The 144,179-nt window shown below is 41.0% G+C and overlaps 2 protein-coding genes and 2 non-coding genes across 16 annotated transcripts in view; 2 read left to right on the top strand and 2 right to left on the bottom strand.

Annotated features, from left to right (window-relative positions):
* The window catches only part of MDM4 (MDM4 regulator of p53), a 33,464-nt gene extending 30,186 nt beyond the window's left edge, over positions 1-3,278 (bottom strand). For 4 of the 13 annotated variants that reach the window (XR_011558552.1, XR_011558551.1, XR_011558554.1 and 1 more), the window contains exon 1: positions 2,967-3,136. The gene's annotated coding sequence lies outside the window, so the exon portion shown is untranslated. Of the gene's footprint in view, positions 1-2,965 lie in introns of all 13 variants that reach the window. The other 9 variants (XM_070745453.1, XM_070745455.1, XM_070745458.1 and 6 more) reach the window with 4 other exon arrangements.
* A 1,443-nt stretch (positions 3,279-4,721) lies between these two features.
* Positions 4,722-4,794, top strand: TRNAK-UUU (transfer RNA lysine (anticodon UUU)). The gene has a single exon. It is a non-coding gene; the product is annotated as a tRNA-Lys (tRNA).
* Positions 4,795-5,073: 279 nt separating this feature from the next.
* Positions 5,074-5,146, bottom strand: TRNAK-UUU (transfer RNA lysine (anticodon UUU)). Its single transcript has one exon. It is a non-coding gene; the product is annotated as a tRNA-Lys (tRNA).
* Positions 5,147-39,147: 34,001 nt separating this feature from the next.
* On the top strand, positions 39,148-139,545 carry PIK3C2B (phosphatidylinositol-4-phosphate 3-kinase catalytic subunit type 2 beta). Its single transcript, XM_070745449.1, has 32 exons — positions 39,148-40,153; positions 43,375-43,475; positions 45,746-45,900; positions 50,112-50,232; positions 66,662-66,773; positions 71,548-71,627; positions 72,046-72,109; positions 79,778-79,924; positions 80,701-80,734; positions 82,310-82,505; positions 85,270-85,392; positions 94,599-94,766; positions 96,734-96,845; positions 105,774-105,916; positions 112,645-112,833; positions 114,532-114,625; positions 115,783-115,877; positions 117,343-117,523; positions 118,457-118,564; positions 118,984-119,076; positions 119,716-119,845; positions 123,299-123,435; positions 124,036-124,205; positions 126,467-126,623; positions 130,514-130,623; positions 130,944-131,145; positions 131,313-131,437; positions 133,924-134,041; positions 134,582-134,663; positions 136,237-136,343; positions 136,453-136,581; positions 137,593-139,545. Exons 1-32 carry the CDS (start codon positions 39,230-39,232, stop codon positions 137,779-137,781), a joined length of 4,896 nt encoding a protein of 1,631 aa, XP_070601550.1. The 5' UTR covers positions 39,148-39,229; the 3' UTR covers positions 137,782-139,545.
* The last annotated feature ends 4,634 nt before the right edge of the window (positions 139,546-144,179 follow it).

Here is a 144,179-nt window from a genome sequence, read left to right as displayed (position 1 = left end):
TGAGACCTCCCTGCTGAATAGGCTAAGATACTAGCCTAGAAAGAAACAGGAGTCTGTAATCTCCTGTCTACAATAAAGTACTAATCAGTCACAACCATGCTTAATTTCTGATCTCAGATAAGGTGAACTAAATACAGTGAACCCTCGAGTTTCGCGTCCTCAAGCATCGTGAAAGGGCTATTTCGCGAGTTTTCAACCCGGAAGTAAACTCCACCATCTGCGCATGTGTGCCTTTTTTTCTATGGCCACGCATGCGTAGATGGTGGAGTTCCCCAGCTGGGAAGCTGGGCGGCTTCCCTGGGTCTTCCCCCTCTTGCCCCGTAAGACCCCAGCGGTGGCGCGAGCAACGGCGTGGGCGGGCGGGCGGCACGCGTGGGGACACCCCAGCTCCGCTGCCCAGCTGGGGAGCGGAGCTGGGGTTTCCCCAAGCGCGCGCGCGTTGCTGGGGCCGCTCCCCAGCTGGGGAGCGGAGCCGGGGTTTCTCCAAGCGCGCGCGCGTTGCTGGGGCCGCTCCCCAGCTGGGGAGCGGATCTGGGGTTTCCCCAAGCGCGCGCGCGTTGCTGGGGCCGCTCCCCAGCTGGGGAGCGGAGCCGGGGTTTCTCCAAGCGCGCGCGCGTTGCTGGGGCCGCTCCCCAGCTGGGGAGCGGAGCCGGGGTTTCTCCAAGCGCGCGCGCGTTGCTGGGGCCGCTCCCCAGCTGGGGAGCGGAGCCGGGGTTTCTCCAAGCGCGCGCGCGTTGCTGGGGCCGCTCCCCAGCTGGGGAGCGGAGCCGGGGTTTCTCCAAGCGCGCGCGCGTTGCTGGGGCCGCTCCCCAGCTGGGAAGCGGCCCCAGCAACGCGCGCACGCTTGGGGACACCCCGGCTCCGCTCCCCAGGAAACCCCAGGAGCGAGCAACGGGGTGGGCGGGCAAAGGGCGGGCGGCGGTGGAAGTAAAAACACCATCTGCGCATGCGCAGATGGTGTTTTTACTTCCGCACCGCTACTTCGCGAAAAATCGATCATCGCTTGGGGTCCTGGAACGGAACCCTCGCGATGATCGAGGGTTCACTGTACTGCCATCTGCTGAGAATAAAGGATGCCAATTACAATAAATTAAAGTTCTCTCCTTCCAGTTTCATGCTGCAATAAGATTTTAAGTCTCTTCTCTTTTATAAAATGTCTTTATGCTAACAATTAATGGAGAAACTAAATTTTAGTGGCCAAAATTGTGGAAACCTTTTGGGGAAAGTATATTTTTGAGGTTTGATGGATAATACCACTTTTTTTGAAGTAGTACCATAAAATTATATAACAATGGGAAAATAATATAATCAAGAATGTTCAATTTTCTGTATTCTATGAGCCGTTATAGGCAAATAACCATAAAAAGGAAGCACAACTTGCTAAGGTTGATATCAGGTAGCTTTCCTTCATTCCATTGTAGTCAATGAGCATGAGTGTTTAGAGAACCAATCAGATGTCATCTTAAATTTAAGTTTAAATTTAATCAGATTTGTATGCCGCCCCTCTCCGCAGACTCTTGTTTTGTCAACGAGACAATCAAATCACAGTAAGATTCAGTTATTGATGTCATGTATGGAATTTGAGAAGAGGACATTTGTAATTGCTATAAAGTTAGTTGGGGAGGGGGGGTGTTCTTTCATTTAGTGAGCTTTTAAAATGTAATAATTAAAGTAATGGTAGCAAAGAGTTCACTGGTTGCCCAGAAAGCAATGTAAAACAGTAATATAAAGTGAATAAACCTACAGCTATAAAGAAATTAGAAGACAAATTGGTGGAAACTTAACTAAAAGTGTCATTTCTAAGTTTTTGAAGAGATATAAGGAGATTCAGTCCCTACAAAACCACATTGGTAAAGGCGGGAAAAGGTGCACAACAGCAAGTGATGGTAGAAGAATTAAGAGACTGTGCCTATGTGACAGGAGAAAATCATCTGGGTGTATACAAGATGAAATGGCACAATGCAATGTGAAGTTGAGTGCAAGGACTGTTTGGCACAGACAGCAAGAATCTGGCCTAAAATCTAGAATTCCATAAAAAAAGCCAAAGGTTAAAAGGCATAAAACCCATGTTACCCGAACAGAAGATATATAATTTTATGTTATTAGCCATCAAACCTCAAAAATATTCTACTTTCCCCAAAAGGTTTCCACAATTATAGCCACTATTGTACATACTAGTAGCACTTGGGATAAAAGATACTCACATGGGACTGCCCCATCGTTTGGGCCTAGCAGGCCTGCCTACTGTTACAAGTGTTATGTCTGCCTTTTATGCAGCTTTATTCCTCTGTAACATTCATCTCCATTATTTTGTGATGCGTTTTTCGTTATTGTTGGCTTTAAATTGCTTTTTTAGATATCTTAGTATTATATAGCATGTTTTAATTTTTCTGGTTGTGAGCTGCTTAGAGTCCCCAGGGAATTGGGCTGCATAGAAATTGAATAAAATAAAATAAATAAAAATATAATACACCCATACACCTTTCTGCAATCTAATCTAAAGCATTAGCTTGCCTTACTTTGCACTACCTGACCTGCAGAAAAAATTGACAAGGCACAGGAGTGGGTAAGAGTTATAGGACCTTCGGTTACTTGGAGGGCAGAAGGATATCGAATGAGGATATAAAAATAGGGAGTATTTTTTAGCCTTCACATGCAATTATAGTATATGCCACGTCTACCTTTGATTCTCTACCTGTGATACTATTCACAACACAGACCACGTTGCCCTGCCAGTCCAGTGGCCGTTAATCAATCCTTAAGTTGGGAAGTGGGCTAAGAACAGTAATGCTCTCCCTTTTTTCTTCCGTATTCTTTCTCTTGCACACCCAATTCTTTACTCCTTCCACTTTTAAGCAACTTCCCTAGAAACCCCCGTACTCTCCTTTCACCACTTTCTGCCTCTGTCCCGCCGTGTTGGCAGTCTAAGCGGCTGCAAAATATATCGTATATCAAGATGCACTCACGGTAGAGATCCTCAAGGCTGCCCTCCCCCCAGAAAGAAATGTTTCGGAGGAGGACCGAAAACGTTACGCCGATCTCGTCGCCTCCATTTTATTTCGGGAGGGGAAAAGAAGGAAAAGCCACCCCTTCGCCTCCGCGGCAATATGGAGCCCCACGTTCTTCCGCCCAGATCATAGAGAGCTGGGGGAACGCCATTAACGGAACAGCCGCCTCAAACTTCCGGAAAATGGCCGCTCTTTATGTGTGTGCGAGGGAGGGAGAGAGAGAGAGCGAGATAGGAAGAGAGCGCGCGCACCACCTTCTCCGTCCGCTCTGCGCAGCAGAGGCGCCAACGAGTTAAGAGAAACTTCCTGGGGAGTCAGGCTTTCAGGAGCGGAAGTGCTTCCTCTTTTCAAAGGACACGCAAACTAAAGAAATGAGGAGTCGAGAACGAATCCTTGCTTAAAATATACATTTTTGAGAAGTACAGCCTTGAACAAAGCCCTCCGAAGTTCTTTTTTCCCCCTTCCTCATAATAAAAGACTGAAACCTACCTCAGCTTATTGTGTTTGTTTGTGTATGTGTGCAGGGCAGGGCAGTATCACCCACCTTGCAAACAAATACTATTGTGGTATACTGCACGAGACAAAAAGAGGGCCGTGAAACATTTATTGACCCCTCGCATCCTGGACACAAATTGTTTCAATCCTAACCTCAAACGACATTACAGAGCACTGTACAACAAGACAACTAGACATAACATTTCCCCCCAAATGCCATAATTCTGCTAAACAATTCCCTCACCACTGTCAAACTATTCACTAAGGCTGCATTACTATTACAGTACTACTAGTTTTTCTCATAGCTGCTATCACCCATCTCCCACTTATGACTGTATGACTGTAACTTGTTGCTTAATTCCTTACAATTTATATTAATGTTGAACGTTTCCTGATGGCTTATTTGACCCCTATGACAATCATTAAGTGTTGTACCTCATGATTCTTGACAAATGTATTTTTTCTTTTATGTACACTGAGAGCATATGCACCCAAGACAAATTCCTTGTGTGTCCAATCACACTTGGCCAATAAAGTATTCTATTCTATTCTATTCTATTCTTCTAGTAGACCAGGGATCTCAAACCTTGGCAACTTTAAGCCTCGTGGACTTCAACCCCCAGAATTCCCCAGCCAGCTTTGCTTTACTAGCTTTGCTGGTTGGGGAATTCTGGGAGTTGAAGTCCACGAAGCTTAAAGTTACTACGGTTGGAGATCCCTGTAATAGACAACTCTGCATATAGCCAAAAACTAAATGGTTATCCTATCCTTACTTAGGCATGCAGGTTGTGGGTAACTTTTTCAATCTTTAGAAATGCTATGAATTTGCAAATACTATATTGATATCTAACCAAATGGGTTTTTCTTATTCTTCTAAACAATTATTTTTTCTGCTGGATTTGCAACGTTGTTCACGCAAATCTCTTCCTTTCTCGCCAGCAAGATGTGCAGGACTAGTGATGCGATATATAAATGCGTGTGTTTATGCCTTTAGATCTAATGCAACATTTATTTTATTAAATGTAAGGGAAATGCTGAATGTAAGGGAAACCTCAGCGATAGAAAAAAAAACCCAGCAATCTCTCTTTCCAAAATTACGGATGGAGTAGTAGCTTTTAAAGCAGCATCGACGTTACAAACCTGGTAAATAAGTGAATGAGCTGCGAGCCAATCAGGGTTTTTTTTATATTATATCTTTGCACAGCTACACAGCATGGAGCCCGGATAGCTCAGTCGGTAGAGCATCAGACTTTTAATCTGAGGGTCCAGGGTTCAAGTCCCTGTTCGGGCGATCCAATTTTTTTTTTCAATTTTTTTTTTAAAAAAAATATTATTCCGAACGTTCTTTTAAAATTTCCATTTGGTTCCTCTATTTAATGTCACCGATATTCGCTCCGCCTACAGACGGATTTAAAACTAAAAGTCCTCATTTCCTACGCATTTTTTTTAAAAAAAGACACCGGAATTGTCTTTCGTTCTTTTCCCAATTTTATCCTATGAAAGAAGCGGTGGAGTTATCGATTAGCGCAATATTTTTGTGGAAGCGATTTTTTCTATTAAAAATCAATCTCGCCCGAACAGGGACTTGAACCCTGGACCCTCAGATTAAAAGTCTGATGCTCTACCGACTGAGCTATCCGGGCACTCTGCTGAAAGTTGTTCCCGCGGGCAAATGGCCTTTATCAATTTGAAAAAGAAAGAAAGGGAAATAAAGTTGAGTACTCGGGTTTTTTTTTAAATTACAGTTCGAACTTTATGCCGACTTCTGTGCTAATCTTTCGTTTCTGTGTCCTTTTCCATTTCTTATTTTTCAGAGATAATGTGGAAAGATAACAAACCAGATAGGCTTTGAAAAAGAATGAAAGAGTCAAACCAGTTACCTCAGTGTGAGTCTTAGGTGTGTATTCTGAAGATCCTGTTGTTTTATTTATTTATTAAATCCTGCTTCAAGCAACACATGCCACCTATTACTTTATTCCTTCAAAGTGAGAGACTAAAATATCTCTGCTCAAAAAAATAAAGGGAACACTTAAGCCACACAATATAACTCCAAGTAAATCAAACTTCTGTGAAATCAAACTGTCCACTTAGAAAGCAACACTGATTGACAATCAATTTCACATGCTGTTGTGCACATTCAACTTGGTACAGAACAAAGTATTCAATGAGAATATTTCATTCATTTGAGTCTAGGATTTGCGTGTTCCCTTTGTTTTTTGAGCATCAGAATTAGAATAGAATAGAATTCTTCATTGGCCAAGTGTGATTGGATTTGGACACACAAGGAATTTGTCTTGGGTGCATATGCTCTCAGTGTACATAAAAGAAAAGATACATTTGTCAAGAGTCATGAGGTACAACACTTAATGATTGTCATAGGGGTCAAATAATCAACCAGGAAACAATCAATATTAATAAAAATCCTATTGATACAATCAACAGATTACATCGGAAAACAATTATTAATATAAATTTTAAGGATGCAAGCTGTGAAGGGCTACAATTTTTTTACTACCACACTGTGGGCGTGGCTTATTTTGTGGGCGTGGCTTGCAGGCCATGTGACCAGGTGGAGTGGCTTGACAAACATGTGACCGGGATGGCTTAAAAGTCATGTGACTGGCTGAAAGGTGGCCAACTTGACATCATTCACATCAAGAGTTTGGGTTAGGGTGCCTGGCCTGGCCTCACCTCAAAGAGATACAATTTCCCTATTTAGTATTACTGAACATCTAAAATATACGATTGAATTCTATGTATGCCATATGTGTAAATACATATTACTCACAGGCACACAAAAATATACATTATCTACTATAGAAACTGTATGTGTATGTACAAACACACACGCATAGCTCTTCTAAAATTATACACATTCAACCTCATTTACTGTGATAGGAAAAACATACCCAGAGTTCAGAAGGGAAAAAAGAAAAAAAAAATCAAAATTTTTCTACTGGTTCTGCGTACCTGACCAAAATTTTTCTACAGGTACTGCATGCCTGACTGTTCCCGTAGGACCCCATCACTGGATACAAGCAACAAGTTACTGTCATACAGTCATTTGTGGGAGGAAATGGGTGATAGGAAAGATGAGAAAAAACCAGTAGTAATAGTAGTGCAGACGTAGTAAATACTGTAGTTTGACAGTGTTGAGGGAATTACTTGTTTAGCAGAGTGATGGCGTTTGGGAAAAAGTTTTCCTTGTGTCTAGTTGTCTTGGTGTGCAGCATTCAGTAGTTAGATTTTAAGGGTAGGAATTGAAACAGTTTATGTCCAGGATGCGAGGGGTCAGTAAATATTTTCACAGCCCTCTTAAATGAAATAAATAAATTTATTAGACTCCTTGCAGACTCTGGGCAGCGTACAGTAATGGAAAGATTACAGTATAATAATAACAATATAAATTATGATAAAAAGACATAATAAAACGATAACAGTGTAAGACAGTTAAAAAGCCCAAAAATAAAACAATCATTCAGCAAACGTTCATTCTTCTGGGCTGGAGCTAGATTGGTCTCGCTCAATGGCCCCAGGCCTACTGGCAGAGCCATGTTTTCATAGCCTTTTGGAAGGCTAGGAGAGTGGGGGCGATAGGAGTCTCTGGGCGTAGTTGATTCCATAGAGCCGGAGCTGCCACAGAGAAGGCCCTCCCATGTGGCTGATGGGACCTAGAGAAAGCCAACAGAAACAATGGATGTACAGTATTTGCCATATTGTATCATTTAATTGCCAACCTGAATTTGGCTCCCAAACCTTTCTGTCTAATGTAGGTTACTGTACTGATAGCAAGTTTCCAACAAACCTGAGTTTTGATGTTGCTCCTTTAGATTGCTTGAAAAAATTGATGACTGATTTCTCAAAATTACCGTAGCTAGCAAGCATTACATCTTATTTATCTATCTATCTATCTATCTATCTATCTATCTATCTATCTATCTATCTATCTATCTATTTAATTTGTATGCCGCCCCTCTCCGTAGACTCGGGGCAGCTCACAGCAGTGATAGAAACAATGTACAATACAAATCTAATAATACGAAGTTAAAAATCCATAATTTAAAAAACATGCACACAACACACCATACATAAATTATATAGGCCTGGGGAAGAGATTTCAATTCCCCCATGCCTGACAGCAGAGGTTGGCTTTGAGAAGTTTACAAAAGGCAAGGAGGGTGGGGGCAATTCTGATCTCTGGGGGGAGTTGGTTTCAGAGGGCCGGGGCCACCACAGATAAGGCTCTTCCCCTGTTCCTCGCCAAATGACATTGTTTAGTTGACGGGACCCGGAGAAGGCCAACTCTGTGGGACCTAACCGGTCGCTGGGATTCGTGCGGCAGAAGGCGGTCCCGGAGATATGAAATTTTGTCAGTACTTTATAATCCAATTGTTGCTCTATCTCTTCCTTACCATAAGTTGCCAATTTTTATAAGCATCTATTCTTGCACATAAACTCTTATTTTTGCAGTATACAAAAATATACTGCAAATATACTATCTTGGTTATAAAACCCTGGTTTTATCATAAGGAAAACTAATGGGGGGGAAACTGGCATAAATAAATTATCCCAATGTATAGCCTTTTGAGAGTTTCAGAATATTTCATCATCACCATGGTAAACAAATAAGAACATTACAAAATACCCAACTAATTTAGCTATGAGTTCAAAATCAATCTCAAGATAGAAACCATTGGTTGCATATCCGCATCAGTAGCTTCCTCTCTTAGTTTCAGGTTAGGATTGTATTTCTGGTACATAAGAGAGATGCAAGTTATGTGCAAATACACACAGAAGCGAACAACTGCAAAGTTTAAAACAAAGTTATGCAGTAATTGCCAGTTTCTTAAGCAAAATCTCTACAATTTCTTTCCAGATTTCACACTGCAAATATTGCATGTTACATGGTGCTACATTAGTATTTTTGTGTGTTTGTTATATTTTTTTCTGAACTGAAAAGAGCATGACTGATTTTGTTTAATTTTTAAACTGAAAGGTTTTTCTTAGAATTGCTGGATTTCTTAAAGCAATTAAAATAGTACTAAGGAAAGCAAGGAGTTGTTGAAACATGAAGTAGAAATTACAATTTCACTACAAGTCTAAGGCAATTTCATTATGATTCAACTTAGATAGGTTTTAGAGTAAACAAATACTCCCACAGTGTAGATGCTTACTCACTACTAAGTGGAATGTATTGAATGAGTCAGACTTCCAGTGACCTACAATACAGTATAAAGTGCTGTATGTATATTCCTGGTTAATGATATTGTATTGTATTTGCTCCCCGGTGTAATTTTATTTTTGTCCACTTGGGAGCAGTGGAAACAATGAAACTTTAAATATGTTGAAATAAAATTCAATATTATTAATGTACATAATTTCAATAAATTCAAATAAATACATGTATTAATGTTATTGCAAACATATAATGCTACCATCAGATCTAGGTTGCATAAGTCCCAATGACCAGGTGATCAAAATCTATATAGTAATAACATAACACCTTTATGAAACCAAGTGACTAAAGACAGTTTATGGTTACTTATCAGTAAAGATAGTTAAATGTATATTTTTAAGATTTTACCTGTTGACAAATTCTTAGAATTTTGAAATAATCTGAAATATACAACATGAAGTCATGTTGGTCCCAAAAACTTGGGATAAAAGTTCCAAGCAGAGAAGCAACTTAGAACAAAGGATAAATTTCCTGACAGTAGAGAAATTAATCCATGGAACAGCTTGCCTCCAGAAGTTGGGAATGCTCCAACATTGGAAGTTTTGAAGAAGATTTTGGATAACCATTTGTCTGAAGTAATGTAGGGTTTCCTGCCTAAGCATGGGGGTGGACTAGAAGACCTCCAAGGTCCCTTCCAACTCTGTTATTCTATTCTGTTCTGTTCTACTCTACTTTAACTAAATTGGCACTAAATTGGCATTTTTAAGGAGACAGAAAGAAAAAAAATACTGATTCAGAAAAATGTTAACTATACTTAATTTGAATTAAATATAAATATAAATAAATAAATAGCATTTAGTTTTTCTCCTGTATATGCATCATAAAGACTGCTAGAAAGAAAATTGCAAAGTCTATTAAATGTCATCCTTGTTGTGTCTAGATATTTCATGGGTGGGCTTCACTTCTAAGTAGCTTCATTTCTATCTGAAATGTTTAGCTGATGACAACGATGCTGATGATATCCATTCAGTCATGTCTGACTTCAAATTTCTAGGGACCAGGTCTCTCCTTAGCTTCTGATCTTTCACTGCTTCTTTGAGTTTTTTAATGCTTTGGTTGGTGTCAGCTTTGATGGTATCCAGCCACTGTGTTATTTGATGCCTTGGTTTCCTTTTTCCATTAACTCTTCCAAACATAATTGCTTTATTAAGTGGAAATTTCTATTTAGTTAAAATAGAATAACAGAATTGGAAGGGACCTTGGAGATCTTCTAGTCCCGGGGTAGGCAAAGTTGGCTCTTCTATGATTTGTGGACTTCAACTCCCAGAATTCCTGAGCCAATCATGGTAGCTCAGGAATTCTGGGGGTTGAAGTCCACATGTCATAGAAGAGCCAACTTCGCCTACTCCTGTTCTAGTTTAACCCCCTGCTTAGGCAAGAAACTTTGCACCACTTCAGACAAATGGTTATCCAATATCTTAAAAACTTCCAGTGCTGGAGCATTCACTACTTCTGGAGGCAAGCTGTTCCACAGATTAATTATTCTTCTTAGTTCTAAATTGCTTCTCTCCTTGATTAGTTCCCACCCATTGCTTCTTGTTCTATTCTCAGGTGTTTTCAGTTATATGAAATTTCTCAATCCAGGAGAGAAAATACAAGCTATATTCAAACACTGCAAGAAAGGATAATACCATTCTAGAATAATATGTCAATTGGAAAAGAAGAATTTGAATTATTCTTGCTTTCAGGAAGACTAAATGAATATACAGTATTACCTAGTTAAATTGGTAATTGGGAGAAATAATTCAAATAAACCTTTCTTTCCAGATTAATGGAATGTACACCTATGAAAAAACAATGCTCTATTCCTTTCAATACAACATCAGAGGGGTCTCAAAAGTTAATTATTACTCAGGCAAAGCCATCAAAGTCAGGTCATCAATCACTTGCAGTAATGATGGCAATCTCAGGTGGCCATAGAAGCCAAATGATTAAATACTGTTCCTACTTGATTTTAAACACATGAGGATCCTTTTTCTCAATGCACCATATCAATTACATTAATGCATTCCTGCAACAAGCTTTCACAATGACATTGTAGGTGTACAGTTAATACACTTAATCCTAATTCTAGTGCTAATTCATGCTTTGAGAATTACTTCTGAGTATGGAGTCAGTCAAGATATCCTTCCTTTGTTCTTGACATTTATTTTTTGTTATACTATATTATTTTATTCTTAAAATGGCCATGATTGAGGGCGCTTTAGGCAACATTCACTTTCAATAGGCAACATTTCACTTCCAATTCCTTGGGGTACAATATCAGATTTTCTTTTTTTTAAAAAAATGTTCCTCTCCCCTTTCTTTTTCCTACCTTGGGGTCTCTTTCCCATCCCCTATTATTTCTCACCCTAAATTCTAAGTAGCATTATTAAATTTGTTGTTTTTCTTTCTTTAAAACTTTTAATTAGGTAGGATGTTCAAAGATCCTCTGTACTTTATTTTTTCCAAAAATCATTTAAGAGAGGAATGAAGATGTTGTAGGAATAAGAATGAACATACATTGATTTTTCAGAAAAAGGATAATGTTGATTTAGTCTTTGATACCCTTTATCCTAATATTATCTGATGAAATTGTTTCCACAATAGATACTTTAAGCCTTAAAGGCATCAGAGCACTTTTTCTCACTTTGTAAGCTAGTACAGCTGCCTTTCCATAATTTCATTTTATTTGATTGGATTCTATTCTTAATGTGACAACATCTGGATCTAATATAATGTCCATTAAAAGTTGTGCTCTGGAAACTAAGAATATCTTACTGTTTTGGAATCCAAAAATTAGATGCCTAACTGGTTTCATATGATACAAAAGAGGCTGCCAACTAACACAAAGATAGTTGGCACTGGCCAGTTAATAGAAAAGGATTGACATGTGCTTGATAAAAGTTACAGCATAAAATTGCATTATTTATTTTATTCCTTTTTTTTTAAATAAAAAGTTTACAATGTCCTTGCACAGTTGAGCATGTATTTTTTTTCCCCTCAAGGTGTTTTACACAAAATAATACAGGTTTTGCTCCAAATCCTGCAGGCCTTTTCTTGTTATAGGACAAGCTTAAAAAGAGATGTCACAAAAGAAAAGAATGGAGGACTGCAAAGAAGAAGAAGAAGAAGAAGAAGAAGAAGAAAAAAGTCACAGGCCAACTTTATCATTTAATTTGCTGCACGTTTGTGAGTGTTTGAAACAATTTTCCTGGTGGTATAAAGCAAAGGATTTTTGTCCGGCAACCTTAGGAGGTGCCCCAGATTGTTAAAAAAATCCATCTCCATTGCCTCAGGGCTAGAATGGGATGGGGGGGGGGGGTTGGGTCTGCAAGGCTTAAGGAACCCTACATGGCTTAGGACCAGTGTATTTATGGGACCACCTGTCACCTCATACTTCCCATTGGCCAATAAGGGCCCACAGAGTTGGCCTTCTCCGGGTCCCATCCGCCAAACAATGCTGGTTGGTAGAACCACAGGGAAGGGCCTTCTCTGTAGTGGCTCTGATGTTTTGGAACCAACTGCTTCCAGAAATCCGCACTATCCCTACCCTACCAGCCTTTCAGAAAGCTATTAAGATCTGGCTTTTCTGGCGCGCCTGGGACCATGAATGATTAAAAGAATGTATGACTTCATTATGTTTTTATACTTTTACTGCATAGGCTGCCGATTGGTTTCTTGACACAATTCGAAGTATTGGTAATGACCTACATGGCATTGGGCCATATTACTTGCGGGACCACCTCCTGCCATATGAATCCCAGTGACTGGTTAGGTCCCATAGAGTCGGCCTTCTCCAGGTACAGTCAACTAGACAATGTCGCTTGGTGGGGCCTAGTGGAAGAGTCTTCTCTGTGGGGGCCCTGGCCCTCAGGAATCAGCTTTCCCCTGAGATTCGCACCGCCCCCCACCCTCTTCCACATTCATAGTAGTCTTAAGACTCATTTATGTCCCCAGGCTTGGGGTGATTAGATCTCAGTCCCTAGCCGAGGAATGTTTGTATGTTTGTTGTTTGAATGGGTATGACTGATTTTTTTTTTAAGCATAACTGGGGATTTTAGATTGTTTAATTTTAATCAATTGGATTTAAGTGCTATATTCTGTTCTGTTTATATGTTGCAAGCTGCCCTGAGTCTTCCGAGAGGGGCAGCATATAAATCCAAATAGATGAATGAATGAATGAATGAATGAATGAATGAATGAATGAAGGAAGGAAGGAAGGAAGGAAGGAAGGAAGGAAGGAAGGAATACAAGAAATAGTATAAGGGCAGACTAGATGCTGGCTGGGGAATTCTGGGAGTTGAAGTCCAGATATCTTCAAGTTGCCAAGGTTGGGAAACACTGGACTAGATGGACCATGAGGTCTTTTTCTGCCATCAATCTTCTATGTTTCTATGTTTCGAAGGAAGGAAGGAAGGAAGGATGGAAGGAAGGAAGGAAGGATTATTGTACCTTTTTGTATTTATTTTTTTATTCTTGTTATAATTGTAAGCCGCCCAGAATCCACTGGAGTTGGGCGGCATATAAATCTTGTTAAATAAATAAATTAAATAAATAAATAAATGAGGAGAAGACAGAAAACCAGGTTGGGTTTTCAGTATTCCATTAACTGCCCCAAGTTGACTTTGTCGGACGACGGCGAGTTCATCCAGCCGACGCGCGAGGTCTCCGGCAGGGGGCGCGTTTCCTTTCTGTCCCTCCCTCCCTTTCTTTCCCCTTCTATTGTCTCTCTGTACGTTTTGCATCGCCTTCCCCCCCCCCCCCCCCCACCTCGTTCGCTCGACTCAAACGACGCATTTTGAAAGCCTGGTAGAGGTTCATTCAGCGGCAGCAGCAGCAGCTGCGGCGGCTAACTTTCCCGGAGCGCCTCGTTTCCTGCTTTGGATTTTAATGCCAGCTGCTGGAGGATTAAAGCGGCTCATCGGGAGGGCTATCCCGGAATTTATCCCCCCCGCCCCCCGAACCGAAGCGAGGAAGGCGAGAGGGGCGTTGTGGCAAACGAAAGGCAAGAGGAATTCTCTCCTTGGGGAAACTGCTGCGGGAGGATCCAGGAAATCAGGTAAGGAATCGACCAGCTGCAGAGGATACTAGATCAAACTAAGAACTGCCTGCTATCCTGACACAATAGATTTGGTAACTGCTGGATCTCACTCTTTCAGAAATAGAGAAATCTGTGCCAATTTCTTTTATATTTACCAGCTATGGGGGGGGGGGGGTACACACACACACACACACACACACACATACACAACTACCTTGCAAAGGAACTAACGCCAATTATGCACAAGCGTTATCAGTAGCTACAATCCACATAAATGATAGAATTATATGCAATTTACTGCACAGCCAATTAACAAGAAACATTTTTTTAAAAAAATACTAAGGTAACAAATATAAATGAATCTCCAAACTTGCGAATAGCACAAATTCCATCATAGTCTGTTACATTCAGAGATTGAAAATTGAATTTAAATTACATTATTATTAAATGACCCAGTGATTGGCAGTTAAACATACTCCCTTTGTGGAAAAGGACTGGGGGAAGGAAGGCAGACCTTGCTGCTGAGAGGGAACTGTTGCAGCCGCCCAACCTTTGGAGAGTCGTTTCAAACCTTGATGAGCAGGTTGTAATGTTGAATGGTTAGAGAGGCGGATCCTGCCCAGTTCCTGTAATAACTTCACCTAAGCTGCAGAGGTAGATGTTTTGTTTTGCCTTTAATGGTTTTAGTAGGGTGTGCTTTAGTAAGATCCTCCGGAGTTGTGTTTCTTTCTACCCCATCCTATCCCATGGCTGGGAATGAAGAAGGGAGTTAAGATTATAAAAGGGGGTGCAAGAGTGAAAAACCGAATACTTTGAACGTGGATGGCCGTATTAACTCTTCTGCCAAAGCTTTTCAGGGCTGCCTGTAAGTCCTGATACAATTCACCCTCCCCCTTTCCTTTAAACAAATATTTGAAGTAGCCTTCTCCAGCTGGCGTTCTGGTATTCTCATAATAGAATAGAATGGAATGGAATTCTTTATTGGCCAAGTGTGGTTGCACACACAAGGAACTTGTCTTTGGTGCATATGCTCTCAGTGTACATAAAAGAAAAAAAGATACATTTGTTAAGAATCATGAAGTACTGTACTGATTGTCATAGGGGTCAAATAAGCAATGAGGAAACAATCAATATAGCCGCCCCGAGTCTCCGGAGAGGGGCGGCATACAAATCCAATAAATAATAATAATATTAATAAATATTATACTTCCCCCATCATCCATAATTGAGCATCAGAGAGATAGAAGCGTAAAGGAATGAATATGAATTCCTTAAATTAGAAGGAGAGTGTACGGTTAGGATTTGGTTCACAGCATTGTAACAGCATATGCGGCCGCGAGAGCTATTGTGGGGTTACCTAGGTTTGCCAATGTTTCTCCTACACTCCGTGGCTTGCATTGGCTGCCGATCAGTTTCCGGTAACAATTCAAAGTGTTGGTAATAAACTATAAAGCCCTACATGCCATCGGACCAGAATACCAGCGGCCGATAAGGTCCCACAGAGTTGGCCTTCTCCGGGTCCCATAGACTAAACTAAACAATGTCATCTGGCGGGCTCCAAGGGAATAGCCTTCTCTGTGGCGGCCCCTGCCCTCTGGAATCAACTCCCCCCAGAGATTAGAACTGCCCCCACCCTCCTTGTCTTTCGTAAATTACTTAAGACCCACCTATATCGCCAGGCAGGGGGAATTGAGACATCACTCCCAGGATTATAGAGTTTTATGCATGGTATGCTTGTGTTGTATGGTTTTTTAAATGATGGGTTTTTAGATGTTTTCTTTTAATTATTAGATTTGTTATGCTGTATATTGTTTTTGTCATTGTTGTAAGCTGCCCCGAGTCTATGGAGAGGGGCGGCATACAAATCTAATATATTATTATTATTATTATTATTATTATTATTATTATTATTATTATTATTGGAATTTCTCACCAAACTCCTGATTAAAAGAGCTTCTTTCATAACTATTCCAGGAGTTCTATACATCTGCATTATGACTATCTATGCTAAAATATCTAGTGCAATTTATTGGGATTTATTTTATCATTAATTAAAATGATGGACAGCAGGATAAAATCCTCAATTGCAGAGGGATGTCTAATTTTCTTTGCAGAAGGAAAACAGGAGCTTTTGACCCTAGTTTAAAAAATATGCCTTTTTGGGCCAGATACAGGTTGCTTGTAACTCATTTTCTTTGTGCTGTCCAGCCCAGCTTTGTAAAAATTAAAATAAATAATAACAGGAACATGAGACTGGATTTGGTGAGGTCTGTAAGTGTAAGGCTATGTGTTTAACAAGTAGATGAGGATAAAAATGGCAACCTTGATTTAAATCCATGGACATTATGTCCTTCACAACTATTTCTGTATCTTCTCTTCTTCACTGTGGTCTTAGTAGCCTTGTATTCCAGTACTGCATTATGTCATTACATTATAACATTGAAGCAGTTCCAAAGATGTCTTACACTTCTTCTTCATTTTAGTGTGGCTACTGAGAAGGTGTGTGATCCACCTTAGCACAAACAGTTGCTTTAGGGTTTTAATATTTCCCCTATTGGCTTAAAAGCCAACAATTATATATAATTCTGGTTATACATTACAATGCTTACCTACTTCCTAAGCTTTACACTATCTTTTCTTTAAGCGTATTTATTATTCCCAAAGTCAAAATAGAAAGCAATGTAAATAAAAACATAAATAGTATTAAAACAAAGACAATTCTAGGATTCCTCTGAACAGGCTAATTGGTGTCAATGACATGGGAAGAAGGAAGAGGTCTGGTAAGTTTTGGCATTGATTTCCAGCAATCTTTAGAAGAGGCCAGTCCCTTTATTATTCAAGGCCAACTAGAAAAGCTTTATCTGCAGTGAAATCTGCCTGGCAATGGAAGAAGACTGCCCCTCCCCAGCTGGCAGAGCTGTGCCGGTAAGGGCTCATTGGCTACATTGCCATGGATTCCTAGCAAACAAAAGGCATAACATGACTGGGTCAGGCTGAACGGTTCCATTTATTGCAAGGGAAAAGTAGCAGGCGTTTGGCTTAGAGCAGCAGGGAATTTAAAATCCACCATAGCTACTAGCAAACTTCACAGCAACCTTTCTCCAATCTGATCCTCTCTGTGTCTTCAACCAATTTCATCTGCACTGGTCAGAATATGTACACGACTGTTGGGTATACAAAGAATGCCCTATTTACCAATTGCTATGCTGTCATCTAGTGCAGTGGCTCCCCAACCTTTTGCCCTCTCCCAAGAACCAGTGCAGTGGAGAAGGGTCTTTCTGTGGACCGGAGGGAGTGTGTTTTTGCATACTGCCTGCATCCTGCAGATAGGGCTTCGTTTGTTTGTGTGGTCCAGTTGCTGACATGCTGTGGACCAGTGTTGGTCTATAGACCGGGGATTGGGGACCGGTGCCGTGGAGAAGGGTCTTTCCGTGCACCAAAGGGGGCGTGGTTCTGCATCCCACAGATGGGGCTTCGCTTATTTGTGTGGTCCAATTGCTGGCATGCTGTGGACCAGTGTCGGTCCATGGACCGGGGATTGGGGACCCCCTAATCTAATGGTCCTCTGGATTTTTGCAATCAAGATAAAGTAGCTCTTTCAAATGGGAAGATGATTTCCCTTCCTCCCCCACCCCCATTAAACACCTGTCATTTAGGTAAATCTACTAACTGGGAAGAAGTGCAGATGGTGAAGATTTGCTGATGATGCCTTTGAAAATTAGCCTTCTCAAACTAGGGCTTGGTGTGTGGCTAAACTAGGACTTGGTGTGTGGCTATATCATTTGCCCTTTTGGTCATTTTTAAACAGGGATTCTCTTTCGCTTTTCTCTCCTCTCTTTTCTTATCAATTTCTCTAGTTTATTTCCACCCAGATCTGTTCTTTCCTTTTCTCTCTCCCATCTGCATCCTGATTTCCTCCTCCCTCCCCCCTCTTTTTTTTTTTTGCTATTTCTGCTGGAGAGAGGAAGGGGTCTATATGTGTGTGTGCTTCTGTTCATTTACACAGTTTACATTTACTGGTTCATTTACACAGGTGGGATATCAATTGAATAAAACGATTGTCTTATTTTAGAGGCAATGGATGTCATTTAACCATTTGTTTAATAGGAATCTATTTTACCCTGGAGTTTCCATCTTGGGAGATAGCTATGCAAGGATGCCCCTTCCCACATAGCTATCCACACACGTACAGCCCCTTTGCCAGAGGGAGGGGAATCTTAAGGATTGATTTCAGCTGCATCTGGCAACACCCAAGTTCTCAACGAGGGAAATCTGGCATTGCACGAAATGTCTGTAGAAATGTATAATTTGATGTTTCTGCTTAATGATTCTTATGAGGAGTAGAGGGGGCTGTTTTAATTTAAGGTTTATCTTCTTTTTGGGTAAAGAACATTTAAGGTTTACAGCAGGCAATCAACATGATAGGCTTGTCGGCTACTCCGTTTCATACATTGTCTGTTCGTTGCATGTAAGATAGCAGTTGCTTTGCGAGCCAAAAATTTCAGTTTGGGGGCTCCTGCAGAAAGGGCTGGAAAAGGCAGAAGTCTGGAAGGTCATTGCTACCAGTGTTGAGTTGATTCCAAAAGCTTGCTAGTCGGTCTGCTTTTTAAACCTTAAAGGCATAACTAGTGGCAGATATATTAATGAATAGTTGCTTGGGGCTGCCTACTCTAGAAATATCCAAAGAAGAATTTTTGTATGCAGAGTATTAGAATAATAGCCTGGGTTCTGCCCTTGGAGAAGGATTTCTGTTGATGCGAGTGTTTAAATGGATAAATAATGCTGTACTAGGCAGTATTGTACTGCAGCACTTTGGTGTATTCAGTAGGAATCCCTGAACAGAGGTGGAGTCAAAAATATTATGAATGAATGATTCTATTGTTGGACAGAAGCTGGAGGCACTGTTTGAACAAGGTTACACCTAAAAAGAGGGATCCCTTTGCTTTCTTTTATACTGAGATAAAGGGAAGAGACACCTTGCAAAAGAGGTGATATATTAGTTTTGTGCTGATATAGTCAAGAGAGACAGAACTTTACTTTAAATACCAGCTGCTTCGACTTAGAACTAACTCAAAGAAGAGCTTTTGTGCTTTGTGTATGGAAAAACAAAAAACAGCTATAGCACAACTTCCTCCAACATGATGCTGTCCAGAATATTTAGATTTTATTTATTTATTTATTTATTACTTAGATTTGTATGCCGCCCCTCTCCGAAGACTCGGGGCGGCTCACAACACGTGGAAACAAATCATAAATAATCTGACAATTTAAAATATTAAAGATTTAAAAAAGACCCCATATACTAACAGGCATACACACAAGCATACCATATATAAATTAAACATGCCCAGGGGAAGATGTTTCAGTTCCCCCATGTGAAATACCCATCAGCTTTAGGCAACGTAGGAAATGATCCCGGATTATGGCAGATGTAGAGTCAAACATTTGAAAGGCCATTAAATTTGTTTTGTCAAAAGCAGCTGTTTATCGGCTCAACAAGGCATAATTTTGTAGTTGTATTTTTTTTTCCTTTTGCTCATCAGCTACAGAGTTAAGCTAAAATGTTAGGCTTTCCTTATCTGGCAAGGGATGATGGAGAATGCAAGTGCCATTTGTTCTAGTGATCTGTTCCATAGGTACAGGGGAGGAGGTTAATCACTTTCTCCCCAGCTTGTCCAAGAACTCTTGACAAAACAGCTGCAAGTCATTATAAGACTGCTTGGTGAGGACAATTGTGTTAGATGGACTGGAGATAATTTGCTTAGGTGAAATGGCCAATGTGCAAAAATCTGGACTGTGAAAAGACAGTTGGGGATGAGAGCAATATCAAGCATAAAAATTAATTACATAACGAATTGTTTATTACAGCCATAAGGCCAGAAGCAATTACTTAATGTTTTAGATATGCAATAAATTTTAGTTAATTAAAAGCATTTGACTTGATAATTAAGTTTGAAGACCCGTTCCTTTGTTTTTAATGCTTAGGATATATTTCTGCAGCCTCAACTACTCGTGTAAATTGTATGAATGTGCTATATTAGATTTATACCGTAAGTATGCAAATACAGTACTGTATACTTGTCTCTTTTGGCTCCTAATAGAGATTTTCAAAGTTCTTAGCAGGTGAAGCATATTGTATCCACCTAGAAAGAAATGCCAATTATTCTGATGCTTATACACTGAGGAATAATCAGGATTTGGCTGTGACTGCCATTACAGTGCAGTTGGATGTCTGATCCTGTGCAAAGCTGGGCCCCTCTGTGTCTTTGCCTGAGAGGTGCAGCTGACTGTTTCTGCAGTGCAAATTGTCATGCGTGGCTGATTTGGACCAAAACTTCTGCATAGAAAATGAGAGCTGTGCAGAAATGAATTCTGAGAAGTAATAAAGTGATCCAGCAGTAAAGCTTACATTCGCTTAGCATTAGGAGTTGCAACTGGCACAAAAGAGTTGACTTTGGCAAACTTTTCAGGTGGCGTTATGATACCAAGAATTTTTAAAATTGTTATTGTAAGAGATGAGAAATGTTGCAGGAGATGCTAAGAATGTATCCTCTAAAAACATTGTATTTATTTATTATTTATTAATTGGACTTGGGATGGCACACAACATATATAAAAAACATAGTGGTACATCTAATCCAATTAATATAATTGAAAACCCTAAAAATCCTAAAATCATTTAAACCAATTCATAATCCCTCTTCATTTGTTCTGTTTTGTATTTAACTTTACAAAACAGAAAATACTAGAATATGGAGTCAAATATTCAAGATATGAATGATGAATGAATTAGAACAAATGAAAATATTTTATGTACAAAAGGTCAATGTTGAATTCACGGCCACAATACATATAGCCATGGTCCCTAGCATGGCTTTGCTTAATGGGAGAAAATACAAATTCATGGCAGATAAGACAATCTTTAAGTTATTTTAGTAGTTGTGTTTTCTATATAGTTTTTCCACTTGGAGGCTTCTTTAAATCAACTGCTGAGGTTATGAGCATGAGGATACTTGTCTGGGTTCCAAGTAACACCCCCAACGCAAGAAAACTCAAAGGTTAGAAGTTCCTCAAAGTTCCATTTTATTAGGGATGTCATATTGGCATATCTGGGAAAAACTGAATCTGAAAGCTCCCAGGTTGTCCCCATCCAAAAGAAACCCAAGTCCCTTCTCCTGCACCCACATGTCTATCACATGGTCCAATCAATGCACCGTTCCCAACCAGAGATGCCTCCCAGTGACGCCACTCCAGGTGCAGGCCGAATGTCCTTGGCTCTCAAAGTAAGGAATGTTATGGCTAGATATCCCCACAACTCCATATAATTCCCCCCTCCCAGTTTCCCACAACACTGTGGCAGCCCTGAAGAACCCTAGTCAGACTACACCTAGTGTACTGCATTCAATTTTGGTCACCCCACTACAAAAAGAACATTGAAACTCTAGAGAAAGTACAGAAAAGAGCAACTAAAATGATAAAGGAACTGGAAACCAAGACATACTAAGAGAGGTTGCTGGAACTGGGCATGGATAGTTTAACAAAAAGGAGGGCCAGCGGGGACATGGTAACAGCATACAGATATTTGAGGGGTTGCCACAGAGAGGAGTGGGTCACACTATTTTCCAGTGTACCAGAGGGCCAGACCAGGAGCAACGGATGGAAACTGACCAAGGAGAGATTCAACCTGGAAATAAGGAAGAACTTTCTAACAGTGAGAACAATCAACCAGTGGAACAGCCTGCCAGCAGAGGTTGTGAACACCCCATCACTTGACACATTCAAAAGAAAATTGGACTGCCATCTGGTTGGGGTGGTGTAGGGTTTCCTGCTTGAGCAGGAGGTTGGACTTGATGACCTGCAAGGTCCCTTCCAACTCTAATAATAAATCAAATCAAATCCAAAGAAAAGGATGGTCTCCAAGGCTGACTCCTGCCTTGCATATGGGTGGTACATTGTCATTTAATCCAATCCAGCTTTTCTAATATTTTTTATAAAATTGAAACAATGCAGTGCAAAAATATTAGATTAATTAATTCTAAGCATTAGCTTATTAAGCTAATGAAGTTGAATATGTTGCCTTTTCAACCCAAGAGTATAGTATGGCATTGTTCGGGTTGCCCATTTGGCTCTTTTTTCTCACTTTGGTGTCTTCTGGAAGCTTCCCTGAAGCCTCTGGAGGGCAAAATGGCCTTCCCAAGGCTGAAAACCTGCTGGCCACTTGGAGATGACATAGAGCAATGCCTCCCGTGCCCTCCGATATGGCTTCCTGTGCCACCTGTGCTATGCGTGCCATAGGGGTTTGTTTGTTTATCTGTGTCGCGTTTGTTCATGATTAAAGTCCGTTAGAACCTTAATTGGAGGCGATAGATAGAAGCTTTTAGTCATTTGTTCAAAACAAGATTTCTTTTATTATAAAAGTAGAAAATAAAACATGTCTCGGTGGACAACATAACAAATACGTCTTACATAATGGAGGATAGAAAAGAGAATGGAGTTTTAGGATGAAGAAGAAGGAAGTGATGTTAGATTTGGCAGGATGTTACATCATAATAGGAGGATCTTAGTAAGGCACACAAAGTTAACTCTTTAATTACTAAATGTCTCTGGGGCTGGCAATATTCAGCGTGACAATCTGTCTGTCTGTTTGTCTATTTCTCTCTCTCTCTCTCTCTCTCTCTATCTATCTATCTATCTATCTATCTACCTCTATCATCTATCTATCAATCTATCTATCTATCTATCTATCTATCTATCTATCTATCTATCTATCCATCCATCCATCCATCCATTCATCTATCTATCTATCTCTATCATCTATCTATCTATCTATCTATCTATCTATCTATCTATCTATCTATCTATCTATCTATATCCATCCATCCATCCATCCATCCATCCATCCATCCATCTATCTATCTATCTCTATCATCTATCTATCTATCTATCTATCTATCTATCTATCTATCTATCTATCTATCTATCTATCTATCTATCTATCTATCTATCTATCTCTATCATCTATCTACCTACCTACCTACCCACCTACCTACCTACCTACCTACCTACCTATTTGACTACTATGCCGCCCCATCCCGAAGGACTCAGGGCGGCTTACAACAATAATAAAAATACAGTATAAATACTGTAGATACAAAGTGACAAAAAGAAGTCGAACATTATCTAAAACTAAAACATTACTGCCATCACTGTCCTATATTATCATTATTTACACAAGATTAATGATGTCTTTATTTTCCACCAAGGCTCATGCTTCCTTCAATTCAGTTACTCATTCATGTAAATCAGAAGTGGGGAACTTTGTGTCTTTTATGATTTATGGCCTTCAACTCCCAGAATTCCTGAATTAGCATTGTGGAGTTGAAGTCCACAAGTCATAAAAGAGACATAGTTCCGCACCCTTAATGTAAATGAATGCTTGGTAAAAGATCAGACAGAAGATAATTTTTTTTCTCCAGAACCTGCCAGGATTATAGTTGCTCTGCCTGGAAGTAGTAGACGTGTTCTGGCCTTATTCTTTTCAAGAAGCACAGGAGAAAGATTAAAATGATACAACCTTTTAAAATAATAAGCTACAGTTGACCACTTGATTCTGTGGTATTTTAATATCCAGGTACTCTTTTTGTATGTCTGTACCTGCAAAAGCCGGCATGCTGAATATACAGACCTTTCACCAAGTAAAGCAATGCAAATAATAAACTATGATTCATTCTTTTACATACCTATCACCAATGTCTTCCAGATGAGTTGGATTTGGCCGTCTTTAAAAAAAATAAAGTTCCTATTAGACATACCCTAAAGCATGTCTCATTGAGAAGTTGTATTTCCTCAGTGAACAGCTTTTCTTTTGGTAGAGATTACCCCATGTACAAATACTACCAGAAGTAATCATAACATTTACACAACTTCTGGTTGCTTCTCTTCTAGTTCAAGTGAAGGCAGTAAACAGTAAGCAATAAACAGGAGCACAGGATATAATTATCCCATATAGTTTTTTAATGTATTAGATTTGTTTTACTGTATACGCTTTGTTTTTACACTGTATCCTGTGAGCCGCCCGGAGTTTTCGGAGAAGGGCAACATACAAATCTAATAAATAAATAAATAAATAAATTTGGAAAACAAACTGACATACTATGGCATGAGTAGTTTTAGGAGTAGCCACCTACATCATATGCTTGAAATGTATCCTTTTATACAGGATTGGATAATCATTCTTAATGAAAGTATATATATATATATATATTGCTCAAAAAAAAAAAGGGAATACATAACACATCCTAGATAACACAAATAACACATCCTAGATCTGAATGAATGTAATATTCTCATTGAATATTTCATTAGCGCAACTATTCCATTTGCACAACAGCATGTGAAATTGATTGTCAATCAGTGTTGCTTTCTAAGTGGACAGTTTGATTTCACAGAAGTTTGATTTACTTGGAGTTATATTCTGTTGTTAAAGTGTTCCTTTATTTTTTTGAGCTGTGTATATAAGATCAAATGACCTGATTTTCATGTTAGACAGTCATTTTACTTAATTGTGCAGGCTGTGGAGTGTTGGTGTAACATGGGCATACCTGCACGATCTGAAGTTTCCAAACACTTTTCAAAGGTAGCCCCATGTAGAGAGCATTACAGTAGTCAAACCTCGAGGTGATGAGGGCATGAGTGACTGTGAACAATGAGTCCTGGTCCAGATAGGGCTGCAACTGGTGCACCAGGCGAACCTGGGCAAACGCCCCCCTCGCCACAGCTGAAAAATGGTCCTTATTTTTTCTGTATCTGTCCTAATAAAAAATGCAATTAAGATTATTTAATATTTTAATTGCATTTAAATATTAAAGTATTTAAATTTAAATATTAAAGTAATTTAATAAATTATTAGTCATAGTCTTGCTTTGATTTCATAGGTTTTAGGAATCAGTTGTTCTTGTACCTGCCTACATCCTCTCTCCCAAAGAAGGTGGGGCTGTGCTGAGTCCTCCTTCTCCAGCGGCTGCAAGTGATCTTCATGCTTGGCGGTTCATGCTGTCAGTAGGGAGAGGGGGCGAGTGGAGGATGGGAAACAGGCCTGGCTGTGAATTCCCACAGACTTCAGTGCAATTTTTCTGCTTGACTTCCCATGTCTGTTTCCTGAGCTTGAGCAGGTGGTGCTCAGCTGCTGGAAATACAAGAGCTCTGGCCTCAGGCTGTTCAAATTTGGGCTGGTATAGCCCACAAGCATTCAGACACATGTCCCTTCTACCAGATGGGTTACCCTCCCCCCTGCAACTTGCTTTTAAAGGGCTTCTTTTCATGTGGTTTCCTGCAGTCGTAAGCCAAAATTGGTGGTGGGCTATAGAGAGACAGCCTCCTCAATTTGCTGCTGTTTCTGTAGAAAATCATTCCTCCCACCCCCTTGCATTTTCTTGCATCCTAAGATAAGAAATTGCATTCCTGCATTGGTCATTAGATGGACAGCTATTTTAAAAAATAAATAAAATAATAATGTTGCTGAACTTTCTGGGCAATAGACCCTAGATTCACAGCAAATCAAAAAGCATATCAAAGGACAGAATTCTATATGTTTTGAAGTCTGAGGTATATTTTAGCTTCTGAAATTGATTGGGTATACAGTACTGTATATTTAAATAAAAAATGTAACAAATGTTACATTTAAAGCTCCCATTGTAGTGAATGGGCCACAGTGTGTCTGCAAGATCCCAAAATAAAATATTTTAAAAATAACACGATCACAACCACTGCATAAACATGGTGCAGCGGTAGAAGAAATATTTTCTCATTCCCATCAGCCATTATGCAGTACCGAATTATTTTGATTTTATTTCTCCACTTTTGTAATTTTTCCCACATTGTGTAGAGAAAAATTCAGTGTTGGTACCTTTAAAATATCTCTACAACTTTAACATTTTTTAAAAAAAAATCTATTTGTTTGTTTGTTTTTTCAAACCCTCCAAATCTTATCTTAACATGATTATTGTTCTCATTTACATTTATTTTAGACAAGGTTTGGCAATTCTCAGGCTATTTGATCACCCAGAACACTATATTTGCAGGGATGTTGGATCCAGAGATGAATGAATTTGCAACCATAGAAACAACCATTATTTTATTCCAGGAGGTAATAACTAGGCAGCATAGTATTTAATGGGCAAAAGCTGATAATTGCCCTGAATAATGTAACCATCTCAATGCTTCATGCTGCATAGGAAGATTCTGCCCACACCCTGATTTAAGTCACTCTTAAATTAAAGGAAAAGAATCAGTTTTATGAGATGTTATCTTATCCACCAATCTACAAAGGTAGTAATTTTATGAGATGTTATCTTATCCACTGGTTACAAAGGAAGACTGCATTACATTGTGATAAGAATTGCTCTTGAGCAAGGTGTATGCTTTGTTGAATCCTTGGATGAGTCTCAATGTCCTTTTCATTTTATAGGATGATCTTACAAAAGGGTACACGGCTCAAAACCATGCTTCCTGCTTAAAATTCCTATTTTACAAAGCATAATTATTCATCTAATAGACATATATTTGGTGATGGCCGTGCATTGTTTGTGTTGGAGATATTAATTGTTTGCTTCTAGTTTTATTTCTTTATTCATTTATTTCTATCCCACCTTTATTATTTTTACAATTAACTCAAGGGGTCAATCCAATCCAACACACCTTCCATTTCCAATTTGCCTTTTCCTTCTATTACCATGGAATTAGACATACTGTACTCTCATATCCTCATTTAAACTAGATTAAAAAGGTGGGGGTTGGGGGGGACGACCAGAAGACCATGCAAATCAGTCCATGAATGATTGAGGCATGAGTTCAACTTGAAGGGAACTTTATCTCTAATTTTTATGAACTTGTACTTCAACCTGAAGAATATACAAAATTACTCCTTGTGGCTTTAGCAATTATTACTGTAACTTAAATACGGCGTTTGTTTCCAAGATTCTTATGAGATTCTTTACATTGGCTTTTAGCAAGAAGTGGAAGATCATTACTAATCTTTAATAGCACATCAGGCAGTAGGGAAAGCAAGTAGGATGCTTGGCTGCATAGCTAGAGGTATAACAAGCAGGAAGAGGGTAGGGAAGTCAGGCGGTAGGGAAAGCAAGTAGGATGCTTGGCTGCATAGCTAGAGGTATAACAAGCAGGAAGAGGGAGATTATGATCCCGCTATATAGAGTGCTGGGGTGAGACCACATTTGGAATACTGTGTTCAGTTCTGGAGACCTCACCTACAAAAGGATATTGACAAAATTGAACGGGTCCAAAGACGGGCTACAAGAATGGTGGAAGGTCTTAAGCATAAAACGTATCAGGAAAGACTTAATGAACTCAATCTGTATAGTCTGGAGGACAGAAGGGGAAGGGGGGACATGATTGAAACATTTAAATATGTTAAAGGGTTAAATAAAGTCCAGGAGGGAAGTGTTTTTAATAGGAAAGTAAACACAAGAACAAGGGGACACAATCTGAAGTTAGTTGGGGGAAAGATCAAAAGCAACATGAGAAAATATTATTTTACTGAAAGAGTAGTAGATCCTTGGAACAAACTTCCAGCAGACGTGGTAGATAAATCCACAGTAACTGAATTTAAACATGCCTGGGATAAACATATATCCATCCTAAGATAAAATACAGAAAATAGTATAAGGGCAGACTAGATGGACCATGAGGTCTTTTTCTGCCGTCAGACTTCTATGTTTCTATGTTTCACATAGCATTATTATTGTTTCTGATATCATACTTGCTAAAATAAAAGGTAATTATCACAGACACGTGTATTTCTGAAAATGACTAGAATATAGTGTGATCTATATATTTTATTAAACACACACACACTTTGATATATTTTCAATAATGGGTTAAAATGCACGACATGACTTATGTAAAGCAGACAAGTAATATAATGTATGGATCTTCAAGGAGCTGAGGCTGTTGTCTTTTATGAAATCAGAGAAATTGTCAATTTACTTCTGTGTAGCCTACACTAACTAGTTCTGACTTTCATAGAACAATCATTTTCAGACCTACCAGACGTACTGTGCCTTTAATATGCTTTTCCAAGTAAAACATGTGCTCGGGCATTGAATTATATTCCCCATCCAATGAAATAACTGTTTTGTTAAAAAGATTAATATTCACACTTATTCAACACTGCACTCACTGTAATGTCTTTTCACATGCTTTTTGAACTTGGAACCAAGACTGAGGTGTTAATGTGTGATGGATTTGTTAAGTGTGGAAGATGCAGATCTCCGCAAGAGAATATACTAATTAAAAAGAGGATGGCAAAACAGTTTTCCCTTGAAGTTTATTTCCTGATTTATTCTAGTCTAGCTAGTGGGGTTGATACCAGTCAGCAATGAAATCTACTTACCTGCCCTATAATTTTGGATGTGCGCACTTTGTGTACTTTTTCACTTGCGCTCCACTCTGTGCATGTGCAGAGGGTTAAAAAAAAAAAAGAAAATGGTGATTTCCGGGCAGGTGGGTGGAGCCTCGCACTGCCACCGTTACCGGTTTTCCGAATCACCAGCCACTGCTGCTACTGGTATGACCACATCATGCTGTAGTCTTAAAATAACTTAACGGGGGAGTTCTTAATCCTCCTATATGGGACCTGTCCACTGAGCTCAACTTATTTATTTAGCATAAGGTAAGCCCAGCTTTAGGCAAATAGACAGATAGATACTTTGGATCTTACTTTGTAATGTCCCCAAATACCAAACCTGTAACCTGTGTTATGCCAATCCCAAAACACAGGGAGTATACAGTGATCCCTCGATTAGCACGGTCTCGATTAGTGCGAAACGCTACAACACGGTTTTTCAAAAAATATTAATTAAAAAATACTCCACGGTTTTTTTGCTATACCACGGTTTTTCCCACCCGATGACGTCATACGTCATCACCAAGAGTCACTTCTCTGTCTCTTTCTCTTTCTTTCCTGTCATTCTCTGCTTCAATCATTTTCTCATTTCTCTTTTTTTCTCCCCTTTTTTCTATCATTTCTCTCTCTCTTTCTTCCTCTCTCACACTCTCTTCCTCCCTCTCTCATCTCTTTCTTTCCTTCTCTCTCTTTCCTTCTCTCTCCCCCCCTCCACTTGCCCACGAGAAGAAAAAAAGCAACCTCTGCCGGGCAGCTCCCCTTGTGCCCCCGCTTTGTGCCTGCCTCTTGTCCCTCTCTTTTGGGGATTTTTTTTTCTTTTCTGTCTGAGTGCGTCTGTGTGAGCGCGAGAGAGGGAGTGCGTGTATGTGTGTGTGTGTCTGTTGCGGCTTGGGCTGGTCGGCCTCGGAGGCGGGAGAAGGCGAAGAGGTAGCAAGCGGGGAACCCGCCCGCCTTGGAGCCCTCGAAAGCCTCGTCGTCTTCTGTGCTCTGCTCGCCGCTGCTCTCCAAGCGGGGCGCAGCGGCTGGGAGCGCGCGCCTTTTCTCCCCTGCGTGGATCCTGGCTAGCCGTCGCGCCTCTCTTGAAGATGGGGAGCCTGGCGACGCGCTGTTTTCCCCCACCGAGGACAATCGGGGTAAACTCTTTTGGTTGGGAACCAACCGGCCCGGTGCTCTTTTGGCTCTCTTGGGGTTTCCCCTTTGCCTGGGCAGCAGGAAGACCCAGGGAAGGTTCCTTTGGCCGCCCAACAGCTGATCTGCTCTGCAGCGCGGCAGCAGCGAGGAGCCGAAGATGGGGTTTCCCCTTTGCCTGGGCAACGCAAACTCCACCATCTGCGCATGTGCGGCCATGGAAAAAAAAAGGGCGCGCATGCGCAGATGGTGTTTTTACTTCCGCACCACTATAACACGGAAAATCGATTAGCGCGGGAGGTCTTGGAACGTAACCCCCGCGCTAATCGAGGGATCACTGTATATGGATTCTTCTGGTGATTTTAATAGAAAATTTCCTTTTAAAACTAAAAAAAACCCCTCAATAAGACCAACTATCTAGATATCAAAAGGAAATGCAGAGAAAATGAGAAATCAATCATACAGAAATAATTGCAATTAAAAGCAATAAAATTGTCCTAACTAAATTAGTCACTTTTTATCTTCTTGAATGAAATACAGTACTAGATTTTATCACATGTCCGTGATGTGATGGTTGGAGAGAGATTTTTGGAGTCTACTGATTAAGTGTTAGTAGGTAGGTCCTTTTCACTCTTCCTTCTCTTTGTTTGTTGTCTCCACTTTGAGGATTTCTCTCCCATTCCTCAATTAATAGAATTGTTAGCAATTGAGTTAAAATAATTACTGAATGGAAGAGAGAAAAGAAAACCAACTTCTTCAGAAAGGCTAATTACAGCTTTGACTAGTTGAAGAAAAGATTCTACTCATGATATCCCAGGGCTGGCAATTAAATAATTCACTAGCTGTCAAACTTGCGGCATCACAACAGCATCATGTGATGTATCAGGACTTCTCCCCCCTTGCTAAACTGGGCATGGCCAGTGTGTGTCTGGGCTGCGGGCTGTGCGTTTGACAGACCTGATCTAGGAGCTAAATCCACTTCTTTAGGATGCTTGGTAGAATTTTTTTTAAAAAGGTTTTTACTAGTTATTTAAAGGGGATCACATGGAACATCTGAAATCTGTGTATTCAGATAGTGTATGTCTCAGTAAGGTCAGTTTTATCAAATTCTTTAGAAGGTCCTCTTATGTCATAACAAGCCAAGATAATTATTATTTTTAAAAATATGTTTATTGGTTATATACATTGAAAACAGGGTACAGAAAAATAAAGGGAATATATATAATGTACATTCTAGCAATTATAGTTTCCTTATATAGCATGCGTGATTGGGGAAGGAGAGGGAAAGAAAGGGAAAGGGATTTAGAAAGAAGGGAAAGAAATACAAGAGGAGGACGAATAGAAAAATAGAGCAATAAAAGAGTAGTAAGAAGAGTGTGGGGGGCCAGCGTTAGAGCTGGGGCTTCTGTGTTTTGCGGCCTGTGGTTTATTAAGCATATAGGTGGTATAGATTTTCCTGAAGTTTTATCCATATGTGACGTAGTTGCTAGTGCCATCATTTATCAGTGATTTATAAATTTATTCATTCAGTTTCTTTGTAGTTCAAAATTTGTGTCGATCGATGTTTATATTTTATCGTTTCAATTTGGTATTATGATTCATGTCGTTGTTTACTGGTTTTACACGTTGTTTTAGTAGGACATTTTTCTTGATGTATAATTTTTAAGTAATTTCTTTTTTTTATGCTACCAATGCTACCAAGCCAAGATAATTAAAATGTCTATCACTCCAATACATTTTGCTGCCTGAAACCAAGCAACAGGTGCTGCCCTCCTTTGCTCTGCTAGTCAAAGTAGTACATATTATTGAATATCTGGAAGAAGAAAAAAAAGCACAAAAAAGGACAAAAAAGAGATGATAATAAGGGCAAGACACCAAAAACGAATAACCCAAAATTACAGTGATAATGCCAAGAGGTGAAATTGATTAAGGATGCTAAAAGCATCAAAAGGGTTTCTTCAGCTTTGCTGAAACAAAAGAAAATAATCACTAGGGCAGCTGCCAAGTGAAGATAGTCAATGCAACAAAGAAAGTTCCGAATTTTGCTTAGTATTCTAAGAGTATGTATTCAGTCTAACAATTGGGAAAAAACTTAAGCAGGATTGAAATTTGTATTTGATGTATTTTTCTATTTTTCTTTGTTTGGCCAGTCTGCTTTTGAATTTCCACGTGGTTTCAGAGTAATTCACCTGACTGATGGCTTTTTCACTATCTCACAACTTATTTAGTTGTGCTGCTAGATATATAGTGCTCTTTGTACAATGTAGATCTACTACAGCTGGTTGTATATTAGTAATATATTTATATTTATAATTGCTAATAATGTATTTTATTGATAGGTTGATGGGAAGGGGATTGTTGCAATTTAAACTGAGGAAAAGGGGAAACTTGAGATGCATACCTGAATACCTGAAAGGATATGTTTGCATTGAAATCTCTTCCTGCTTCTCTCATAAATAAGCCTGTTAGTCTTTTAAAATTAGAATGAGGCTGTCTCTAGAGATGGAAGTAATCTTTCAGGAGTTGTTACCTTAGGGAAGAGTCATGAAAATAAGAGCTGCTACAGCTGTTCTCCTCAGTTTTAATAGTGGTTAATAGTTTTTTTTTAAAACAAAAAACAAAACAAAATAAAACACTGGTTTTCATGATTTCCAATTTCCAACATTTTTGCTAAAAAACTCTGTGAATATTGCAGCCTTTGGAACTGCATCGCGTACAGATCTAGATGGCCCTGACCTTGTTAACCTTTTACAAGGCTCTTGAAGTCCTTAGCTGTTTCCTCAGGCCCTGAGGCTTGAAGGCTAGACGGGTTCTGCTGTTGAGCTTTATGATTGGGAGGTATTGTTTGCCTTGTGTACCAATAAAGGAGAATATTTGTAGCTCAGGGCTGAAATGAGAAGTCCTTGGTGCTTTCTGAGCTTGGTTGTTTTCTTCCAGATGTTTCATTATCCAAACTAGGTAGCATCTTCAGTGCAAACAAGGAATGGGGTTTGCTCTCAAGTTATATTCTAGTGCAGTGTTTCCCAACCTTGGCAACTTGAAGATATTTGGACTTCAAATCCCAGAATTCCTCAGCCAGCAAATGCCAAGGTTGGGAAACACTGTTCTAGTGGCTTGCCGTGTTGGTGGGAGTAGCTTTGAAGGTTCATGGTTGAGATGTTTACTGTTTGTTGGCAGTATCTTGATTGGGGTATTGTTTACTTCTTCATTGTTGGACTAATATTAATCTTGGTCTTAATCTATGCTCATCTGTGTGTTGATTGCCCATGGGGAGGTATTTTTGTTCTCTTTTTGGCTTGTTAATTGTTTCTTTTGCACTGTATGTAGAAGTTATTTATGTGTCTATTCAGGGCTAATTTGTCAAAGTGCCAGACTTCCAGGAATTCTCTAGCATTTTTGGACTTGACCTGGACTGGGATAGTCATAGTTAACCAGTTATGTCTCATTAATATCATATATTGTGAAATTGAAAGAGTGTCTTTAATTTCATGTTTTTTTATTACGAGTAGGTGTTCATTTGTGCATTCTGCTAGGCTTCTGCCTGTTTGTGTAACACAGTGGCTGTTGTAGTCTTTATACAATATGTTATGGATGATTCCTGTTTTTCTTCTGGCAAGCTCCATTCCTTATTAGCACTACTGCACTATTGCCCTCTGAAACATCTGCAAGAATCAGCCAAGCTCAGAGAGCACCAGAGATTCCTAATTTGCCTTGTGTATTATGGGTTATTCTCCAAAATGTTGGTTTTAACTTTTTTTTTATGCCAGCAAGAGTCCTAGGTGTAAAATGGGCAGCCATGTTTGAATAAAAAGTTTTAAAATATTTTTTGTGTGTAGGATGTAAAGCCACAGATGTGAAACGATATTACAAATGCAGTTATGAAACCAATAGTTTAACGAAACCAAACTGCGCCTATTTTCTTATTGTTCTGCTGTACCCTATGAATAGGCTGTATGGGTATAGGGAAAGAGACTCTTTCCACTGCCCTGGGGGGCCACAGATTGCCCACCACAGGCTTAGAATGAGAGGTTTTTTTTAAGAAAAACCATTCAAGGTAAATTTCTCTCTCCAATCAAAAATCATAAACAGGGGCCCTGCTCCATTTATAATAATAATAATTAATTAGGATTTCTCCGTTCTTTTTTTTCAAATAATGTACCATTTGTTTCATTGATTTGTCCCCACATCCCATAATTCTCTGTTTTACAATCATCTTCATTTTATTCCACTTCTCCTCCTCAAGAGATTGTAGTTTCTTTTTCTTAAGTAATAGTACTGTAGTGTATTCCAGGCTCTATTTCTTGTGATTTTCAGGCTCTCTTGGATTAATATTCTTTCTCTTTCTACTTCCCAATATTTTTTAATAAAAGCTTCAGTGCTATTGCAATTACCTCTCATAAAAGCCTTGTGTGTATCCCAAACTATTTATTTTTATACCGTCTTTGTTATTTTTGTAAATATTTATTTATTTATTTATTACTTAGATTTGTATGCCGCCCCTCTCCGAAGACTCGGGGCGGCTCACAACATGTAAAAACAAATCATAAGCAATCAGACAAATTTAAAATATTTAAATATTTAAAAAACCCCATATGCTAACAGTCACACACACAGACATACCATGCATAAATTAAACGTGCCCAGGGGGAGATGTTTCAGTTCCCCCATGCCTGACGGCAAAGGTGGGTTTTAAGGAGTTTACGGAAGGCAGGAAGAGTAGGGGCAGTTCTAATCTCCGGGGGGAGTTGGTTCCAGAGGGCCGGGGCCGCCACAGAGAAGGCTCTTCCCCTGGGGCCCGCCAACCGACATTGTTTAGTTGACGGGACCCGGAGAAGGCCCACCTTTACTGAAGGTAAAGTTTGTTCCAAGGATCTACTACTGAAAGAGTAGTAGATCCTTGGAACAAACTTCCAGCAGACGTGGTAGATAAATCCACAGTAACTGAATTTAAACATGCCTGGGATAAACATATATCCATCCTAAGATAAAATACAGAAAATAGTATAAGGGCAGACTAGATGGACCATAAGGTCTTTTTCTGCCGTCAGACTTCTATGTTTCTATGTTTCTATGTTTCTATGGTAAACATGTTTTTTCTTCATCTTATTTTCCTTACACCAACTGTGAAGTGTGAGCTGGGCTGATAAACCCAAAGTCAACCTATTCCGCTTTTATGCCTCAGGCAGGACTAGAATCTCAGTCTCTAGCTTGATGCCTTGCCCACTAGACCACTGATGACAAACCTTTTTTTCCTCGGGCGCCAAAAGAGCATGCGCGCATGCTATCACATATGTGTGAGTGCCCACACCCATAATTCAATGCCTGGGGAGGGCAAAAACAGCTTCCCCACCCCTTGAAGGCCTTATGGAGGTTGAAAACGGCCTCTTTCCCAACTTCTGGTAGCCCCAGAAGGCTTGCATTTCGCCCTCCCCAGGCTCCAAAGGCTTCCCTGGAGCCGAGGAGGGTAAAAACGCCCTCTCCCATCCCCCCCAGAGGCTCTCTGGAAGCCAAAAACGCTCTCCCAGAGCCTCTGTGCAAGCCAAAAATCAGCTGGCCGGCACACACATGCCTGTTGGAGATGAGCTAAGGCATTAGATCACGTACCAGCAGGTATGGCTCAGCGTGCCCCCTTTGGCTCCCGTGCCATCGGTTCACCATCACTGCACTAGACCAAACTGTTTGTCGATGTCTATTTTATGGCCATTTCACTATCTTTATTCTATTACTCTTCTTGATCTTTAACAGTATGTGGGCTACCATGGACCTTTGTAATCATTCATAGTCTTTTTAGTTTTTATTATTAACACTTGTTTATTTTTGAGTTGCTGTTTTTATGTTGCAGCTATGAAACACTTTGGATAGAATGATAGCTGATTGATTCAATTGAAAATGCCAAGAGTGTCATCTGAAATATTTTATCTGTATTGCACAATGGAGCATTTCTTCTTTCCTCTGCTCTCAACAACCAAGAACATTCTCCACTGTATAGTTTTTTAAAATCTAAGTCTCACATTTGACCCCTGTTCAAAATTTTGAGTCCTGTATTTTTATGATAGTAGTGTTGCTGACATAATCTATTTTACCACAGCTGTAATTTAGTACTGGCTCCTGATTCATCTGCGGAAGCCTATTGCATCAGCCATTTAACTCAGTAAAAAAAATGAGATTGTTTCAGACATTCTGTAGGGAGGTTTTCCAATTCTTATGACCCTATGACTTCTAGATGTTGATTTCACACACCAAGTGTGTGCATGACTTGTTTTCATCATGGTTTATTAAAACACAAAATCTGGATTTATTTATTTATTTATTTATTTATTTATTTGTTTGTTTGTTTGTTTGTTTGTTTATTATATTTGTATGCTATCCCTCTCCGTAGACTCGGGGCAGCTCACAACATACAATAGAACAATTCACAACAAATCTAGTAAATTTAAAAAAAACCCATTAAAAAACCCCATTATTAAACCAGACATACAAACAGACATACCATACATAAATTGTATAGGCCCGGGGGAGTGGGGGAATGCCTCAATTCCCCCATGCCTGATGGTAGAGGTGAGATTTAAGGAGTTTACAGAAAGCAAGGAGGGTGGGGGCAGTTCTAATCTCCGGGGGGAGCTGGTTCCAGAGAGTCGGGGCCATCACAGAGAAGGCTCTTCCCCTGGGACCCGCCAGACGACATTGTTTAGTCGACGGGACCCGGAGAAGGCTAACTCTGTAGGACCTAACTGGTCGCTGGGATTCGTGCGGCAGAAGGCGGTCCCGGAGATATTCTGGTCCAATGCCATGAAGGGCTTTATAGGTCATAACCAGCACTTTGAATTGTGACCGGAAATTGATTGGCAATTGATCACCCTGCTATATAGCACACTAAGGCATAAGCCATGGTTTATAAGCTACAATGTCTGGTTCATATAACTAACCTCTTAGGTCTAAGCCACATAAATCATACTATGGCTTGATTATACATAATTACACACAATTATTCATAAGCAGTGGTGGAATTCACATTTTTTTTACTACCGTTCTGTGGGTGTGGCTTGGTGGGTGTGGCTTGAGTGTGGCAGGGAAGGATATTGTAAAATCTCCATTCTTTTTTAAAGGGCAATTACAATAAAAGTACTGTAATGGTAAGAAACCATACAGTTTTTAGAAGACATCACAGCACTTCTCTCTGGCTTTGTCATGTTTTGTGCATGTTTTAGCATTTGTGGCTGTCATTTCCCCTGCAGGTATATTTTGCCTCTAATTCGTGAGCTGTTAATATGTTGTTGTGTTACTTCCTAAGAATACTGTTAACTGTATTGTTAAATGGGTCTCTCCCTTTCTGTTAATCACAGCAAGTATGATTATTAATTAAGTGCCTAGAGCGTAGATTGATGAAATATCTTGTTGACAAGGCTAAGGAATTTACACTTACAGGAACACCTGCAAAACAAACCAGTTCTTTAAATTCTTGCCAGGCTTCCCATAAAGGGTGTTTAACACATGCTTTAACAACTTCATCTCGCTTTCCATTACTATAAATGGAGCAACACACACATTTCCAGATGTGCTTATTTATTTGCTGTTTATTACAGTTTATCTAAGCCCCAGCAAAAAAAGTTGAAACTGCACACCCGTTCCCCAGTTCCTTATATTCACAACGATAAGTGTGTGTGTGTGTGTGTGTGTGTGTGTGTGTGTGTGTGAGATATATATATATATACACAGAGAGAGAGAGAGAAAGAGAGACAGAGACAGAGAGAGAAAATTTGTGTGCATGACAGAAAGAATACAAAAAGAGAAACTGCTCCACGGTCTGATAATTTTGTACTCTATTCTTCTGGTTGCAACCATTACATTACTGATTTATCAACTACAAATACTTTATGCATGCTTAGAATATGTCTAGAATTGAGGCTTCAGAATACTGATTGAAACTACATGCTTTTGCTAGTCCTTTTACAAGGGAATTTTATTCCATTTTTATGGCGTGTAATTTTCTGTTCCTTGAAATTAGTGGATACAGATAAACATTAATAGAATTGAACAACTTAAGACAATTTGAAATTGAATTATTATGTACAACTGAAGAACTTACAGTTGCTAAAATGAATAAATGAATAAGATTTGAAACGGAAGAATAAGTTAAAAAGTACAAATGGAGCATAATTAATGGACCAACATTAGAAGCCTGAAATTCACACTGTGACTAAAAGATCTGAAATTCACATTGTGTTATAATTTAAGAAAGAACTTAAAATGATGTGTCATTGCTGCCATAGAAATTATTTAAAATATATAAAGGTGCTTGAAAACGTAAAATATGAAGGGACATTACTGTGCATTGGAGACTTGCAAAAAAAAAAAAAGGATACAAACGCACATCATGATTGATGCAAATGATTTTAAAGATCAATATTCAGACAAAAACAGAACTGTTTTTATTGGCTTTATGAATAGTCAATTGATTTTATATATGGCAATTGAAGTGAGATGTACACCAAAACACCCACAATGGAGCACATTGTGAAGATGGTAGAATCTGCAGAAATGGCAGAACCAACCTTTTTGATCAGGAATAAAGCAAAAACTGGAAAACTCATAGGGACATTTGGGGAAAAATTGGAAAAATGAATTGGTGATTTATGGTTATATAATATCTATTCAAACAACATAAAGTTAAATTATGGAATTCAGTCAAGATATGATAGCAACTTGAAAAGCTTTTAAGAGAAGATTAGACCAATTCATAGAGATTGAAGTATATGTTATGATGAATATTATTGGGCACCATATCAGAAAAGGTAAGTCTCTGAACTTTAGAAATATAAAGAGATGGTGCCACTGCAATTATTAAAATACACTGCTCAAAAAAAAAATAAAGGGAACACTCAAAGAACACATCCTAGATTTGAATGAATGAATGAAATATTCTCATTGAATACTTTGTTCTGTACAAAGTTGAATATTCATTCATTCATTTATTTATTTATTTAATTGGTGTTGTGGTTCAGCCTGAGCCAGATCAAAGACCAGCTGCGTCTTTGCTGGCTCCATGCCTGGGGGAGGCTGAGAGCAGAGAGGAGAGTTCTTGGCAGTCAGACAGTGCCGACAGCAGTCACGAAAGTGAAGGTGATGCAAGGAGTTCCAGTGTTTTCCTGATCTGTAAGGACATTTTCTGTTGGCTTCTTTTCTCTTTACCATTATAAAACCGTGTTTGGATTCAACCGGTGTGTCTGGCTTATCTTTTTGGGTTGGTCATAGCTTCCGGAGTGACCCAGACAGAACAATTTGTATGCCGCCCCTCTCTGTAGACTTAGGGCGGACAACATGTGAAATTGATTGTCAGTCAGTGTTGCTTTCTAAGTGACAGTTTGATTTCACAGAAGTTTGATTTACTTGGAGTTATATTGTGTTAAGTGTTCCCTTTATTTTTTTTGAGCAGTATATTTTAATGGGTCTTTTTCTTATCTTCTATGGAATACAGTGTTGATGGCCATTGGATATGAATGTTCAAGCTACTAAACTTTCTTTATTTTGATAGTAAGCACCTAAATGTCTACTTTATCTTGGGATCACATACCTTATCATGTTTGCAAGAAAAACCTGTAAACTTGAATTACTTGATGAATTATTGAACGTGAACATAATATTTTAGGGTTGGGTTTTCTAGCAGGGTAAATATTTGTTGACTGTTTTCAGCTGAGGTGATGGTGTTTGCCTAGCCATAGCAGCTAGTTTTCTCAAGTGCTGATCAAACGCATGAAAACCTTTCAGTAAAGCAGATAGATATTAATGAAACTCACTCTCTTTGCCATGTTCTTTTGGTCTCTTCACTTGTAGGTGGCTGGTGGCACAGCATGCCTTTGTTTCTAAAACCTGAATTGAGCATCCAGTAGTTACTGGTTTCAGCATTTGTTTCCCAAGAGATGTCTGCAACCAGAGGAAATGGAGAGCACTGGCAATCTTTGGAGTCTGTGGGGATTAGCCGCAAGGAGCTGGCTCTTGCAGAAGCCCTGCAGATGGAGTATGATGCCCTGTCCCGCCTGAGACAAGACAAGGAGGAGAACCAGGCAAAGCAAAACACTGATCAACCTCTAATTTCCTGGGACGATCCCATTCTGGATTACAACATACCTGCTGTAAGGAACGACTGCCATAATATTAAGGTCATGCGAGGCCTCTCGGGCTCAGATTCAACCCTCAACTATAATGCACTCTCTGACCAAGAAGTTTCAAGAACTTTGGGGACCAACAACACTACCTCATCCAGATTGGTGCCTGAGGCAGAAAGTCAACCTTGGTTGAAGAATCCTCTATCTAGTGACTATTTGTACATCTTTGATAGCACAGAGAGAGACTTCCTCAATGATCCCCACAATAGTACACCCTGCCAGCACAGCAATGATGGTAGGTCACCCAAGAAGCTTTCTCCTCCCCCACTGCCACCCCGCATTACCATCTGGAACACTTCTGAAGCAAATCAAGCTTCCCTCAAAGGACCCCAACCCAATAATATCAACATGTTCTCCTCATCTCACGAGAGAGCTGATGGGAAATTGCTAGGTCGAAGAATCTCAGAAGAAGACCAATATAGCACAGTAGACTATGATGGCATCAATGATGCTATCACTCGACTCAACCTCAAGTCCACTTATGATACTGATCTTCTGAGAGAAGCCACTTGGACCTGGAAGGAAGGCAGAAGCATTTTTGAGAAAGAAAGCAGTGGAAAGCCAGTTGCTCGCAGCAAAACGATGCCTCCTCAAGTCCCTCCCAGGACATATGTCTCGAGAAGTGGTGGATGGAAGAATGCTGCTCTCAACAAGAACCGGAGGATATCAGCAGATCCAGTAAGACAAAAAGACGAATGTTTAGTCCTTCTGCTAGAACATGGTTTAGAGCAGTGTTTCCCAACCTTGGCAACTTGAAGATATTTGGACTTCAACTCCCAGAATTCTGGGAGTTGAAGTCCAAATATCTTCAAGTTGCCAAGGTTGGGAAACACTGGTTTAGAGAATCGCATAACCTTAATGTTCTATATACCTATGCTTTAAATCAGTGGTCCCCAACCTTTTTTCCACCAGGGACGAGTTTCAGCAAGGCAATTTTTCTATGGCCCGGTGGGGGCGGAAAGGGGTGTGGTTGGGGGCGGGGATTAAGTATGGGGGTGCTGGTCCTTCCCGCCCCTCTTTCCCGCCATCGCCCTGTGGCCGGCAGAACCTGCCTCCCAAACCCTCTTGCCCGGCGGCAGGTGAAGCGCTGGAGGGAGGGGGTCAGGCCGGTCCTCCTGCCTCCCCCCCAGCCAAAAATGCAAAGGCGTGCCACGGCAGAAGCCAAAAGAGGCTTGAGCCCCCCCCCCGGTCCTTCCCGCCCCCTCTGTCCCGTCCATCGCCCTGTGGCCGGCAGAACCTGCCTCCCGAGGCCTCTTTCCCAGCGGGAGATGAAGCACTGGAGGGAGGGGGCGGCAGCAGGAGGACTGGCAGCTGCTGACTCCACGGACCAGTGCAACAGGCCCCGCGGCCCGGTACTGGTCCGCGGCCCGGTGGTTGGGGACCCCTGCTTTAAATTAAGTATAAATATTCTGGGAGTCAGAAGATTCCTAATCTTTGCCAAAAAAAAAAAATTAAGGAGATAAGAGCTCTATAAATTCATTTTAGTTAAATTCTCCTTTTTTTGGAAGGCACACTTGTATAAATACCTTTAACAATGTAAGAGACTGAATATTTGTAAGCAGGAGAATCAGTTAACCACATTTTTTCTTGTACCGTTGTCCTTGTTTTGTTTCTCTAATTCAGTGTCTCCCAACCTTGACAACTTGAATATATTTGGACTTCAACTCCCAGAATTCCCCAGCCAGCGAATGTTGGCTTGGGAATTCTGGGAGTTGAAGTCCAGATATCTTCAAGTTGCCAAGGTTGGGAAACATTGCTCTAATTCATAGCAAATGAAAATTTTCCATGGTGAAAGGTGTAGATTATAATGTAATGCTTGACCCCTTTGCATATCTAGTCTTCTAAATCAGTCCATAGAGTTGTATCATTAAGACTCATAATTTATAGTATTTCTGCACCAATTCTTAGGATATGAACAAAATGCCAATAAATCAGCTAGGACAACTGCAATTATACCATCTAGTTAATGTAAAATTTAAGAGACCCAGTATCAACATTTGGCAATCTATAATATACAACTGAAAACAGAAAACAATTACCACGTAGATTCATATAAGGTAGTTCACCAGGACCTTACTGAAATAACAATTTAACTTTATTCTAGTCTAAACGCTTATTTTTGAATTCACTTCCCACTTGTAATGTTTGGCTGCACCAAAGCTTGATATAATATATGTCAGTGATCTTAACTGTTCACCTTGGAAGGGAAGGACTATATGTCAGTGAAGCTATTTATACTGCATGATCCATAGAGTAACAGTCTGAGGAAAGAGAGAGTCCAGTTAAAACGCCATCAAAAGAGGAATCTGGCTGGCTGTTAGAACTACTGTTTCCAAAATTATGGAACATTCGTGTTTAAAAAGCTTGATATTTTAGAAATAGTATCTTCTTAAACTGCTATCAGCACACAGGTATCAGGAATATTGTGTACAATATATGCCAGCCTTTTCTTTTCATTAACTTTAATAAGTATTTTACAGCAATATTCTGAGGAATAGGGGGGAAATTCTTTAGCCCTGAGTCATGGGGAGTATTTTTATTAGTTCATCTGGGATTATGAGTAGACAGTGTCATGTTTTTGAATGTAAGAGTAAATGAGAAATACCTCTGAAAGATAAAGGATATGAATACAAACAACTTCTCTAAACCTTTGGGGATTACCTTTCTCTGCATCTAGAAATGGCAGAAGCCTTCAAAGATCATGTAAGTAATTCTCTAATTTTGATGTGCCAGAAAGTAATTACAAAAGGACATTAAGACTGCCATGAGTGTCTGTTGTGTTCTGTGCCTAGCTCCCCACATTTCTCTGTCTATTTAATGGGTTAATTGCTCTGACAGTGGGTCTTTTGTTTGCTTTGAAGAAGTGAATGGAAGCATTGGATCCATGTGTGCACTCCATTTGGTTGAGCTTGGCATTCTAAATGTTTCTATCCCTACTTCTGTCTCATCCAACTGTGACATTTGGGAAAGAGGAACAAAATGAAACATTTTGAAAATCCTGCTTTAACCATTTTTCTGCTTAGCTGGGCTTTTAGTTACAGTATTAGGAGGTTTTGGAAGGAGGGATTTTTTTTTTAGTTTAAAGTTATACAGTATGCTCTGTCCCACCATTTACATATCCAGCAGGAGTCTGAAAATGCAAGGGTATAAATACTTATGCTGGATATCATGTGCAGTGTTTATTTAATCTATAAAAATAATTGTGATATGTTTATTCAGAAATAATTGCAGACTAAAGAAAGCAAAAATTTTCAGGCAACGATTCTGAAATAAAACTTTGAGCTGAGAAGCCTTATACCATGTGAAATAATAGTAAAATCTTACTTCTGCAATAGTCATTATTGAAAAATACAAAACAGTGCACTTATAATTCATTACAATTGTAAGCCTTTGACATCTTCAGTTTTGTATAATATTCATTCTTTTTTTGTATAGACCTAATAAACATAGAAACATAGAAGACTGACGGCAGAAAAAGACTTCATGATCCATCTAGTCTGCCCTTGTACTATTTTCTGTATTTTATCTTAGGATGGATATGTATGTTTATCCCAGGCATGTTTAAATTCAGTTACTGTGGATTTATCAACCACGTCTGCTGGAAGTTTGTTCCAAGGATCTACTACTCTTTCAGTAAAATAATATTTTCTCATGTTGCTTTTGATCTTTCCCCCAAATAACTTCAGATTGTGTCCCCTTGTTCTTGTTGACTTAAAGGGAAATAATTGTGTTTATGTTATATATAAAATGAAGTCAAGAGTTGCTCCCGCCACATTCCTTGGTATATCTTTAACTGCTTTTATAAAATAAATGAGGAATATATACTCAAAATGTTAATTCATTGACGGTTAATTTATTTCATTTATTTCTCCCTACTCCCCACCCATGTTTGGTATCAGAGCACTTCTCGGCCTTATCCCGTGTCCAATGGTTATGAACTATTTGAAGTGTCTGAGGAGAAAGATGAAGAAGTTGCTGCATTTTGCCATATGCTTGATGTGTGAGTACCAATCTAGGATAGAAAATAATCCCCCAAAGTGGCTTTTCTTGGATTTCCTCTGTCTACAATTTCTTCTGAATATTGTGTTTGTGTGTGATTTTCTTTGTCCATGTAACCAATGGTCTAACCGTGTGGACCAATTTATTGCTTAATTTTTGACGTGTAGGGGAAAATGCTCTTGGTCTAAAGATTATATTGCCTTGTGTCTAAGTGACCACTTCACTGAGCATTATCTTAACCTTTAGGACTGATAGAGGGGAGAAGACATTTCTTCATATTTTTTAAATCAGGGAACTAAGGAGTGTCACAAGTAAAATTCAGTGAGTTACCATAATGATTAAATCCAGTGCATCTTCATTTTGTGATTTTATTCCATGGGAGACACTGTTTTCAGAAGGAAGTCAAGCCAATATCTTTAATAGGCTCTTGCTCCACCTGCATGAATATCTTTCGGTTTGCATAATATTGTCATTTCTCTCTCCATAGTGTTTGTCATTTTTCCCCAGCATGTTTAAAACTAACACCTAGTCTAGATTAGCACCAACAGAGTCTACCTTAACATTTACCAGTGGTGGTGTTCTCTGCGGATCTTCAACTGAGGATTTGTGGAAATAGGAATATTAGATTAGATTAGATTTATTGGATTTATATGCCGCCCCTCTCCGTAGACTCGGGGCGGCTCACAACAATGGTGAAAAACAATACATAGTAACAAATCTAATATTTAGCAATCTAAATTACAGTTTTAGGTTAAAAAATCCAAAAGAAACCCCAATATATAAAAACAAGCACACAATCGAATCATACACAGAAACTACATGGCAAGGGGGAGATGTTTCAATACCCCCATGCCTGACGGCAGAGGTGGGTTTTAAGGAATTTCCGAAAGGCAAGGAGGGTGGGGGCAATCCTAATCTCTGGGGGGAGCTGGTTCCAGAGGGTCGGAGCCACCACAGAGAAGGCTCTTCCCCTGGGTCCTGCCAGATGACATTGTTTAGTCGACGGGACCCGGAGAAGGCCCACTCTGTGGGACCTAACCGGTCACTGGGATTCGTGCAGCAGAAGGCAGTCCCGGAGATATTCTCAATATTTTGTCTCAATATTTTGTCTCAATATTTTGAGTGAAACCATAATTTTAAGCCGCTAACCCACTGATGGCGTACCTATGGCATGGGTGCCACGGGTGGCACGCAGAGCCATATCTGAGGGCACGTGAGGCATTGCCCTATGTCAGTTCCAATGTGCATGTGTGCACTAGTCAGCTGATTTTCAGCCTTCTTTTCTGTCATTTTTGCTCTCTCCAGGCTGCAGGAAAGCCTCCTGAATCCTGGGGATGGCAAAAAACAGCCCAACGGGCCTACCAGAAGTCCAGAGGCTTCAGTGAGGCCTGTGTGCATGCGTGGGGGGGGGGGGGGCGATGTGAGGCGTTGTGCTCATGCAGGGGGCTGTGAGGGGGTTGTGTGTTTATGTGTGGGGGTGGGCATTACATTATGGGTGTGGGTGCGTACACACACGCTATCGCTCACGCACATGTCCTTTTGGCACCCGAGCCAAAAAAGGTTCGCCATCAGTACACTAACCCAGTGTTTCCCAACCTTGGCAACTTGAAGATATCTGGACTTCAACTCCCAGAATTCCCCAGCCAGCAAATGCTGGCTGGGGAATTCTGGGAGTTGAAGTCCAGATACCTTCAAGTTGTCAAGGTTGGGAAACACTGTACTAACCTATTTCCAGGCCATTCATGTGATTCCATGGTACTTTGGAAATGTATGGTGTATTTAGCATCTCAGACTGGGTATTAATACACTGCTCAAAAAAATAATAATAATAAAGGGAACACTTAAACAACACACTATAACTCCAAGTAAATCAAACGTCTGTGAAATCAAACTGTCCACTTAGGAAGCAACACTGATTGACAATCAATTTCACATGTTGTTGTGCACATTCAATTTTGTACAGAACAAAGTATTCAGTGAGAATATTTCATTCATTCAGATCTCGGATGTGTTATTTGAGTGTTCCCTTTATTTTTTTGAGCAGTAGATAAACATAGTATCTTAGAAAAGATAGAAATGAACAACATAAAAACCCAATTTAGCAAAGTTTTAACATCATGGCTTGAATTAAAAATGTGGAACAAATGAGAAAATTAAATGTGAAGATGAAGAGAAGAAAAAACCCGCCATAAAAGCCTATCAGCATGGCATATAATTATAGCAATTATAGTACTATATACATTAATTGTACCCATTTTGTCTTGTCCACAGATTGAGATCTGGCTATAGTACTAAGGATTACTCCCTCACAGGTTATGTCTGGAGCACTGTCAATCTCGGCCCTGAACATCTTGGCCATGGGGTTAGCTTGAAGGTGACTGTAGTTTATGACAGCCTACAAGAACCTCTCACATTCACTTGTGACTGTAAGTTTTTGGCTTGTACTAGGAATTTTCTTCAATCTGTGTCATGAATGCATGTATCATGAATCATAGCCTTGACCATGCTTCATCAGATTTGTATTCTACTTATATTATTCTTTGATTTAGTGAAGCCAAGACTTTGGATTGATCTGGTTAAATTTTTAAAAAATCAGATTGTTTTTGTTAATTACAAAATCTCTGCATATTATACTTCACTTATTAGCAATAGCAGTAGCATTTAGACATATACTGCTTCATAGTGCTTTTATAACACTCTCTAAGTTTACTGAATCAGCATATTGCCCCCAACAATCTGGGTCCTCATTTTACCCAGATTGTATCCAGCCCAGGGGTCATCGTTTGAGGACCTCTGATTAATGCAATATAAGGATGGAAGGCTGAGTCAACCTTGAGCCCGGGGTAAGATTTGAACTGCTGTACTACGGCTAGCAGCTAGCTGAAGTAGACTGCAGTGCTGCAGTCTAAACCACTGTGCCACCTCGGCCCCCTTATTGATTTTACTACCGTGTTTCCCCGATAGTAAGACACCCCCGATTGTAAGACGTATCGGGGGTTTCAGGGGGGTCGGCTAATATAAGCCGTACCCCGAAAGTAAGACATATGTCTTACTTTCGGGGAAACACGGGGGTATTGCCGGGGGGGGGAGCCCGATGACGTCGGGAAGACCCAGGGAAGGTTTCTTCGGCCGCCCAGCAGCTGATCTGCTCGGCAGCGCGGCAGCAGCCCTGGCGGCGGTTCCCTCGGCAGCGCGGTGGCAGGGAGAGGCTTGCGGCCGCCGAGCAGGTGGGAGAGCTCGGCAGCAAGGCACAAAGGATTTCCCTCGGTGCGGGTCGGTTGCTGGGACGAGCGCCTTCGCTGCAAGCCGCCGCCCGCTCGGCTCGCTTTGGACCAGCGCTGTCCTTCGCCTCGCCGCGGTGCCACCGCCTCTTCCCCGGCTTGGCAAAGCGAAGGACGGTGCTGGTCCGAAGTGAGCCGAGTGAGCGGCAGCTTGCAGCGAAGGCGCTCGTCCCAGCAACCGACCCGCTTCCCCGACACGCGTCTGGAGGGCAGGAGCCGCTCTGCGCAGTTGGGCAGCCCCACCTGCCTGCCGGAAAGGAGGTGGGCGAAGGAGGGCGCAGCTCCGGCCGCCCGCTCGGCTCGCTTCGGACCAGCACCGTCCTTCGCTTTGCCAAGCCGGGGAAGAGGTGGTGGCGCCGCGGCGAGGCGAAGGACGGCGCTGGTCCGAAGCGAGCCGAGCGGCCGGCCGGAGCTGCGCCCTCCTTCGCCCGCCTCCTTTCCGTCAGGCAGGTGGGGCTGCCCAACTGCGCAGAGCGGCTCCTCCCCTCCAGACACACGCTTCCCCGACACGCGTCTGCGGCTCCACACGTGCACCGAGGGAAATCCTTTGTGCCTTGCCGCCGAGCTCTCCCACCTGCTCGGCGGCCGCAAGCCTCTCCCTGCCACCGCGCCGCCGAGCAGATCAGCTGCTGGGCGGCCGAAGAAATCTTCCCTGGGTCTTCCCCGCCGCCCACGCAAAGGGGAAACCCCAATCTTCGCCTCCTCGCTGCTGCGCCGCTGAAAGGACCCTTTCAAATTTTTTCCAATGTAAGACATACCCCGAAAGTAAGACGTAGTGGGGCTTTTGGGGGTAAAAAGAAAGTAAGACACTGTCTTACTTTCGGGGAAACACGGTATTACTGTACTTAATTTGAAATTGCTGAGGATAGGATTTTATATTCATCTTCAATAACCCCAAATCTCTGTAATGTTTTGTAAGTTATTACTTGGCTTTCTTAATTCATTCATGTGGAGTTTTTGGCCTGATAGCATTATAGGGCTATATGGAGAGACACCTACTCTATTCTCACACACTATATATAGTTGACTTGCATTCATTTTTTTTTATTGGGAGCATATGTAGTTGGGTGAATCTCTAATGTGCTTCCCCCTTTTAACACAATACACTAATTAGCCATTCTCTGAATATGAAAAAAGCCATGCTTTCCTTTATTGATTGATTGATTGATTGATTGATTGATTGATTGATTGAAGGATGGAAGGCTGAATCAACCTTGAGCTGGTGGTGAGATTTGAACCGCTGACCTTCAGATCTATAGTCAGCTTCAGTGGCCTGCAGTACATCACTCTACCTGCTGCGCCACCCCGGCTCACTATAAATAAATAAAACTAGTTTTAATGGACTTGTCCTTCTTTCCTACCTGAAAGGAGATTCTTTGTTCTTTTGGGGGTCTGAGTGTGTGATCCATATATTTCAGACTTTTCTAGGGCAATAATTTCCATCTTTTAAAGGCAAGAATATGAACTGCATTCATCTGATGAAATGGGATCCATTTCCATTTTATAACATAAATGTGTTTTATTTTCTTTCTGAATTTCTCAGGATATTTTTACCCTGCAGACATATTACTTTATGATTCATGCCTTATCTTCTGGGAACACTCTTTTTCCCCGCAAAGGGAAAGTATTGTTGGGACTCATGTCAAACTAACATTTCAGATAAGAAGTGTCAAACTGAAACTAATATAGAATACATAAATGCTCATGAATTGGACAGATTTGACTATTCAGTATTTCTCACCTCATCAAACTAACCCTCTTTCTTTTTTCCTTTATTGTTTTTGGGAAAAATAATGTCCTTTAACTGCTGAAATCTGAAATAATGTCATCTAACTGTCTGGGACCTTTTGTAGATCCCAACATATACTTTGAAGATTTATGCCAGGTTCTTCCAGGTTGCTGCTATTTAGATGTAATGAATTATAACCATTCATCACTTATCTGCTGTTGCCCGCACCATGGGTATCTATGATTATAACTTCTGTAAATACTATACAATTACAAATAATGGGAACTCAAGTATGAAATGTCTGAAACATCTAGAATAACTATCTCTATAGAAAACTACATACAAATTATTTGTTGTTCTACTTTTTAGAATTTATGATTTTTTAAATTGTCACTTGGATACTGTGTTCTTTGGACTGCATTCATGACTCCACTTTAAAGAATAAAAGATAAATGTAGGTGGTATCTTTAGTTGGATACTACATCACCTGAAAGGAATAGATGCTTTATTACCTTGGTAAATTGTAGGATCTAGTTGATTTTGGTTGATCTAAACCAGCGGTCACCAACTGGTGCTCCATGAGAAAATTTTGGTGGCCCACAGAAAAAAAATAGCATTTTTAAATTGCATTAATTAGGGGTCCTCAAACGATGACCCCTGGGCTGGATACATGGAATGCCTCTATTGTTGAAGAGAGTCACCCCCTTCAGGGTCTTCTTGTGCGGGTTGGAAGGGGCCAGAAATTCCGACTTGGGGTCTGCTTCAGCCTCGTGGTACAAGAGTGAGTTGCTGATGGTGGCGAACAGCTGGAAGACCTTGGCCAGAAACTGGCTGACCATCATGGCCAGAAACTGGCTGACCATCTGAGCCCTTTGAGCCTCCAGGCGCCAGTACCTGGCTTTGCATTCCCGCAGGTCTTCTCTCTGCTTGGAAAGCCTAAGCTCGTAGTCTTCAGTGAAGTGCTTCTACTGAGCCGCCTTGGACAGATACATTTTGAACTGAGCCAGCTGTTTCACCAACTTTTTTCATGGTGGTTGCTTAGGTCCAACAACTGCTTCCTTTTGGGGCCCTAAGGAGCCTAGGGGAGCAGGTGATGAGTGAGTGGGAGGGGAGGGCCCACTGAGTTGGCGACGCCCACCCAGTCATATGACCACCTAGACAGGTCCACCCAGCCAATAATTAGGCAGATCATATTAGTGGTCCGCAGAATTTAAAATTATGAATTTAGTGGTCCCTAAGATCCAAGGGGTTGTCAATCTCTGATCTAAACAAATAAATCCGGGATAGTCCTGATTAGCATTTGGATTGAGAACCCCCTGGAAAGACCAGGCTGTTGGTTAGAAGAAGAACAATAGTTGATGAACAACTATTTCCAAAACGTTGTCAAGAACCATGGAAAAATAACCATGGATGAATCAAGGACAAATGCATTCTATTTTTTAAGATGTTTTATTGGCATCAGCTTGCATTCCCATGATTAAAATAGCATGAGCCTTCATTGATGTCTGAAGAAATGAATCTACTGGAATAATTATGCCTGATAGATATGAGGAATTGCATGGGATTTTGCCTTGGAAATCAAATGATGACTACTCTTTCCTTTCCTCCCTCTTGCCCATCCTTGCAGGTTCCTCCACAGTGGACTTACTCATTTACCAGACGTTGTGTTACACTCATGATGAATTGTGTGACATTGATGTGGATGATTTCGTTCTCAAAATATGTGGCTTAGAGGAATTCCTCCAAAAGTGAGTGGGTGATATAAAAATTTAGGTTGTAATGTGGAATCTGGTTTTGACTAGATATATAAAATATTCTCATCTGCCTTATTGTTTTAATTTCTGTTTTGCCTTCATTGTCATTTTTATCCTTTATCCTTGCCACTTTTACCATCTTAGTGATTCTCATTTCCCTACTAATGGCTTTTAGTGTCTTTTAAAATAATCGAACGAATATTATTATTATTATTATTATTATTATTATTATTATTATTATTATTATTATTATTAATTTTATTTGTATGCCGCCCCTCTCCGTAGACTCGGAGTAACAGGTGTTATATCACTATGCATGTGGTCTTTGACATACAATCACAAAAGGGACTGGAATCTTAATCATAAAGCAAAGCAGTTATTAAGCAAGATATCATGCAACTGCTTCACTTGAGACTGCAATCCTGGTACAATGTTCCCTTGATTTTCGCGGGTTCGAACTTCGCGAATAGTCTATACCACGGTTTTTCAAAAAATATTAATTAAAAAATACTTTGCGGTTTTTTTCCTATACCACGGTTTTTCCCACCCAATGACGTCATATGTCATCGCCAAACTAATAATTTTTGCAAATAAATAACAAAAAAATAATTATTGTTAATAAATGTTTATAAATATCAGGATCACTAAGTGTCTTATTCAATGGTGAGTACCAGTAATAATGGTGTGTAAATGGTTGTTAAGGGAATGGGAAATGGTAATTTAGGGGTTTAAAGTGTTAAGGGATGGCTTGTGATACTGTCCATAGCAAAAAATGGTGTATTTACTTCCGCATCTCTACTTCGCGGAAATTCGACTTTCGCAGGAGCGGTCTCGGAATGCATCCCCCGCGGAAATCGAGGGAACACTGTACTCCCTATTTCAGTTGTTAGGCAGTCTTCTGGGTTGTTAAATGGACAGTGTCTCTGGTGATGAATATGGGGTGTCTCAGGAGGGGGGGGAGTCTCTAGGAGGCCATGTAGGAATGTCTCTCCACCCAAAAGCGGAAACCCTTCCCTGCTAAAAGCCAAGGAGGATTTTCAGCTCCTGAGTAGAGAGATACTTGATACGTGCCAGGCCTCTGGGCCTCTTCTATTTATTTGACTCGACTTCTATGCCGCCCATTCCTGAGGAAATTTCATATAGACGTTTAGTTGCGGTTTAGAAAAATATTATGGTTGATTGTATCAAAAGGTCTTGAAATATCAAAAGAAAGGAAGCACCAACAATAAGATACAAATAAATATTTCCTTCTTGCTGCAGAGCAGGGTTAGCAAGCATTCTGGTGACAAAAAACCTGCTCATTGAATGGAGAAGTGCATGTTAAGCATTTTCTTTAACCAGAGCAATGCCATGTAGACTCTCTGTCATTGGCACAGAAACTTATAGGAAAGAGTGAACGAAAACAATAAAAAGAAATCAAATATACAATCTAAAACTATAAAACCCTGATTAAAACCCATAATAAACTATCAAGACAACATGTATGCATACCATTCATACAATTTGGCCATGATAGTTGTTAATTCATGGCCACCAGGCCTGCTGGCAAGGCAGGAAGGCCAGTGGGGAGAAGCAGTATGGACATGGGAGGGGGAGTTGATTCTATAAGAGCCAGTGCAGCAACAGAGAAGGCCCTTCCCCACGGCCCCGTCAATCTGCATTGCTTAGTCGACGGGACCTGGAGGAGGCCAACTCTGTGTACTCTTATAGGTCTCTGGGAGGTATGTGGCAAGAGATGGTCCGTAAATAGCCTTGCTTTGAGCCATGTAGGGCTTTATAGGTAGTAACCAACACCTTTAATTGTGCCCGGAGACTAATAGGAAGTCAGTGCAGCTCACAGAACATAGGTGTTATATGGGTGTACCAAGGTACACCCATGACAGCTCGTGTGGCTGCATTCTGGACAATTTGGAGTCTCCAAATACTCTGCAAGAGTAGCCCCATGTAGAGTACATTGCAATAATAAAGACAGGAGGTGATGAGGGGCTGAGTGACTTTGTGTAGAGCCTCCTGGTCTAAATAGGGCTGCAACTGGTAAACCAGGTGAACCTGGGCAAATTCCCCATGGCCCCAGCTGAGAGATGGTGATCAAGGCTCAGCTGTAGATCCAGGAGGACACTGAAGTGGTGGACCCTATCTGAGTGGGTCAATGTTCTCCCCCCAGAACAATGGAGAGACAGATCGAATAGTCCTCAGGAGGAAATGCCCACAGCCACTCGGTCTTGTCTGGGTTGATCTTGAGCCTGTACCCACCCACCTTACCATAACCATCCTACCTCTCTGCTCAGGAGCTGAAAATACTGCTTAGATTTTGGCTCCCCATCACCTCTGGCAACTGCCTTAAAGAACTGCCTGCTGGAAGGTTTCAGCTCTATGCTTTTTTGGATTATGAAATCCAAATAGGCAAGGGGATGAAATCCTTTGGCAGACAGTTTATTCAGCCAGCACCCAATTGCGCTGGACAGGGAATGAAACTCGAACACAAGAGCTGGATGAAAAATGGGTCACTTTATTGATTACAGTAATAGACCTGCAGAGGGTGTTAAATGGGTGAAGATCCTGGACAAAACATACCTGGGCAACCAATGGGTGAACTCCTTGCTTGGTAAGGGTGAAGCGAGCCCCGCCTTCACCCAAATTGAAAGCCACGCCCAGCGTGTGGGAGGGCTCACCTCCATGACCCGGAACCGGAAGTGACGTAGATGAGCCCCAAGTGCTCCTCCTTCTCACCGCTCCGCCCGTGGAGGAGGCATGAGTTGTGAGATGAAGGAGCCCATCACCTTTTAACAGATGCCCAAGGGAGAACACACGGTTGCAACTGACACCCTTTCCACCCCGTTTTTGCCAATAGTGACCAAATAAAGAAAATTCAATCAACCTATTTACAATCGATACACCCCCTAACCCATTAAAAACCTCACACCTGACCAGGATGGAGAAGGCGAAAAAACAATCTGAAATTAAGTTTCCAGACTACCAAAAATTCCTTCTCGGCCCCAAAGGGCGACCTCTGCCAGACACCCTGGATAGAGCGGAGGGCAGGTGGGTGACCGTTCTGGAAGGCGAGCAGGGAGCAAAGGGGCGAGGGCGAGGGGTGCAGACCCTGAAATAGGCTGCAACCCCTCCCCTCGCTCCCAGCGGCCCCTGCAAGCCAACCACCGTTCATGGTGGGCTCCGATGCTTGGTGCCACGCCAATCAGCTGGGAGGCGGTGTCCCGCCCCCTCCCAGCTGAAACTGACATCCGGCCGGGGCGTTCTCGCCCCTCCCAGCCATCGCAAATATCTTTCACTCTTAAAAGTGAAAGGGAGTCCTCTTAGAAGGTGGTGGCAGCTTGCAAGTTTCCCATTGATCTTCTGTAGAAGCCAGCAGAGAAGAACATAAATGTCAATCACAAGGGTGCTTGGTAGCTGGTTGTAAATGTGAACATGTTCCCAGATGACAATCACATGGCTGAAGGGGATGGAGACACACATTTTGTGACAGTGGGGAAGTACTTTACAGGTTATAAAGCACCATTTCCTAGGGCCTAGGCCATCTTTAATTTGAACTGTTGTTAAGTGAATGGTCATAAGTTGAGGACTGTCTAGTCTGCACGTGCTTACGTGTTTCTTAAGTTACTTAGCATGAGCCAACAAAATCATGTGTTAGACTTCTGAAGATTGAAACTTCTCCACATTTAAAGAAAATCTAGAATTTGCATTGGTTAAAAACAATAGATCAGTGTTTCCATGCAATTATTCCAAATTGCACAGCTTCCATGTTAAACATTCCTGGAATTATTTTAGCATCTGTAGGGTTGTATTGAGGATATTTAAGTTTGCATTTTCTAAAACGATTTGTTCTGCAAGAGATATTGGTTGATTTTGGAAAATACAAGGAATGCTTGTTTATGAAATGAAGTAGAGTGCTAGTTCAAGAGATGTTGTGACAGTACTGATGCTTAAACACATTAATGTATAAGTTAAATAAGCTGCTGGGGGGGAAAATCATCTTCATTTTATACTTTAAAATTTGACCAACTTTAATATGTGGGAGATCTATGGAGATTCTTATCCAAGTCACCTTGGTTATTCCCAAGGTGCCTTTTCCAAAAGACAACTGGATGTTCTTGTAATATGTGGGAAATCTATACATTTATGTTTGCAATCAAATAATTATAGCTAAAAACTGGGCTATTCTGGGTTTTGTTTTTGGTTTTTTTTGGTACATGTGTTTTAAGTAATGTACCCATAGACAGGAGAATTCTAAGGCAGGCAAATTCCTCAAAAACAGTTTATTGAAAACATCTTATTGGTACAACTCGTGAAAGCCAACTCTAATATTCCCATGGTTATTGAAACGGTCCAAGTGCCGCCTCTATGTTGGTTGAGGCAGGCAGGATTCCCTTGGGTACCATTTGTTGGTGGTCAAGGGAAAGGGAGGATTTTGCCTTCTCTTTCTGCTCAAGATCCCCATGTACAATTTGTGGGCCACTGTTGACACAGAATGCTGGACTCGATGGGTTTTGGCCTGATTCAGCATGGCTCTTCTTATCTTCTTATGGCTTTCACCTAACTAAAAAGTAAAAGTTTCCCCTTTGTCCAATCCAGTTGCTGGCTGGTTGCTTGGTTACTTCACTCCTCCTCTGGCCAGCCACCTGTGCAAACGTCCTTGGTTCCCACAGGAAAGCTTTATTGTTTTGGCGACAAACCCCATCTATTTCCCCACTCCCTCTCTTGTGTGGCAACCCTGAAGTCTTCAAGGTTGCCTCAGCCAAGTTCAATTCAAGGTTAACAACATGTCAAGGTTGACAAGGATAGTCAAGGGATAGTTAATGATGCTCATGGTGTATAAGCTGAGAACTACTCAAATCTTCTTTTTTTCTGTTTTCTTGGTTTTATATCTATCACAGTTTGATTGATAAATTGGATCAATCAAAAGGAGGCATGAATATCTCCTTTTACATTTTGTTTTTGAATAACAAAAATCACTTCCCTTTTTCATTTCATTGGAATCGTGCCATTTTTAAAGTGGATGGAATAATGGAAATGCTATGTGTTTTCAAGGGAAAATCAATAAACATCCTGATTGGTGAACAGTCAGTCAAATAACTAGGAGGTAGTATTCCAAATGCTCAGTAGACCGTTTGAAATGATCTTCAGTCTTTCTTGTGCTGTATTTCCAACCAGACAAATTACTCATTTATACACTGAGACATTTAGAGTAACCTTGTAGTTTTAAACTTAAGAGCTTGTGGCCCAGTTACAGTGGCTGAGCATGCAACCTGGCAAGAGCAAACCGATTATTACAGAGACCAGCTTATTAAGGAATGGTCTTTAAAACCACAGAGGTCTTAGCAGAGAACCATTCAATACGTCAGAGAGACGGAGAGCATATGCACTCAAAAGAAACAAACTTCCCAAATTCTGCAATTATAACCCTGACCATTTTTTAAATGCATTCTTGTGGAAGCCTGCAACCACCAGCATGACTCAAACTACAGCCTGGTTTTCTCTTCATCTGTGAAAGGCAGTAAGTGGATGCATGCACATATGTGTGCCTAAATGGCTCAGAGACCTCTATCTCTTTCAGAAACACTTCGTGCATTAACATCTTTCAATATGCATTTTAAGTAATGGAAATACTCAAGCTGCTATCAATACTAAAGCTTGTAGAATGAATTGAGAGAGCCACTCTAGAAGAATGGAAGAGTGTCCTGGACTTTAAGCCAAATGAATTTATTTGTTTGTTTGTTAAAATATATACAAGTTAATAGGTATGGCATAAACATAAATAAAAGCAAAATAGATATGGGTAAATTTGGACAGTAGGACAGAGACGGTAGGCATGATGGTGCGCTTATGCACTGCCCTTACAGACATTTTAGGAATGGGCTGAGGTCGACTCTAGACAGTCTAAGGTTTAAAAGTTTTTGGGATTTGGGGAAGAAACCACAGAGTCAGGTAGTGTATTCCATGCATTGACAACTCTGTTGCTGAAATCGTATTTTCTGCAATCAAGTTTTGAGCGGTTTATTTTGAGTTTGAATCTATTTTGTGCATGTGTGTTGTTGCGGTTGAAGCTGAATTATTCATTGACCGGTAGGACATTGTGGTAGATGATTTTATGAACTACATTTAGATCAGATCAAAGGCGACACAGCTCTAGGTTTTCTAAGGCCAAAATTTCAAGTCTGTTGGAATGAGATACAGTAGTACCTCGTGATACGAACCCCTCGTGATACAAATTTTTTGAGATACAAACCCGGGGTTCGGAATTTTTTTGCCTCTTCTTACAAACTTTTTTTTACCTTACGAACCCACTGTGAATGCCGAACCCAGAAGTTCGGCAAAAGTTCGGGAGAACGCTGAGAAGCCCCGCCGCCTGTCTGTCACCTTCCAAAACAGCCAGGGGGATTCCAGGGGAAGTTCGGCAAAAGTTCGGGTTCAGTGTTCGGGTTCGGGAGAATGCCGAGAAGCGCCGCTCTCTGGCTTTCACCTTCGCAGAAGAGCCATGGAGCTGTCAGCTGGTCGGAAAGCTCAAACGGAGGTGGGGAATCCCAATAGGGAATTCCAGGGGCGGAGCTTTGACTTCATGGAGACATCCTTCCTGGTCGGCCGAAATGTGGACTCCAGGAAGGACATCTCCGTGACATCAAAGCTCCGCCCCTGGAATTCCCTATTGGGATTCCCCACCTCCGTTTGAGCCTCCCGACGGGCTGACAGCTCCACGGCTCTTCTGGGAAGGTGGTGGCACTTCTCGGCGTTCTCCCGAACCTGAACACTGAACCCGAACTTTTGCCGAACTTCCGGTTTGGCATTCAGGAGAATTCCGAGAAGCCCCCCGGCTGTTTTGGAAGGTGATAGACAGGCGGCGGCGCTTCTTGGCGTTCTCCTGAACCCAAAGTTTTGCCAAACTTTTCAGGTTCGGCATTCAGGAGAACGCCGAGAAGCGCCTGGCTGTTTCAGAAGGTGACAGCCGGGCGGCGGCGCCCAGTGGAGTGACGTTTTTGCGATTTTTTTTGGGGGGGGGGGGCTTGCACGCATTAATCGGTTTTCCATTGTTTCCTATGGGAAACATTGTTTCGTCTTACAAACATTTCACCTTACGAAGCTCCTCCCGGAACCAATTAAGTTTGTAAGACAAGGTATCACTGTATTCTGTTGCGAGCACTGGAGTAGAGTGTTCTTCTTGTGAAATATTTCTGGACTCTCTCAATTGTTTTAATGTCCGATATGCAGTGCGGGTTCCAGATGGGAGAGCTGTATTCGAGGATTGGTCTGGCAAATGTTTTGGATGCTCTGGTTAACAGTTTAATATTGCCAGAGAAGAAGCTATGCAAGATTAGGTTAACAACTCTTAGTGCCTTTTTGGCAATGATGTTACAATGGGCTCTGGCACTTAGGTCATTAGATATGAGTGCTCCCAAGGTCCTTAACAGAGTGAGGGTTGTCTACAAGGTCATGCCCTCTAAATTTGTATTTTGTGTTCTGATTCTTTTTGCCAACGTGTAAGACAGAGCATTTATTGGTTGAGATTTGAAGTTATTGTGATACATGGTCTAGGTCTTTTTGAAGGGTAGAAGTATTGAGTTATAATAATAACTCTCCCAATGATTTCTTACTGAGATTTTAAAATGCTATTTTTACATGGTAGAGATGTAATAAGCTATAAGCAAAAAAAAAAAAGAGCTTCCCTTTATGTAACATCACTTAATTAAAAACAGAAGCAAGAGATTTGCATCAGAAGAAGAAAAAAATTACACTGCCAACCTAGAACCCACAGGCGCCTCTTGTTTTGTTTTGATTCTCCTTCCAGCAAAATCTGGCACTGTATTTATGGAAAAGGAAAATCCCTTTTATATTATTGGAATCCATATCATAAAGAAGGGGAAGAAACAAAGCTGCTTCCACCAACATGTGGCTTCCAGATGTGATGAAACTACACTTCCCAGAATTCCCAGTCAGCATCTGCTTTATTGGCTTGAGAATGGTAGGATTTGTGGTCCCATCATTTTAGGAAGGCAGTAGTTGGGGGAAACTGCAGTAAAGTATACTTGCTGTTGCAAAAGCCATTAGATGGCAATGAATTCGACTGGAACTAAAGAGATCAGCTTAAGTCCAAATCTCTACTTACAATAGTTCTTTGATTCTATATATAATGCCTGTCTGAGGGTAGCATTGCTCTCTTACTGTTCTTACTTAGATTTTATTTTATTCTTTCCCTTCTTGCAAATTTGGAGCCCTAATTAATTTTTTCTAGACTAGCCTTTATCAGTTTGATATTTTGTGCTATGGGGTTTTGAGATAGGGTTTGGACTACAAACTCCATCTCCCAGTCAGCCTGGCCAATAATCATTCTGTTTAGAATAATAGAAAACGTACTTCCTAAGAATATAAGAACATAGAAGAGCCACGCTGAATTGGGCCAAAGCCCATCGAGTCTAGCATTCTGTGTCAAACAGTGGCCCACTAATTGTCCATGGGGATCTTGAGTAGAAAGAGAAGGCAAAACCCTCCCTTTCCCTTGACCCCCAACAAATGGTACCCAAAAGAATCCTGCCTGCCTCAACCAACATACAGGCAGCACTTGGACATCTGTTTCAATAACCAATAACCATATACTTCAATGAAGCAGAGTACCAGATTAGGGAGAAGTGGCTTAAATGACCTTTTTTTAGTCCCATTTTGTTGAGACTGTTTGTTTTAGTCAATGGATGTTGAGATACATCCATTACCAATGGCAATTTCAACAGTGATTTTTACTTTGTTTTACAAATGGCAATGTACAAACAGTTACTCACTTGGTGCATTGTGATTTTCTTATAAGACAGTTGATATTTTCTCCTCTGCCTTAATGCAAGAGAAACGGCTGTCAATTATGCTTGTGTACAAGGGCAGCTTGGTTAGCCTCCAGGGAAGGGTATCCTCCCATCTTTCTTTTCTGCCTAAACACCAGCTCACAGTATCCTTCCCATGCGTTTTGCCTTATGCCTCTGTCAAAAGAGAGAGGAAGCTGCAGCTTTTGCATTTGAAGGTCAAACCATATCGGCTCTAGACTGCTATTTATTGTCCCTGTTTTGGAGGTCGAGCACATTAAACTGTGCTTTGTGGGTGTTCCTTGAATACTAATAAACATACAAATGCTCAGTGGCTTTTATAGGGAGACTGAACAATCAAAGCTCAAATGTGTGTATAGCCTGTAAAAGCTGCTCCTATACCATTGTATGGGCTTGTGTCCCCGTGCGCATTGAAATGAGCTGTCTTGCCCCTTCTCTGTCCTGCCCCAAATCCGCCTCCTTGGCAGGACACCGAGTGCCAGATGAAGAGAGCAGGGGTGCCTTGTTGCCCTTCCATCCACATGGAAATAGCTGTAATGAGCTGGTGTGCAAATGCCCTGGTCTATTAACCATGCTCCAAATGATCCTTAGAAAACCTGTGTTTTTTCCTAAGCTGTTTCTCCAGAATGTTTTGCTTAGCTTTAATTTTGTTCTCACTGCCTAATGTAACCTGGAGAAGGGTTAGCAAAGCTGACAGTAGACAACAGCAATGGTTCACATGTCTTTCACCCTAATGCTGTTTTGACCTGCTTAGATGAGAGTTGCGACTGCACTCACAATCAGCCCTATGATGTGGGTCAACCCATTATTTATTTATGCCTTACAGCATTTCTATCTTGTCTCAGTCAAATGATTTTTAGGGATTAACACACTATAGAAAAAAACCTGCTTAAAGAGACCACAGTAATAAGATCAGCATAAAATGAAAAGACCGTAATGATAAAATAGCAGCTTAGTACTAAAAGAGGTCAAAAACACCACTGAAATGGTTCAGTGTATTTAAAATGCTCTCCAGAACAGTTCTGTTTTCAGCATCGGTCTCAATGGAGTCAGGAGGGAATCAATTTGATCTCCACAGGGAACTGTTCAATAGCACCAGTTACAAAGCCTGGCCCAACTCCCTTTCTCTCCTAAAAGTAGGACATAAGAGCAGTTTCTCCCTAGAGAACCTGGTAGGCTGGATTGATTCTCCTTGGTTCAAGGTGGTCATGTGGATATCTAGGGCCCAAGCCATAAATATTTTTATATGGCACATTAAATTAAGCCTAGAAGATACAGAGCATATAGCAAAGGGACTTCCACAGCCTGGTTCCAGTTAGTATCAGGGCAATATGTATGGCAATAAAGGCATGAGAACATCATCTAACAAAAACTCATGCCTTTATTGCCATACATATTGCCTATTCCAAGTTAACACTTAAGTTGATGAAAGACCTTAATAGACAAATAGCCTTTTGTGTGGGAACTTAATTTCAGTCAGATCTGCCCCATCCAGATCCAGACTCCAGCATCCAACAATCTTGCCCATAACCAAAGGGCAATATAAAGTTATTTATCATTAGCATACTGATGATAACGCATCCCAAATTACTGGATAATTTCACCCATTCATTTATTAATTAAATTACATTAATTTATTAATTACATTTATTAATTAAATTTGTATGCCACCCATTCCTGAGGGAACTTCATATAGAAGTTTAGTAGCGGTTTAGAAAAATATTATGGTTGATTGTATCAAAAGGTCTTGAAATATCAAAAGAAAGGAAGCACCAACAATAAGATACAAATAAATATTTCCCTTCTTGCTGCAGAGCAGGGTAAGCAAGCATTCTGGTGAATGGAGACGTACATGTTAAGCATTTTCTTTAACCAGAGCAATGCCACGTAGACTCTCTGTCATTGGCACAGAAACTTATAGGAAAGAGTGAACGAAAGGAAATCTTCACTGTCATGTGACCCCTGAACTATAGTTCTCACATCCTGGTAGATCCTGCTGCCGCAAATACATTAGAAATTATCAGAAGCAGAATTTCCTGCTGATTTGGGGCAGGAAATAATATAAAACAATGGAAAAAAAGTTTTGGTCAATGTCAAGTAAATTTAATAAGACAAAAAAAGCATGTGGTTTAGAATATACAAATTCTATCCAATAATGGGAGGGAAAGAAGGCCCCCTAAGTTACACCCACTTTGAATATCCACTCAAATACTGATCATAAAATAATAATGTTAAAAGGCTGGCCCCTAGCTGATAAAAGGCAATCTATCTCTGTTCTAAATGATCCTTGCTCTTCTTGTATTTCAGCCAAAAACAGGAGTGCATGCATGCTAGCTACATACAGTGGTACCTCTACTTAAGAACGTAATTTGTTCCGTGACCAGGTTCTTAAGTAGAAAAGTTTGTAAGTAGAAGCAATTTTTTCCATAGGAATCAATGTAAAAGCAAATAAGGTGTGCAAACCCATTAGGAAAGAAATAAAAGCTCGGAATTTGGGTGTGGGGAGGAGGAGGAAGACGTGGAGGAGGAGGACAATTGCTGCCGAAGGAAGAAGGTGAGGTGAGGGGAATCAAAAAAATCCAAAACTTTAAGTCTTAAAAAAAATAAGAGGGACTCTGAGGCGGCGAGGAGGAACATGCCCTCTCCTACACGGTGCGAGGCTGCTTCCCATATTCTGTGCCAGAGAGAGAAACCCATATGAGAGGGGGGAACCTCCCGCTCCTTTGAGGTAAAGGCTGCTGCTGCTGCTACCTGCTTCCTCTTCCTTCCCATGCTGAAGGGCTCCCCTCTCCTCTCATTCGCTCGCTCGCTTTGTAGCTGTCGCCTTTCCTTCACTGTGGTGACTTCTCAGTTTGGCTGAAGCCAAGTTGACCCAGCTGGGGCAAAGCACCCCCTTTTGTCTTTCTGTGCCCAGTTGCTCCGGGAGGTAACCTCGTGCTGGGTGTATGGGAGGCAGCGTGAGGGAGTCACCACAGCTAAGTGATTTATTCCCTCTCCAACTCCCAGAGAAAGGAAAATGCTTCATTCACTCTGGGCTGCCAAAGCCTCCTTAAGCACCACTGAAAGGCTCCTCTGGCAGCCCAGAAAAGCCCGAGATGGCCAGGATTAAAGGGGGAATGGCAGGAAACTGGTTGGGCCTTTGTGTCGCTGTCAAATTTCCTGGGAAATGTTTCCGGACTTGGGTTCTTAAATAGAAAATGGTTCTTACGAAGAGGCAAAAAAATCTTGAACACCCGGTTCTTATCTATAAAAGTTCTTAAGTAGAGGCATTCTTAGGTAGAGGTACCACTGTACTATCAAATCTTAGTGGAAATAGATGAACTGATTATTTTATTGTTCTGACAAATAATAACCTAGATTCTAGACACTGGTGCATTTGACTGAGAGAAGCTCATCCAGAAGATGGCATATTCATTCACTGATAGCTGGATACCTGTAGTTCACTACAAAACTGAATAATGGAATAGAATTCTAAACTCCCAGCCCGCAGGACGGATGATTGAAGGCAAAAACGCCCCAATTTTTGTGAAAAATGGGCCATTTCTTTGAAAACACAGGGGTGATGATTTTAATTTTAATGATGCCATTAAAATTAAAAAATACCTTTGAAAGCAATCAGTATATGTGAATTAAGTACTGCAAATTGCCACTATATCAAACAAATGTTTCTTAGACGTCTGCTGTAGCACTTCCTTAAAAGGAAACACTATTCTGGTAGCACATCTGACTTTTTAAATATCTTCTTTTCCCAATCTTTGAAGTTTTGTTTTACTCTGCTTTCCTACTCCCATTTAAAAGCAAAACACCCTCTCTTTCTCTTTCTCTGTCCCCTGACAATCACTTCTTTGTAATGACAGCTGTGCTGCATGGGCAAGCCAGGATGCAGGGTGGGGAGAGATAAGTCCTAACTTTTCCTTTTAGACTAGCAGGTAAAAGGGCCAGACGTCCTGTTCCAACTACTATGAGGTGACCGGCCCTTTCCTCCTGAGCCCTTCCAACCCTTCATTTCTCTGGAGGAGAAACTGCACAAGCTACATAACCTGTCCAACGCCTTCCAAATTAACCTTTTGCCTTTGATAACTCTGAGCAGAGGAACGGCTTTATTATTTGCAAATTACGTTGTTTTTGTACAAAGCAGGTACCTCGTTCCTCTTCTTCTCCTTTCTCTCAGTCAGCAGAATGACTTGGTCCGATCCTGAACATAGGTTAGTAGGCCAATAGGGAGTTGCATTTGGTAGTCTTCATTCTGATGCCACAGAAACCCAACATCTGTTTCCCAGACTTTGTAATATCTGGGTTTAGCATACCCTGTTTCCCCGAAAATAAGACGTACCCCGAAAGTAAGGCATGTCAGAGGTTTTGCGGAATTTGCTAATATAAGGCACCCCCTGAAAATAAGGCGTAGTCAAGTTTACATACGGTACGGTGGAAAAAACATACGGTATCATTCAAAGCTGTGCATAGCAGTACCGTAATAATGTGGCGTCCCCTGCTGGCCTCTTCCATCGCTTTGTACCGTCCAGTACAGCAGACACAGTCTGCTGCTGTCTCACCGCCATTACAGTCTCCACTACAGTGTGTAGACTGTAGTTCCTCTGGTGGCCGGAAGCTGCAATAGCGGGAGTATACTGTTGTAGCATATAAGTGCCGTCGTTTGTGTGTGTGGGTGCCATACTGACAGGTACCGTACCGTAATCATTGTACTGTAAGGTACACTTTCTTTGGGGGTATCAGCTTTTCTGCCTGTGAATTTGTCTTATTTGAGAAATATAAGGCACCCCCCGAAAATAAGACGTAGCACAACTTTTGGAGCAAAAATTAATATAAGACAGTGTCTTATTTTCGGGGAAACATGGTAGTACAGTGATCCCTCGATCATCGCGAGGGTTCCGTTCCAGGACCCCTCGCGATGATCGATTTGTCGCGAAGTAGCGGTGCGGAAGTAAAAACACCATCTGCGCATGCGCAGATGGTGTTTTTATTTCCACAGCAGCAGCGAGGAGCCGAAGATTGGGTTTCCCCGCCGCCTCGCTGCTGCTGCTTGTCCGCGCGCGTGCCGCCCGCCCCCCCCCCGCGCTGTTGCTGGGGCCGCTTCTCAGCTGAGAAGCGGCCCTGGGGTTTCCTCCACGCGCGCGCGTGCTGCCCACCCCCCGCGCTGTTGCTGGGGCCGCTTCTCAGCTGAGAAGCGGCCCTGGGGTTTCCCCCCCGCGCGCGCGTGCTGCCCACCCCCCGTGCTGTTGCTGGGGCCGCTTCTCAGCTGAGAAGCAGCCCTGGGGTTTCCCCTCCGCGCGCGCGTGCTGCCCACCCCCCGCGCTATTGCTGGGGCCGCTTCTCAGCTGAGAAGCGGCCCTGGGGTTTCCCCCCGCGCGCGCGTGCTGCCCACCCCCCGCGCTGTTGCTGGGGCCGCTTCTCAGCTGAGAAGCGGCCCTGGGGTTTCCCCCCCGCGCGCGCGTGCTGCCCACCCCCCGCGCTGTTGCTGGGGCCGCTTCTCAGCTGAGAAGCGGCCCTGGGGTTTCCCCCACGCGCGCGCGTGCTGCCCACCCCCCGCGCTGTTGCTGGGGCCGCTTCTCAGCTGAGAAGCGGCCCTGGGGTTTCCCCCCCGCGCGCGCGTGCTGCCCACCCCCCGCGCTGTTGCTGGGGCCGCTTCTCAGCTGAGAAGCGGCCCTGGGGTTTCCTCCACGCGCGCGCGTGCTGCCCACCCCCCGCGCTGTTGCTGGGGCCGCTTCTCAGCTGAGAAGCGGCCCTGGGGTTTCCCCCCCGCGCGCGCGTGCTGCCCACCCCCCGCGCTGTTGCTGGGGCCGCTTCTCAGCTGAGAAGCGGCCCTGGGGTTTCCCCCACGCGCGCGCGTGCTGCCCACCCCCCGCGCTGTTGCTGGGGCCGCTTCTCAGCTGAGAAGCGGCCCTGGGGTTTCCTCCACGCGCGCGCGTGCTGCCCACCCCCCGCGCTGTTGCTGGGGCCGCTTCTCAGCTGAGAAGCGGCCCTGGGGTTTCCCCCCCGCGCGCGCGTGCTGCCCACCCCCCCGCGCTGTTGCTGGGGCCGCTTCTCAGCTGAGAAGCGGCCCTGGGGTTTCCCCCCCGCGCGCGCGTGCTGCCCACCCCCCCGCGCTGTTGCTGGGGCCGCTTCTCAGCTGAGAAGCGGCCCTGGGGTTTCCCCCCACGCGCGCGCGTGCTGCCCACCCCCCGCGCTGTTGCTGGGGCCGCTTCTCAGCTGAGAAGCGGCCCTGGGGTTTCCCCCCCGCGCGCGCGTGCTGCCCACCCCCCCGCGCTGTTGCTGGGGCCGCTTCTCAGCTGAGAAGCGGCCCTGGGGTTTCCTCCACGCGCGCGCGTGCTGCCCACCCCCCCGCGCTGTTGCTGGGGCCGCTTCTCAGCTGAGAAGCAGCCCTGGGGTTTCCCCCCCGCGCGCGCGTGCTGCCCACCCCCCGCGCTGTTGCTGGGGCCGCTTCTCAGCTGAGAAGCGGCCCTGGGGTTTCCCCGCGCGTGTGCCGCCCACCCGCCCACGCCGTTGCTCGCGCCTTACCGGGGCAAGAGGGGGAAGACCCAGGGAAGCCTCTGCCCGGCGGGGAAACTCCACCATCTACGCATGCGTGGAAGGGCACGCATGCGCAGATGGTGGAGTTTACTTCCGGGTTGAAAACTCGCGATATAGCGTTTAGCGAACATCGAGGTCGCGAAACTCGAGGGATCACTGTAGTTTAGCATAAGCATTTCCATCTCAAATTATTTTAGCAGATACAAGCTTCAGGGAAATTGTGTTATGGTTATTTTTGGTATCGTTCCTTTTCCTGTCAGATTATTATTATTTCTTTATTTTAAATCATGTATTACAAAAATTAAATCAATCTATGTTTCCTTTTTAAGATCATAAGTTTTAACTGCTTGGTTTTCCACTAGGTAATGAAAAACAATAAAAGGGGGGGACAGAGGGCGAGAGAGAGAGGGGGGGGGACATACATAAAAATAATGATTGAATCTGCAAATAGTTCTCTTGGGGAAGAGAACTGAGGCATAATGTTGTGTATAACTTAAGTGCATGATTTATTCATTGTTCCTAAGCTTTGCAATTGTAAAAGTAGAATATCCTTGTTCTGCACTATACACAGAATCATGAGTGTCCAGGGGTTATGGAGATGGGGCAAGAGGAGGCAAGCGAGATCAATGCCTCATTACATCATTGCAGAAGCAACATGGATTATGTCATTTATGTCAGCTGTGTTTCATTGCAATCAGAAATTACTGTACACAATTCATGTCAAAATTTGCACAATGATATCATGACCTGTATCGAATACCTGTGTGCAGGCTGGTTAATAGGAAGTTTAGAAATCTTTGCTACATAGAAACATAGAAACATAGAAGATTGATGGCAGAAAAAGACCCCATGATCCATCTAGTCTGCCCTTATACTATTTTTTATATTTTATCTTAGGATGGATATATGTTTATCCCAGGCATGTTTAAATTCAGTTACTGTGGATTTACCAACCACGTCTGCAGGATAATAATAATAATATTGTTATAATAATATGCTACTGGAATAATCTCAGTAATGTACAGGGAGGAAAAGTCCTTTACTTAAATTTTCTGCATTTATTTGTATCATTCCAGCAAACATCCACTAGGAAGTCATGAATATATTCAACACTGCAGGAAGTTTGATATAGATATCCGGCTGCAGCTGATGAAGAGGAAGGCTGTTCGCAGTGACCTGGCTAGGATGGTAAATGCCTGGCGCGTAAACTTGAAAATCAGCTCTAACGAAATTGTTGCTTCTTTACGAGTCCTAATTCAGATGAACCCATACAGTATTTCCATTAACATAATGTTAGAGCATGTTTGGTAGAAAAATAGTTCTTATATGTTGAAGGCTAGGACAAGGTTTTGACTTAAATTTAACTCTTTATATTATTTTTAATATAGTGTTTAATCCATAATTATCGACGGAGCAGCATTTGTTGCTGGTCTAGTTGTAAAGCTTTACTTGAGGAGTATAATTATTCTTAAAGAGGAATAGCAAGATTTAGCATATGTGTAAAACACAGGTGTCAATCTCAATGCAGCACGCTGCCGTCACTTGATATTTCGTGACATTTTTCCCATTCACAGAGCTGGGGTGGGTGTGGCCTACACATATGGATCTGGCCCACAAGCCGCCACTTTTGACACCCTTGGTCTAGGGCAGTGATGGCAAACCTATTTTTTCCTCGGGTGCCGAAAGAGCTTGTGCGCACGCTATCGCACCTATGCGAGTGCCCACATCTATAATTCAATACCTGGGGAGGGCAAACAGCTTCCTCCCGCCCCCCGCCAAAGACCTTCTGGAAGTTAGAAATGTCCTGTTTCCCAAATATGGTGGGCCCAGTAGGCTTGTGTTTTGTCCAGGCTTCCCTGGAGCTGGGGGAGGATAAAAATGCCCTCCGCCATCCCCCTGGAGGCTCTCTGGAAGCCGAAAATGCCCTCCCAGAGCCTCTGTGCCAGCCAAAAATCAGTTGGCCGACACACACATGCATGTTGGAGCTGAGCTAGGACAATATGTGCCAGCAGATAAGGCTCTGTGTGTCACCTGTGGCACCCATGCCATAAGTTCTCCATCACTGGTCTAGGGGCAGATTCCCATTTTTGCCGCTACCGGTGCACTGCATGTGCATTTTCTCTTCTGCATGTGCATCCCAGGGTATTTTTGCTTCTGTCCATGTGCAGGAAGCAAAATCTTGTGAGAAAATGCATGCATGAGAGAGATTTGAATGATTTTTTCTTCCGCGCATGTTCAGAAGCAAATAAGTACCAAAATCTCATGCGTGCATCACCTGCGAGATTTTGCCTCCTGTGCATGTGCAGAAGCAAAAGCACCCTGGGATGCGCGTACATGCAGGAGAACAGAAGCTGTGCACGCAGCGCAACTTTCATTACTGGTGCGCCATCCTCATCCATACCAGAAGCATCCCGCTATTGCCTTGGTCTAATGCTAGAGTGTAACAACCAGTACTGGGTTGCTCCCAGTTCGGACTGATTCTTAGAACTGGTAGTGGCCATGGTGGGAGCCTCTGCCCACCTGCCTGGGATAACTCTGTGCATGCGCAGAAGTGTTACGCCGCGAGTGAGCACATGAACCGGTGGCAAAATTATTTAGAACCCACCACTGGTAACAACATTCTAGAGCAGTGATGGCGAATCTTTTTTTCCATGGGTGCCGAAAGAGCATGGGCACGCTCTATCACACATGCCTGAGCACCCACACTCATAATTCAATGCCTGGGGACGGCAAAAGCAGCTTCTCTTGTAGTCCCTCTGGAGGCCGGAAATGGTCTATTTCCCAACTTCTGGTAGGCTTGTGTTTCACCCTCCCCAGGCTCCAAAGGCTTCCTTGGAGCTAGGAAAGGGTAATAACGCCCTCTCCCATTAGATTAGATTAGATTTATTGGATTTATATGCAGACTCGGGGCGGCTCACAGCAATGGTAAAAAACAGTACATAGTAACAAATCTAATATTTAGCTATCTAAATTACAGTTTTAGGTTAAAAAGTCCCCCCCCCCCAATATATAAAAACAAGCACACAATTGAATCATAAACAAAAACTACATCGGCAAGGGGGAGATGTTTCAATTCCCCCATGCCTGACGGCAGAGGTGGGTTTTAAGGAGTTTACGAAAGGCAAGGAGGGTAGGGGCAATCCTAATCTCAGGGGGGAGCTGGTTCCAGAGGGTCGGAGCCACCACAGAGAAGGCTCTTCCCCTGGTTCCTGCCAGACGACATTGTTTAGTTGACGGGACCCGGAGAAGGCCAACTCTGTGGGACCTAATCGGTCGCTGGGATTCGTGCGGCAGAAGGCGGTCTCGCAGATATCCTCCCAAGGGCTCTCTGGAAGCCAAAAATCCCTTCCAGGGCCTCTATGTGAACTAAAAATCAGCTGGCCGGCACACACATGCACACTGGAGTGAACTAGGGCAACAGCTCACGTGCTAGCAGATATGGCTCTGCATGCCACCTGTGGCACCCATGCCATAGGTTTGCCATCATTGTTCTAGAGTCTTAAGATTTTATTTATGGTCCTTAGAAGCTTCTGAGATTAAACTGCTGATATTCAGTACCAAAACTGTATCCTCTACATTTTAATAAAATATATCCTAAAAGAACTATGTTTATTGTCTGAGAGTCTCCACATATATCTTAGCAAAGATTCCCCCCCCCAAAAAAAATCTGCCCAGATAAAACCCAAAATTCAACCCTGCACAGCATCTGGTGATATTATTAACATGCCCACTGAAGTCATCAGAGGCGATTCACAATCACTGTATTAATCATCATAGTAACTCTGGCATCTTGATTCCTGTTTAAATACCACCTGCAATATGGAATACCTCTCTGATACAAGTATGACTTTGATCAGATGTGCTGATACCTGGATAGTGAGAACAACAATCACACCTGGGTGTCTGTTTATGCAGAACATTTGTTAGAGCTAATAGTTTCATGTTTTACCTATACTGCTGCAATTAAAGTGTCTATTGCATTGCAAGTGCTACAGCGTTATTTTGTGTTCGACAAATTGCATCTCCCTAATATAAGAGAAGTTAGCAGTGGTATAATTTCAGGACAACTGCTTTAATAAATAGAATGTTGACAAGTCAGTAATGACTTGTATTCAGGTGTATTCTGCTTCCTCAAAAATCAAATTTAAAAGCTATTTTCTGTTCTGTCTGGGTCCCCCCAGACGCCAACACCAACCAAAAAGAGTATCCAGACACACTGGTAAAAAGCAAAGGCAGTTTATATAATTCAAAGCAAACACAGGTAACAAAAACTGTTCTTACAGACAGGAACACTATGAAGCTTCACAGAGGTTTCACGAAGGCCAGGTAATAAAACAGGATTCTTGCTGGCAAAAACAACGCTGGAGATAATAAAACCCACGCCTCCCCCAAGTCTTCCAGACTTTTAGGCCACAAGCCAAGATCAGAGACGCCGAGAATCGAAGCAAGGTCACAGGACTCCCAAATGATAACTCTCCACAAGACTGTAAGGGCGGGCCTGCCTTTTCAACCCTGCTGAGGAGAACCACACCCAAACCCAGCTGTTGCCAATTCAGGGATGGAAATACCTTTCTAATTGGCCCCGTCTTTGAGCTGCTCGTCACTGCCTCATGTCTATTATAGCCTGTGCGTCTTCATCCAATGAATCCAGGCTACTAGCTGGGGAGAGTCCCCCCCCCGGGGGTCTCAGGCTGCTCTCCCTCCTCCTCTTCCTGACGTTCCTCTCCCCCGTCTGCCTGGTCCTCCCCCTCCTGTTCACTGTCCTCCTCCTCTGGGCATGGATCCGGCAGAGATCCAGCCGGTCCCTGAGGAGCCTCAGGCTAAATAACAACATTTTCTAGAAACAAAATTGTTTTTGAAAATTAATAAGTAAATAATCCTTTTGTCAGAAAGAAACCCAGTGCTCTATCTCTTGTGAAGCATGTATGCATATATATTTTGTAATGAAAGCATTATTTATTTATTTATTTATGCATTCATTCAATCGATCAATGCAGTTGGCCAACTATTTTACAAAAAACGGCTCAGAGTAGCATTTAAGCGTTGAAAACAGTTGACCAACAACCAGGATGTTCAAGGTCACTAATACAAAATCATAACTAACAGAGCCCATCTCACCATCTGGCCCCAAATTACCTGGGGGAACAGCAGGTCTTTAATATCTTACAAACAGCTAAAAGGGCTGAGGCCATCTGGATCTCCAGAGGGATGTTGTTCCATTGAGCAGGTGCTTCCACAGAGAAAGCTTTACTCTGGGGTCCAATAAGATGACATTATCTAATGAAAGGGACCTGAAATATGCCCTCCATACTAGATGGGTGAGGCAAGCAGACAGTATGGGAATCAAATTGTCCTGCAAATAGCCTGGCCCTGTGCCATGTAGGCTTTAAAGGTAATGACCAGCACTCCCAAAGGTCCACTGGGAGCTAGTGCAATGGTACTATATAGACCTAAAAAGAAATACACAACAGCTGCAGCTTCTGAATGCCTTTCAGGTCCATTGTAGAGTGTATTACAAATGGGAGTTGATTAAGATGTGAGTCACTATGAGCAAAGCCGCCTAGTCCAGGAATTGGTCCAGGAACTGGTGCAATTGGCACACAATGAACTTGTGCAAATATCCTCCTAGAGATGCCTACCATTGATTCTTCAAGCAGGACACGTGAGTGAAGGAGGAGCCCTAAGTTGCGCACTGACCAAGTCCCCCCCCCCCATGCAGATGGAAAACCTCTGGATCGTTGTGGGGGGGAAGGTTAGTAGTTGGAGGCTTTAAAACTCTTGGCCTTGCCAGGGTTAAGCAGAAGCATGGCATTGGATAAGAACCTTGATGGTTGGCCCAAATCAGAGATTTATAGCTTGGTTCATTATCAAACAATAACACAGGCAGCTTTGCAGCAGGCAGCCTTAACAGTGTAACAGAGAGATGTTGAGTTTTGTTGAGCAACTGCTTTTCTTAATATAGGTGAATGATGACCAAAGCCCTTCCACACTCAACCATTATGTTCATCTCCAAGAGAGACCAATCAAGCAGACCATCACCAGGTAAAAAAAATATATGAATGAAACTCTAATGTAGTTGGTAGAGAAACAATACATAAATAGAACTTCTGTGGACTATATAGGCTAATACTAAATGACAAAAAGACACATTAAGAGACATAGCACTACTGGAGTTCTTAATGTGGGCCAGCCATGTTTGCTGGCCATATGGGGAAAATCTGCAACTCACTCGTAGGACATATGGATAGCATGAAAATGTTCCATGTTCAACCCCGGCAGCTCTAAATATGGCTGGGAAAAACTCATGACTGAAAACCTGAAGAATTGCTAATCAGGACAAACAGTTCTGAGCTCGTATAAGTGTGCAAATAGGCTTTGACTTGACAATAAATCGATCCTCCATATGAAATAAAAATAATTCAATTTTCTCTTCTGAGCTGTTCATTGTTACTTCTTACAGGCAGGCCCTGACCCTTCTTTTTGATACCTTCCACAATGAGGTGGATGCATTCTTAGCAACTGAGGTAAGAGGGCAGTCAGATTTATTTATCTATCTATCTGTCTGTCTGTCTGTCTTATTTGATTGATTGATTGATTGATTGATTGATTGATTGATTTGCATGCCGCCCCTCTCCGTAGACTCGGGATGGCTAACAACAATAATGAAACAACATGTAACAAATCTAACATTTAAAATAATTTTTAAAAACCCAAATATACACACAAGCATACCATGCATAAAGTGTATAGGCCTAGGGGGAAGGGAATATCTCAGTTCCACCATGCCTGACGACAAAGGTGGGTTTTAAGGAGCTTATGAAAGGCGAGAAGGGTGGGGGCAGTTCTGATCTCTGGGGGGAGTTGGTTCCAGAGGGTCAGGGATGCCACAGAGAAGGCTCTTCCCCTGGGTCCTGCCAAACGACATTATTTAGTCGACGGGACCTGGAGAAGGCCAACTCTGTGGGACCTAACTGGTCGCTGGGATTCGTGCGGCAGAAGGCGGTCCCGGAGATATTCTGCTCCGATGCCATGAAGGGCTTTATAGGTCATAACCAACACTTTGAATTGTGACCGGAAACTGATCGGCAACCAATGCAGACTGCGGAGTGTTGGTGTAACATGGGCATATTTAGGGAAGCCCATGATTGCTCTTGCATCTGCATTCTGCACGATGTGGTTTCCAAACACTTTTACGAGGTAGCCCCATGTAGAGAGCGTTACAAGCCACAAGGTCGAGCCACAAGGTGATGAGGGCATGAGTGACTGTGAGCAGTGACTCCTGGTCCAAATAGGGCCGCAACTGGTGCACCAGGCGAACCTGGGCAAACGCCCCCCTCGCCACAGCTGAAAGATGTTTCTCTAATGTGAGCTGTGGATCAAGGAGGATGCCCAAGTTGCGGACCCTCTGTGAAGGGGTCAGTGATCCCCCCCCAGGGTAATGGACAGACAGATTGAATTGTCCTTGGGAGGCAAAACCCACATCCACTCCATCTTATCATCTAGTCTAAGGGTAAAATGTTGGGGGTTAGGGGATGATACTACAGAGTCCGGTAATGAGTTCCATGCTTCAACAACCCGATTACTAAAGTCATATTTTTTTACAGTCAAGTTTGGAGCGGTTAATATTAAGCTTGAATCTGTTGTGTGCTCTTATGTTATTGTGGTTGAAGCTGAAGTAGTCTTTGGCAGGCAGGACATTGCAGCATATGATCTTGTGGGCAATACTTAGATCAGGTTTAAGACGTCGTAGTTCTAAGCTTTCAAGACCCAGGATTGTAAGTCTAGTTTCGTAGGGTATTCTGTTACGAGCAGAGGAGTGAAGGGCTCTTCTGCTGAAGTATCTTTGGACATTTTCTAGGGTGTTAATGTCAGGGGGACCAAGTGATTCAAGAAAGTACTCAATGTTATTGTGCAAGTCTTTTCAGCAAAAAAGGACTGTTATTCCTGTAATTTATAGGTTCGCTGCTACATTAGTGGCAAATTTGAAGAGCCCCGAGGCTCCATCCAGGCCTTTTGGGGTGAGGGGGCTGGTTGTGCACCTCTGTTGTAAAGAAGTATAATATCTTGTGTGCTTTGGTTACTCATTTGAAGATACTGAAAACCATATTATATTAATAAAACAAATATTTTGTGATCAAATTAAGAAAATAAATGGTTTTCCCCCATGGTGGTTTCCTCCAGCATGTTCCCCCACATCTTAGGGCTCACAGCTTGTTTTATTTCCTTTTTGAAACTGATTAGAGAAGGGTTTTTTTTAGTGCTTCTTTAATAGGACTAGGTCTGCCTGTAAAGATAGGCAGTAAACACAGTTCTTGCTCACTTTACATTTTCCTCATTCCATCCTGACTACTTTATGGGAGTCAGATTTCCCAACATAAAGTTGGGGCTGTCAGCAGAAGGGTGCTTGGGATGGCCGCCAAGAGGCTGTACTACATAGAAGTATGAACTGTCAGTCAAAGCAGAAAAAAAGAGAAAAAAAAGTGGGTGTAGAGAAGTGATTCTCAGGTTCTATTTTTTACATTGTCAGCAGAGCACCATAAGGTAGAAAGTTCCTCTTTGTTTCAGTTTTTCTTCCTTTTAGAGATGTATGCAAAAATACATGTTGGTTTTGCTGCCAGGATCACATCTTTGTGAAGCTTTGGCCTTTGCCCAGCTTTTTTCCCCCCATTTGAAATAATCTGTGTTACTCAGCTTTTGATGCAGAGATTATAATGTTTGTTCTAGATCATATGAGTCACTAAAGTATGGGACAGGGAAGCAAGAGATCCTTTGGCATTCTTGCAAATGTGATACATGGTCCACACTGTGTGTAAATATTCTCGTTATATTTATCTTTGCATTTTCTTATGGTTATATAGTTACTGAAAGATAAGATTTTTTTAATGTCTGTAAGGACACAACTGAATAGCTGATATACAAAAAAGGTGGAAAGGGAGTTGAGGAAGAACAAACAACACGAGTTTAGAGTGGAGGAAACATAACTGAAATTTTCATATTTTTTTTAAAATAGCATTTCCTTTGACTCTTCCTATTTCAAAATCTATAATTTAAGAACTTAGAGAACCATTAAAAGAAGTGTATAGAATAAATCTCCACTCAGTTGAGACTTACCTCATAAGCTTGCACTGACAAAATTTGTATCTTAAAGACTTAGTACAGTGGTACCTCATCATACGAACTTAATTGGTTCCAGGAGGAGGTTCGTAAGGTGAAAAGTTCGTAAGATGAAACAATGTTTCCCATAGGAATCAATGTAAAAGCAAATAATGCGTGCAAATCCTTCAGGAAAATCCCAAACTTTAGAAGGGAGGCGAACAGAGGGCAGGGAGGAGCAGCTAAAGGGGGCGGGTGGAAGAAGCAAGGCTAGGCTAAAGGGTGAGTGGGAAGGAAGAAAGGCAAGGGGGGCGCCCCTCCCTTTTCTTTCTTCAAACGACACCGTTTCAGTGCATTTGCAAGCATGCAAAATCTTTACTCCTCCAAGCTGCCCCTCCCTTTTCTTTCTTCAAAAAAAAGGGGGGGAAAGAAACCCCTTCATCCCAGCAGCAGCTGCTTGGGTTCATAAATAGTTCGGAAGAAGAGGCAAAAAAATCTTAAACACCGGGTTTGTATCTTGAAAAGTTCGTTAGAAGAGACGTTCGTAAGATGAGGTACCACTGTATGTCATAAAAGTCATGCAATAACAAAATTGGGGAAGACCTTGGAGGTCTTCTAGTCCAACTGTTTGAGCAGGAGATCTATACCATTGTGGATAAATGGTTGTCCAATCTGTCCTTTGAATGGTTGTCTAATCTGTCCTTTGAAAACCTTGTGACCCACAAATTCTAGATAACTGATGAACCAGGTATCACCTATTTTATATTTGTATATTTGTTGGGGGAGGGTGTGTGTGGCCTAAGTGTCAGCCCCCCTTTTTTTGCCACTGAATTACATTTTGTTTGATAGCGCCCACTGCTCAAATCTGTCAAGAGCCTTCTGATTTTGAGCTATATTCTAAACTGTTGGTTGCTGCCCATTTGGTGTTGTAAATTCGATGAGTTCCACTTTTACCCCCTCATTAAATATTTTATGAATAGGTTGAAGATAGAATCATGAGGTACCCCATTGCATGCTTCCTTCCATTTAGGTATAATAGTTCCATTGAAGAATACACACTGAATATAGTTGGTCAGCCAGTTGTGAATCCTTCTAGTGATGCTGCTGTCTATCCCACATTTTTCTGTCTTACCAATTAAATAGGCTGTGGTCTACTTTGTTAAATGCCTTACTGAAGTCTAAACTATGTCCACAACATCCACTAATTTAGTCACTTTGTCAAATAAAACAGATCATGCCAGAGAAATTTTAACCCATATTGGCTTTTAGTATTGCTCATTTCTAAATGTTCCCAGATTTGTTGCTTGATTATCTTTCCCAGGAATTCCCCAGGAATTGATGTCTGGCTAATTATTCTGTGGTTTCCTAGATCCATTTGCCTCCCTTTTGAAGATGGAAACCATATGCGCTTTTTTGCAGTTCTCCATTGCTCAGGGAATTTTGAAACATTTGGTTTAGTGGTTCTGAGATCAGGTTTGCCAGATTCATCAGAATCCAGGGATACAATCCATCTGGTCCTGGCGATTTGAACTCATCTGAACGACCAAGAAGAATCTGAATTTTATACTATTTGGAATAAAGTTTATAAGTGGATAGATAAAAATAAAAATAAAAACTGAATGTTATGAGAAATGTATGAATATATTAAAATGACTTTATAATTTTTCTTTTTATTAACTTAATTTTATGTTACTAGAATGTTTAAACAAAATTCTTCTTTCCATCTAGATTAATATGAATGAATTAAGAATATATTCTTTTTCTGTATTAAAAATTAACTTCTAAGAAGAGAGGGGTAATTGTAACCCCTATTATGTGTTTAAATGTTTGTATGTTTGTGTGTGTTCTTTTATGAAAATTAATACAGTTTTATTAAAAAATTGAACTCATCTAGAGTAGATAGATACGTTCTTCCCATTTTGTTGCCGATTGTGATTTGTATTCCTATTCCTTCTTCTATGGAACTGTTTTTGATTGGCTAGTCTCCCCCCCCCCCTTCTTTTTTTTTGGTAAAGTTAGATGCAATTAAACAGTTCCCATTTTCTTCCTGCTTACCTGTTACTTCCTTGCCATCTTCTCCCATTAGTGATTGTATCACTCAGATTATGTATCTCAAAATATTTGAGCTCAGAACTTGCATCATTAGATAAATAAAGCGCTGGCGGTTTTATAAAGAAATGTGTGCAGGGTGAAGGGAGAAAATGTTATCAAAGGGAAAATAAAATATAGTGCAAAATAAGGTAAAATTTAAGCTTATTTGTTTAATCTACACTTCTATCCAATCTAAGAAAGAAACAATTTATACAATATTTTGGACAAATATTATGCAGCTTTTGTGTAAATTGTATATATAAGAATGAGAGAAACATAGGGAGTTTAATGATTTCTTATTCTGTTTTAGAGATTATCCATAAACAAATACTTTCAAACACATATAAAATTCTAAACAATTCATATTTGATTTTGTAAAAGATTGCATTGCTAAATCCTTTGTAAAAAAAGGAAAAATAATACTTTTATAGATGAATATGCATATATGAATTACAGAAATTGTTTGTGAAAATGATTCTAGTTTTCACAGAGCACAATTTTTAAACTTTGCATCTAATTTTTCCTGTTTGATACATTTCTATCCTTTTCTTTCCAGTTTTGCTTTGTGGAATCCCATTTCTTTAAGTGCTGAGCAGTGAAGGAAGATAGTTGTAGATCTTTCTTCCAAATCTTCTGCAAGTCTGATCCTTACAGACTATATGCAAGAGAATCTTCTCATTACCCTTTTCCAATAAATACCTGCATTTTGTATGCAATGGGTGCAGTAAACAACAGTGCCCCTTAGTGGCAATTCTTTCTATGCCTTCTGGAGTAATAGAAACATAGAAAACTGACGGCAGAAAAAGACCTCATCATTTGAATTATATTGGTGGAAGATGTTAATAGTATCATATGCCTTTCAAATTCTATATGAAAGAATTGAAACACACTAAATTCGTTCAGAATTTGGAAGTCACGTGATACTACTTTTTTCCTTTCAAATACAGTCATACCTCGTCTTACGAACCTAATTGGTTCCCGGGGGAGGTTCGTAAGATGAAAGGTTCATAAGACGAAACATTGTTTCCCATAGGAAACAATGTAAAGTCAATTAATCCGTGCAACAACAAAAAAACCCCGCAAAAAAACACTGCCGCCCGGCTGTCACCTTTTAAAACAACCCGGGGGCTTCTCAGCGGCCTCCCGAATGCCGAACGCCAAACCCGAACTTCCGGGTTCAGCGTTCGGGAGGCTGCCGAGAAGCCCCACGGCTGTTTTAAAAGGTGACAGCCGTGCGGCGGGGCTTCTCGGCGGCCTCCCAACGCCGAACCCGGAAGTTTGGGTTTGGAGTTCATAAGACGAAAAAAGTTCGTAAGAGGAGGCAAAATTTTTCTGAACCCCGGGTTCGTATCTCGGGTTGTTCGTAAGACGAGGGGTTCGTATCTTGAGGTACCACTGTACAAGTGTGACTTTAATGTTAAAGTACATACAAGACATATTTGAAGCCATATTTGAATTTCAGACAGAAAAGGTGGCGATAATTTTTCCACAGGTTTTTGTTTAGTTTTTGGTCACAAAGATGTTGAAGAGAAAAAAGGACTATCTGAAATTTAACTGAGTTACTGTTAAATGTTTACTGTAGTTGTGCTTTTAGGTGTTATAATGTACCTATATTTCCAAAAGATAAAATGACCTGGTTTTAACTAACTAAATATAGATAGTACTATATAGAAAACTCAAAACAGAAACTCTTACCTGTTTCACTCTTTCCCATCCTCCTTGGCTCATGCAAACTTCATTTAGTGCTTTCATTTCTGAGAATAGGAAGATAAGAGAAATAAAAGTTTCTCTCTTTGATTTTGATACCTTTGCCAAGGTACATAGAAACATAGAAACATAGAAGTCTGACGGCAGAAAAAGACCTCATGGTCCATCTAGTCTGCCCTTACACTATTTCCTGTGTTTTATCTTAGGATGGATATATGTTTATCCCAGGCATGTTTAAATTCAGTTACTGTGGATTTACCAACCACGTCTGCTGGAAGTTTGTTCCAAGGATCTACTACTCTTTCAGTGAAATAATATTTTCTCACGTTGCTTTTGATCTTTCCCCCAACTAACTTCAGATTGTGTCCCCTTGTTCTTGTGTTCACTTTCCTATTAAAAACATTTCCCTCCTGAACCTTATTTAACCCTTTAACATATTTAAATGTTTCGATCATGTCCCCCCTTTTCCTTCTGTCCTCCAGACTATACATATTGAGTTCATTAAGTCTTTCCTGATACGTTTTATGCTTAAGACCTTCCACCATTCTTGTAGCCCGTCTTTGGACCCGTTCAATTTGTCAATATCTTTTTGTAGGTGAGGTCTCCAGAACTGAACACAGTATTCCAAATGTGGCCTCACCAGCACTCTATATAAGGGGATCACAATCTCCCTCTTCCTGCTTGTTATACCTCTAGCTATGCAGCCAAGCATCCTACTTGCTTTTCCTACTGCCCGACCCCACTGCTCACCCATTTTGAGGCTGTCAGAAATCACTACCCCTAAATCCTTCTCTTCTGAAGTTTTTGCTAACACAGAACTGCCAATGCAATACTCAGATTGAGGATTCCTTTTCCCCAAGTGCATTATTTTACATTTGGAAACATTAAACTGCAGTTTCCATTGCTTTGACCATTTATCTAGTAAAGCTAAATCATTTACCATATTACAGACCCCTCCAGGAATATCAACCCTATTGCACACTTTAGAGTCATCGGCAAATAGGCAAACCTTCCTTACCAAACCTTCCCCTATGTCACTCACAAACATATTAAAAAGAATAGGACCCAGAACAGACCCTTGTGGCACACCGCTTGTAACCTGTCTCTGCTTTGAAGACATTCTTGCTGTTGCTTTTGGAAAGAAATCTCCCACTGATATAAAAGGAGTGGAAATACTTGAAATCCACACCCATGCTGGCTAGATCTTGATGATTGTCAGGCTCCCAAGCTGTGTATTAATGCAGAGATATAAATAACATCATTGTAGCTCACTCTTTTCAATGTTTCAATTATTCATCCAGGGAGATTTCCCACTGAAAGCAGACCGGGTAGTCCAGTCTGTCATGGCCATTTGCAATGCTTTGGCTGCTGTGGAATCCCAGGAAATCACTGCAGCCCTGAATCAACTACCGCCTTGCCCATCTCGCATGCAGCCCAAAATCCAGAAGGTAAGAAGTGAGAGTCTGAAAATTCAGAAACAGCAAAGTTGAATTTTAACATTAGAACCAAATAGATGAAAATTACAAGAGGGAGAATTCAGTGTATGCGAAAATAGGTCACGAGATGCTATTGCAGCTGCCTTCCCCACTGCCTTTTAATGGTATGTTGCATTCTATCCACTTACACTCTTGAAATATTTTGCTCTCTGCAAAGGAACAATTGTTCGTTCTACCTTTTTTCAGAGAAGGTGAATTTATTTATTGTCTGCCTACATAGATTTCTGTGCCACTCCAGACAAGTAAGACACTGATTAATATGTGTATAAAGTGAACACTTAAGTTTCTGAAACTCAGTCCATTTTGGACTCTTATATTCTTCATTTGCATGGCCTGGTTTTACAAAATATTATGTGATAGTTGGTGGTCCCAGCATGTTTAATGAGCTTAAAATAAACCGCGTTGTGATTTAATTCAATGTGTAAGACCAGACTAGCTAATAGGATAGTTTAGGATTAGGTGATTGGCAATTTAATTGTCATAACAAGATAGGACTTTAGGTTGGAGAATTTTAGCATTCAGAATAAAAAGATCAATGGGTACTTAACATTGGAGCAAAACAGTAGGATGGGTGAATATTTGCTATGATGATTTAATGAATAAACTCAGAATTCCTCATTATTTCTCATAGGTAATTTCTAGAACCGAAACAAGTCTGTGTATTGTATGTAGGGTGATTGACACATTAACATTAACTATTTTCAATTTTGTTTTTATTTTTTGAACAGGATCCAAATGTTTTGTCCATGAGGGAAAACAGAGGTAAACATTTCCTCTCTAATTAGTGAATTCTGGAGGCTTTAATATTCTGTTGTTTCCTAAACAACAGAAAGCAACCACAATAAAAACAATGACACTATATATATTAATTTTCTGAATCATTTGAGTTCTTCATTGAGAAAGAGAACATAAAATGGAAAGTTTCTTGGAGCAAATTCTTTGGACAGCTGATTCATCTTTGTCAAAGGGAACAATAGTGGAAGATTTCCCCAAAAATGCTAATTACACTTTTGTGAGGCTCTGTTTGCTAATTATAATATGAGAGTTCTTTGAAATAGGAATTATTTTAAGAAGTTTTTTTAAAAATCAAAAGCAAAGATAGTGTGATAGTAGTTAAAACTTTTTCTACCCATTTTCGCAATTGAACTAGATTCAGCTTTCATTCATAGAGTAAGCCATATGACTATCAGCATGTTTTGTACAGTAGATACATCACAACTCTATAGAAAAGGAGCATTCCAGGCAGTGGTGAAATCTACTTACCTTCCCTACCGGTTCAGAAGCACGCACTTTGCGCCACCGTTGAGCACACTTTTCCATCCTCTGCACATGCACAGAAGGCTTTGCACATACACAGAGGGTTAAAACCAAAAAAATGGCAACGTCTTGGTAGGTAGGTGGAACCTTGCACTGCCACCACTACCTGTTCTCCGAACTACTGTCAACCGCTGCTACTGGCCCGGCTGAACCGGTAGCATTTCACCCCCTGATTTCAGGGAAGAAAAAATTAGTGTTCAGTTCAGTGCTGAAATATTTGGCATGGTCTTTGCTTTGGGTTTTTTCTTTGTTTATTTGTTTTTTGGTGGCCTAACATATAAATCCAATTAATAAAATAAATAAATAAAACGATAAAACTGATTTTTATATATATATATATATATATATATATATATATATATATATATATATATATGTTAAGTGACAATACGGATATTAGTCAATTACTTGTAGAAAAGGGAGGCAGCCTCTTTTCACAATACACAATGAGAATGTATTATTTAAGATATTAGAACTTGTCTGCTGAAAGGCATGATTTGGGTAAAGATAAACCAAGAGTCAAAATGAGTAACTTTGGAGAGCAACATGCTACAGTACACCTAGATGGAGTTTATATGATCTGATAACACATGGTTTCTTTACTCAGCTGTGCCCAAAAAACCACTGTTGGCTGAGTTTCCTTAAATATTAAGCAATAAAGAAACACCCTTCAGTAATGATAGGACTCAGACACGCTAAACCAAAACCAAAACCATGTTATACAAGTAAGCAAATAAAGATTTTATTTGTTATTTCCAAATGTTTTAGGTTTTAATTTTTAAGCAATTTTCGCAAAACTTGCAAATTATGTTTTCCGAACCCAAACAATAAGCCTTATACCTGGGAGTTTAGAAACTCCATAATAGATGAGCATCACTTACGGAACAACATCACTGTGGTCAAAATGTCTGCTATATGTATAAGCTCCCCAGGGACATATTCATGATGGGCACTTAAAAATGAATTCTAGGATTCATTCTGTATTCTCACAATAGGTAAATAGTTTCCTCTTTCCAACAGAGAAAATTGTAGAAGCTTTGACAGCTTCTATCTTGGATCTGGTGGAGCTTTATTGCAGTACCTTCAATGCAGACTTCCAAACAGTGGTACATGGGAATAGAAAGCATTCATTCTCCCAAGAAGCCCGGCTGTTTTCCTGCTCTCTCTCCTTCATAGTCTATGCTACTCACCGTATACCCATCACTTGGGCTACAAGGTAAACAAGAACATATTTTTGTAATGACTTGACAAAGGGCAATAGGCCTTTTAAGCTACACCCTGGGGACTAGGTTGGAGACATCAGTCTTTAAGGCCACCTTCAAATGAGGAAGCTTGCTAGGTGACTTTGGGCCACAAAGTTCCTTTTTGGCTCTGTGTACTTCACATAGATAACAGTGGAAAGGGACTTCTGTGTATGGCAAAAAGATGAAATGGAATAATATACAAGTCTACAGTTATTGGAGGGATACTGGGAAGCTTCATTCCTGTTTTGGAGTGGCCAGTCACTTATATCAACAAAGAGGTTCTTTTCTGGCACATGGGAGAGGGCATCTCTTGTGGTTCCCAGGCCATGGAATGCATCCCTAAGGAGATGTCTTTGGTCTCCTTTCCCAGTTTTAAAGAGAATGCCAAACACTATCGTGTGCTGATTTTAAGTTAATTGCATTGTCCGGTTTTTATGTTTTATAGATTTCTTTTTAATTATTCTAGGCTGGTTTGAGTGTTGCATGAAATATAAATATCATAAAATAACTAGAATTGTAGAATACAATTTTCTAGGAAGATCACCAGGGTTCATTTTTGCCATTGGCATTTAAAAATCAGAGATGGCATCCATAAGGGAACTGTATATATTTCATAGTACACATTCCACTCTCTTCCCCATGACAAGCTCTTAAAAGTACCTGTAAAGAGGGTCTATTCCCCTGGTCAGGTGAGCAGCTAAGGTCTAAATACTAAATTCTCTGTTCTCTTGCAAGTCTGTTTCTGGAAACTCCCTGGATTGTTCCACTAGCACAGTCCATAGGCACCCTCCCTCCTGGGCTTGGCTCTATACATAGTGACAGATGGCTGCTTCTCAGCCTGGGCTTCCCCTCTTGGGCCAAAGGCTGCTAGTGGAGGGGACTCACCTAATGGATGTAAAGAGAATAAGAAGTGTGTGTGGAGGAGGGGGGAATGCTTCTTTGTAAACACTCTATCCCTCCAGGGACCTCTTGCTTTTGTTCCATCCTTAATGTATTCCACTGAATGAGTGATTCAGAACAAAAGCAGTAGCCTGGGAAATCCAAGCCTGTCCTGACCTTTGCTACTCAGTTAAGCCCTCTAGCATCATCGCTCGGCACCTGTCACATGGCTGGCCTACTGACAGAGCACCCTGTGATGGCATTCTAAAGACGGATGTCTCTCCAACTGGCTGAGGAGGAAGTAGGGAAACACTTCTGAAAAGATGATAGCCCCAGAAAACACCCCATGAGGGCTCTATTAGTGTGTCTGTGTGTCTGTGTGTGTGTGTGTGTGTGTGTGTGTGTGTGTGTGTGTGAAAATCTGTGGAAGAACCATCCCTTTCCAGCCATCTCCCCCCTCCTCCTTTGTTCAACTATCCGAGCTGAAAAATGTCTCAGATAAGGCAGGTTTCAACTGAGATCTGGATCTGTTCAAAGTAGGTTAAAAAAGGTTTAGACATCCCAATCCTGGCCATGATTTGAAAGTAATATATTGTGTTGAATTTCTCTGCCCAAAGTTTGATGCCATCTTTATTTGATGCCAGAAAGAAAGACTCAGGATTCTTAGGATATGTGTGTTTGTGTTTGCAAGCATCCCTTCAATTCATTCTTGATTCCTGGTCACTATCTTCAGTGACGGCTAACCTTTTCTTTGCCGTGTGCGGAAAGTTTCCCTTTAAAAATCATAGACACGAAAGAGAATTTAGGGTAGGGGGGGGGTTGTAATACAGTCAGCCACATGTTTAGACTGGATTTGGCATTTTTATCCATGTAACCCTAACCCTTCTCAAGGACTTGGGATAAACAGATAAAAAGACCTGTTTGATGGTTTTATGGTCAAGGGATTTTTTTTGGCTTTTGCAATTGACTTCTAGTGGTGGTGTTCAAGTGGTTATTGTTATTCCAAAATGTAAATACAATCCATTTCCTCAAGCATATTAGTCATACACAAAGGTGACCACTCACCCAGAGAGAGAGAGAGAGAGAGAGAGAGAGAGAGAGAGAGAGAGAGAGAATGAGAGAGAGATGGTTTTTGTCTCTTGCCCTCCTGTATTTTCATTGGTATGTTGATACATAACCAGTCATACAAAACAATGCCAGTATTATTTTGGTATGGAGGAAACAGGAAATATCCTGTGATATTATAAACATAGGTATAGTATTATTAATTGTTCTTTTCCATTTCAGATATACAAAAGTGGCTAATAATAGCTTTTAAAATTAAACAAACTTTAGGGAAATTTTGTTGAAAGACTGAAAGCAGAATTTATGCTAATCCAGCAATAACACTTTGTTATTCTCATGCCCACCTTTCAAACCAAGTTCAGATAAACGCAATTTTATCTTCTGAATGCTTCTGAAAAATTATTGGTCTTTAATGAATCTCAGGTGGGGAAGAGAAACTATAGCTGAGAGTCATCTAATAATTGGAGATTCCTCTGTTTGCATGAATAATATTTAGGCACATTATAGACCGAAAACGAACCATCTGGATTTTTCTTTTATTAATTGTTCCTTCGGGGGTACCATAGTGGATAGGACTTTTCTGGACATGGGAATAAAACTGAGTCTCACCTGTGAATCAGTTGCTGAACAAGCAATAAATCAAGACATTTCTTTTCATGTGAATCTCCTGGGTTTTTTTCTGCATTGCAGCTATGCGTTACTGAAAGCCTCCATTTTTCTTTTCTTTCTTTTGCATTGGGAGATAATGAGAATGTGCTCACCTGACCTTTATTGCCATCCATCTTTCTACAGCTACGAAGATTTCTACCTCTCCTGCTCACTCAGCCATGGGGGAAAGGAGCTTTCCACCCCTCTGCAGACCCGAAAAGCTCATGTAAACAAGTACTTCTTTCATCTAATCATCTGGGACCAACAGTAAGGCATCACCGCTTTAATCTTCCTTTGAAGTATAAGAACGGAAGAGATCTTGTACATTCTTAGTGGGAGAGATGATGGATTTTTTAAAAAAACATTTTACTGTGAAATGTCTACTGCTCAGTGGCAAAAGATATGATATTACATCCCCCCGAGAAGGCTCAACCCATTTTTTAAATCTCAAGACAATGTGTCAGGAACCCAACACTGTTACTGAACCAGACTGGAATAGTTATAACTGATTATCATCAACATACTGATAAGGGATGTGTGCGTGTGTTTGTGTGTGCAAGCATCCCTTCAATTCCTGGTGACTGTCTGTATGCCCTGAGCATTTGTGTGTGACCTCTATGCCTACCCCTGTGCATGCGTGCGTGACCCCTGCACTTCTCACGCATATGCTCATGACCCCTGCACATATACGCACAACCCTGTGCACACGTGGCCCCTGGTGCATGACCCCTGCATGTGGACATGTCTCCCACACGCGCCCTGTCCCTGTGCATGCGTGGCAGAGACCTGAAATCCAACTGGCTGGTGGGAGGCACCTGCCCAGTACAGCTCACCTGCCTGCAGAGAGGGCTCTGTGGGCCAGCTGAGGCATGCATGCCATAGGTTTGCCATCACAGGCTAGACAAGTCCATGAATTGGCAGCGTTTTCACAAACAGCTTGCTGTTGCTTTCTTCTTGGGGCCGAGAAATAGTGACTGGCCCAGTTACACAACAGGCTTCATGCTAGAACTGGAATAGGATTCACAGCTTCTACATGGGGCTACCTCTGAAGAGTGTTCGGAAACTTCAGATCATGCAGAATGTGGTCGCGCGAGCAATCATGGACCTTCCCGGATAGGCCCATGTCTCACCAACACTCTGTGGCCTGCACTGGTTGCCGATTAGTTTCCAAACACAATTCAAAGTGTTGGTAATGACCTATAAAGCATTACATGGCATCGGACCAGAATAATTACGGGACCGCCTTCTGCTGCAAGAATCTCAGCAGCTGATTAGGTCCCACAGAGTTGGCCTTCTCCAGGTTCCGTCGACCAAACAGTGTTGTCTGGTGGGCCTAGGGGAAGAGCCTTATCTGTGGTGGCCCCAGCCCTCTGAAATCAACACCCCCCCGGAGATTTGAACTACCCCCACCCTTCTCGCCTTCCGCAAGACTTTGAAGACCCATTTATGTCACCAGGCATGGGGGGATTAATGCGCCCCCTTCTGATTAGCAAGACTTGAATATGATATGATTGTGTAGTATCAATTGTTTTTTAATTATAGTGGGTTTTTAACTTTAGTTTTAACCATTAGATTTGTACAGTATTGTTATTAAAGCCCTTCATGGCACCGGACCAGAATATCTTCGGGACCGCCTTCTGCCGCACGAATCCCAGCGACTGGTTAGGTCCCACAGAGTTGGCCTTCTTCGGGTCCCATCGACTAAATAATGTTGTCTGGTGGGACCCAGGGGAAGAGCCTTCTCTGGGGTGGCTCCGACCCTCTGGAACCAGCTCCCCCCTGAGATTAGGATTGCCCCCACCCTCCTTGCCTTTCGTAAACTCCTTAAAACCCACCTCTGTCATCAGGCATGGGGGAATTGAAACATCTCCCCCTTGCCCATGTTGTTTTGGTGTTTGATTGATTGTGTGCTTGTTTTTTATATATATTGGGGTGGCTTTTATGAATTTTTTAACCTAAAACTGTAATTAGATTGGTAATTATTAGATTTATCACTATGTACTGTTTTTGCCATTGTTGTGAGCCGCTCCGAGTCTGCGGAGAGGGGCGGCATATAAATCCAATAAATCTAAATCTAATCTAATTGTTGTTGTGAGCCGTCCCGAGTCCTCGGAGAGGGGCGGCATACAAATCTAATTTTATATTATTATTATTATTATTATTATTATTATTATTATTATTATTATTATTGATATTTTAACCATTATGACAAACTGGCTTCAAGCTGGCAATGCCTTGTCCCAACCTGGCAGATAACGTCTATAGTTTATATTAAATATGGTGGGGAAATAGAAACAGAGCCTGTGGCATCTCTTATTGGAATATTCAGAAGCTCCACTATTCTACCCCTTTGTGCAACAATGTTTATAGGAGTTCTGATGGCGCAGTCGTTAGTATGCAGTATTGCTGGTAGACTCTATCCACAGCCTGGAGTTCGATCCTAATGGGGCTCAGTATTGACTCAGCCTTCCAGCATTCTGAGATTGGTAAAATGATCTGTATTGTTGGGGATAATATGCCAACATTATGAACTGCTCAAAGAATGCCTCAAAGTACAATGGAGTGGTATATAAGTTTTAAATGCTATTGCTATTGCTGTAATTCACTCAGGGGGCAACTAAAACCTTGCAAAACTGTGTCATCCACTAGCAATCTTTCAGAAGAATACCATTTAATAGTGGTATCAAATCCTGCTGAGAAGTCCAATAGGCCTAAGAGTTGTGCATTGCAGATCTGACAAAGATAATCTACCAGAGCTAGTGCTGCTTCTGGCCTATATTCAGAACCAGTTTGATCCCAGAGCACTATTTTTCTTCATCGGAACACAAGGGGACTTTAGAATGTGTTGGTCCAACCCCGAATAATAGATCAGCATATCTATGTTGAAGTTAGATAATGTCCAGTACATTGTGTCATTCATTCAGTAGCAAAACAAAGCAGCCTTTATAAAATACAGAGTGCCTGACTATCCATTGAACCCAAATTCATGCACTGATAGTTATTGTTTATCCTCCTTTTTAATGGAAATTATGCTTTATGTAGTAAGGAGTAGAGAAGCAATATAGGAAGCTGATTGATACCTATTTTCTATCTGTTGTTTTTCTATTCCACATTAGAACTTCTGCTGTGCTCCAGTTCTGCTTTTTGAGGGCACAAATATAAGAAGCAACTCTACAATGGGACTTTATTTCTAGTATTTCTATGCTATGATCTGAAATTGTTATAAAACATACAACCACCCCCCCTCCCCCCATTAAAATCAGAAGACCCTCTGTAGATTTGAAAAGTGGAGGTTGCTTTTCCAAGCTCTGGGATAATTGATGTATTATAAAATAATCCAAATCACCTATTTAAAAAATGGGAAAAGCTTAAAAAGCATGTAATGTATATTACTCTTAAAGGAAGCTATTATTCCATGACTTCTGTCTTTTATTTATTACCTGGGTAACCAACCTGTGGCTTTCTCACCAAGTATCTGTTGGAAATTAGCTTGCAATAGTAGAAGAGGATGGACACAATAAACACAAAGAAAGTAGCTTCAGGCATGGCTTTCAGTGGCTTTTTGGCACATGACCACGATGTGTTTGCAAACTTTAATCTGATCTTAAAAGGTGGGGGGGCTGTTTTTGTGTTGTTTTGGTGAAAGGGGGGGTGGGTAGGCTGAGAGAGAAACAGATGGTGCAAAAGTGACAAACTGGTCTGCTATGCAAAGTGTAATTTGTCCCTAACTGCTTTTGTGATTCTGCAAAATACACCCTGCGTGCTTGGACAGTTCTTCCCAAGGGCAGATGTCTACATTTGAGAATCTGACAAAATAACTTCCGAGGGATATCAGATTGCAAAGCAACTGGGAGGGGGGACAGGTTTCCTCTGATTAACCCTACACTCCCTGCCAGTGGAATATTTGGTGCACTTTGTCAAGGTGTCAGATAAGAGAACTTGATCCAAAAATAACTCAGGCAGCAAGAAGTCTGCTGCCCACTGTTGAGCTACACTGTTGAGCCTTGGTATGTTTATTAAGCCATCAGAAAAGGCTGTGCGAAACAGATAATTTTAGAAGTTGTCTCTTCCAGCGAAGAAAATCTTCAAGGCTCACTGGAGACCACCATGGAAAGTATGGTAGGAGCGCTTTATTCAAGCAACTAAAAATGGATTAAACCAGGACGAAAAAGTTGGAATGAGGTGTGTTGTTTCTGCAGACCCATAGCTAGCTGCCCGAAGGGCTTACAGACCTGAAAGGCTTTGTAGAGCACCTTTGGATTGTCTTTGGGTCACTGTGAGGCTTCCCTGAGCACAGGCGTGCCCTCCAGCCCTGCTTATGCTACAGGATCATCATAGGATCCAATTGGAAAACATAAAGTAGCTATATAGAATGGAGGAATGGAAACTTTGGAAGAAGGTTAGTGTGGCCTTCCCTTCCCTTCCCTTCCCTTCAATTCAGCCCAGAAACCTCCAGATGGAAATTTGGCATAGAGGGGGACTTATGTGGAGAGGTTTTTTTTCTGTGGTGATTCACTTCTAATCTGAATTTGGCTTCAGTGGACTGTAGCTCCAAAGTCCATTTTGTATGACAGACCTCACCCCTGACACCCGGAGAGCATTAATAAATATATTTCTAAAGCATATGCTACATGTAATTTTCTCTGCATTAATAACCATTTGACAGCTATTGAAGACAGGACCTTTAAGCAAAACAAGTGGTATTTTCTGAATTCCCCCCCTCCCATTTAAAATGTTTGTGAATGTGATTCTCTACTTGATGTCTTAGTGATTACCAGTGCTATCTTTTTTATTTAAAATAAAATACTGCAGTTGTTCATTTGCTATAGTGTTGAATGCTTAACTTGCACAGCCTTAAATTAATTCTTGATTCAGCTGTGGAACTGGCTGTGATCAAATTACTTCCTTCAATTCATCCAGTTCTTGTAAAATTACAATAGTATTGAGAAAAGGCAAAGTAAAGCTTTCAACACGTCCATCCTGCTAAACTGTATTTTGAATAGCAAAATAGTTTGTGAAGTGTGAGGATAATTGTCATGTTTATTTCAATGGTTAGGCAGCTATTCAGCTCTTTATAGAAGACTCTGTGCCCTACAATTATAAATTCTAGTATACGTATTAGAAATCTCTAGTTCAGATGCTAATCCTTTCTCATATAAACATTGCACTATGTATTGTTTTCTCTGGAGGAACACTTCTTCCTTTCCTAGTAATTTAGCCTTTTCTTTCTGAGCTTCAAGAAGAAAAACCCTAAATTTTAAAAATCTTCTTATCTTGTTTGCCTTTTTCCACACGAAGAACTAACTTTTTCCTTCCACCAGAATAGACTAACTTCAACCAAGGTTTCATGTTGCCTTACCATGCTTCCTCCACTCACCCATCCCCCATCCCACTGCTGTGCAGCAGAAACTTAGATGAGATACTGGTGTTAGAGCAGTGATAGCTTTTCAGCGTGACCTATTTCTTCTTTGGCAGCAATTATTTTCCAGAAATATTCTTGGTTTAGCAAAGAATCAATATAATTTGGAGGCTGGATGGTCATGAGCCAGAATTCTGTTCTACTTTTCCTTTATACATTTTTTGATAAAGAGATTAAATACATTAATACAAAAATTATAGTTAACTAGCACAAAACAGAATGGAAAGGGGGGAAGAAGAATTTGTCGCAATTTAAGGCGGTATGGCATTGCTTATAGACATAAATTTTGAGAAAGCTGGCTTGAGACAGCGTTTTGTACAAGTTTATGAAGGTTACTCCACATGCATCAGTGTGTTCATTTTTTGTGATATCTGGCTATCCAATATGTTGCAGTATCCCAGAGCAGCCTTCCCCAGCCCTAGTGCTCCTAACATTAGAAACCTGTAATACCCAGATTTTTCTAGCCCACATACCCAGTGGGAAATGAGTTCCAGAACAATGTTAAACTGGGGAATACTGTGATAAATTAAAAGGAAAAGTACAAGTGTTAGCAAAAACTTCAGAAGAGAAGGATTTAGGGGTAGTGATTTCTGACAGTCTCAAAATGGGTGAGCAGTGTGGTCGGGCGATAGGAAAAGCAAGTAGGATGCTTGGCTGCATAGCTATAGGTATAACAAGCAGGAAGAGGGAGATTGTGATCCCGCTATATAGAGTGCTGGTGAGACCACATTTGGAGTACTGTGTTCAGTTCTGGAGACCTCCCCTACAAAAAGATATTGACAAAATTGAACGGGTCCAAAGATGGGCTACAAGAATGGTGGAAGGTCTTAAGCATAAAACGTATCAGGAAAGACTTCATGAACTCAATCTGTATAGTCTGGAGGACAGAAGGAAAAGGGGGGACACGATCGAAACATTTAAATATGTAAAAGGGTTAAATAAAGTTCAGGAGGGAAGTGTTTTTAATAGGAAAGTGAACACAAGAACAAGGGGACACAATCTGAGGTTAGTTGGGGGAAAGATCAAAAGCAACATGAGAAAATATTATTTTACTGAAAGAGTAGTAGATCCTTGGAACAAACTTCCAGTAGACGTGGTTGGTAAATCCACAGTAACTGAATTTAAACATGCCTGGGATAAACATATATCCATTGTAAGATAAAATACAGCAAATAGTATAAGGGCAGACTAGATGGACCATGAGGTCTTTTTCTGCCTTCAGTCTTCCATGTTTCTAAGTACTTCTTTTGGAAGGTTTGCTAAAAGGAATCCAAAACAGACCAAATTGCCTTAGCACTTGCTTGCAATTGTCACCTCTCTGGAATTGGGACCTGCTAGCTGACATGCATACATGGCAGACTGAAACAGGTTTAACTTTTTTCTTTTTATCCAGGAAATTTTGAATGTTCTCAGCATCTGCAGCAAACAGTGAACTTCAGAGAGAGAGAGAGAGAGAGAGAGAGAGAGAGAGAGAGAGAGAGAGAGAGAGAGAGAGAGAGAGAGAGAGAGAGAAAGAGAATAAAATTAAAACACAACCAAAAAAGTCCAATTTGTCAGATATATGTTGCACCGAAATCCAGCCACCTAAAAATATTATGATCTGACACCTCTACACGATTATTTCATCTCCAGTGCTAATTGATTTATTGCATTTGAGGTGTTACTTACACTTTGAAACCTAAGGAATAATAATAAGCATTCAAGTGAGGCTTGGCTTCCCTAGAGCCACTGAGCTAAGGAAGTAGCTTAGACCCTGCCTAGACAAGAGAGATAAAATGGCATGTATTCATATTCTCTCATGTTTATAAGGATTCGGATTTAGGAAATGAATTATATTTGTCATATGTTTGGTCTCAGCCTCCCTATATTTTTCCAGTGGTCATTGAATGAAGAAATGAATGAAAGAGGGGGCAAAGGGAAACATAAACCTAGCAGAGATGAATTACAAAAAAATATTAGATTAAGATAAAATAGAATAAGCCACTGAAGTGCCAGGCAGTCAGTTGCAACCAGCACAGATCTGGATGCTGAACTGACTCCTGAGCAAGTGACCGCTCTGTTGGAGGAATCCTCCAAGGGGGTGATACGGAGAGGGACATAAGGTCCGCAAACCAGGCTCTCCTGGGCCAGTGGGAGTCCAGGAGAACTACTTTGGCCTTCTCTTGCAGCACCTTCCTGATCACCTTGGGGATCAAAGGTGAGGGGGGCGTGTCTAGCAGGCCTTGGGGCCAGTCACAGCGAATAGCGTCCATTCCCTCTGCCCCCCTGAATTTGGTACCTGTCAGGAATCTGGGCACTTGTGTGTTTGCCAGGGTGGCGAAGAGGTCCATGACCGCCTGTCTGAAGTGCTCCACCAGCTATTAGAATAGACCCCGGTGGAGGCTCCACTCCACCTGGTTGAGCTCGTGTCGGCTGAGCCAGTCTGCCCTCACGTTGCTCACCACAGAAATGTGGTCTGCCATTAGAGTTTGCAGGTGCTGCTCTTCCCAGAGACCCAACCTCATCACTTCGGCCATCAGATGCCTGGACATAGTGCCCCCCTGCTGGTTTATGTGGGCCTTTGTGGTAACATTGTCTGTGAAGACCATCACATGTTGACCCGACACGAGAGATAGGAACTGCCGCGGAGCTAGGTACATGGTCCCAAGTTCCAGCAGATTGCTGTTTAGCCCAGTTTCTGCTGGCGACCAGGTGCCCTATGCCATCTCCGAAAGTACATGAGCCCCCCCAACCAAGAGTGCTCGCATCGGTGGTCACCATCACTCTGTGGGATCCAGGAAGCAAGTTCCCTTGTCTATGGCTAACAGCATCCACCAATGGAGGGAGTCCTGGACAGCAGCTGGAATCTGTACCTTGGCTGGAGAGGCATTGCGTCCCACCCGTTGAATATTTTGATTAAACCATTATTGTTATACAAGAGGCCTTTTATATACTCTTTTTAAAGTTGCGGCCCAATTTGGACAGGGAGTCATTGCTCACAGTCACTCATGCCCTCATCACCTCGAGGTTCGATTACTGCAATGCTCTCTACATGGGGCTACCTCTGAAAAGTGTTCGGAAACTTCAGATTGTGCAGAACGCAGCCGCGAGAGCCATCGTAGAGCTTCCAAGATTCGCCCACGTTTCTTCAACACTCTGTGGCTTGCATTGGCTGCTGATCAGTTTCCGGTCACAATTCAAAGTGTTGGTCATGACCTTTAAAGCCCTACATGGCAATGGACCAGATTACCTCTGGAACCGCCTGCTACCGCACGAATCCCAGCGACCAATAAGGTCCCACAGAGTTGGCCTTCTCTGGGTCCCGTCGACTAAACAATGTCGTTTGGCGGGCCCCAGGGGAAGAGCCTTCTCTGTGACGGCCCCGGCCCTCTGGAACCAACTCCCCCCGGAGATTAGAACTGTCCCCACCCTCCCTGTCTTTCGTAAACTACTCAAGACTCATTTATACCGCCAGGCATGGGGGAGTTGAGATAGCTCTTCCTCCTAGGCCATTACAAGTTATGCATGGTATGTTTGTGTGTATGTTTGGTTTTATAATAGGGGTTTTTAGTTGTTTTTTATTATTGGATTGTACATGTTGTGTTTATTATTGTTATTAGCCGACCCCAGTCTGCAGAGAGGGGCGGCATACAAATCCAATAAATAATAATAATAATAATAACAACAACAACAACAACAACTATTATTATTATTATTATTATTATTATTATTATTATTATTATTATTATTATTATTATTATTATTATTATTAAAATATCAGCTACATGTCAGTATAGTAAAATGGAAATCCCAGACTATGCAAGGCTATGAAATCTGTGCAGCTTCATCAAACCCCTTCTAGGATGGCCAAATGTACCGTGAAATTTAATTCAGCAGCAACTGGAGGGCCATAGTTTCCCAAGTCTTGGGACTGCTATGAGTAGCTATTAAGATAATTATTTTCTATGATGTAAATTCCGTAATAGAAATTCAATGGAACGATTTTTTTTTTTAAAAAAATACTAATGTGAAACTATGGTATAATTTTAAGCTAATTTATTGTAATCTCTTTCAGGATATGTTTCCCAGTTCAAATGAATCATCTGCCACGGGAGACTCTTCTGACAGCCACGCTCTTCGCTATTCCAATCCCACCTCCGGGGAGCTCTTCAGAGACAAACAAGCAGCGCCGCGCCCCAGAAGCTCTGGGCTGGGTCACTACTCCTCTCTTCAACTTTCGGCAGTAAGTGTGCCTGCTGCTATTACTTCCGTGGGAGGAATAGTGAATTCCACTGAGGATAAACAGTGAAGCTTTTCAGAACATCAGTTAGAGATGAATCCCAAGCAGTTCCCTGTATTGCTCTATTACAGCAAGCATAGAAAAGGAATCTGGTTGCAAAACTCTGAAGAACTCTCATCAATTAGAGTTTGACTCACCCCAAAATATTCACTTACATTGGCAGGTGAATGTATACTGTACAGATAACCATGCACTATATATTCATTAGATACATTGATACGAAGGAGAGAAATTGCAAGGCCAAAAGGAAATGATTTAACACCTTATTTTTAATTGAATCATGGGTGAATGGAATCAAACTTTCAAATAATAAATGACCCAATGGTTCCTATGAATTGTTAGCCTTTTGTTGCTTAAGGCACAGTCATGGGAACACCTAAGGCAGTGATTTTCAACCTTTTTTGAGCCGCGGCACATATTTTACATTTACGAAACCCTGGGGCACATTGAGTGTGGGGAGGGGGGGGGGCTAAAAAAAGTTTGGACAAAAAAATTCTCTCTCTCTCTCTTCCTCCCTTTTGTTTTATTTCTCTCTCTCTCCCTCTTTCTCTCCCTTCCTCTTTCTTTCTGTCTCTCTTCATCCCTCTTTCTTTCTCTTCCCTCCTTCCTCTTTTTGCTCTCTTTCTCTCTCCCTCCCTAACTCCCTCTATGTCTTTCTCTCTCCTTCCTTCCATCTCTTTCTCTCTCTCTCTTGCTTTCTTCCTCTCTCTTGTTCTCTTTCTCTCTCGCTCGCTCTTTCTCTTGCTTTCTTTCTCGCTTGCTTTCTCTCTCTCTTGCTTTCTTTCTCTCTTTCTCTCTCTCTCTTGCTTTCTCTCTCTCTTGCTTTCTTTCTCTCTCTGAGTTTCGCGGCACGCCTGATCATGTCTCGCGGCACACTGCTTGAAAAACACTGACCTAAGGAGTTGGAGTGTATGTTGGAGACTTGCCTATCTACAAAATAGCCATAATAGTTGGGATGGTCATTCCTAAAACAATTCTAGCTCATCTTATCCTATTCTCTAGCCTCTATCTATAATTTTCAAGAGACATCCCTCAGAGAAATACGATGTTTTCCTAGTTATTTTTTCTTTTAAGAAATGTTTTACAAAATCAGATGTTTTAGGCAGACTGGTAAGTTCTAGAAAAACGTTTGGAGGCATGTTAGTTCCTATGGGCATCAATTTACCTACTTCTGATCTGGATCTATTTTGTTGGTAACTATCCCTTCAGGGAAGAAAAGTGGCCTAGAGAAAGCTGGCTAGGATGGCACAAATGACTCTGTGATTAAGCAAGTGGTATAAATATAGCAGTCAACATTCCCATGTGTTTTTTGCTGCAAAAGTAATTCACGATTATTTTTAGATTTTGTCCTGTATAATACAAAATCAGGACACAGTTATCTGTCAATTTACAGAACTAAAAAAAACCCCACCTCATTAAATGTTAGGAAAATATTTCTTCTGGTAAAAATGGTTTAATGGTGGAGCCAAATTACCAAGAGAATGGAGAGCTTCCCTCAGCTGAATATGTTCAACAAAGACTGGACCACTATTTTCTGGAGATGCTTCATTTGGGCTCCATTTCCATAAATCTAAGTAAACAAATAAATATTGGTCATCTACATCTGAAAATAATAATTATACTTCACAAAGTTATTATTATTATTTATTAAATTTTTGTTATTTATTAAATTTGTATGCCGCTCAGTAGACTTGGATTAAAGGACCTTTTTTATAGCTCTTTAAGGAGCATTTTGAACCTCTTTTCCAACAGTGACATTGATATTGTCAGTATAACAAAGCAGTTTGAGTTTGTTGTGGTAGATTCTGTTGGAATTGCTTCGTATTCTAAATTAATATTATGCTTTATACAGGATCTGAATCTGCCATCAGTGATTTTTTGCTTGTGTTTTTATTTTATTTTCGTCACAGAGTCCTGACTTGTGGAAGAAAACTCCTAGGTTTGTGGCCCGCAACTCAAGGTCCTTCTAGTGCCAGATCAAGTTCTCCCAACTTTAACCAGCCTGATAGTGTTATTCTACAAGTGAGTTTCCTGCTACAGCTATGGTTTTTATTACCTAAATTCATACAAGAGGAAGTTATAATGACACAATGTCCAAGTCTGCTGTTGTACAAGCACCCCTACTGGGCTTAATTTAGAGGTCCTCTTTCTAGAGATATACAATAACTGACTTGTGGAAATTTTATATTGAGCTTCATTCAGGTGTTAGTGAGGATTATGTTGAGTGACTTTCAAAACAGAATATCTTTCATTAATGTTAGCTGCAGTACAAAAGTATCGGTATAGTATAGGTTGTTTACACAGTAATGCAACATAGCAATTAAAATGTCATATTAGGACTGGGAATTCCCATGTTTTTGTCTTTGAGCCAGCTGACATCACAGGGACTAGCAGCAGGGAGAAATAGAAACATAGAAACATAGAAGATTGACTGCAGAAAAAGAACTCATGGTCCATCTAGTCTGCCCTTATACTATTTCTTGTATTTTATCTTAGGATGGATATATGTTTTTCCCAGGCATGTTTAAATTCAGTTACTGTGGATTTACCAACCACATCTGCTGGAAGTTTGTTCCAAGCATCTACTACTCTTTCAGTAAAATAATATTTTCTCAAATTACTTCTAATCTTTCCCCCAACTAACCTCAGATTGTGCCCCCTTGTTCTTGTGTTCACTTTCCTACTAAAAACACTTCTCTCCTGAACCTTATTTAATCCTTTAACATACAGTATTTAAATGTTTCGATCATGTGTTCCCCCCCCCCCCTTTCCCTTCTGTTCTCCAGACTACACAGTCTGCAAGAACATTATAGGAATTAGATATAGGAGTTAAATGAAGCGACATTCCCTTACAAGATGCCTTTAAGCTCTTGAGAAAAACCAGGATGTCAAATATAACAAACAATCACCACTGCTACAACAACTAGTGTCCTTCAATGTTGTGCTGGGTGGGACTGGCGGGAGTTTTATCGCATCATCTGGAGGGCCATACCTTCCCAATCCATGATGAAGGATACAGGGACAACAATGCTGAAGGAAACCTCCTTAGTTCTTTGGGTTTCAGGATTTACTTTTTAAATGAGGGAAGCAAAGACTCCATTATGAGCCAAAGGAATGGGGGGAAGGAGGCCGTATTTAAAATAAAAATGTTGTGAGAATGTGCTCTTAATAGTGCAACCAAAATGATCTTAAGAGCAACCAAAATGATCAGGGGTCTAGAAACCAAGACTTACGAAGAGAGACTGCGGGAACTGGGCATGGATGGCCTAGAGAAAAGGAGGTCCAGAGTGGACATGATAGCAGTCTACAGGTATACGAGGGGTTGCCACGGAGAGGAGGGGGTCACTTAATTCTCCAGGGCACCGGAGGGCTGGATGAGGAACAACGGGTGGAAGCTGACCAAGGAGAGATTCAACCTGGAAATAAGGAAGAACTTCCTGACGGTCAGAACGATCAACCAGTGGAACAACCTACCAGCGGACGTTGTGAACTCCAATACTCTGGACATTTTAAAGAAGAAATTGGACTGCCATTTGGCTGGGGTGCTATAGGGTTCCTGCTTAGGCAGGGGGTTGGACTTGATGACCCACATGGTCCCTTCCAACTCTAACAATAAATAAATAAAAATAAATAAATAGTGTTTTAGAATAGAACAGAATAGAATAGAATAGAATAGGAGTTTTATTGGCCAAGTGTGATTGGACACACAAGGAATGCGTTTTGGTGCATATGCTCTCAGTGTACATAAAAGAAAAGATACATCATCAAGAATCATAATGTACAAGACGTAATGATAGTCCAGGTACAAATAAGCAAATAATGCATATCTTTCCAAAAGCACAAGCAGGTTTGCTCTTGTTAATTTCAAAGATCTGCCTATCTTAAATTCAAGTATCTGAAGGGCTGCCACATAGAAAAGGGAGTGGACGGCTGCACAGCCTTGCCCTAGAGGGCAGGAGCAGAATAAATCTATTAACGGTAGAACAGGCTGCCAAATGAAGTGTGAGTTCTCCATCAGGCAGAGAGGGATGAACTTGCTTTAGGGCAGGAGTTTTCAAGTATGATCAGCGTGTGCATTCCTTTCTCTTTTTTAAAAAAAAAATCTTATAGCTCCTGGTCAAGAAGCAGAACTTTAGAAAATTGGATGTGTTTGAATGAGCTTTTTTCCTCTTTTAGTTTCTCAGCAAGTTCTCACTGAGCAGTTTGAAAAATCCTATTCTGGGAGATCCTAGTAAGGAGTTAGACCAGATGACCTTCACGGTTACTCCAATTCTATGATCTTTTGATTAATTTGTGTTCATAGATGGCCACTTAGAAATGTAAATTTTCAGTAACAAAAATGCGTCTTAATAAGAGGTTTTTCCAGTGAGATAGGTCTGTCAGGACAACCTGGTCTCCCAAATACAGTGGTACCTCTACCTAAGAATGCCTCTACTTACGAACCTTTCTAAATAAGAACTGGATGTGAAAGGTTTTTTTGCCTCTTCTCAAGAACCATTTTCCACTTACAAACCTGAGCCTCCAAAACTGTAACCGGAAAAGGCAGGGAGAAGCCTCCGTGGGGCCTCTCTAGGAATCTCCTGGGAGGAAACAAGGCCGGAAAAGTCAGGGAGAAGCCTCCATGGGGCCTCTCTAGGAATCTCCTGGGAGGAAACAAGGCCTCCACCCTCCAATCGCACACATTATTTGCTTTTAAATTGATTCCTATGGGAAAAATTGCTTCTTCTTCTTACAAACTTTTCTATTTAAGAAACTGGTCATGGAACAAATTAAGTTCGTAAGTAGAGGTACCACTGTATGGGATGGAGCAGACTGCTTCCCTTTTTGCCTTTTCCAAGGAAACTATGCATACAGGCATTTTTACAACAAACTATTTTTGTGTTGAATTTGTATTTTACCCACATAGTCTCCCTTTATTTCTTTGTCAGTAAAATATAAATTCAGCATCTTAATAAGACCATGGTTGTGTGCCAAGTTGGTGCCCTGGGTGTGTCAAGAACCGAAGTGCTTATCTCTGTTAACATCCATGGTTACAGTACTACTTGGTTCCATATATATTTGATTTGCAAATATTATTTTAATTGTTTGAAATTTGTTTTGATGTTGTACCTCCCCAGAGTGACTTGTTATGATACGCAGGTATAGAAATCAAATCAATAAATCTTACAAATAGTTTGAAAGACTGTAATTAAAGTCCTTGATTCCAATTCTGTCCTAAAACCTAGTAACTTCAATGAATGTCCTTTGAAATAACAAACTTTTGCTCCGATAAACTTCAGATAAATTGCTGGCCTCTACTAATTAGAGATGCACCAATTCTATTCTTCTCTGGCAGATTCTTGTTTAGGAAAGCTAAAATCATTACTATTATTAAGTTACTCTTTAATTTCTTGTGAATACATGAAGGGGGAAAAAAATCAATGCTGGGATATAAGAAACTTAATGTAATTGTATGCTCTTTCAAAGAACTGTTTGATTTTTCTATTAATACCTATAATAACCAAGTGGAAGTCCTTGCAATTTATACCTTAATGTGATTCCCAGTATCCATACACTCAAACAGCAACTGTTTCTTCTTTTTTGATTGCTTCGTTGTCTCTTCCTTCTTTTCAACTCTAGTGGATAACTTTCTTTCTCTCTCCTCCCCTGTGTTCTTTCCACTGTATTTGTGAATAACATTTTGGCTATGAAATGAGATGGCAAAGTCTGCTGCTTAGGGTGTGGACAAAAGGAATTGAAGGCAAGGTAGAGATTGTTAAAGACTTGGCAGACAGAGAGGGAATCCAGCTGGGCTGGTTTTAAAAAAAAACCTTCTCCCTTGGGCCATATCATGTACACACCACTGACTTGGAGTAAAAATGAGAATCATTACTGAGCACCTGACCTCACCCTGCCTTGCTCCACTTACTTCCCTTCCCTGCTGCTGCAGATCACTGACCTGCTTATTCAGTATTGATTTATTTGGCCTGTAACCAAGCAGTTAATTTTACTTTTCCATAGATACTTACAAATCTATTGAGTTCTTCATGCATTAATGTATTGTTTTCATCAAAGCTGCTACTAAAGATGCATTGAGCAGGCAATAACAAATGCATGCTGAACGCATCTATATGTGGACATCATATTTTTATCCATAATTGACAAGAAATCTGATCACATCTTTCATCTTGAAAGAAACTCAAAGGAAATACCTTATTAATCAATGTAACAACAAAAAGGCTCAGATTCCACAAGAATTTTAAAGTCCAATAAGAGTAGGACACGTGGAACCCTCAACTGTTCCAGGATGAAGTTCACTAGGACTCAGTCTTTCTGATACTGCTTTAAAATCTATATAAAGCCATTAGAAGGTAACCTGTCAATTTGGGATGAAGTATCATGAATATGTTTTAATTTTTTGTATTCAGATTCAGTTGATTATGGCTAGTTAAACATGTAGGGGGTGGAGGAGAGAGGGAGAGGGAAGACTATATGGTTATATACCTCCACTTTGTTATTTTACTGAAAGAGTAGTAGATCCTTGGAACAAACTTCCAGCAGACGTGGTTGGTAAATCCACAGTAACTGAATGTAAACATGCCTGGGATAAACATATATCCATCCTAAGATAAAATACAAGAAATAGTATATGGGCAGACTAGATGGACCATGAGGTCTTTTTCTGCTGTCAGTCTTCTATGTTTCTATGTTTGTGTCAGAAATGGGTTACTCCCAGTTTGGAGAGATTTGCCCAAACTGGTAGCAACCTGCTGGTGATGTCATGATGATGTCACAGAACCGGCCAGTCAGTGGGCGTCACCATCTTTTTCTTTTCTTCTTTTCATTTTTTTCTGATTGTTTTTCTGGTTTTTTTTCCTGTCCCCCCCCCCCCCCCTTCTGTGTATATGCAGAAGCTGAGTTTCCGGCACTGCATGTGTCGCCATTTTGTTTTCAGTTTTTTATTTGGGGTTTTTTTTTTACACTGTGCATGTGTGAAGCACGCACCCATAAAGCCCAGCCATGCGGCCACGGGAGGCAGCAAGATAAGCCGGAACTCACCCTGCCTTATATTGAATGGAAAATGTAATACAGATGGGCTGAGCCAGTGCTTGGAGACTCCTGAATTGGAAAATTGGCGGGTGGGGGAACCTAAATCCTAATCCAAGCAAGGGAAGCTATTAATTGAGAAAGCTACTTACTCTACGACAGGTGTCAAACTGGCAGCCTACAGGTTGGATGCATTAAACGCTGGCCACCACCACCGCAGCTTGGCAAAGGCAAAAAATGTCACAATAAATCATGTGATGTCATGCGACATGATCGAATTTCACATCAGAAGGTATAATGTGCAGGGACCACCCCCTGCCTCACACTTTGCTGTGGCCAGTAAGGGCCCACAGAGTTAGCCTTCTCCAGGTACTATCCACCAAGCAATGTCGGCTGGCAATGAGCCACCTTCTTTGTGGTGGCTCTGACCTTTTGGAATCAACTGCCTCCAGAGATCCTCCACCCTGTCTCCACTGTACCAGTCTTCTGGAAAGTTGTTAACACCCGGCTTTTCTAGGGGCCTGGAATTAGGACTGACTGTAGTAAGCATGGGTTTATTGTATTGTTATTGTATTTATGGCTACTGTTAGCTGCTCTGAGTCCTTTTTGGAGTCAGTGGCAATACAAATACAAATGAATGTATGTATGTATGTATGTATGTATGTATGTATGTATGTATGTATGTATGAATGAATGAATGAATGAATGAATGAATGAGTGAGTGAATAGATAAATAGATGATGGATAGATAGATGATAGATAGATAGATAGATAGATAGATAGATAGATAGATATAGATGATAGATAGATAGATAGATAGATAGATAGATGATAGACAGACAGACAGACAGACAGACAGACAGATAGATATCCTTGTGACCTCTTGCCTAGATTGCTGTAATTTGTTCTACATGGGGATATGTTTGAAGCTGTATTTCGTGCAACATGAAGCTACATGTGTGCTTACTGGTCGAACTCAACATTGCCAGATAATACTATTACTATAGGAGCTGGATTACTTATCAGGTTATTTCGAAGTGTGTATTCCATATGTGGCTTAGGTCCTGGGCATTTTGGAGATCACCAGTCCTAGGTAAATTCAGTTTATCCAATCCAGATACTTACTGATGTTACCAACCCAACAGAAAGTACAGTAGGGTAAGATACAGAAGTGAGCATTCTCAGAGGGGACATTCTCATCCTGTGGAAGAGCCTACCCCACAAGGTAGGTGTGTCTCCTATTCTCCTGGCTATCTGGACACATGTCAGGATAATTTTCCTGGAAGATCTTTAGAGATTGAATGCCTTGAGCCAATCCTAGAATGTGAGAATCTAGTTACTCACTGGAACTGTTTAACGTGTTGTCACATATTGTTAGAATGCAGTCAGATTGAAGTGATGTGTATGTGATTGCATGAATATTCAAATTTCATATTTATTATCAGTTTGTAATTTTTCCTTCAACATTCTGAATTGGCATTCGCTAATACAGTACTTACATTGCAGGAGAAAAGGGGAGGATTGAATATGTATATAGCTGTGTCTGCGTGTGTGTGCGCATATATATATATACATACATATAAATTTGGTATCTTTAATATACACATGTAAGTTTGTAGAAAATGGGAACTTAAATGTGCTTTTATCTTCATCAAAAACTATGTGTATTTATAACTAATAATCCATTTTATTTGTCAATGTATTAGAATGATATGAATTAAGAAAATATAAAAATAATATTAATACTGTCAAAAACCTTTATACCAGAAAATATTGTGGTTTATAATTACTCTTTCAAAGATGAAATATGAAAATTTAAATAGGTTTTATAAAGACTTCTCTCACTTCAATTAATATACAATACTTAGATTGCAGGAGAAAAGGGGGAGGATTGAAGTTAAAATTTGCTTTTGACTTTCTAGTGAAGTCATAAAGACTCAAAACATGGGCTCTGAGCCAAAGGATAATGATTCTCATAGCCACAGTGCTACATTAGTTTTCCAAAGCAACTTGCCCATTCTGGAGTCTTCTTAATTAAGCCATATATTTAAACCCTAAATTATTTATTTAGTCTCTTTGCCTGTCTAGCATGCTATCCGATATTTCCACTAATTATGTATAAGAAATCCTGGAGATGATATGTCTGTCTAGAAGATTTTTTTTCTGCTTCATATCTGCAGGAAGACTAGGCAGGAAGAACAGCCATGCATTTGTGGTCACTTAGCTCAGCATTTACTATGGAGACAGGTCTGTTGGCACACTCAGAGCTGAACAGTACGTTCCTATTGCATATGGTGTGATGTGTACTGCCAGATTGGTGGTTGTGCCAAATGCAGATTAAACTTGGCAAATCAATACTCATTTACTTCTGTGCTAGTATTGTGAATCACAGTTTGAATGCATGGTGTGTGGTTGCGCAGTCAGATGATTCAGTGTTTGCAGTTTCCCTAGTAACATTAGGATGGTCAGGCTAAAAGGATAGGAGGTTTGGCTTTAAGCCTTTCTTTGATTCTTTTTCCTGGTTTGTTCTTTGGTCTTTGCTCTCCCAAGCAGCTCCTGGAAATTGGGGTAGCTTGGGTTTATATTAATCCTATAAAGTTGACCCAACTCAGCTGCGAGAGCAATCATGGGCTTTCCCAAAAATGCCCATGTAACACCAACACTCCGCAGTCTGCATTGGTTGCCGATCAGTTTCCAGTCACAATTCAAAGTGTTGGTTATGACCTATAAAGCCCTTCATGGCATCGGATCAGATTATCTCAGGGACCACCTTCTGCTGCACGAATCCCAGCAACCAGTTAGGTCCCACAGAGTTGGCCTTCTCCGGGTCCCGTCAACTAAACAATGTTGTTTGGCGGGGCCCAGGGGAAGAGCCTTCTCTGTGGCGGCCCCGGCCCTCTGGAACCAACTCCCCCCGGAGATTAGAATTGCCCCCACCCTCCTCGCCTTTCGTAAGCTTCTTAAAACCCACCTCTGCCATCAGGCATGGGGGAACTGAGATATTCTTTCCCCCTATGCCTTTACAATTTATGCATGGTATGTTTGTTTGTATGTATGTATGTTTAGTTTTACAATAAGGGTTTCTTAGTTGTTTTAGTGTTGGATTTACATGTTGTTTTTTATTACTGTTGTTAGCCGCCCCGAGTCTACGGAGAGAGGCGGCATACAAATCCAATAAATAGATAGATAGATAGATAGATAGATAGATAGATAGATAGATAGATAGATAGATAGATAGATAAATAAATAAATAACCCCCCCCCAAAAAAATCTTTCTTACTTTGAAGAAAAATTACTTTGAAGGACATTTATAAATGTATAAAACCATTACAGTAGTGGTCTGCTCTAAATTGGATTAAGTGGAAATACATACTGTTTACATCTTGACTCCTATTACTAGGAGGGTAACTTGTTGACTATTTTTATCAGAGGCGATCTATAAAATAGATTAGATCCAGAAGTGCAGTACATGATGTAACTCAGGTCCATATACTGACCTGCGCATTATACCTTCTGAAATGGATATTTTGCCAAGGAAGAGGAAATGGAGCAGATGAAATGGAAAGACAGGTAACATATTGCTTCAATTATAAGAAATCCTTTTCTCAAGTTACTTGTAATTCTGTAGATTTTCGTACTATGTGGATATAGCGATAAATTAAGCAAGATGAATAATTTAAGCTTCTAATTTTTCCCTTTTCTATGAGACATGTCACAATCTCTCTGCTGTCTAAATTGCCACTCAGAATAGTAATATTCTAATACAACTGGGAGATGCTAAGATGCTTTCAAGCTGGTTTCATGAAGTGATATGAGAAAAGATTGCTTGCAATTAGATTGCCTACAAGGGCATACATTTCCGATATCATTTTTGGATGGTGATCGCGTCTCTGTACTATTCTCCCCTCTCTCTTTCTCTTGCAGATTGACTTTCCCAGCTCAGCATTTGAAATTAAGTTTACCAGCCCACCACCAGCAGAATTCAGTCCCCGGTACAACTTCAACACTCTTTTTGAGGGAGACCAGCGGAAACTCAAGGAGGTTATGCAGAAGGAATCACTTTATTGGTGAGAGGGTGGAGTGTTCATCCTGACCCCTGTCCACTCAGGCTGTTGAAAGAAAGTCCGAAATGTTCATATTTTTGAGTAAACCAAATGACCTCAGCTGGAGGATGGTTGGGATGGAAAACTGAACCTCCCATTCTCTGTTCAGAAGGAAATGGCAAACAAGTGCTATCCACCTTCCTCCTCAAGAAGTGGCTTTGTTTTTGTCAATAGAAAAACACAGGTCCCAACAGTGTTCCCTCTATTTTTTTTAGGGGGGGGGGGCGGAAAAGTATAGTGTCTGAGCGGCAGTCCCTTTGGGACTGGGCGGCACAGAAATAATAAATAAATAAATAAATAAATAAATAAACAAACAAACAAAAAAAAAAAAAAAACCCACCCTGTTTTGCCTCAGAGAATTTCAAAATAAAATACTGTACTGTGTGTCTATAACAGTGAGCTCATAATAGAGCAACTCTATCAATATCAAAATGCCACTTAAATAGTTGAGCTAGTTTCAAACTAGATTTTGATTTTCTTTCTCTCTTCCTTACTCCCATTCTTTTTCTTTCTCTTTTTCTTCCTCTCTTTTTTCTATCTGTTTCTCTCCCTCTCTTCCTCTCTCTCTCCTTCCCTCTCACTCTTTCCCTCTCGGCTTCTGGGCAGGTTTGGAAAACTCTGAGTTGATGATGATTTTTAAGTGAGCGATTGCTCACTGCTCAGCTTAGAGGGAACTATGGGTCCCAAGTGACTTCTAATAAAAATGTGTGATAGTAGTTAGGAAAGGTGCTGCCAAAGTCCCTCAAATTTTTTTGCTACTGTAAACAAATATGGCTTTCCTCCTTTTATGGTCAAACTCTTAAGCTCCTCATTTTATCCCCCCCCCAAATATATATTTATATATATTTTTATATATATTTATATATATTTTATATATATTTTTATATATATATTTTATATATATATATATATATATATATATATATATATATATATATATATATATATATATATATATATATATTTTCATGGGTACAGGTATGACGGTCTTGGTATATTCGAGTTTCTTCCCGTGTAGGATTTGGAAATTTCTGGTGACGTTTCGACGAGGTCTCACTCGTCATCTTCAGGCTGGTGTTTCTGTCTTTGTTCTAAGGCGAACACTGCGAGACATGAGCTGCCTTCCTTCTATAAATACTGGTGGCTGGGTGTGGTTTGATGGCTCAGCAATTGCCTGCTGTGTAGAAACTTCCTGGTGAGTCAGTGGGGTAACATCTGGGGTCGTTGATGTAGCTGAGCTATGCTGATTAGTTAATGGTTGTAGATTAGGCGTGATATCCTGAGTAGTTGGAACTTGCAGGCTACTTGATTGTTTTACAATGTGTGTTCTGAGTCTGGTTTCTATTTCGGCCTTGTTCTGGCCTCATCAGCTAGCCACACCCTTCCTTACTGGGATTTGATCCGGTGGACTCTGCCTTGTAAGGCAGAGAATTAGCAGTTGAGCTATCAGATCAGATCCCTTCCAGCTCTGTACCAGGGAGGGGCTATACGGTTTGTTTTTTTAATGTCGGATCATATATATATGTTTTCGTAGATTTTCACGGGTACAGGTATGATGGTCTTGGTATATTCGGGTTTATTCCCGTGTAGGATTTGGAAATTTCTGGCGACGTTTCAACGAGGTCCCACTCGTCATCTTCAGGCTGGTGTTTCTGTCCTTGTTCTAGGGCGGACACAGCGAGACCTGAGCTGCCTTCCTTCTATAAATACTGGTGGCTGGGTGTGGTTTGATGGCTCAGCAATTGCACATTTCTACACAGCAGGCAATTGCTGAGCCATCAAATATAGCTGAAAAGATGCCATCAGGCAACTGGAGTTGTACATTTCTCCTTGATGCAATGTGTCCGTCCATCTTGCTGCTGACATGTTTCCCTTTTCTGCATAGAATTGCTAAACAAGGCTAGCTAGATATTCAGATGGTCTTGTGTTTCACTTGTCAACTAGCCCCAGGCCTTATGGGAACGGTGGGGGCACAATGTGAGTATGTTTCAGCTTTCCCAACGTATAGATCTCCATACATTTTGATCTACAAATATCACTGTCCTCAGCAAACATAACCCAACAATGAAGTTTATCTGCAAACCAGCATTCAGAAGCATTCAGAGTGGAATGGGTTCCACTCTCTCACTAGGAATGCTTCCTTTCCATGAAATAGCTATTCAAGACATTTCTTTCACCTGCCTACTTTGTTTTTACTGGAACCGATCACCCTTTCTTAGTTTTATAGCATTTTCATCACCCCCAATAGTAAGAAGGATCAGGTGACATGAACTATCCATGGGACGTAACTGTTTTTACTTCGCCCAAAGGCATGATGTGGATTCATTTGGGAGTTAATCCCATTCATTTTTTTTCCAGGGTGCAATACTTTGAGAAAGAAACACCCATTAACAGGAAATCCAGACTTGAGCCATCTGTTATCCCCTTTCATTCATGGAATGATATATTTATATGTTGAGGCAATGATTTACAGAGTAACATAAGGTAAAAAGAGAAGTTTCCTATTCTGAGAAACATCTGTGCTAAAAGCCCACAGTAAGAATTCAAAATGATATAAAAGCCCAGCAGAATTAAATCAAAAACCTACAAATGAAACCTATGCCAGTGATGATGATCCCTTGGGGCTTGACATGTCAAAAATTCAGAAAATGCTTACCTTGAATTTTCTCCTGTGTCATACCCCACACCACCCCAGACAAAAGAGGTCTCTCTGGACCTTCTCCGGACTCTCCTCTCCAGACCCTCCGGAGATCACAAAAGAGGGCCCTGCTCAATGGTGCATTTCACTTACTGTTGTGGTTAGCTCTGGCCCAGCTCCTGCCCCAAGGAATGTGGAGGTGGATGTGGGGGAGACATCCACATGCCGCAGGCCTGTTTTCCTCCCACTAGAATCTGATGACGAAGTCTCCTTTGACCAAGGAAGTGTGAGTGACAGGGAAGAGGGGAGTTTGGCAGACAGCCCAGGAGGAGATCAATCATCTGTATCATCCCTGGATTCTGAACAAGAATTAATGACACATCCACGCAAGCGTAGAGTGATGCATAGGAGACAACAACTGAAGGATTATTACAAGAGAAAATGAGGCCACCTGTGGTTGGGTGGGGCTGCTGTAATTAGTGCTACAGATAAAAGTGCAGTCTAGTGTTTTAGCCTTATGGCAGTTTATCTGATTTCGTCAAGATCGTGGTTTTTGCTGTTCAGGACTCTCTGGACTTTAGAATTGGACTCAATTTCCCAGTTATTAGGAGAGCAATTGGACTGCATTTAACCTGTGCCTTGTGTATACCAGAAAATCCCTTTGACATTTAAAAAGGGAGCTGTTTCTGTTTTTCTGTTTATAAAAACTTTTGGGTTTTCCTTTTATCGTGTGGTGTGTGTCTTCCTGGACTACTTACCCTGTAATTACGGGCGGTTGAGACACGCCCGTAATTACAACTTACCTTTGCCAGCAGTTCAGGAACGGGAGCACACATGTACATATTTTGTGCATGTGCAATGCTTCTGCACATTCACAGAACCTGCGCATGTGCAGAATGTTTTTGATGACGTCCAGGTGGGTGGGCTTTGCCTCCCGATGCCGCTACCGGTTCGCCCAATCTAGGGCGAACTGGTAGCAACCCACCCATGGCCCTGCTCTTGTAGAGCCTCAGAAAATCATGTGACTGGATGCCTCAGAACAAGGTCCTCTGACTTGTTATTTCAGATTGTCTGGAAGTCAGGTGTGCCAACAAAAATATCATAGGCTTGCCATCACTGGCTTGTGTTATGATTTCATCTTCCTTTAAATTAGAAATGGAATTTGAAAAGAAGATTTTCAATATGGTGCCTTCCAAATATTTTGGGATTCAAATTCCTTGAATTCCTAACCTTATTTTCGGTTATATTGAGTTTTTTGTTCTTGATCATGGTGGCTGGGAATCCTGGGAGTTGCAGTCCCAACACACTTTGAATTTCTCAGTTTGGACTAATTTGTAATCATAGCCTTGAGTTATAATTTCTGCACAAATGTCTAAGTTTTGTTTTGTGCTTGTGGTGTAATCTGCTGGTTTGGATTCTCTAGTGATGCGCTATATTTAAAGGACCCATTTTCTTAAAATCCCATTATTCCCTTACATATTATTTTTATTACAACAAACAGTATTTTTCTTCTTTGGAATTTGCCTCTTAAAATGGGGTGAACCTGCAACAAGGGAGCTTTGTAATTAAAGGCAACAAACCCTTCAAAGTTTAATAGCTCTGTGCCTCTTCATGTTAGACAGGCTGGTGCTGCAATTACATTTTTATTGCTTCCCCTACCGCCACCATTACTATAAATCAGGTTGGGGGTGGTAACAAGACTTAGAACAGTGGAAATTCAGCAGACGGGGTATTGTTTCTCTGCACTATAAAATCTGAGTGAACAGAGGAGGCTATTATAGAGATAAGGGGTAGACTGGAAGCAAATACAGTCCCTGTTTCTCTAAGCTGTTAACTGCAATGTCTTTTGGAAAGATAGTATTTAAGCTAGGTGGCCTGATCATATCCATTAATTTTTTTACCATCTCCATAAATTTTTTCCCTTATACTTGCAAGTCTCTATATTTTATGAGGAAGCAGTTGCTGACTGGTGTAAAGTAGAAAAACAAGACCTTCCCAATATCTCACAGGAGGCAATCGTACATATTTTCCTGCCTGCTCTGGGTCATTGTTGGGGTGGGAGGTTCACATGGGTGGGCAACAATTTCACTCTCCATCTTTCTTCCGGCCCCAGTGAATTAATTTCCTGGACACAACTAAAGAACACTTGTGGGAACAGAGCTAGCATTATTATATGTGATTGCCCCTCCTATCTAGCATTGCCAAGACCTCTGTAAGCTGCTTCCCCTCTTTTTCAAGTAACAATGCAATTGGGTTGAAATAGATGGATCTGGATCCTAACCACAACCTATTATAAACCCGAGCTCCCTCCAGAGTTTCTCTGCCTTAAAGCACAGAAAGCTTGATTCCCCCAGGACTGGAAAACAATCTCCAGCCCAAGAAACTGTTTCCATGAGTTCCAAGTTGGAATGTTTTGAGACAGATGGCCTTTTCCTCACTGCTGAATAGCCACTGGTCAGAGTTGCTGTTTAAGCTTTAACACCATCCCCCAAAAGAGGACTCTGATTTCAATAAAATGTGCATATACTAGTTGATATGTAGGGATGCAGAAGCCCTTCCTTTAATTCAGTGGTTCTCAACCTTTCTAATGCTGCGACCCCTTAATATAATTCATCATGTTTTGGTGTCCCCCAACCATAAGTCTAGCACCAATTCTCCCAACAGAGCTTTAAGTTGATTGGCAGGAAGGTCAGAGGGACACCCTCACTGCAAATGCCTAATTGGTCAGATTGTAAAAATATGTTCCAAGACGCCAGAATAGAAGCTTTATAACTAACACCATGGGAAATTTGTCTTTTCCCATGGTCTTAGGTGACCCCTGTAAAACGGTCGTTCGACCCCCAAAGGTACCGAACCACTGCTTTAATTTTAAAAATGCACAGAATACAGTAGCCCATAAATGCTGCTTTCAGTAGAGTTTGATTTGGACCACATAAACAATATCTATGAGCATCTGCAGAGCATGTATTCCTCTTCACTAAGTACAAACCATTGGCAGTCAGCTAAAATGGGGATGAACAGATCTTATAAGATACAATTTATAATACAACTGGTTACAAATGTGAGTTAGTTGCCAGCTGGCAATTTTGGGACAGGGATCACATGATATTTCTACAGTTAGTGTAAATACAGGTAGCAAGTTGCTTTTTCGAAGGACATTGCAGATTTGAATCTTTGTTAAACAAATGGGTTGTAAATTGACTATTTGTACTTCTGCTAGGAAGCAGTTTCTTCCTGAACTTTGTACATGTCATAATTGATTGCAGCTTTCTTTCTTTCTTTTTTTTCCGTAGTCCATTAGGACAGGGTTTCCCAACCTTGGCAACTTGAAGAGATCTGGACTTCAATTCCCAGAATTCCCCAGCCAGCATTTGCTGCCTGGGGAATTCTGGGAGTTGAAGTCCAATATATCTTCAAGTTGCCAAGGTTGGGAAACACTGCTTTAGGAAGAATGTCCTTTTAATCCTATTAGATAGGAGATGGAATTGCTTCAGGTTCTCTCGCTAGCCATCTGATCCTGTCTTTTTTCTTGGACAAGAAATGATTTGGCTGCTAATCGAAATAGAACAGGATATTTTCAAATGAATGTGCTGCTCTCTGGTGGTTACACAAATGGCAACATCTTTGTGATCCTGCATGAACCAATCTCACAGTGTTTTTCTGCAAATAAAAAGTGTACGCTCTAATGATACAACCTGGTTTTATAATGGCTTTAATTATGTACAGTATTAAGATTACCTACAATCCATGCTTCATTTTCTCAGTATGATAGAGATTTTTTTAAAAAAGGTAATCCCTATCCATACATCCATAATCTAGTAAATATGATGGAAAGAGGAAGAAAATTGGGGGTAGCAAAACCAAAACTTATTGAAGTTGTAAGGAGCCAGCAGCCTATTTTTTGCAGGTGAGTCTGTATGCTTTTAATCTAAAAACAGGCCAAAAATTCCTTCTGTCCATCCGTCAATGTCTAATTGCATAATTGTGAAAAAATTGCATAAATGTTATTATATGGAGATTTTTTTGTATCTGTTGTGTCTTTCTCTTGTCCCAGGCTAACTGAAGCAGACAAGAAGAGGTTATGGGAGAAGCGTTATTACTGCCATTCTGAGCCAGGTTCACTGCCTCTGCTGCTTGCTAGCGCCCCAAGCTGGGAGTGGGCCTGCTTGCCTGACATCTATGCCCTGTTGAAACAATGGACATACATGAATCATCAAGATGCTCTTGGACTCTTACATGCAGCGTAAGTAAGAGCAAGTATTGGAAATGTTCGAAGTGGACAGTGAGCAAATAGGGTGATCCTGGTTCTACATTGCGTTTTGATTAATCAGATCTTTCCCCCCTTGATTTTTCATCTATCTCCTCAATGCTGGCAAGTTGGATTCATTTGTTCCTCTATAGTAGCTCCTTAGGCTCAATCCCACCATGTTTCATTTACAATTAAATGTGTTGAACTCACTAAATAGAAGATGAATAAAGACCTGGTTATCCATGGGACTGTTTGTCTCTTTCTGCCCTTCATGTGATCTGATGGAAATTGGCATGCTCTAGATCTCATCAATTAAACGGTGCGATCTGATGGGCACCCAGGAAGTTGTTCTCTCAAATGACACATCCCCTCCAACAGTGATACAGCTTGCACCTTGACCTTATTCAAAGAAGTCCTTAAAAGTAGCCTATAACCAGGTGGTGAGCCCCTTGCATAGATAGTTGATTTGTGAGAAATTTTGTATTTAGCTGATTTTCATGTTGTTTACATATTACTGTTTTTAAATTATGTACTATAACAGGCCCCATCAGAGGAATTCCATCTTCTTGGTTGTGAAATTGTGTTGTGGTAATAATAACTGCTATGCGGGGAGGGTATTCATGAAATAGTTGCCAGCTGCACAGACTGCAGTATAAAGTGGTATATAGCATCGGACCAGATTACTTACAGGACCGCCTTCTGCCGCACCAATCCCAGAGGTCGATAAGGTCCTGTTCCAGGTCCCATCGACCAAACAATGTTGTCGTCAGGACCTAGGGGAAGAGTCTTCTCTGTGGTGACTCCGGCCCTCTGGAATCAGCTCCCTTTGGAGATTCATACTGTCCCCACCCTCCTCACCTTCCGCAACACACTTAAGACCCATCTATGTCACCAGGCATGGGGCAGCTAGATCATGCCCCCTTCTTCTCTGACTGTCAAATGTTATGCATGGTGTAATTGAGTAGACTGACTGTTTTTTATATAATGGGATTTTAGTTTACTGTTTTTAACTGTTAGATTTGTATATACAGGTATATTGTTTGTATTGCATGTTGTGAGCCGCTCTGGGTCCTTGGAGAGGGGTGGCATACAAGTCTAATAAATTGAATTGAATTGAATATAGGCCAATGGTGGCAAACCTTTTTTTCCTCGGGTGAACGCTATTGCGTGTGCATGCCCATACCCATAATTCTATACCTCCCACCCCATCCCCTGCACATGTGCGTGTGACCTCCCCACTCCTCCATTTTCTGGCTTCCGTAGGGCCTAGGAGGCCTGTTTTTTGGCTCCCCCTCCAGAGGCCCTCCGCATGCTGGAACCACCTCATTTCCTGACTTCCAGTAGGCCCATTTTTCTGCCCTCCCCAGGCTCCAGAGGTTTTCTTGGAGCCTGGCTAGGGTGAAAATCTCCTCCCCTGCCCCCCTGGAGGCCTTCCAGAGGCCGAAAATGCCCTTGCAGAGCCTCCACACTAGCCAAAAATCAGCTGGCCAGAACGCACATATGCAATTGAGCTGAACTAGGGTAAAGGGTTGCAGGCCGGCAGATATGTGGCACGCATGCCATAGGTTTGCCATCACCGATATAGATGGTTCAGTGAGTTACAGATATTGTTGAAAAGGATTCTCAGTTTGGGGCTTGGACGTTGTGTCTAGTAAACATCTGTTATAAACTCTCTGACTAATATGGCTGCAGGTTCCCAGACCAGGAAGTGAGAAGGACAGCTGTACACTGGATTGATTCCATAAGTGATGCTGAGCTATTAGATTATCTGCCCCAGTTGGTACAGGTGAGTCGATGTGCTTATTGAAAGAAGTGCCAAGGCTTTAGCTGGAAAATTATTGCTGTCAATTTGGGAACATGCCTACGTACGGCTTGTAACTCAATACAGGGTTATGTCTAGCAAGGAAATCGCTATGCTAGAGTCTTTGTTTTAAGGAACTGATAAATTGTTCTCCTAGGGTAAACGATTAGGGATGTCAGTGCCTCCTAAATTTTCAGAATGGTTGCTCTGCTGAGAAATCAGTTGTATTGAGATTATTTTGAACAAATAATTCTGAGTAAAGAACAGACAGTTTTATAAGTAGATCATATATTTCAGATCATATTTTTTATATTTTGCATTGAATTCAAAAGACTTTTTGTTTCGTACTTTGGCTTTCATAATTAGTAGTTTTCAGTTCCCTTCTTCCGTGCTCTGGGCAAGTTCACAAGTAACCCTCATTTTGCAGTCCCAAATTATCCCTAACAAAATTCAGTAGTAAAATAGCAAATGTTTCACAGATTATTTATTTTTCCTTTTGAGGCTAGAATGAGATAGTTGGGGAAATAATTTGCGTGCAAGTTAAAATATATTGATTTCTATTCTGAACTCCTCTAAGGCTTCTTAGAGATAGATTTTTAAAAGGTTCAGTTTTATCAGCTAGTAAGATCTTGAACCATTCCCTCTCAGCCTCTGAAATCAAAATAGATTTTGAAAATTAAAATAAAACAAAGCTGCTTTCCACAAAGAAGCTAATTTATTAAGTTATGTCTTCCGCAAGTGGATGTAACATATTTTCACAGCTATAATGCAGATTGGGGTTATTCCCACTACACTTGTTAAAATGACAAAGGCTGTTATATGTATGTGTGTAAATAATTATTTATACATAATTTTTACATTTTACTGTAATATCTCTTTCGGTACAATCAGGAAGGTGCTATCATGTTTTAAGTGTCTTCTCTTTTTAAGTGTAAAGAGTAAAGTAGTAATAGCATTCCATTAATGGATGTTTATGAGTGTCTCCTTGGGGACTTTCCAAGCTGTTTATTGGAGAAAGCAATTTGTATGTTCTTGCATTGTGCACCATTGCCACATCTTTCTGTCTCCGTGCTTCTGTAGCTCACTGCAGGTTTTATAGCTTGTATTATAGCTGAAAAACCAATTTGTTTTCTTTTTTCTAGGCTCTTAAGTATGAATGCTACTTGGACAGTCCTTTGGTGCGATTTCTTATGAAGCGAGCCATCTGTGATCTGAGGATCACCCACTATTTTTTCTGGTAATATTGGTGGGCATAATGAGGGTAGAATGATATACATAAGAGGATAAGTGCTGGTAGGGAAATAAGACACTCTAATTGCATTGTTGCTAGCAGACTATTTTTTTTAATCCCATAACTTATATTGCCTGCTAATAACTAGCCTTGGGATAAAACAGTTCTCTGGTTAAGATTTGTAACTATATAGATAGGGCTATTTCATATAATTCCTGTTCTGTAGAGTTCCTGATGGTCTCCGAACTTGGTTGTTTGCTTGCAAACATTTCATTACCCAAATAGGTCATGTCAATATGAGTGAATACGGAGTGTGCTGTAGTTTGCCCTGATAATTTAGAGAAGGGTATACTTTCTACACGCCTAAAGTATGGAAACTAGCAGGGCAAACTACTGTATGTAAACAGGCAAAAAACAGCATCAAACTTCATGCAGTCTTACAATAATACATTTAGCGACTGAAATTACAAAGACATGGAAAAAAGTGACTTATGACCATTTGTTTATGAACATTGCAGCATCTCCATGGTGATGTGATCAAAATTCAGACACTTGGCAATTGACTCATGGTTATGATGGTTGCAGTATTCCAGGATCACGTGATCACTTTTTGTGAACTTCTGACAAACAAAGTCAGTGGGGAAACCACATTCCCTTAATAACTACTGCAGCAATTCCATTTAACAGTTGTAGTAACGAAGGTTGTAAAATGGAGTGAAATTCACTTAACAATGGTCTTGTTTAGTAACACAAATGTTGGGCTCAATTGTGGTCAAAAGCAGAGGACTACCTGTAAATAATAATAATAATAATTTATTAGATTTGTAGGCCGCCCCTATCCGAAGACTCGGGGCGGCTCACAACAATAAGAGGAAGAGCCTTCTCTGTGGCGGCCCCGGCCCTCTGGAACCAACTCCCCCCAAAGATTAGAATTGCCCCCACCCTCCTTGCCTTTCGTAAGCTGCTTAAAACCCACCTCTGCCATCAGGCATGGGGGAATTGAGACCCTCTTCCCCCTAGGCCTTTACAATTCTATGCATGGTATGTATGTATGTATGTATGTATGTTTGGTTTTTTTTATATTAATGGGCTTTTAATTATTTTTAACATCAGACTACTATTGTACACTGCTTTATTGTTGCTGTTAGCCGCCCCGAGTCTCCGGAGAGGGTTGGCATACAAATCCAATAAACAAACAAACAAGCAAACAAACAAACAAACAAATAAATAATAAAACAGTGCGACAATGTAAACAAATCTAATATTAAAAACCATCTAAAAAACCCATCATTTAAAAACCATGCAACACACGCATTCCATACATAAAACTATAGCATGTTCACTTAGTCTGCATAGGAGAAGAGAGGGAGAGCTTTTGCTTAGTAACTTCCACTAATGTAGATAATTTGAAGTATGGCCCCATTCCACGCAAACGTTTCTATTTGCAGTGACACTGTTTCTCTCTTCCCAGGCTTCTGAAAGATTGTTTGAAGGATTCTCAGTTTAGCATTCGTTACCAGTACCTGCTGGCAGCTCTGTTATGTTGTTGTGGAAAGGGACTGCGAGAGGAGTTTGACCGTCAGTGTTGGCTTGTTAATACCTTGGCTAAGCTGGCTCAACAAGTCCGTGAGGCTGCTCCATCATCGCGACAGGTACATGGCTTTATGGTGACTGGAGGAAAGAGCAGAGAGGAATAAGAATGATAGGATTAATGTGCAATGATGAAACACCACCATGTCATCATTGCACATTAAGCATTTGTTTCCACTTCTTCCACAAGGCGGTATGCAATAAATGATGTAAAAGTACTGGTTGATTGAGATTATAATGTTCCTTCCATGTTGTATGATACATCTGAATGTTCATACCTACATTACTAGGTATCTAGTGCGGTATGCTTTGGTCTTTGTTATCTGCAACATGGAAACAGGTTCTTAATTTCTTTCCACTATCTACATGCATTCCAAAAGATTGCCAATGTTTTATAAACTTACCTCCTGGAAAGAGAATTGCATAGTAGATCTAAGTATTAGTTTGCTAAAACTTGAATATAAATTTTAATTTGCTACTATTTGGGGAATCAAGTGGGCCTTGTTATTCACAATGGCTTCATTTCAACTGAACAACTGAGGATAACAAGACTATGAAAGGAAAACACTTTCTACATGTACAAGAGTCAATCCACCATTTTGCACAGGAAATATACAAAAGACCTCAAAACTATGAATATGTGAAACTGCTTATCAAGAGTAATAAGATCTGTTCTGTATTTTGCAGATGTAGATATAGGAAATTGCAACTAATGATTCCATAAATAACAAAGGCTACCTGTAAACTATTTTAAGGATTCTTTTTCAAAGTTGTCCATACATCTGCTTAGAACTTTTCATTATGTTGTGGCTTGTTTTAGCCAGGTTTTGCATCATGTTACTAACAATGCTCCCTAAAGCTAATGAGAAGGGCAGACACGTTATGGAGAAATACTTTTTAGTGGTGAAAAATGACCTGTGTTGAAAAGGGAATGGACAGGGATATGAATAACCTGCAGTTAAGAGCTTGCAGTTTTTGTTTTGTTTTTCCTTTAGGCCATCCTTCGTGAAGGGCTAGAGGATGTCAGACAGTTCTTCAATGTTAATGGCTCCTGTCGATTACCACTTAGCCCCAGCCTGCTGGTGAAAGGAATTGTGCCCAGAGTATGTTGTTGACTGGTTAAAATGCTTTTATTTATATACTGTGGGAATGGGATTAGTTCTTCCTTCAACACCTTAGGAGTCACTCACCAGGACTCCATGTGTTTCATGTGCCAAAACCATCCAAGCTCCAGAGTAGCATTTCTATAACCAGTCTTTATGCAACATCTTACCTCTTTACTATGAAAATAATTGGCTTCCATCGCTTAACCTATCCATTATTTCTGGTGGCTTTGTTTTATTTGGGCAATAGCAATATCCATGCGGAATAACATAATACCTCTGATCTGATCCTAAATCTGCATTGCATAGAAATTTTTCTCCCAATGCTTGGGATCATTGGGCTCCCCAATTGCTATGACCAATTGCTTGATTGTAACACTCGCCTCTCACCTTTGGTCTCCATTTGTCTTTGCTTGCAGGATTGTTCCTATTTCAATTCAAATGCTGTCCCTCTGAAACTCTCTTTCCAGAATGTTGACCCTCTTGGAGAAAATATCCGTGTTATTTTTAAGGTAAGTGCTAGGACGGAATTGTTTAGATTTCAAGGAAGATCATTGTTAGATTAAAATTTTTCTTCTGATTGGAAGGCAGAGAAAATTTTATTTCTACTGTAGTGTGCTTGAGGATTTGATTATGGTTGGAATGGAGGCTGAATATCAGGTTCAATGGAAAGTTGTTCTTTAATTCCAAATACTATAATAAAAACTAGTCTACGCTTTGCTATTAAGCTAGATCCACATGGCAGGGATCAGCAAGGTTTTTTAGCCTGAGGATTACAATGCCTACTGTTCATTTTGCAGGCTGAATTCCTGTAAATAGTTGGAGTCAAAGCAGAGAGTGAGCAAGGCTAACTATACACATTGTTATATTCACAAATGCATATGTGCAATTACAAGCAAGCATATATCCAGACTTTCTCTTGTCCGTGTGATGCTCTTTTCAACCTTCTTACAGTTTCAGAGCAACTCTTAGAGAAATGATGGTAATTCTGGGGTAAGTTGGGGTTGACACCTTTTAAAAAACGAATAGGTGATTTTAGGTGACATTGCATGTTTAAAAAGAGGAAACACGTCTTAATAACTTTCTCCTAATATGAATTATTTAAAACCCCTAGAAATAATCTGCCTTATATCATGCTTTTGTTCCCGCAGTGTGGAGATGATCTTCGCCAAGATATGCTAACCCTGCAAATGATTCGCATAATGAACAAGATCTGGGTGCAAGAAGGTTTGAACATGCGCATGGTCATATTCCGTTGTTTTTCTACAGGCCGTGGTCGGGGTAAGCCTAGATCCAAGTATGAAACATTTTCACTTTTCCTTACCTTCCTCTCCTTTATTTAGAAACTAATAGGATTCTTGGAGGACCATACGGAGTAATGACTTCAAGATCAGAACAGGTTTATTATTTTTTTAGGGAAACATTGGGAATACAATGCTAAATTAATCTGTAGGTAGATTGTTAATTTCTCAGTAGGCCTATTCTTCCTTCTATTCTAAACTATATGGGTTTATGTTTCCAGTTTTATTTCCAATCTGTTTTCTAGTATTATTTTCATTATTTGTTTCACATTTTAAAATGTATTTTGAAATGCTTAGTGTTTTGAATATTTATTTATTTATTAGATTTGTATGCCGCCCCTCTCCGTAGACTCGGGGCGGCTCACAGCAACAATAAAACAATGTACAACAAATCTAATAATTTAAAAAAACACTAAAAATCCCATTATCAAAAGCAAACATACACACAACCATACAATGCATAAACTGTATAGGCCCGGGGGAGATGTCTCAATTCCCCCATGCCTGACGGCAGAGATGGGTTTTAAGGAGTTTGCGAAAGGCAAGGAGGGTGGGGGCAGTTCTAATCTCTGGGGGTAGCGGGTTCCAGAGGGTCGGGGCCGCCACAGAGAAGGCTCTTCCCCTGGGTCCCGCCAAATGATATTGCTTAGTCGACGGGACCCGGAGAAGGCCAACTCTGTGGGACCTAACTGGTCAATGGGATTTGTGCGGCAGAAGCCGGTCCCGGAGATATTCTGGTCTGATGCCATGAAGGGCTTTATAGGTCATAACCAACACTTTGAATTGTGACCGGAAACTGATTGGCAACCAATGCAGACTGCGGAGTGTTGGTGTAACATGGGCATACCTAGGGAAGCCCATGATTGCTCTCGCAGCTGCATTTTGCACGATCTGAAGTTTCCGAACACTTTTCAAAGGTAGCCCCATGTAGAGGGCATTACAGTAGTCGAACATTGAGGTGATGAGGGCATGAGTGACTGTGAGCAGTGAGTCCCGGTCCAGATAGGGCCGCAACTGGTGCACCAGGCGAACCTGGGCAAACATCCCCCTTGCCACAGCTGAAAGATGGTTCTCTAATGTGAGCTGTGGATCGAGGAGGATGCCCAAGTTGCGGACCCTCTCTGAGGGGGTCAATAACAGTAATAATAATTTCTGCACAATGTCTGTTAAATCAGCGTGAAATATCTTTAAATATGGAAGGTTTTTCTTAGTTCTTTTACCCACTATATAAAGATTTATTTCAATAATGGTCTGATAAAATGAGTGAAATGAGGCTGAGCACCTGCTTCAGTTTATGACAGACGCATTCTTATAGATAGCTTCACAAACATGCCCACAATTTTGAAGAGTAAGAGATTATCACTATTAAATTAGAGGCAACTTTAAGACTTGTGTATTTCAACTCCCAGTATTCTCCTAGCTGGCTGGAGAACACTGGGAGTTAAAGTCTACAAGTCTTAAAGTTGCCAAGTTTGGGAATCCCTGGATTAAATAATTCAGCCTGGACTTTGAATCTGAATCAACAGCTACTTTCTGAGCAAACAGAGAGGTTGTTGTTTTCTAAATTATGGCTCTGTGGATACAAAAGGAGGAGCTTGATAACCTCCAGTCCACGTGCTGCCTTTGGTGGCTTCCTGTGGAGCTCAGCAGAAGCTGACTAGGTGATTATGGTCAGTCACTGTGCCTCAGACCAACCTATTGTTGAGGAGAGAGATAGGAAAAGGGAACCCTGTATATCAGAGGTCTTCAAACCTGGCAACTTTAAGACTTGTGGACTTCAGCTCCCGAAATTCTGGAAATTGAAACCCACAAGTTTTCAAATTGCCAAGTTTGGGAACCCCTGCTGTATATATTGCATTGAACTCTTGAAGGAAATCTGGGATAGGAATAAAATACGACTGCTTGCCTACATGCTCCTGGTAGATAAGCAGTTATCTGAAAGCAATTATTTGTTCCATTATAGCACAGCTATGAGGGAGAGTTTTGTGGCTTCCCCTTTCCTTCCAGCAGCCTGTTGGTTTCCTGATGCTAATGACATTGAGAAACTAACACACTTGGACAGAACAGCTGAGAGAGTGGAAAAGTGGGTTGCCCTCTTTCCAGCTCTGTTTAAATTATCATTTTATGCCATCCGGGTGATCTTGGTTGCATGGTTTTTAGATGCTTTTTAATATTAGATTTGTTTACATTGTCACACTGTTTTATTATTGTTGTGAGCCGCACCGAGTCTTAGGAGAGTAGCGGCATACAAATCTAAATAATAATAATAATAATAATAATAATAATAATAATAATTATTATTATTATTATTATTATTATTATTATTATTATTATTATTATTAATTAGATTTGTATGCCGCTCTTATTATTATTACTATTATTACTGTTATTATTACTATTATTATTACTATTATTATTATTACTATTATTATTATTATTACTACTACTATTATTATTATTATTATTATTATTATTATTATTATTATTATTATTATTATTATGCCTTGTTGTGAGCCGCCCCGAGTCTGCGGAGAGGGGCGGCATACAAATCTAAATAGTAAATAAATAAATAAATAAATAAATATATTATTATTATTATTATTATTATTATTATCTTGGAGGTCCCCTTCCTCTGAATTATCTACTAAAGCCGTGATGGCGAACCTATGGCGTGTGTGCTGGAAGTGCACCCAGAGCCGTGTCATCTGGCACATGCGGCATCACCTGCACATGTGCATGTGGCGATCAGCTGGCCTTCGTACATGCAGCAGTGCCAGAAACTGGAAGAGATGGTCTTCCATTTTCCAGAGTGTGCATGCACCAGCTGATCATCACACATGCATGTGTGCCATTAACCGGAAGACTAACTGGCCGGCGCGCATGCGTGCCATTGAAACCGGAAGTTCATTTTCTGCTGTGAACATGCCCACTGGGCAGTCCCTCTTCTGGGTCGTGTCCCAGATGAGCCCGCCAGTGGCGGGCTCCTGCTGGTACGGCTAATTGTGCACAGCTCCGTGGCTCTAGCACACGAATGCGGGATCGAGCACAATTTTGCAAAATAGCAAAATCTCACGCAGGAACAAATGTGCGCACGCATTTCGGTGAGGTTTTTGCTTCCCCCCATGCAGCAAAGTACGGCAAGCAAAATTGCGCTCGATCCTGCACTCGCGTGCCAGAGCCGCGGAGCTGCACACAGTTAGCTGTACCAGCAGGAGCCCACCACTGGACTAAAGACTGCCTAGAAGATTGTATATGAGTCTGTCCACCCAGGAGAATTTTACATATGGCCCTGAGATGGTTGTGCATTCCTTCCATTTAATAAAAATATCAACCTAGATACTATTGGGCTGTATAGCCCAGATGTCTGAATGGCAATAAGAATATCTTTCCTCTCCTATAACCCAACGTCATTTCCATCCATTACGCATTACAGGGATGGTAGAAATGATCCCCAATGCAGAAACTTTGCGAAAAATTCAAGTGCAGCATGGTGTGACAGGTTCCTTCAAAGATCGTCCCCTTGCAGACTGGCTACAGAAGCACAACCCCAAGGAGGATGAATATGAAAAGGTAAAGAAGAAGAACAAGAAAAACAATATCATCCTTTGTCTGAGAGTCAAAACCACAGAATTACGTGCAGAAATTGTATCAAGGTTCTTTCTACATTTCTTAAGTGTAGTAATTACAAAAAGCAAAACAAAGGCACTGTCATTTACATTTTTAAATGTGTTTTCAGATCCATTTTTCCCCCTTAGTGTAGCATTGGATTAAGAAGAAATTAATTTCATTTTATTGGGCATTATAATGGTATTTTAAGTCTCTGAAAATGAGAAGCAATATAAAGAATCATTTTTCTCCTTTACAAATTATATTTTAAAATGTTTGGATCCAGTGCTTAGTCAGGCAAACATGAGTTTGGCAAATGTATTCATTGTTTTAAAGTTTACTTACAGAAAGATTTGTAAATGAGAATGTCAGTTATTGCTGAATGTCCTCTCAACTTATTCCAGAAAATGATACACCATGTGATTTTGTTTGCCTAACGCATGCATACCCGTAATCTCCTTTCCACATTTTACAAATCTTTCAAAACTTTCTCTACCCATTGCCTTACCTACCTTTCCCAATAATTCTTTTCATAGCTGTTCTAAATACATCTTCATCTTTCAGGCCGTGGAGAATTTCATTTACTCCTGTGCTGGCTGCTGTGTAGCCACTTATGTTTTGGGAATCTGTGACCGGCACAATGACAACATCATGCTCAAAACAACCGGGCACATGTTCCATATTGACTTTGGAAGGTTTCTGGGTCATGCCCAGATGTTTGGCAACATCAAAAGGTGAGGGAATCATCTGAAATGGCTCCCCAAAGACTCTGCATGGCTGCTTTGAAATCCTCATAGGAGTCTCTGAGAATGCATATGAATTCCCACAAATCATCATGCCTGGATTAGAATAGAATAGAATAGAATAGAATAGAATTGGCCAAGTGTGATTGGACACACAAGGAATTTGTCTTGGTGCATATGTTCTCAGTGTACATAAAATAAAATATACATTTGTCAAGAATCATGTGGTACGACACTTAATGATTGTCATAGGGGTCAAATAAGCAATGAAGAAGCAATATTAATAAAAATCTTAGGATATAAGCAACAAGTTACAGTCATACAGTCAACATGGGAGGAAATGGGTGATAGGAATGATGAGAAAAACTAGTAGAATAGAAGTTCAGATTTAGTAGAAAGTCTGACAGTGTTGAGGGAATTATTTGTTTAGTAGAGTGATGGCGTTTGGAAAAAAACTGTTCTTGTGTCTAGTTGTCTTGGTGTGCAGTGCTCTGTAGCGACGTTTTGAGGGTAAGAGTTGAAACAGTTTGTGTCCAGGATGTGAGGGGGTCAGTAAATATTTTCCCCGCCTGATTAGCTGTCAAAGGCATTTTATATCTGGCTGTTTGTTGTTGTTTATTTTATTTTATTTTATTTTATTTTTTATTTTATTTTTATTATTGTATTGTATTGTATACCCGCCATCTCACATACCAACTGTGAAAGACATACAATAGGCCGTTCTAAACATTATTATTGCGGTTGGTCACACAGCAACCCAGAGGTTTAGACTGGATTTTTATTATTTATTTATACAGTACTACTAAAACTCCCATGTTAATTGATTGTAATCTTCAATTGACAAAACATGCATCATGGGTTTACCTATCTCAAATGGGTTAATTTGATGTCCACTTCAGCTTCATTGAAAAACTGACCAAGGGTGAGAAATGAAAGTGAGCTCATTGGTTTTTCACATAAGAAATGCTTTGCAACTGGATGGATTCTGTAGGATGATAGAAGGCAGTCTAATAATATCATGACGTTAACATAGAAATCACCATAGTTACCCTTCAGGAAAAATGATGCTTGATATAGAAATGCAGTACTTGGCATTTAAATCAGCCAAGAACTTCTTTTTAAACATTTCCTGTAAAGTAGGATTCATTTGTAATGCAAGACCTAAAATATTTCACTTGGATGGAAGACAACAGTACTTGGCATTTAGATGTCTCTCTATTATTTGGCAACAAAAAATGAGGCTTGAATGTGAAAATAGTTAACACAAAATAAAACTAATATAATCCCAGTATAAAATTATGCTAATGTTATCCATTAATGTTATTCATATAAATTAAATGACAAAATTTAACTATTTTAGTTTTTAACTAGGCTGACAGCCTTAATATCCTAGAATCGGCTTAGCAGAAATAGTGATACATAGAAAATAATTAATATTTTATTATGCTGATTTTATTATATTGACTCAGCCTTCCATCCTTCCCAGGTTTGTAAAATGAATACCCAGGTGTTTGGAGGCAATATGCTGATTCTGTAAACCGCGTAGAGAGGGCTGTAAAGCACTATGAAGCAGTATATAAGTTATTGCTAAGTGCTATAATTAACATTAAGTGAATAATAAATAATTGGTTGCTTTTCCTTTCTGCATATTAATATATTTTTACAATATGTATTGTATGTTTCTAATACAACCGTTCTACTTCCATGTCTGTTGCCCTTAGGCAAGGCCTGCAATTTTACTAAGATTAACCAAGAGTACAAAAAGCATTAAAATAATTCATCAACGAATGGGAATGCTTTCAACAATTCATATTAATGACTTTGGAATGTATGTATGTATGTATGTATGTATGTATGTATGTATGTATGTATGTATTTATTTATTTATTTATTTATTTATTTATTTATTTATTAGATTTATATGCCGCCCCTCTCTGTAGAGGGGCGTTTTACCATTTACATATTTATATCCTCCTTTTATTATTTTTATGAATAACTCACGGCAGCAAACACATCCAACACACCTTCCTCCTCCTATTTTGCCCACTACAACAACTCTGTGAAGTGAGTTGAGCTGAGAGAGAGAGAGTGACTGGTCCAAGTTGATAAAAATCTTGTTTAAGTTTGAGTTATGAGTTATTTTATTAATATACTTTATTGATGAATCAGTGTAGTTAGGAGTGAAATAGAAGTAATACTTGAAATAACTACAATTTTAGCCACCTTGAGATATATACCTACCTTCTCTATAGGGACCGGGCTCCATTTGTCTTCACATCAGACATGGCTTATGTTATCAATGGTGGTGATAAACCCTCCAGTCGTTTCCATGATTTTGTGGATCTCTGCTGCCAAGCTTACAACCTGATCCGAAAGCATACTCATCTCTTCCTCAATCTTTTGGGACTGGTGAGAAGACCTAACCCCCTCCCTATTGTTCATGCTCTTCAGTAACATTGTGTTGGTTATGACCTATAAAGCCCTTCATGGCACCGGACCAGAATATCTCCTTCTGCCGCACGAATCCCAGCGACCGGTTAGATCCCACAGAGTTGGCCTTCTCCGGGTCCCGTCGACTAAACAATGTCATCTGGCGGGACCCAGGGGAAGAGACTTCTCTGTGGTGGCTCCAACCCTCTGGAACCAGCTACCTCTGGAGATTAGGATTGCCCCAACCCTCCTTGCCTTTCGTAAACTCCTTAAAACCCACCTCTGCCATCAGGAATGGGGGAATTGAAACATCTCCCCCTTGCCCATGTTGTTTTGGTGTATGATTGATTGTGTGCTTGTTTTTCATATATACAGTGGTACCTCAAGATACGAACCCCTCGTCTTACGAACAACCCGAGATACGAACCCGGGGTTCAGAAAAATTTTGCCTCTTCTTACGAACTTTTTTCGTGTTACGAACGGCAAACCCGAACTTCCGGGTTTGGCATTCCGGAGGCTGCTGGGAAGCCCCGCAGCCCGGCTGTCACCTTTTAAAACAGCCAGGGGGCTTCCCAGTTGCCTCCCGGAGCCAAACCCGGAAGTTCGGGTTTGGCGTTCGGCTTGGAGAGGCTGCTGGGAAGCCACCCAGCTGTTTTAAAATGTGACAGCCGGGCTGCGGGGCTTCTCGGCGGCAGCGGCAGGTACGTAAGACGGAAAACGTTCAGGAGGCCGCTTTGGGTTTTTGGCTGGGAGGGAGGGCAGGAGGTCCGACGCTGGGGGAGGGAGTCAGGAAGGTCCTCCTGCTCCCCCCCTCAGCGAAAAACACAAAGACGGTCTGCCATCACATGACAGGCGGAGCAGCGTGGAGCAAAGGGAGTCTGAAACCGCCAGCAGCTTCAGTTTCCCATTGCTCCGCGGGCGGCGGCAGACCGCCTTTGTATTTTTGGCTGGGGGGGGGAAAGCAGGAGGCGCAGGATCAGGCCGGCGGCAGGCACGGGAGAGGCAGCAGGTCTGCATCCTGGGCGGGTGGGCGGGCCGCGGGCGAGGAGGCGCGACCGAGCGGGCCGGCTCAGGCTCTGGCTAGGACGGGGCGGGCAGCGGCTGGGCGCGGCAGCGAGGGTGCATCTGACTTGGGGCTGGCGGCGCCTGACGCAGCGGGGAACAACAGCGTGGGAGGCAGGAGAGGACCAGGCAACCGGAGCAGCGTTGCCGCTGCTCCCGGCTTGGCTTCCCTGGCCGCCTTGGCTTCCCTGGCCGCTTCCCTGGCCGCCTGGCGCTGCGATCTTCCAATCTTCCCTTGGCGATCTTCTGATCTTCCCTGGCTTCCCCGGCCGCCTGGTGCTGCGATCAGAAGATCGCAGCGCCAGGCAGCCAGGGAAGTGGCCAGGGAAGCGGCCAGGGAAGCCAAGGGAACATCGGAAGATCGCAGCGCCAGGCGGCCAGGGAAGCCAAGGGAAGATCGCCAAGGAAAATGCCCAGCCCAGCCCCCCCCCCCCCCCGGAGGCGTTTTCCTGGAAGGAATGCCATCCACCACCGAGCTTTTTGTAATCTGTTTAAATTTCCTTCACTCCCCCCCCCAACATTCCCCGCCTTGCCTCGCTTGACTGGCCAGAGGACATGACATTCACCGCCTCCCGTGCCTCCTTTGGCTTTGCGATTGGACGCGCCTCCCGCCGCTCTGCCCAATCGCAAAGCCAAAGGAGGCACGGGAGGCGGTGAATGTCATGTCCTCTGGCCAGTCAAGCGAGGCAAGGCGGGGAATGTTGGGGGAGTGAAGGAAATTTAAACAGATTACGAAAAGCTCGGTGGTGGATGGCATTCCTTCCAGGAAAACGCCCAGCCCAGCCCCCGTGACTGGCCAGAGGACATGACATTCACCGCCTCCCGTGCCTCCTTTGGCTTTGTGATTGGGCAGAGCGGCGGGAGGCGCGTCCATAGGCTTGGTCGGGTCGCCGCAGCACCCTCCCTTCGCCAACCCTTTGGCGGTCACCGGTGGGCTTAGGGTGCCTCGGCACCGACTTCGCTGCCCCTTCCCCGTCAGCCAACATGAGCCGTAAGGAAGGGACCCTCGTGGCCGGGCGGGGAGCGCCGCCTTCTTTCTCTTTTTCCCTCCCATCCCAGCCCCCCGGGCGGGAAGGGGGGGAGATCCGAACGGGGGAGGGGTAACGATTCTGGGCAGCCGCTGACCGTGCGGAGCGATCTTCTGCCGGCAAAGGGCGGGGAAGCCAGCGGCTGTAGCAGCTGGTGCAAGAGGCTTCCCCGCCCTTCGCCCGTGGCCAGCAGAAGATCGCTCCACTCGGTAGGCGGCTCCGGAGAGGCAGGAGCCGGGCACTGGCCTGCCTTTTGTCCCCCCTACCCACCGCCGCCCGCTGGCTGCGAGCGCTCTGCCAGGCGGCCAGGAGGCATTCAGGGCGAAATGCATGGAGGAATGGGAAGCTGAAGCCACCGGCGTTTGAGCTTCTCATTCCTCCATGCCCTGAATGCCTCCTGGCTCAGGCGGGCGGTAGCAGACCGCCTTTGGGTTTTCGGCTCAGGGAGGAGGGAGTTAGGAAGGTCCTCCTGCTCCCCACCCCCAGCCGATAACCCAAAGGCGGGCTTGAGCCAGGAGGCATTCAGGGCGAAGTGCATGGAGGGTTTGGCATTGGGGTCCAGGAGGCTGCTGGGAAGCCTCCCGGCTGTTTTAAAAGGTGACAGCTGGGCTGCGGGGCTTCCCAGCAGCCTCCCGAACCCCGAAATTTTGCCAAACTTCCGGGTTCGGGAGGCTGCTGGGAAGCGCCCCCCCCCCCTCCCGGCTGTTTTAAAAGGTGACAGCCGGGCGGCAGCGTTTTTTTGCGGGTTTTTTTTTGCTGTTGCACGGATTAATTGACTTTACATTGTTTCCTATGGGAAACAATGTTTCGTCTTACGAACCTTTCATCTTACGAACCTCCTCCTTGCACCAATTAAGTTCGTATCATGAGGTATTACTGTATTGGGGTTGCTTTTATGGACTTTTTAACCTAAAACTGTAATTTAGATTGCTAAATATTAGATTTGTTACTATGTACTGTTTTTGCCATTGTTGTGAGCCGCCCCGAGTCTGCGGAGAGGGGCGGCATATAAATCCAATAAATCTAATCTAATCTAATCTAATTCTCGCTGAACCCTTCATGTCATTTTATCATTTAGGATGAGCTTTGGAGTTTGCATTTTCTCCCTTTTTCAAACTTTGAGCACAGATCAAGACAGAAAGTGTATAATCTCATCTCCAATGATTGTCCTGCCCGGATATCTCATTTTTATTCCCGAGACCACAAAGACTAAGAACTCGCTTTATTATTTTTGCTTAGACTGCATTTGGCATTTTTATGCAGTTTCCCAAGCACCTGAGTTACTCAAATATTGTTGTTTGATAAGTTTAAAGGTTATTGTCACAAGATGTAAACTGTTCCAAGTAAAGCTACCGTCTGCAATTGACTGGTGGTGATTTTGTCACAATCATTCTACCTCTATTTGCAGGTCTCCGTATTTTGTGATTTCTTTCATTCTTTCTCCTCTTTTACTATCTCCAGATTCTGCAATGACCACTTTCCAGACATTTTTGGCATTCGTATCAATGATTCTAAAGTCTGGGCCAGGTGCTTTTCTGTGAATTTTAAAGACCGTGAAATATTTAGCCTCTTCATTTTCTATTACTTTGTCTATTTTGTGGTCTCATCCCTTTTTGCCTATGGGCAAACAGTAGTAATGATATGCAGAAAATACCATTAGTAGTAGTATTTCAGGAAATCGGGAGTAGATGTTCCATTTGTAACACTGGGATTGCTGTAGTTCAACAGCTGCATCTCTTCATTTTCCAATCCTAATTTTTGATCTCCTTTTGCACTCAGATGCTCTCCTGTGGGATTCCTGAACTCTCTGACCTTGAGGACCTAAAATATGTTTATGATGCACTTAGACCACAAGACTCTGAGGCAGATGCTACTACCTATTTTACCAGGTGAGAAAATATTTGTCTTAACTCTGATAGTTAGAAATTCAAAAAATGAAGATACTAAACATCCATCTCCCAAAATCTTTTTCACCAACACTGTTCTGGGATCTTTATCACAATCATGGAGTAGCATAGACCAGTGTTTCCCAACCTTGGCAACTTGAAGATATTTGGACTTCAACTCCCAGAATTCCCCAGCCAGCAAATGCTGGCTGGGGAATTCTGGGAGTTGAAGTCCAAATATCTTCAAGTTGCCAAGGTTGGGAAACATTGGCATAGATAACTCTCATCATCATATAACTTAGAAGTTCCATCCTTTGATACAGATTGATAGAGTCCAGCCTGGGCAGTGTAGCCACAAAGCTCAACTTCTTCATTCACAACCTGGCCCAGATGAAGTTCACAACGTCGGACTCCCGGCCAACATTGTCATTTGCCCCCCGTGTGCACACAATCAAGACATCTAGCCGTATCATCGAGATTTCTCTCTGCCGACATGAAAAGGTCTTCAATCCCAGCAAAGGATACGTGAGTCCTTTTTATGGCCATTTTGTTAGAGGGCTTTACAGTAGAGGCAATGCTAGGGCAGCTTCTCTAGATAAGTGGTGCTTAAAGCAAGGTATAGTCCATACCAAACACCAAAATAATGTGGAATCTGTATTTGAACCCTATCAACTTTCATCTTTGTCTTGCAGATTTACATTCTGAAGGTAAAACGAGAGCACCCTTCTGAGGTCACATTCATTCAGCGCACATTTGAAGAGTTCCAGGAGCTGCACAACAAGCTACGCCTCATCTTTCCCTCTTCCCATCTCCCAAGGTTAGTCTCCATTTTGTTTATATCCTCCATCTTTCCATGGTGCTTTACTCAGCACATTCCTGCAAGTAAACAGAGAAACCGATTGTGTACTTATTTACAATTCTCCATATGCTTTCCTGAATGAAATGTGATTTTTCCGCTAGGAAAGAATTAAAATCTGGGAATGAAGTAATAAAAATAGCTTTTTAATTACTTTTTGAAGTAGAAGACACACCCACACACACCCCTCAAAAGAGAATGGAAATGTTGATGTCTCTTATATACCTCTATCTAAGAACACCTCTATGTACGAACTTTTCTAGATAAGAAAGTGGTGTTCAAGATTTTTTGCCTCTTCTCAAGAACCATTTTCCACTTACAAACCTGAGTCTCCGAAACTGTAACCGGGGAGAAGCCTCCGTGGGGCCTCTCTAGGAATCTCCTGGGAGGAAACAGGGCCTCCACCCTCCCTGTGGTTTCCCCAATCACACACATTATTTGCTTTTACATTGATTCCTATGAGAAAAATTCCTTCTTCTTACAAACTTTTCTACTTAAGAACCTAGCCACGGAACAAATTAAGTTCGTAAATAAAGCCATAAATAAAGTTCGTAAATAAATACAGCCATTTTTTGCCTCCTGAAACCCTGCCCTGCACGTCCTTTTTCTGTCAAAAACAGGTCCACCAGGCATACAGAAGATTTGGAAAGCCTACTCCTGGGGGCTGGGGAGTCAAAAACACAACTTCTAGGGGATTTTGGAAGCCAAAAATGGACCAGTTTTTCACAAAAATTGGCTCATTTTTCATGAAAACAGGTGTTTTTTCCCTCCTCAGCCCCCAGGAGCATTCTGCAGACCTCCCAAACCTTTTGCATGGACCACTTTTTGCCTTCCACCCCCCACTGTTTTTTTGCCATCCCCATCCCCTAGGATCACTCTGCAAGCCTCCCAAACCCTCTGCCAACCCCGTTTTTATGAAAAATTGGTCCATTTTTGGCCTCCCAACCCTCTCCCATATGTAATTTTTTTTGCTTTCCCCAGCCCCCAGGAGCACCCTGCAGTCTCCCAAACCCTCTATGTGCCTGTTTTTGTGGGAAAACAAGCCTACATTTTGCAAAAATGGGATGCACAAAGGATTTGGGAGGCCTGCAGGGTTCTCCTGGTGGCCAGGGAGGGCAAAAAAATTGTTTACTTTTCCGAAATCTTGGTGCGTCTTCTACTCCGATTCGTCTTATAGACTTAAAAATACGGTAATCTGGTTCTTTATCTGTACATTCATGATAAAACATACTTTCTGAAAAACTGATGAATTATGAATGTACAGATAAAGAACCAGATTACCCAATTTTTTAGACTATAAGACAAATCAGAGATTTGAAAACAGGCTTTTGCCCTCCCTGGCCCCCAGGAGCACCCTGCAAGTCTCCCAAACCCACTGTGTGCCTGTTTTGGTGGAAAAACAAGCCTTATTTTTTGCAAAAATGGGATGCACAGAGAGTTTGGGAGGCCTGAAGAGAGCTCCTGAGGGCCAGGAAGGGGGAAAACGTGTTTACCTTTTGGAAATCTTGGTGCGTCTTATACTCCGATTTATCTTATAGTCTGAAAAATACAGTAATCTGTTTCTTTATCTGTACATTCATGTTTCATCAGTTTGTCAGGAAGTTCATATTATTTACTTACTTACTTACTTACTTACTTACTTACTTACTTACTTACTTACTTATTAGATTTGTATGCCGCCCCTCTCCGAAGACTCGGGGCGGCTCACAACAGCAATAAAAAACAATATAGCAGTGGAACAAATCTAATATTAAAACCATATAAAACCCTATCATTATTTTTAAAAACTAAACAGCACATTCATACCAAACATAAAACAAAGTATCAAAAAGCCTGGGGGAAAGGTGTCTCAACTCCCCCATGCCTGGCGGTATAAGTGAGTCTTCAGTAGTTTAGTATTATTATTAACCCATTTTACACAGGAGCAGGAAAAGCTGAAATGATTCTTGCTTAGGAAATAGATGCGCTTATGCATATGACCATATGTACTTATTTTAAACCTGTGTTAAAAATAACCTAAGTAATGACATCACATTTGGAGAATATATAAAATTTGCCTGGATGTTGCATATGAATTGCAGGCATGCATTGAACACCCTCCCTTTTTGTCAAGCCAAGAAGAGTTTGATTCTTGCATGTTTATTAGGACAGTTACTTCTTAATAGCTCGCAGTGATGTTGCAAGCATCAACTTGGTTCCCTTCTTTCCATAACTTTTTTTTCTGGGAAGCACCATTTTCTGAACCTTTTTACTCCTTCTAGCTGAATATATGGAGAGAAATCAGAATTTGGCATTCTCCGCTTTTTTAAAAAAAACACGAAACAATTCCATGTACAGAACTTTCAAAAACAACCATATCTTTCAACCCTTCTGCTTCAGAGATTTTCTTGATGGTTGGGCTCACTACTTAAACGTCTCTTTCTCCCCTACCCAACCCAATTTCCCAGCTTCCCCAGCAGGTTTATAATTGGACGATCACGAGGAGAGGCAGCTGCTGAGAGAAGAAAAGAAGAATTGAATGGCTACATCTGGCATCTAATTCGTACAGCTCCAGAGGTTGCTGAGGTAACATGGATGAAGAGAGATCATACTAGCAAGACTATGGAGAATTTGTAGCCAAAGACTTCAATATATTATAGTTACACTTGAATTATTCTGCAGTTTGTCCGAAGGGCTCCTGTCTAGGCAATTTTGCTTGATTATTCTGCTGAAAATTTAAATAGCTTTTCTCTTTATTGTCACTCTTGAAATTACTTTAGATTGTTAGTACTAAAGCATGTTGGGCCACAGGATGTATCAAGATTACCCTGATACTTGATATGCTGATAGGTTACTTGCATTGCAGAAGAGAAAGACAAGGCTGAAATCTCTTACTCTCATGCATGTGGTCCACATCTTTAGTGCTGTTAGCAGGGATTAATTGATGGTATATCCTCAAAGCTACGTTAATAATATTCATGATAAGAAAAATGTCAAAAATCTCAGGTCACATATATAAGCTGAATCTTAATTCTTGGCAGGGTTGGAGTGGGGACAGGAATAAGTGACATGTTATTTGCAGAATAGAGTAAATGTATTGTCTCTAATGTTGAGGTTTTCTTGCAGTGTGACCTGGTATACACATTTTTCCACCCTCTTCCAAGGGACGAAATCGCTGCAGGCACCAATCCAGCACCAAAGCCTGCAAGTAAATATCAGTAAGAATTATCTGTTTCAAGATGTTTGGCTGACAGCTGGTTCTGAGTGGAATAAATAAAATAAGAATATTTTCATGCAGGGATAAAGTCCTTCATGCATTCTACTGGAGGAAGCAAACAATATTGGTTATTTAACAAAATTTACTATTTCTTCCTAAGAACTTATTCAGGGATGGTTACATATCCTTCAGGACCTGAACTGTACTTAAAATGATCAAGAAGAGGCAACACACAAGCAATTTTATTATATTTGGAACTAATCAGATATACATAGTCATATATTTATTTATGCAGATTAAGCCTTCTCATGGGAATTGCATACAAGGATCTTTGTTTGTTTAGATAATTATGTACAAGTCATAATCTTTGAGAGCTGTCCTAGTCCTGGTATTCAGCAATATTGCAGGAAGGAATATCCTGATATGTAGATTCTATATTTAGCATGTTATATGCAATGTAGCTTCATTTTGTACCCCCTAAACACTTAACAACAACATTTAACAACAGTCATTGGGATCACAATTTCTAAACTTTGGAAAGCTATGCAATTATAAAGCGCATGTATCTTTACCTCTTTGAGATGTACATCACAACACTTCTGATTGCTGTTAAGCAAGCTCACAGTCATTAAGCACATCATGTGATAGCCATTCATGATCTCTTATTGGCTTCCTATTTGACCATACTTATAGGAAGCTGCCACAGAAGGTTGCAAATGGTATTCACGTGATCAAAGGATGCTGTTGTGATTTCGTAATTGCAAGCCAAGTGCCCTGTGCCTGGTTCGCAATCATGTAACTGCAGAGATGTTGCAACCAATGTAAGACAAGGACCTGTGTTAAGTATTCATTCAGACATAGGTCTGAACAGTTGCTAAATGATCCTTAAGTAAGGATCACACCTGCATACTCTATAAAGTGTTTTTATCTATATTGTCCATCAGAAAGCAGTACACAACCCATTTCACTGTGTTTGGAACTCACCTGATAAACATAAATACAATTCTTATGGGCTTCAATCCTATAACGATGATGTTATCCATTCAACCTATATCTGATTCTTGGTGATTATAAGTCTCTCCACATCTTCCGATCTTGTACTACTTTATCAATCCTATAGAGGAGGGGTTCCCATCCCTTGGGTCATGGACCCATGGCTGCACAAGTGACGAAAACTTAATCTTCACATCACAGGATCTAAGTAGGACATGTAACCATAACTGTCGCCCCCCCCCCCCCCAGTTTCAAAAGGTTGGAGGCAACTGCTATAAAGAACCTTTTAGACTTTTAACAAACATAAGGTTGCTTATATTGACTCAGGAAATTCAAATGAGAACTGATGTATCACTTAAAATGGAGCAAAATAGATAGGATATTTAGTTACATTGATTTTGTAGTAATATTCTTTATATTTTAGATTTTTAAAAGAGATTTTCAAAAGTATGACAAATATTTTTTAGGAAAAAATTGTCAAAAGTATGACAAATATTTCTGCACTTTGTAGCTGCTCCTATCTCTGCTACTAAGTGAAATATAATTTTATTTGCTTATTCATTTTTCTTAGATGCTGTATGGTCCCAACCGGTTGGAAAAGTTGGTGGAGAGGTGAAATTATCAATCTCCTATAAGAACAAGCAACTCTTTATAATGGTGATGCATATCCGTGGCCTCGTAAGTGCCTATCATTAGCTACTCTAATGGTGTCTTCTACCCAATTTTCTGTACATTTATACAACCCAAAGAACTGATTAATCTAATTGATTTAATTTCTCTCTTTTAGCAGCCTATTCAGGATGGCAGTGATCCTGATCCTTATGTTAAGACTTATCTTCTGCCCGATCCTCAGAAAACCACCAAAAGGAAAACCAAAGTTGCTCGAAAAACTTGCAATCCAACTTACAATGAAATGGTATTTGTTTGTGAACCTTGTGTTAATAAAGTAGCCGTTGCATAGTTTCAGCAATCTCAAGTAATAGGCAGATAAAGTGGTAGGCTTACACATTCTGAAAGCATTTTAGAATCTGAAAAGAGATGGATTTAGTTTTTGAGCTCGCTGCTTGTCTGATTCTGGACATTTAATATTTAGAGAGTGGATTCAATTCCAAAATCTTTGCTGAAATTGTCATTTTGCTTAAGCCAAAATAGTGATCATTCATTTTGGTGATAATTAAGTAAAATAAACCCATACTAGCTTATACTGGCAGCTTACACAACCACAACCAACAAAATTGAGATGCAGTTGCTATGCAGAAGGCCTATCCATCAATAGCAGCCTGATCCATATAGAATTCTGCAGGCACCAAAATATTGTTTTATCCATCAATATGTTGCCAGTTGAAATTATCATATTCTATTTGCATGCATTGAAGAATTATACAGTAGATTTATTGTGTAGTTGAAAGATTATAAAATGGATTAGTGAAACAATAAATCAGAGAGATAACCTAGTAATAAAATACGTCCATTTCATAAACAATCTAAAGTAGTGGCATCCCTAGGTAATCTAGGGAAACAAATATCTGAAACCCAACAGCCAATCTAAGAGATGATGCTGAGTTAACAAAACCAATTTGATTTACTAGGAAACAGGGTGATTTTAGGCATTGGGGTTGCCTAGTTGTTGAGTCATACTAACCATATTAAACTAGTAAATGATGTGACATCTCTGGAAGAAAACGGTCAAAGGAAGTCGTCAAACTTCAAAAAACACACTTCTATGTAATAAAAATTATTTTATCATTTTAGAATAAATTTTATTTTAAATAATATACATGTATTAGAATATACTTTACTATTGCCTTACAGTTACTTTTTCATCACTGTAGTAACTGAAAACAGTTGTTAAGCGAGGCACTTGCTAAGTAAGAAGAAAGTTAGGTGTGAGAAGGTTGATGTTCTGCAACTTTTTGGTATCTTCCAGCTTGTCTATGATGGAATTCCCAAAGGAGATCTGCACCAGCGGGAGCTGCATCTGAGTGTCCTGAGCGAAGAGGGCTTTTGGGAGAACATCCTCCTTGGAGAGGTTATAATCCGACTACGAGATTTAGATCTGACACAGGAGAAGATGGGTTGGTTTGAACTGGGCTCTAGGAGCCATGGGATCGTGTGAGAAGCAGGAAGGCAACCTTAGCTTCTTTGGAACTACTTCGGCCCATGGAAGTCCCTGGGAACTAGTGCATGTTCCAGGAGTTGTATCCTGGTATAAAACTCGAAGGATTTAATGTTCTGCGAATAAGAAGATGGACATTTTGTTTCTGTGCAAATGAAGAGTTAATTTCCTGTGGAGAGTGAACATGTTGGGGTTAAGTCATGATAGGGAATCCTATGACTTGAAATGGCTGCTGTAGACTTTTATCTTTGAATACATTTACCTTGTGTCAAGGGAGCAATGACTTAACTGAGGGGGAGGGTTTAAATATTAAAGGCTTCCCCCTCCCCTTTGAGATATTTTTTAATTTTTTTTTTAAAACAATTTGAAGCCAGATGTGAATTGTAGGATGGAATCTAGATGGAGAGGAACTTTGCAGAGTAATGAATGTTATAAATTAAGTTCTTATTGGACTTTCATAAGGTATTTTTTATTTTAAAGGAACATTTGCATAAGTATGTATGATGGGTTTGGAGATATGTGTATTCAGTATGAATGGAAGATTTTAAACCCTTATCTCTGGGACAGGAGCTAGTGTGCTCCAACACAAGCCATCATGGAGACATTGCTTCCAAAGGAGAGCAGTAGCACTTGCACAACCGTAGAACTTACATTTTTTATTTCTTATGATATATAATATAAAAAGCATGCTCTCCTGGATAAACATCTGGACTTATTTGGAGTAGGCAACTCTATTGTTGATTGCAACCATGAACAAAGGCCTTGACCTTAACATGACTAAAAGCTGTGTCTTATTTTTCAATCTTAGCTTTTCTAAATTGTCTCTTACATATATGGTGTTCTAGTCAGTCTCAAGAGATTGGGTGGGAAAATTTGTGCTAAGTGTTAGAAGGAATGAGTTTTTCATTTACCCAAGTTGGGAATCATTGGTTTCCTCTTTCATAATCACCAGTGTTGAAGGACTGATTCTTTAGATGAATCAAGGATCCCTTTACCCATCAATTTGTAAAGCATGGCCATTTATTTCCAGGCTACGTAATTGAAATAAATGATATATTGATGAGTCTTTAAAACTTTTATTCATGACAAGCTTTTCCTCCAAGATAGCAAGTGAGAAACAAAGTGGGTGGAACTTCTAAAAGTATTTGTTTATGACATTATTGAAACAACTCTTTAAAGTTACTGGCAGTGACACATTGCATTGTTGCCCTTTCTCCGAGAAGTAAAACTTTATAGAAAATGATGTGGGGTTTGGGAGATTACCAACTATGGAATTTTTTCTCTCTTAAAAATAGATAATTGATGTTGGTTTTCTAATTATTAATATTTTTGAAAGAGACAGAGAGTTTTTCCACATCACAAGAACTACACCACTTCATTGCCTCAATGCCTATTATCTTCTAGCTCTTGCTGACCTGTTTACCGCGGGAACTCCCCCACACCCCACCCCAAAATTGGCTTGTTTCTCAGGATATGAAAACGTGAACTCATTTTTTTTATCCATGCCGTGTTCTATTTGGAGGAAAAAGCAAACTTGTGGGAGAATTTTTTTTTTCACTTTTAAGCTGAAGGTTTCTTTTTACATTGTGTAATGATGTAATTGGATTTTAAAGAGACAATTACATGAGTGAATTTGGGGCATGGCCTTTGATTATATCTTCCATTCTATAGGAAATGAGATAAAAGTGGCATCTTATGAAGACCTGTTTCTTTCTACGTTGTAAAATGGTGACATTGGAAATAAATAAAGAAATTGGAATGCAATAGAGGCTGTAGTATATCCATTTTAGTAGCAAAAGATTGGAAATATATACGTCTTTTCAAATAACTGTGTCATCAACACAAACTATTGTAACATTTCCACCAATGCATTGTAAAAATGGTTGAACAGCCCACTCTGTTAGAAAAGTAAGAATAGAAAATGAATAGCTCACCCCAACTGTTGTTTCCCTACTTCTTTAGATACAATTAGAGAAAACTGGTAATACAGTACTTCAAAATTACACGAAGAAATCTATTTATTTATTTATTTATTTATTTATTTATTTATTTATTTATTTATTTATTTATTCAATTCAATTCAATTCAATTCAATTCAATTCAAACTCTACTGATCTTCCAGAAAATGGTAAAGACCTGGCTTTTCCAGCAAACCTGGGGCCATTGATCTTATGCTGGTAATCATCGAGATCCAGCCATAAATGTTATGCATGGGTATAACTGTTGTATTTAAATTGTATTTCTGAAAACAAAATTTCCTTGAAAAAGTGAGGTGCTGCAAAGTCCCTGATCAAGACAATGTCTTCAGAGGGGTTAAGAGCAACCCAGCCAAGGGGGGTCACTCACAAACGCGAATCCTAGAAAGAAAACCTGGACACATTTCTCTCTGGGTGAAATGACACAGTATGGAGCTGTGTACCCCTTTTTATTTGGGAGCATAAGCAGATGGGGATAATTACACGTACATGTCAAGTGATATACAAACATCCAATAACATAACTGACATATCTTTGAGTCCTTTCTTTCCCCCAGATATCACAAACCAATTTCCTTGAATGATTTCCTTTGAGCAAATGTTTCTCACACCTAATTTCTCTGAAGCCTTCTGCCTTATCACAACCAATCTCTTTTTATCACAGTCTCGTCCTGTTTTGCTTCAAGCAATGTAAATTTCCCCCTTTGATCATATAACGTTCTGTTTGGAGTGATGTATACTTGTTTATCAGTGAGATGTTTATTGAACCCTTTTATGGTCAGTTGTCTTCCTGTTGCAGATTCACCAGAAGTGCAGACTTAAGCAAGTTAATACCGTCCTATCCTGGCTATAATAGAATCAGGGTAAGCAGAGCATTTTTATGCTAGAGGTCCAGATATATATAATATGATATATTCCTATTGTAACATTCATGCTATACTGCAAAAAAGAGCTTTCCATAAAAATAGAATCAACAAAGAAACAATAACTCAGAGCAGATGTTTATAATGTTTATGATCCTATTTTTTGATTCTCTGATTACTGATAGCTCAGGAAATGAGAAGTAAGTACTGTATTTCAGGTGAATTTCTTGGTCATTTCACTTCCATTTTCCCCTAGTTTCAACACTGGAAAAGAACTGTGCCTCTTTATACCAATGCATTCTTATATCCTACCCTTAGCTGTACTAGAGGGTCTGTGTGATGTAAGAAGCCTGCCTCTCTGAAGCTATATTAATGAAATAGTTGAATCATATTTTCTTACATTAGGTTTTTTGTGAAGAGATGCCCAAGGGACACTGATAATACCTCACAATCAAATTCTTCCTCACCTTATGATGAAAGCCATGTTCAATATTATTCTGCAATACACTCAAAAGAAGAAAAAACATATTATTCTCTTTTTAACAATCAACATCTAACTGTGCCTTTTGGGAATCCCTCAGTAATACCTGAGTATCAGTGCAATTTATACATGTTTTACAAGTTTCAAAATAAGAAAATTAAAAGCTTTTTAGTTCATTTATATTGTAGAAATGTGGAGTGATTTTATGACTGACACAAGGCTCATCTAAGGTTGACTGTGTTAATTACCTAGCAACATAATGACACCTATAACATTGATTGCACAGTTATTGCAACAGTATTATAAGGAAGGAAAATATACAACAATAACAATGGATAATTCCAATGACCCTCTTGGCCATTATTCAATTTTTCATGAGTTTGAGGTTCATAGCAGGCTTTATGTGGCATGATAACATCTGCAGTACAAAAACAAGTAGGGTTGAGATTCATCTGACGGCATAGTAAGTCTTTTAAGTTGTAAAATAGATGCCTTAGATCATTTTGTCCCTTAAAACTACCTCCAAACTCCAAGAATGGCAGAAAGGGGGTGCTGATAGATCAGACTTTTTACCTCCTTGTATACTTGATTTAATTAATAGATTTCTGTTTAGGAAAAAGAAAGAATCAAACATTTGCTTGGAAGCTTCAGCTATTGAATCTTTTTCTTGTTAATGGCAAGTGCCTAGTCTCTAAAACAGGGATGGGCAATTAATTTTGCCATGGGGCCGCATGAGAAATTGAGATGGTTTTAGAGGGCTGGATTAATATAATTAACTCAGTTCTACCCAATACTGTATATAATTGGGTAGAACTGAGTTAATTATATTATAATTATATATTATATTATATTATATTATATTATATTATATTATATTATATTATATTATATTATATTATATTATATTATATTATATTATATTATATTATATTATATTATATTATATTATATTATATTAATTATATATTATAATTATATTATAATTATAAATTAATTGCCCACCCCTTCCTTCCTTCCTTCCTTCCTTCCTTCCTTCCTTCCTTCCTTCCTTCCTTCTTCCCTCTATTTCTCCTTCCTTCCTTCCTTCTCCAGATGGAGAGAAGCTTCTGTCTCTCTGATTTTCTCTGCCTTTTATTTCTGCTTTTGGGCAGTTCTTTACTTCTCTTTCAAAATATTCCTTTCAAGTGCCTCTCTTCAACTGACGTACATTGTCCGTTGAGAAAACATAGTGGAGGCTTTGCCTGAAAGTAGCTTTCGATTCCGTTTCTTCCTCCTTCTCCCTCCTCCCTCTCTCCATTTCTCCTTCCTTCCTTCTTTCCTCCCTCCATTTCTCCTTCCTTCCTTCCTTCTTTCCTCCCTCCATTTCTCCTTCTTTCCTTCCTTCCTTCCTTCCTTCCTTTCTCCCTCCATTTTTCCTTCCTTCCCGCCCTCCCTCCCTTCCCTCCTTCCAACCTCCGCGGGCCAATCACAGACAGCGGGCAGGCAGCATCCGGCCCCCGGGCCGCACTTTGCCCAGGTCTGCTCTAAAAGAAAAAAAGGGGGCAGTGGTATACTAGTTATTTTGTATGTATGTAATTAATGCATAATGAAAATGTATTTCTACAAATTCTGCAAGTTGGTGTCTAATCAGAGCATAAGGAGGATGTCTCTAATTAAAATACTGAATGAATTTCAGCTGCCAAAATACAGTAGTATCCTGAAGAAAGGTAAATATAATTTAAGACATTGCAAAAAGGAACTTTACCAAAATTGCGCACGGAGCCACAGATGCGCCCATGTTTTGGCATGCGCAGAAGCAAAAACCCCACTAAAACACAGGTGTATCTGCGGCTCCATGCGCGATTTTGCTACCTCCACAGATGCGGAAGCAAATTCACCCTGGCCCTGCAAGCAGTTACAAGCTGCGGCGGCAAGCACAATTTAGCGTTCCGGCTAGTAGCCCACCGCTGCTTTGGGGATCATGTAGGGGTCATGGCTGGCTGTATAGGCAAAAGGTGAAATGCAAATCCTAGGTCAGTGATGGCAAACCTTTTTTTCACCCTTCAAGTACTGAAAGCACGCATGCATACACTATCGCACATCCGTGCATTCCCACACGCATAATCCAATACGCCCCCCAATGTGTACTACCCCTCTGCACATGCAAGCCCCCCCACGTGTACATAACCCCCGTCCCCCATTTCCCATCTTCTGGTAGGCCTGTTTTTTTGCTTTCACCAGGCTCTAGAGACTTTCTTGTAGTCTGGGGAGGGCAAAAATGCCCTCCACTGCTCCACCAGAGACCCTCGAGAGGATGAAAATGCCCTCCCAGAGCCTCCACACTGAGCCAAAAATCATCTGGCCGGTGCAGACATGCATGCTGGAGCTGACCTAGGGCAATGGCTTGCATGCTGGCAGATATGGCTCTCTTAGTATCTTTCGATAAGATGGAAAGGACAACTATCCCTTTAGATTTTTAATCCAACTAAATTCTGAGATTAATTAGTAATTAGTGCTTGTCTAGTTAGAGTCTTCGGAGAGGGGCGGCATACAAGTCTAATAAATTATTATTAAATTACTAGTAGTAGTACATACCAAATATATGACAAAATTGTTAAAGTTTGCAAAATCAAAACCAGAAGCACACACAGATGACTGATTCAGCTGGATTCATTAACTTCTTTATATACAAGAATATAGATGAAGTAAATTTTACAATACCAATATAGAGTCTTCTTCAAGCAGTTACAGGTAGCAGAGAACAGTTAGTTTCATTTCAGCAGCAGACAAGCACAGAAAGTGGAGAGTGAGCTGCGCCCAGCCTTTAGCTTTCAGTTTTGACTGCACAGACATTGGCTGACTTAGTTGCTATGCCTATTTATGGCTAACCTTGTTAAGATGGTTCTCCCAGACATGAATATCTTCTAACAAAAATGTCAATGTAGTTTGTGGAAATGGGTTATTCTTTAAATATTTCCTAAATTTTTATTATGCCGGCCTTACCATATATGCAGAACAAGTTAATGTTCTGAGTATTTTTCTAACCTCATATTTAAGATTGTAACAAAGTAATCTGGGCATAGTGGTTAAGGCACCAAGC

This window comes from Erythrolamprus reginae, chromosome 3 (assembly GCF_031021105.1).
Source record: "Erythrolamprus reginae isolate rEryReg1 chromosome 3, rEryReg1.hap1, whole genome shotgun sequence".
Classification (NCBI taxonomy): Eukaryota; Metazoa; Chordata; class Lepidosauria; order Squamata; family Dipsadidae; genus Erythrolamprus; species Erythrolamprus reginae.
This window is presented reverse-complemented; position numbering and strand designations above follow the sequence as displayed.

Coding starts and splice junctions, on each gene's coding strand:
- PIK3C2B (XM_070745449.1), top strand. CDS start 39,230: ATGTCTGCAACCAGAGGAAATGGAGAGCACTGGCAATCTTTGGAGTCT. Junction 96,846..105,773: donor CTGATAGTGTTATTCTACAA/GTGAGTTTCCTG, acceptor TTTCTCTTGCAG/ATTGACTTTCCCAGCTCAGC. Junction 124,206..126,466: donor ATGTTTGGCAACATCAAAAG/GTGAGGGAATCA, acceptor CCTTCTCTATAG/GGACCGGGCTCCATTTGTCT.